Here is a 120,399-nt window from a genome sequence, read left to right as displayed (position 1 = left end):
TTCATAAAATCTCCTGTGGCAATCTGAATCTTGCATTAGAACATTCGATGTTGAAACATACTCACTGATGAGGTAAGATCTTTCCGATTAGTTTCCTGTGGCTGCTGTTAACAAATCTGGTGACAGATGACAGAAATGTATTCTCCCACAATTCACAAGGCCAGAAGTCTGACATCAAGATGTCAGGAGGGACACACTTCCTGCAGAGGCCCTCACAAAGCCTGTCCTTTACCCCCACCCTCATGTCTCATGGAGACCCCAGTTCCTTGGCACTCCTTCATTTGCAGCCACATCATCTGCTCTCCACTTCCGTCTTCCCTTCTATGTGGCTCTGTGTCCTTGCCCTCTGCCTTGCTCTTATGAGAACACTTGTCTATGGCATTAAGGGCCCACCAGGATAATCCAGGATAAGCACCTCCTCTCATGACCCTTAATTTAATGGCATCTCTTATCACATCAGGTAACAATCATAGGTTCCAGGGATTAGGATATGGATGTATCTTTTTGGGGGTTACCATGCAGCCCACTATACCCTTCCCCAGCAAACATTTGTCTAACAGCAGTTTTCTGCCTACAGGGGACATTTGGTAATGTCTGATGACATTTTGATTGTTACAACATAGGGGAAGGAGTACAGCTAGTATCTTGTGAACAGAGGCCAGGGATGCTGCTAGCTACCCTATGATGCACAGGACAGCCCTCGCAACAAAGAAGCATCTGGTCTGAAGCGTCAATAGTGCCAAGGTTGAGAAACTCTGATTTATAGTAAATTATGATTATATCATACTCTATCTAAAAAGCCTTCACTGTCATCTCCATATCTCGTTTCAACTTGGTTTTTCATTTTAGCCTTTATTATATGTGACAATAAATGTGCCCTGTTCTCGTCTGTTCTGTTTTATTCCCTTCTCTTCTTTTGCTCAACTGTTGCCCAAGTACTGGAACGTCACCTCCACAAGGGCCCAGATTTGTGTCCATTTTGCTTATTGCTGTATCCTCAGCCACTTGCACAGCCTCCAACGCACAGTAGGCAATATCAACATTTGTTTTATTTATTTGTTAGTTACTTAAGGTGCAGATGTTTCCTGAGCTCTTACATATGCCAACCACCAGGCTGGGTTATCTTGTTTTGATACAAAAAAGGCATACAGGGTAAGTATTTTTCATTCTCTACTATTCAGATAAAGTACCAATGAGGTTAAGTAACTTAATGAAGATCACACAGCTCTTGAGAAGTCAAGACAAGGCCTTTGCTCAGTTGTCCAGCCCTGGAGTTCATCCTCCTATGTGCCTGGAACAGAGATGAAGACACAACCCCGTCCTCAGAAAGTCTCTAGTCTAATGGGATAAATAGGCAAGTAAAGCAGGCATTTATGACATGAGTCCCTGCAGGTGCCTCTAAGGGCTAACCTGAACTTGGGAAACTAGAGGAGACTTCTTGGAAGAGGCAACATCTCGGTCAAGTCCTGAGGGAACAGGATTCGTTAGTGATGGGAGGTTCTAGGCTCTAGCGGGGAGCAGCACATGCCAACTTCCAGAGATAGGACTGGAAGCTGACAGTGGCTGAGGGGCGGCATAGAGGCAGGGGGCATGGAGAGGGAGCTGCTGGGGGTGAGGCTCAAGAGGCAGCTCCATGTCAGCATGTTGGCCCAGATTTCACAGATCCCCTGCCACACCCCTTCCCCAACTTCAAGAGTAGCAAGAAATCTAGATTTTCATATTTCTGAATGTTCAAGGAGATAAGTAATTTTTAAAAATATTTATTTATTTATTTAGAGCGAGCGAGCAGTGGAGAGGGGTAGAGAGAAAGGGAGAGAGAATCTAAAGCAGATTCCCTGCTGAGCGCAGAGCCTCACATGGGACTCAATCTCACGCCTCTGAGGTCATGATCTGAGCCAAAATCGAGAGTCAGACACTTAACAGACTGAGCCACCCAGATGCCCCATAAGCTAAGTAATTTTTTAAAAATTTTATTTATTTAAAAGAGAGAGAGAGAGACAGGGAACAAGAGCACACAAGCGGCAAGGTGGGGGCAGGGACAGAGGGAAAGGGAGAGGCAGGCTCCCCGCTGAGCTGGGAGCCCGATGTGGGGCTCAGTCCTGGCACCCAGGTGCCCTAAAAATGTTTTAAGTTAAAAAACAATAATGAAAGCAAGAACAAAAACTTCACATCAGGTGGCCAAATTGTCTCTGGATCAAACTGCTTCTGTTTATGGGTCATGGTCACAGGCCATCTGCTCTGGGTCTCCTCAGTACTGAAACTGCTCTCCAGCTCCCTTAAACGTGGGTAATCAATGTTTAACTCGTGTTTGGGTGACAGTCACGTCTATGTTCAGAATGCCACTCCCGCTACCTGTAAAAGGCAGTTTTCCCCAGTGGTCTCCCTAGGTAAGCAGATCCCAGGACCTTCTCTAGCACCCCACCCAAGTTCCTGGCCCCCATGCACCTCAGGAATGGGGACTAGACAGAAAGGAAGCAACTTAATTTGTCTCTTCTTTGATGCCTTTGTCTCTGTTTTTCTTCTGTTGACTACATTGTTTCAATGAAGTCACTTTCCCTTTGTCCTCCGGCCCCTGAAGGTCACTGGCAGCAGACCAGTACTCTCATCTGCAAAACTCAGCCCTCTGGGATGGCGTTCATCACATCCACCACGCTGGTGATCTTGCCAAGAGAGAACGGAGCTGAGTCTGATGTGACATGCACTTCATCATCATGCCCTGATGATCCTGAGCTTCCTCCAAGAAGAGGCAAAGGCAGCTTAATCTCAGCATGAGGGAGAGGCTAGGAGACCCCAGTCTCTGCCCACGTCATCCAAAGCATCTGTTCTTGACTGAAGTGGTGACACAGAACCAGGGTGGGGAGCTCTGTTTTCTCTTCACCACCCCATATTATACCCTACCCTACATGGGCTTGCCTCATCCATCACAGCTTGTGTTTCTCACCTGATATCAAATTTAAGAACCTAATTTTGAGGGACATCCACAGTTCTTCAGTAGGTGAATGGATGGATACATTGTGGTCCATCTGTTACGACAGTTATTCAAAAGAAATAACTCCCCAGCGTGCAGGCCGGGTGTCAGGGCAACTAACGGGAGAGCAACAGGAATGGGGGGGGGCGTGGGCAGGGAGGTGGAGAGGAGGAGGAGGAGGGGTGGAGGACCGAAGGGTCAGGCGTGAGCGGGGGGAGGACAGAGCTGAGTGTTAGGGACAGGGAGAGGCTGGGTCGCCACGAGGTCGGCGGGGGACGCCGAGGGGGAGGTGGGCTACGGCGAAGGGCCGCCCGCCGGGCGCGGGGCGGCGGGGCCGCAGGCGGGGCCGCGGGCCGAGGAGGCCGCGGTGCTGCCGGGGAGACGCTGGAGCGCGCCGCCTTCCTCGGCGTCTCGGCCAACCTGGCGCCCTGCCTCGGCGGCGCCGGCTTCCGCTGGGACGGCCAGCAGCGTCCTACCTGCGGGCGCCCGCGGCGGCTGCCTGGCCGATGCGCACCTGGGCCGCGCCCGCGCCCTCGCGCTCCGCCTGCGGCTCCCCCTGGCGGCCTCCCGCCTGCTGCCCCTCCGCGGGGAGGTGCCCGCCGCCGGCCCCGCTCCGTCCTGCGCGCCCGCCGGCCCCTGCGCGCCGCTGCTGCTCGCCCTGGCCGCCAGCTCCATCCCGAGCAACCTCACCGCCTTCGGGGCTGACCAGGTAGGGGCACGCGAGGCGCAGGGAGCGCGGCCAGCGGGGATCTCGGCCCGAGGGCCACGGCCCTGCCTGCGCTCGTGCCCTTACTGGAGAGAAGAGGGCGCCTTGACTCCAGCTACACGCCGTGGCTGCCGCGTAATAACCGCGTCGGCTTTCTTGGCCTGGGCGCTGCTTTCCATGTGTCAGCTCCCCTCATCCTCCTAACTACCCCGGAGGTGGGTGGCATCATCATGTCCACTTTACAGATGCGAACGCCACGGTTTCAGGGTATGAATCGACCTGTCCGAGGTCAGGTCGAGAGCAGGTCAAGGAGAGGAAGGGCAACTAGACTTCAGGCCTCACCACAGCAAGCCCAAGCCCTGTCTTGAGTTGTAGGGATCTGGGGGCTAGGGAAGGAGCAAGCCTCTTCCAACCAGCAGTGTGAGCGGTGGGGTCCCACAGACTTTCTCAGATCCCAGCTCTGCCACTCACTAGCCAGGAACACTTGGGCAAATATCTGAACTTCTGAGCCTTTCTCTGTATGCCTTTGGACAGCACGGGGCGCATAGGACGAATTCAGTAAATATTTACCAAATGAATGAGTGAATGCCTAACAACAAGGCTATATTTTGATAGCTGCACTCAATGGGATATTGGACCATAACTTTAAGTAATAAGTAATGTGATTAAAACAACCACATATGGTGTTGGTGAGCAAAAGTGAGGCGGAACTGCAGAGTATGATTAAAGTCATATGAACAGACTAGGAGTCAGCTAAAAGGGGAAACCGGAAAAAATTGTAACAATAGTGTGATCAGGCCCTGGACTCATTGTACTTCTCCCTTACTGCCTCTGTTTTTCAAAGGTTCTTTAATTGTACGTATTCACCATCATAGAGGGGACAGTTTATTTGCCAACACATAGCATAACACCCAGTGCTCATCCCACCGAGTGCCCCCCTCAGTGCCCGTCACCCAGTCACCCCCACCCCCCACCCACCTCCCTTTCCACCACCCCTTGTTCATTTCCCAGAGTTAGGTGTCTCTCATGTTCTGTCACCCTCACTGATATTTTCACTCATTTTCTCTCCTTTCCTCTTTATTCTCTTTCACTATTTTTTATATTCCCCAAATGAATGAGACCATGTAATGTTTGTCCCTCTCTGGTTGACTTATTTCACTCAGCGTAATACCCTCCAGTTCCATCCACGTCGAAGCAAATGGTGGGTATTTGTCGTTCCTAATGGCTGAGGAATATTCCATTGTATACATAGACCACATCTTCTTGATCCATTCATCTGTCGATGGACACCGAGGCTCCTTCCACAGTTTGGCTATTGTGGACATTGCTGCTAGAAACATCGGGGTGCAGGTGTCCCGGCGTTTCACTGCATCTGAATCTTTGGGGTAAATCCCCAACAGTGCAATTGCTGGGTCGTAGGGCGGGTCTATTTTTAACTCTTTGAGGAACCTCCACACAGTTTTCCAGAGTGGCTGCACCAGTTCACATTCCCACCAACAGTGCAAGAGGGTTCTCCTCATAAAGGGGAAGTTTTAAAAAGAATCATTGCATCCTGCTGATGCCCACTGTTCAGCATCCTACACAGTTTCCAGTGTCCTTACCAAGGATCTACTCATCTAGCCTATTTGGATTCCTTTGGTGATGGGGGACTCAGTTCCCCTAGGGCTGCCTGTCCATTCCTAGGCTACTGTTGACCTTCCTTTAGACTAGGAGACCCCCAACATCTGCTACTAGGACTCTCCCTTCTACTACTATTTCTGCTGCTTCTTTCAAGATTTTATTTATTTATTCATGACAGACACAGAGAGAGGGGCAGAGACACAGGCAGAGGGAGAAGCAGGCTTGCAGGGAAACCCGATGTGGGACTCAATGTGGAACTCAATCTCAGGACCATGGGATCACGACCTGAGCCAAAGAGATGCTCAACCACTGAGCCACCCAGATGCCCTGGAATCTCTCTTCTCCCTTCATTCCACTCTTTCATTGATATCCACTGTACCCCAGGTGCCCTGGGCTGCCCTAGGGGGTCTGAACCTGACCCACAAGACAGGTTGGAAACACTGAAACAGACAGGGGTGGATTTGAGTTCTTTAAAAATGTCTCTGGCTACAGTGGGGAGTGGGTGGGGGTAACAGGAGTGGGTACACCAAAGCAGTGAGAGGCTGCTGCAGAATTCAGGGGGGCAGTCAGATGGAGGGTATCTGGGCGGGAAGGGTTGTCATCATCTGGCAGACAGCCATACCCACGAGCTGTATTTTTAACACACTTGCTGATTTCAGAAAGGGCCGTCCATCATTCTTGACAAAGTGCTTGTTTTGGGAGAGCTCATTTATATCCTGAACGGGCTGCTTGGTCTTCCCCTCAGAGTTGCAACTGTCATATACATTTGTCCAGTTAATAAATGGAAGTGCCTGCACATAATGGGACTTACTCCATTTTCTGCTTGAACGTCTACAGCAAAAATTCCCAATGCATGGACATGGTCCTCACCCTCTAATGCCTGGAGGACCCCTCAAAATCTCTAAGGGCATGCATCTGTATGGACTATAATTTTACCTTTGGAAAAGGAAAAAGAAATACTTACCTTATCCCCAATACACTTATAGAAAGTAAAGCTTGACAAAGGAGAACAGTGGATTTTGAGATGCGGTGCTTTATTGAAAGGGTGATGGGCATAACAGGGCACAGAATCACCTTGAAAATTGACCTCTAGTCTTCACTGCTTTTCAGAAATGCAGACTCTTGGGCTCTCCCTGTCCCAGACCTGCTGGGTCAGAATCTGGGACCAGGGTCTGGGAGAGAGAGGTGGGATCAGCCAGTGCAGCTGATCCGAGCCAGCAGGGCGCCTGGGGCCTGACTGCTGCAGATTGATCCAAATCCTGGGTAAAGATTTTGAGTCTTTCTGTCCTTGCTGGAGGCCTGATTTTTTTCCCCAACCAGGCCAGAACCCACTCAGGGGGCTGTGTGTGAGGCCACCTCTGTTTTCCCTGATATGTCAACCTTGTTTGACTGGGCATATATTAGAGGAAGCAAGTGGAAGAGAAGGCTTGGGCCACACTAGAGAACTCTGCATCTCCAAATTGCAGAGGAAATTCTCCATTAGAGTTTTAACTGTTCTTTCAGCAATACACATATGTCCTACCTAATAACGTGAAACAGACCTGGTCATTATTGGCTTTCTTCTGATGATAGAGGTGGTGTGTACTGTAGGTTGTTCAAAGACAAAGGAATAAATCAAATAGAAGTGAACAAAGTGGCATGAGAGACATCTGTTGTGTGCACCACTTGGTGAAAATGAGAAAATGTGTACCATGGGCATGCAAAAATAGCTGTGCCAAACTTTCCTGATCATGAACTCCCAAGGGAAAGGTTTCTTTATTCAGTCAATCAGTATTTATTTACTGAGTGTCTGTTTAGTGATCAGGGACCAGGAAAATGCTGGAATGTCCACCCACTGACTCAGGAAGTATCTCTGTGGGAAAAGGAAGGCAGGTACATCATGGCAGGGTGCCCCTGGGCCTCCCTTACTCTCACCCCTGCCCAGCAGGTGATGGATCTTGGCCGCCACGCCAGCCACCGCTTCTTCCACTGGCTTTACTGGAGCATCAACGTGGGTGCCGTGCTGTCACTACCAGTAGTGGCCTTTATCCAACAGAACATTGACTTCCTGCTGGGCTATAGTATCACCGTGGGCTGCGTGGGCCTGGCCTTCTTCATCTTCCTCTTCGCCAGCCCCATCTTCATCACCAAGCCCCCCACAGGCAGCCAAGTGTCCTCTATGCTGAAACTCGCTTTCCAAAACTGCTGTCCCCACCTGCGGCACTGACACTCTGTCAGGTAAGAAGGGCGCTCTTGGTGACGGGGGCCATGGAGCCTGGAGACGTGCTGTGCTTCTCCTGGGGAGGTGCAGTCCGCTTGGAAGAATGTTCTGGGTCAGCTCCCATGGTAGCCCTTTATGACAACCTGCTGTGCAAGGGCCAGAGCTGCCCCGCTGTGACCTTGGCTGGTGATGGAGCTCAAGGTGGTGGTGGTGGTCCTGCCCACAGACTAACTCAAGAGAGTATAAGGCTGGTTGTGCATGGTCTTGACAGTGATGATCGAGGTAGAGGGGGAGGTGTTCATCAGCAGCCACGGTGAAGATAATTCAGCAGTGATTGACAAAGGCAGTAGGACTGGCTGATGATGGAGACGATGGTACCAGTGAAGGCTGTTGGGATATAATATAAATAATTCAACACCACAAGGGTAGCAAGTGTAAGAAAATCTAAGAGGGCACCTGGGTGGCTCAGTCGGTTAAGTGTCTGCCTGCGGCTCAGGTCATGATCTCCGGGTCCTGGAATGGAGCCCCACACTGGGATCCCTGCTCAACAGGAAGCCTGCTTCTCCCTCTCCCTTTGCCCCTCCCCCTGCTTGTGCGCGTGTGCCCTCTCTCTCTCACGCACCCTCTCAAGTAAATAAATAAAATCTTAAAAGAAAAAAAAAAAGAATGTCTAAGGAGTCAGCCAAACTTGCTCCTCCTCCATTAGTTAGCATCCCAGGGAGGAAGGTTCAGAACAGTCCTTCACACACACACAGCTTCCTTTTGCCCCTGTCCTTCCTAAAGTTAATTGACCACTTTGCTAAGCAAACATGTCTCCAGACCTTGAGCCTGTTACAGATCCTATCAGTAGGATCTAGATGGAAAAAGGACAGGACATGTTTGTCTAAGCTGGTGCATTGTGGTGGGGTTTTGTTTTAATGATCCAGCTCAGCCCAACAAACCATCCTGGAACTCAGTTACCTAAGCAATCACATTTTATTACCTCTCCTGATGCTGTGGGTGACTGGGCTCAGCCAGGTAGTTGTTCCGCTTCTTGTGATGTCATGGGGGTGGGGGGCTACAGTCATCTGGGGGCCTGAAGGGATTAGAGCATCCAAGACGGCTCACTTATGTGGCTGGCAGTCCAACAAAGGCACCTGGGGTCCCCCTTCATGTGGCCACACGCCTGTAGCTGGAGCTCCTCACAGTAAGGTGTCTGGGTTGCAAGACCGAGCCATCACTTCTGCTTGTTCCATTGGTCAGCACAGCCACAAGGCCAGCCCAGATTCCAGGGCAAGGGAGCAGATGGCCTGTTAGTGGAGGAGTGGCATCCCACCCTAGGAGGGGAGATGCTGATAGTGGCCATCTTTGGAAATGACCACACTGGTGTTATCCCCTTCGGCATCTCAAAGGATGAGGCAAGACTCTTGAGCAAGAATGGATTAGAAATTAGAAATATGTCAAGACAAAGGGCAAAGGCGGGGGGAGGTCATAGCAGTGGTTGATCTATCCTGTTTCCTTAACATTTCCCCTGCACCCCTACCTCTCCACTGCCTCCATCCTCGTCAGGTAGGGAGAGGGCTATAATAATGCCTGTTCAGGAAGATGGACTTGGAGACAGGGAGTGAGGGTGCATTGGGGTATACCAGATCTGGGCTGGCCTCTCTCTCTTTCTCTCTCTCTATCCCTGTCTCTCTCTGAGTCAGGCTTAGACTGGGACTTCCCTGCTTCCCGCAGCATACTGATGCTGTGAAGCCAAAAATTCCCGAAGACTCCGCTCACCACAGTCTCTGGTCTACTTTCCCCGGGGACCACAGCACACGGCTCTTGGCTGGGAGGGGTCTTGATCAGCCACCTGTAAAAGAAAGGAGGAGATAGTGAGGGAGTGTGATGGACAGTCAGTGGGAGGCTGGCTTTGGGGGACAGTCGCTTCACTAACGACAAGGATGGCGAGGATGCTGGCTGAGGTGATGATGGTGATGATGGAGAAGGTGAAGCTTCTGGTGGAGGGAGGAAATGGGTCATTTCAGAGATGATGGCTGTGGTCACTGGTGATAGAGGAGCAAGACTAAATAGGGGATAATGGTGGTCATGGTGGTGGCGATGGCTGCTGTTTTATCTGCTGCCCCCATGGCCCCACAGAGACCATCAAGGCGCCCAACTGCTGCCTGACCAGAGGTCTCCCCAGCCTGGCCCTTCCCCCCCAAGAGGACATTGCCAATTTCCAGGTGCTGGTGAAGATCTTGCCCGTCATGGTGACCCTGGTGCCATACTGGATGGTGTACTTCCAGGTGAGCACCCTGCCCTTTTGCTCTGAGGACAGTGGTTCCCCAGTCCCCGGACGGGACTAGGCTCTCACCATAGAAGCCCAAAGCACGTGGAAATGGGAGCAGGGGCTCACAGAGTGACCTGGTGCTACCTGCGGCCTGACACAAAGCCATCCCAGTAATTAATAGCATGAGGAACCCTGGAGACAAATTTGAGGCCCAGGGACTCCAATGTGATCCCATCTGTCTGGACCTCATGTATAAAACAGGGAGATTAGGGGTTCTAATAGCTCTAGAGCATTCAGATCCTCTGATGTGGCAACTGAGGCCCAGAGTTACCCCGTACCCCACAGCCAGTTAGGGGCCACCTCAGGGCATTGAATTCTTTGTAGCAGTGATTCCCCCCTGGGTCTGTGTCTCAGAACCACCGGCAAGCTTTTAAAGCAGATTCTGTGTCCCACCCCAGAGTACTAAAGAGAATTGTTGGGGGAAGTCTCTAGGAAAATAAACTTCTCAGGGGATACTGGTACTCAGCCAGGTCTGAGAGCCACTGTTTCCCACCATTTCTTACGGGGAAGGTTAGTGCGATGTGTGTGTGTGTGTGTGTGTAGGGTGGCTGTGACCTGACTCCAACTTCTAACCCCCACATGACAAAGTCTTTGCCTTCCATACCCCTTCAAGAGGAAGCTTGTTTTGAGTTACACAAGATGGGGGTTATGCAAGGCCAGCCTGCTTCTTGGGGGTAGCATAGAGGAGACAGGACAGAGACACGGGGAGGGGGTCTGTCTGTGTCCATGGCTGATTCTCAGTCATACTGGTTGTCAGAATACTGATGTACTTATGTACCAGTTGGTCAATAGCTGTTGTCCTGAGCAGCCCGAGTGCCCTCCCCTGCCCCAGACCCTCATGTGGGATTGTTCTGGATCCCCTGCATTTTAGAATACTACAGGGGTGATATGTGATATGAAACTGGGCCCCTTGGAGCTTGCCCCTGCAGCTGAGCCCAGAGCCATGCTGGTGAGTTGATGTCTACCCAGTGTCTGTGCCACGTCCGCCCGTGGGATGAAGCTTGGCCTCAGTGTCAAATGAGAGCTCCCCATGGGGACAGCCATGTCATTATCTTCCCCATGTCAACAAACATTTATCCACACTTCCTCTGTGTCAGGCCTTGGAGACACCAAATGTGAGTCATAACAGCTGTGCCTAGGCTCTGGGATAAGGCTGCACACACAGCTCACGGGCCTGGGAACAGAGCGAAGGAAGCTCCCTGACTGAGCCTGGCTCCTGAGGAGGAAGCAGGGTAGGCAGGTCACATCTCCCCGAGGCTGGGAGAGGGGACAGCTGCCCAGCTGCCCTGTGCTCCTTCTGAAAAACGCCCATCTCGGAGCTTGCGGTCTCACCTCTCCTTGCAGGTGAGGTGGCCAGCTCTGTTCCAGCTATGGCTCCATCTCTCTTGGCAGATGCAGTCTACGTATGTCCTGCAAGGTCTTCATCTCCGCATCCCAAACATTTTCCCAGACCTCCCTGCCAATAGCTCCATAGCTCTGGGAGCCCAGGGTAGCAGCTACAAGGTGAGACCGGGTATGCATTCAGCCCCCATGATGGGCCTTGCTGGGTGTGTCCTCTCAAAACAGAAAGAAATTAAGCTGTTTTCATGCCCAGGAGCAGGGGATCATCAGGAAACAGGAAAAGCACCTGGAGGATGGGGAAACTTGTGCCCCAGCCCAGGCATCCTGCTAAGATGTGGCAGCTTTGCTCCCACCCACTGCTGCTCTGAGGCAGGTCTCACCACCCTGTCTTCATCCCACAGACTCTCAGAGAGGTGCACCCACATCCCAGTTCTACCTTGAGTTCCCACCCTCTCCGGGGCCCCTGGATCCCCAGATGTCTGCCTTTCATCAGGACTTTCCAAACCAGTTCCATGGTGTTTCAAAGACTCCTAACATCAAAGATCCTCAGAGCTGGCAGAGAAATTACATTTGCCACTATAGCTTCATTCCTTGCCTGGGGCAGACATCACTAATCAATCCTGACCATGTTTTCATGCTGAGCCTGAGAATGTTCGCAGCAGCCATTACCAACTGATAGAAGCCAGAGGAAACTATTTGCCACCTCTGATTTAATCCCATCCCCAATTTAAGCCAGCTGAGGAGTGTGCATTCCAGAGAGGGGAGAGGGCTGACCCTGGGTCACCCAAGGACCGTCTGGAGGCCAGCGCTCCCAACTCCAGCCCATAGCTCCTTCTGCTCTGCTAGCCTGTCTTGCTTGGCCCCCTCTTGTTCAGATCCCGGAAGCCTGGCTCCTCCTGGCCAATGTCGTGGTGGTGCTGATCCTGGTGCCCATGAAGGGCCACTTGCTCGACCCTTTACTGCTGCGGCACAAGTTGCTTCCCTCAGCCCTGCAGAAGATGGCACTGGGCATGTTCTTTGCTTTTGCCTCTCTCCTTGTGGCAGGTGTGTGGGCCCAAGTGGAGGGACACAGGGAGGGAGGCTGGCCTTTGTCTGCAGTTGGGGGAGGTTGGCTCCACTTTGGCAGGTGTTGGAGCCGTGGGTCTGGGCCACATCCACCCTCCTGCTGTGGGTGCCAGTCTTGGCTTCCCAGAGGGTGTGAGCTGAAGGGGATCTTCCTCCTCTGGTCCCGGCCTCTCCTCATCTTGACAGATGAGGGAGCTCAGGACAAGAGAGGGAGAAAGATTTTCCCCAGTGGGATGTAAGCTCCCTGAAGACTGGTTTTTTTTTTTTTTTTTCTTTTTCATTCACTGCTATGAAACTATTCATGGACACCCAGTAAATGGGTTAAATGAATTTTTCAGACACTCAGCCACTTAAAGAAAAAGAATTTATCGTTTTACTCTCTTCCTTCTCGTTCAAAAGGATTTGAAGCCATTTATTACAAAGAGGCTCTGGTAAAGAAGCCTTTCATGCCACTACACAAACCTCTGTCCCTTTCACTCCTGAAGTTACTTAGCATCTTTGTGCTCTGTCTTTACAATGGCCATAGTCATTCATGCAGCCCCAGTGCAGGACCTGGGTTCTGCCCTCGTGGAATGTGGTCTAGCAGGAGTGTTGTGAGGATTCAAAAAAGGCAAAGCTGTGAGACATCCAGCACTGTGCCTGGATCACAAGGAGGGGGCAGGGAAATCAAAGCTCAAAACCCAGTATTGTGTTGCAAGGAACGAAAACCAAACCAGGTTCTTTTTCAGCTCCGGGCTTTAATGTACGTTGTCCTATTTCATCCTCACAACAACTCTGGGATTTTTATTCTCGCTTCTTGCATAAGAACACTGGTTCTTAGAGAGGTTAAGTGATTTGCCCAAGGTCACCACTAACCAGTGGCAGGGCCAGGATTGGAACCTAAGTGACCTTGCGCCACATGCAGTGTTCATGCCACTATGGCACAGCTGTCTTCTAACAATGACCTCCTAAAACTTGGAGGTCAGGTTAGAAACCCTCCTTGATGCTGCAGGAGAGAAGTCACGTGATATGAAGGAAATGGGGCACAAAGAGGTGGAAATCCAGCCCCAAATACTCATCAGCTTGTGTGACTCTGGGCTTATTACTTACTCTAAATTTCTTTCTTCATTTGCAAGAATGCATATTAAATGCCCAGCACATAACAGGCTCTCAATTAATACCAGTTGTTCCTATTCTTGAGTGCCAAAGCCTCATTCTGAGCTTCCTAGCAGCCGAGGCAAAAATCAAGGCGTTTGCCTCCACCCTGTCCCCAGGCCAGAGTTCTCCTTTCCTGCTGTTCGGTCAGTCATCAGTGGCCTAGGGAATACCCACCACGTGCCAAGCTTTGCTGTGGGCTAAGCTGTGGACCGGGAGCCTGGCTATTTTAGTGCACCTCTTTCCCCCACCAGGAGGCCTGGAGATGGAGCGTCTACAGTACATCCATCGCAACCAGACAGTGTCCCAGCAGATCGGGAAGGATGTGTACTACGCGGCATCACTGTCCATCTGGTGGCAGATCCCTCAGTACCTGCTCATTGGGATCAGTGAGATTTTTGCCAGTATCCCAGGTACCCCGGACCCCTCTCCTGTTGTTGCACCAGTGATGGGCTGTGCCTGGAGCTGCCTCCAAGTCAAAAAGTCTCATGGGCACAGCTTCTGGAGTTTGCAGGAGTAGAGGAAGGCCAGGTTTTCCGAGTGCGGCTGCATTCATCCAGTGGATACTTACTAGCTCCTGGTTTGTGCCAGGCACTGTGATAGGCACTGGAGATTTGGAAGGATTAAGACGCTCCTTGGCAACCTCCCACAGAGTCCCTGGCACCATGTGCCTCATTCCCCATGTCTGTGCGTTGCTGTTCCCAATGCCTCAGTTTCAAAGTAAACTTACTTTACTTAAAATAAACAAAGTATTTCCCCTTCACTGCTGAGCCTAAATGCCAGCTCCTTCATAAAGCCCTCTCCAAGCCCCCTGGTCACAGGGAGTCCTTCTAGCTCCTTTTATTCATATCACAGCACACGGGTCACTGTGTTGTAATAATGCAGTATGTTTGTCGCCCCCGCCGGACTGCGAGCCAGAGCTGTGGAGTGCAGGTGGGCTCTTCACTCAGCCAGGTAGCAGAAGCTACTCAGCCACAGGCCCAGGGCTGGGCTCTAGTGGGACTTGCTCAGAATTGTGGAGACCATCACACGGACAGTAAACTCAGTGGAGGGCTGGAGAAGTGACTTGACAGTGTAGGGAAAGCCCCTGGGACGAGGTGGGGAGGAGGCTGGTAGGCAGGTAAGGTGGAACTCCGCAGGTAGGAAGGATGTCACAGGCGGAAGTGAAGAGCTAAGGCTTGTGGGGAGTGTGTGCAAGGCTGGGGAGGTGTAGGGCCAAGCCTGGATGTTGAAGTCGTTCCTGAGGGCAATAGCTGCCACCGCCCCCCAGCCCTCCACCCCAGGGGGATTTTGGCAGGGAAAGGATCCCATCAGAGATCTTTTAGACAGACCCATCTGGCTGTGTGAGCAGGAAGAAGGGAGGCAGGGGGGTTGACAGGTACTTGCAGAGGCTGGGCAGTAAGTGATCAGGACTGTGCTTTGGCCCAGGGCAGTGGGAACAGAGAGGAGGGCAGACAGTGAGATTTCTGAGGTTGAATCAAAAGGATTTGGTGAGGATGTTGAAGGTGGGCAGAGAGGGTAAGGGAGAGGGAGGTGCTGTCCCTGAAATGGGAGACCCAGGAGGAGACAAAACAATGCAGGGGCATCCAGGTGGAGGTGTCCAGCCAGGGGAACAGATGAGCAGGGCAGAGGCAAGGGGTCACTGGTATGCAGGTGTCATCCTAGCCATGGGTGGGCAGCCATACAGGGGAGGCCAGGATGGAGGCTGGTTGAGTATGGCCGGAGGCCCTGAGCCTCATCTCTGCTCCTCCATCAGCCGCTTGGGTTTTCCCCCTCTCTGCAGGCCTGGAGTTTGCTTACTCAGAGGCTCCGTGCTCCATGCAGAGTGCCATCATGGGCATCTTCTTCTGCCTGTCGGGAGTGGGCTCACTACTGGGCTCCAGCCTCGTGGCACTACTGTCACTGCCCCGGGGATGGCTGTACTGCCCCAAGGACTTTGGTGAGTGTGGAGCCCTCCCTGGGATTGGGACATGGGTGGTTGGGGGGCTTGGAAAGTGGGCGGCAACTACCAAGGGCTTTGATGCCAGGCAGAGTAAAACACAGGCTGGACTCAGGAGAGCCAGGTTCTAGCCCAAACTTGGCCAGTTGTCCACAGTGTGGCCTCCCTGCCTTGGGCCTCAGTTTCCGTAACTGTCAAAAAGGAATCCGTGAACTTAGCAGACCTCCAAGGCTCCTTCCCACTTCTGGAAGTCAGTCATTCTGGCCTAGGAGTCACCTTTCTCTGTGGTATTTGTATTTTAAACCCCTGAAAGAACAGCTAACAAGGAATTGCAGACACCACAGGAAACACTGTGGACCACCAGGTGTGAGAGGGCTGCCTGCCCACCCACTGCCCACACCGTTTCAGCTGCCAGTCCCAGGGGAGCCATGCCCGACCTGAATGCCAACCCCTCCTTTCCCCAGGGAATATCAACAATTGCCGGATGGACCTTTACTTCTTTCTGCTGGCCAGTATTCAGGCCGCCACAGCCCTCCTGTTTATCTGGATTGCTGGTCGCTATGAGAGGGTAGCTCAGAGCCCGGCCTCCCAAAGCTGTCCCAGCAGGGATAGGGGCTGAACACCGCCACCCCCGACTCCCCCTCGCTTCTCTCCCAGGACACAGACAGCAGCAGTCCCAGGTGGGGGTTCCTTGAGTTTATTCTGTACCCAACATTACGATGAAATGGTTCTCATAAATAAGGGGCATAAGCCCTTCCTCACGAGCATGGTCCATGATGGGGGGCGCAGGGCAGAGGGGGCCTGAGTGGGCGTCCTTTTGAGAGACCAGACAGGGGACTTGGATCAGCAAGCACCAGAGGGGGAGCAGGAGGCTGCCCGGGCCGGTGGCTGACAGTGCTGGACCAGGCAGGCCAGGGAAGGGTCAGGAGCTGCCCCGGATCCTCTCCATGTAGCTGCGCAGCTCCTCGGGGTCCTTCAGTCCCATGTCCTCACATACCCAGCGGATGTCCTCCTCACCTGCCACCAGGATGGACTGCACGGCCGGGGCCCCTACGGACTCCTGAGATAGCTCAGCCAGGGGAGCTGGCGCAAACGTCACAAACTCGACACGTTTCCGCCGTCCCCCCGCTTCCTTCCGGGCCAGGGTGCTTGAGGAGCTACTGGTGCCCCCGCCAGGTGCCTGGGCCACAGTCAAGGCCTCCCCTCCTCCCCCACTCTCACAGGGGCAGCCCCCCTCCCCCTGTGGCAGGCCTGGGGACTGCCGATCCAGCTGGCGGCTTAGTTCCTCCTGGTCTGTACCCAGCCAGACCCAGTTGTGGGGCTGGGGGGAGGCAGGGTCAGTGGCACCGTCGGGAGGCTCCTTGCGCTGGTAGCGCAGCACGAAGACCACACCGTTGACCAGGAAGATGAGGATGGCCAGGCAGAAGATGCCCAGCAGAGCGTACATGCCCAGCTCTAGGTCGGTGACCCGCTGAGGGGCCGGGACCATCTCCTCCTCCTCTTCCTCTTCCTCCTCCTCTCTGGCCTCTGCCTCTGCCCGCTCAAACTTGCCCTTCACAACCCCACTGCCCCCAATACCCACTGCCTCCCATTGTTTACCACCCATGCTGGCCTCCGTGGCTGGTGGGCCCCGGGCAGGGCTAGATGGGAGGGCGGGGGGCGGGGTGGGAGCAGGGGGAAGCCCTAGCCAGGCGGTGCCAGAGGCCAGGGGGACCCGGTGGCGGCCCCGGCGGCAGGGCTCAGGTGGGTGGAGAGCCACGTGCAGGGGCAGCCCCTCAGCACCTGCCCCACTCACCACCACCCCAAGCTGGGCACCCTGGTCCTTGGCTGGCAGGATAGCACCAGGCTCCTCGGCGGAGACAGACAGTCCCAGGTCATGTTGGTTGTAGAGCTCAGCGGGGACCAGGGTGTGGTCAGAGAAGGACAGCCAAAGGGAGAGGGCCACCTCCTGTGGAGCACACGGACACAGGCAGAGACATGCGAGGGCACGCACGCATGCACACAGAGACCACTCCCACAGAGACAGGCCACACGGAGGAAGAGGAGGAAGAGGAGAGATCAGAGAAAAAACAAACACAGGCGGATGGACAAAACACAGGGAGAGAGGGGATGTGTGTCAATCACCTGGTTGCCACTCAGCCCTGGGGTCTGAGTCATCGGGAGGGTCCTCAGAGCCATCTAACCAACCTCCCACTGCCACACTCCAGCCAGTCACTGCTTGATCATCTCCAGCCGCAGAGAGCTCACTACCTCACAGGACAGTCAGTCCTCATTCTGAAAACCCTAAGGGGAGGGGTCCAGGTGCCTCCCAGCCCCCTGTCATTAGCCCCCATCTGGAGATGTTGACCTCACTCCCCTCATCCCCAAGCTGTCACCTGCTTTGGGGCGGGAAAGGCTGACTGTGCCCAGCACGTGGCTGTGACCTCCCCAGGGTGGGCAGTACCCCGGCTCAGGGCCAGTGAGATGCCCATCACCGGCTGCACCTGCAGCTCCAGCACCGAGACCTTGTCATCCGTCACGGCCAATGCCTGCTCCCCCAAAATGGAGTCAGACAGCGGGGAACGCACCTGAGGGTGAAAGGGAGCTGCAAGTTGTGGGGCAAGGGGGAGAGCAAGTGCACAGCCTCTCCCCTCTCATCCCCATCATCTGGACACACTGCTTTCCCCCACCCTTTGCATCCCATATGCCCTATACATTCATACCTGGACCCCAATACCATCTCTCTCTCAAGACCTGGTTCCCCCATGCTGTGAGGGATGCTGCTGTGAAGCAGCCCTTCATGCTGTGAGGATGTCCCCCATTACACAGGCCACCCTCTTCCTACCCAATCCCACTGGGCTCACACATGCCCAGGTACACTCTGGGCCCGTTCTGACACTCCTCATCCCTGTGCATGAACATTCTGGGGGGTGCCACCTACGCCCTTCTCTGGGGGAGGGGGGGTCTGCTCACCTCGATGGAGGTGACACCGGGTTCCCGGCCCACCAGGATGCGGCCACCCTCCAGCGAGGCTACGCGTGGGTCTTGTACACGTGCATGAGGCGCCACAAGGTGGGTCACATCCAGCAGCCAGTCAGGGCCGAGCAGGTGGGTGAGGCGGCGGCCACCGTCCAGTGGGTGAGCCGCAAAGGGGACAAGGAAGCGCACGCCTGCGCGCTGGTACTGCAGGCGGCAGCTGCGGGGGCGCCTCTCAGCCTCCTCAGCAGCAGCCTCAGGCTCTGGCATCCTTGGGGGAGGTGGGGAAGAGTGTCAGCTCTGGGCCCCGCCCCTGAGGGACCCCCAGCTCAGCGAGGGGTGTACAGTCTTCAAACTCTGCAAGTATGGTTGCACCTCTACCTGCTGGCCTGGCACCGCAGCCCATTCCTAACTGGTGCCTATGCCTGTCCATCAAGCTGCTCTCACCCTCCCCTCGTTCCTAATCTGAATTCTTGGGTCCTGGGGAGGTAGGGAGATCTCAGGGTGCTCACTATCTGGAAGGCCTGGCTCAGATTCCTGAGGCCACCTCACCCATGTACTCTGGTGGGACTCTCTTGATATAAGGCTGGAAGAACACAGCAGTGAACGTAATAGACAAAAAACCCTCACCTTCAAGGTCTTACATTCTTAAGGAGAAGAATGAAGGTGGTGGGCATACCACAAACAAGATGAATCGGGCTATACAGTAATTAGAAAGTGATCCGCACTACAGGGAAGTGCAGCATGGAAGGGGGAAGGGAGTGCGGAAATCAAGACTACAAATAAAGTGGCATAAAGTGGCCATAAGCTGGGTGGTGACAGGCAGGTGAGCAGGAGGAACCAGAAGCAACTGGGCAGTTAGACCCCCGCTCAAGCCCATGGCCAAGCTCCGTGCACTATCTCTCAGGTCCCAGAGCAACTTCATCAAGGTCTCCACTCACCCTTCAGTGGGGCCAGGGACCCTCCAGCCCCGGACCTGCTCCAGGGTGGTGTCGGTCAGCTCAATGCGCAGGGGCAGCAATGGGGCCCACACTGTCATCTGCAGCGAGGCCCTCAGACGGCGCCACCAGAAGTCCACCTGCACCCCTTGGGCACCCCGGCTCTCCTTGCCAGACACAAACACAGCATCACAGGTCTCGGACACCTATGGGAGGGCAGGAGCTGGGCTAAGCCTGGGAAGACAGGTATGGAACAGAGAGGGCTGCCCTAAACCCTTACCATAAGGGGCAGGGCTGAAATTCATTCTGCACTCTACTGGCATGTCTCAAGATTAAGATTTCATCAAGGGGCACCTGCGTGGCTCAGTTGGTTAAGCGTCTGCCTTTGGCTCAGGTTATGGTCTCAGGGTCCTGGGATCTAGTCCTCTGTGGCTCCCTGATCAGCAAGGGGTCTGCTTCTCCCTCTCCTTCTGTCCCTCTTCCCTCCACAACCCCCCCCCCCCAACTCGTGCTCTCTCTTTCTCAAATAAATAAAATCTTTTTTAAAAATGCATCCAAGATCCATTCTGGAGGAACCAGCCATTCCCCAAGTTCACCTGGAGCTCAGCTGAGGAAACTGGCTATTTGCATGCAAAATCTTTGTTCTGGTAGTGGAGAGTTCGAACCCACACATTTGGCTCATTAGTGCTGGCCTCTGACTTTCATTCTGGAGCCACCTGGCTACCAACTACAGGAAGGTGGGCAGAGGCAAGACAGACCTATCTCCTACCCCCCCAACCCCCAAGAACCCTCAGGAAGGAATCACTCACATAGGGACAAAGTGCCATCATAAGTAGCAAAACACCTTTTCCAGTCAGGCAGCCAAGATTTAGGCGTCCCCTTTTAGAATTTCAAAATGGAGAAAGCTGCCCGCCCTTTTTTTTTTTTTTTTAAATCTCAGGATCATTATAAGGCTCTAATAATTATCATTATTTTTAGCATCATGTATTACATTGTATTATTCTTAAAAGTTGTCATTGTTTCAGATCCTGCCTCTCTGCTGGTAGAGTGTCTTAGGGTGCTTTTAATTCTTTTTTTTTTTTTTTAAGAGTGGGAGGGAGTGGGGGAGGGGCAGAAGGGAAGGGAGAATCTCAAGCAGGCTTCATGCCCAGTGGGGTGCTGGATGTGGGGCTCCATCTCACAACCCTGAGATCATGACATGAGCCAAAATCAAGAGGTGGATGCTTAACTGACTGAGCTACCCAGGTGCCCCTGATGCCTTTAATTCTTGTAACAGTCTAATACATTAGACTCACCTCTAATACTGAGGCTCAGAGGTGAGGAGACTTGTCCACGATCACAGATAACAAAGATGGGTTTCAAACTAAAATTTGTTGGTTCCAACATACGTGTTGTTGTTTTTTTTGTTTTAAAGATTTTACTTACTTATTTGAGAGAGAGAGCACACACACAAGGGAGGGGAGGGGCAGAGAGAGAGAAGGAGAAGCAGGCTCTCTGCTCAGCAGGGAGCCTGACTTGGGGTTTGATCCCAGAACCCTGCAATCACGACCCGAGCCAAAGGCAGACGCTTAACCAACTGGGCCACCCAGGTTCCCCCCCTCTCTTTTTAAAGTAAGCTCTAGCTCTATGTCCAATGTGTGGCTTGAACTCCCGACCCTGAGATCACGAATCACATGCCCTACTGACTAAGCCAGTCACGTGCCCCCAAAGTATGTGGGCATACTCTTAACTTTCCCACATCAGTTCATTTTTTTATTACAGTAACAAATGCAGAAGGGCCTAAGCCGGGGCTGCTGGAGTGACAGAGCTCCTTCCCAACTGATGTTGGAGAGAGGAGGTGGGAACAAAAGAAGTTGAATCTGTGGTTCCCCCCACGAGGTTTCTGGTGTCCAGAAGCTGCTCTCTTGGGTACAAGAGTGAGGAAGGATGTGCATCGCTCTGCACACAAGTGCACACTTGCCTGGAGTTGGCACATGCCACTCACCTGCAGCACCTGTGTGTTGGTCGACTCACAGCCAATGTGCTCTGTCACCTCCACCAGGGCCCCCCCATTGTCCACGGTGACCAGGCGTATGGGCACATGCCTCGGCTCTCCAGTCAGTGGAGCTGTGTTTACCAGCTCCTCGGCCTGCAGGTGCAGGAAGAGCTCAGCCCCAAGCCCACTGCCTCACTTGGCCCCAGGCCTGGCCAGCCACAGGCTGGGGGGATGGGGGGAGGACTCCTTACCTTGGCCAGTGGGACAAGGGCTCTTACATCCCGCTCTGACACCAGGATCTCCCACACCATTTTGTCCTTTTCTGCTTCGGGGGCCTGGCCTGCATACTCCAGCTGCCATGTGACAGGGCGAGTGACTGCCACACCCCCACTAGTGCCATTCTCCACCAGAAAGTCCACCCACAGGAACTCGGAGAGTTCAGGAGGGCTGCTGGCCAGGAGAGAGAGAGAGAGACTGAGTGCTTGCTAGCAGCCAGGCACAGTTGGAAGCGCTGGCTATATTCATGAGACAAGTCCTATGACAACCCCAATTAACAGGGGAGAAAATTGAGGTATGAACTTCTATAACCTGCCCAAAGTCACAGAGAGAAAAGTGGCAGGGCTGGGATTGAACTCAAGTATCCTGGCTCCAGAGCTCAAGCTCATATATTTGTGGCTTCTAGAAGGTGCACGCAGCCACTTCACCACCCTCCTGGAAAGCCTGCTGGTTCTCCTGACTTCTTACTCCCCTTCCATGCAGAATTCTGCCTTCCATGGCCATCCTCCTCTTCCAAGGAGGAAGAGTCACTTCAAAACCCCAGGACTGGCACTCAGCCTCCTGAATACTAACCCTCACAGGTCCCTTTGATCAAGCACTGGCTGGATGCTTGCTATATAGTATTTTATTTTCAAAAACCCTAAGGGATGCAGTTATTATCCCTACTTTACAGGTGAGGAAACAGGCTCTGGTCAGGGGAGTATTTTTGCGGTGGGGGGATGTAGCGGAGGTTAACTGGCTTGCTCATGGCTATTCATCCCAGTGTCAGAACTAGGGTTCAAACAGAAGCTACCAAGCTCATGGCCTTGGCCCAGGCTCAGAGCATGAATAGGAGTTCATAAATGTTAACTGCAGCTGGGCTGTCTTTGAAATACTAATGGCCCAGAAAAGGGGACCCATTTGGTGATTTGTGGGAGCAGGGAAGTGGCTGCAAGGGCTGTAACTGGAGTAGCCAGGATAGGCTTGTGTCACCTGGAATGAGACTCATGGACACTCACTGAACTTGGTGTGCACCTGGGGATGGATAAATAGTAGCTGAATGAATGAGTATCTGCTCTGCACTGCATCCTGGAAGGAGTCCTCTGTGCTCCCTCATGTGGGACCATGGGGGCCTAGTGGCCCCCTTCCCTTGGGCCGCAGAAATCTGCTCACTCCTTCCTCCGTCCCCCATCACTGCCCCCCCACCTCGCCCTGGGGAGGGAGATGCCCACCTGGAGTCCAGCCCTGTGTTGCCAGCACGGTGGCAGATGATGAGGGTTGTGTGGTGCTTGGAGCCCTTGAAGCGGTCCAGCTTGGCAGTCCAGAGGCTGGGTTGGGCTGGGCGGGCAGCTGTCACATGCAGCCCCTTCTTAACCTTGATCCTGGAGAGAGGACCCAGGCCCCATGTGTCAGGGTGGGTGCTGAGCTATGGACTGAGTAAGTAGGGATGCAAGGGACCAAAGGCATTGGCCTGCTGCCTGGCCTCCCCAACTCATCTGCTCACAATCCTCTGATCCAGAAGGACTCCATTGCAACTCAGGGCAATGCACTCATTGCACTGCAGCCCTCCTCGACTCAGAGTCCTGCCGCTCCCAGGGTCAGGTCTCATCGCATCCCAGCATCTGGGCCCTCCAGGATCTGGTCTAGTTTCATCCTGGGCTGTGACTTCCATCTGTTACTCTGCTTCGGTGACACCGAGAAAGTTCTTTCCTGGACACACAACTCATTTATGACTCTGAGTCTTTGCTCACGACAGCCCAGCCTGCCCTTCCTTTCTTCCTCTGCTCCTTCTTCAAGCCTCCAGCAACTCAAATACTATTTCCTCTAGAAAGCTTCTCCTGTGGCAAGATGAATTTCCCACTTCCCTCAGCCCTAACCCAGGCCCCCACTGCACCTCATATGGCCACCAGAGCATAGGTGCACCTCTAGTGCGTGCCACCTGGCTCCCTTCCCTGTTGCTGGGGCCCCTTCACGCCAGATGGGGACCAGGCCTTGCTCATCTCTGTAGCTCCCGAGTAGAGACACAGGGCCGGGCATGTTTTAAACATCTGGGAAAGATCTAGTGAGTGTGCGAGGGGGCATGAGAAGGTGTAAGAGACAGGGGGACAGGACAGGTACCTGAGAGATCCACAGGAACAGGACACACATTAATCCAAATGTGGGAGAGGCAAGTGACACTCTGAAAATTCTTGTCAGTGGAACTGGGTTGGGGGCTACTGTGGGAGAACTCTCTGCAGGGAGGGACGCAAAAAAGAGAGCCTTTCCTGTGGGGAGGGGTGGGCTCTGTCCAAAGGTGAGGACATGCAGCAAGGCGGCAGACGGGAGGGCTTGTAGATGAATGTGATTGGGGCAGACACCCATCCTGGGGCATCGGAGCATTAACCACCCCCAGGCATTGCACTTTCCAGTCTTCCCTCCCTGGAGCCTCATGGCTGCCCTGTGAAGCAGGCAACATCGGCCTCATAGGACAGGCGTCTCCAGGAGGTGTCGGGGGAAGGAGAGCTTCCAACATCTGATGCCAAGTTCAGGGCTGTGCCCACTGCTGGGGCTTGCCTGCTGCCAGGACAGTCACGGTTCTTGGCCCAGAGAGGGTTTGGTGGGCCCATATCAGCAGAGATCAAGGACTCCAGTAAGGTACCTGCTCAGTCTTTCTGCAGAGGTCCCTGCCTCCAACCCATGCCAGGAGCTGTGGACTCACCGCAGGGTCAGGATGCTGGCTGTGAAGTTGTGCCGAAGCAGGAGGGTGGCACTGAAGAGCTGGCCTGGCCGCACAGGCACATCAGGGACCCGCAGGGTCACCGCCTCATCCAGGGGCACCTCTTGGTACTGTGGGGGGTCCGCTGGGCGCAGCTCCACACCACCCACTGGAAGGGCTTGCTTCCTGGGGTCCTCCTCCTGGCTGGGGCCGCAGCCCCCAGGGCCCTCAGCTGCGGGCTCCAGCGTGTAAGCCAGCTCGGCCCGTGTAGTGGAGCCCTGGGAGAACCAGTGGGAGGGAAACTCCATCTCCACCACACAGGCGCCTAGGGAGGGCTGCAAACACACAACGGCCATGGTTGACATGGTGGGGGAGGGGGTTCCAATACCCATGGCAGGAAATGCAGAGCTGGAGGGGCCCGTGGAAGGCAGGCCCAGCATGGGCCAGGGACATTTCCCAGATGACCCAACTAGTGAGTGATGTGACTGGGGCGAGGTCCCCGAACTCGTCCAAAAGCCGCACTTCTCTTCTTGCAAACAATCTCATTCCCAAGTGAGCCAATCCTAATGCCTCCCCCTCACTAGGCCCCAGGACCACCCTATGCCTCAGGCTTTGAAGATTCCCAAAGCCTCCAAAATATCTCTCCCTGGTAGATTCCCAAACAGTGCAAGCTGCAATTATAAAAGTAATACTAACAATAAGGCAAACACTCACTGAGTGCTTACTCTGGGCCAGGTACTAGCATTGTGCCAAAAGCTTTTTGCAGTCGTTTCATTTGTTCTTTATTCCAGCTCCATAGGAGATAGGAATTATTATTACTCCATTTTACAGATAGGGAAGCCAAGTCCCACAAAAATTAAGTTACTTGCCTGAAGTTGTATGCAACAGACTAACTTCCTGAAAGGACCCTAAAGAACCCTTTCCAAGGGTCCCCACGTAAGCCAACAGAACAGGAATGCAGTCCACTTGTCTGGGACTCCTAAACCACCCGGGAGTGGTGAGCCCTTTCTTCCGTGCCCTAGGACTGCCCTCTGGCTGGCATAGCAGGTAGAGCCACCCTAGGTAGGGCCTGCCCACTCACCTGGAAGTGGCAGGCTTGGTGAGCAGTGCCTGCAGGATGTGTGGCATGGAGCCAGGCGCAGGGCAGGCTGCCAGGCCCTGGAGGCCAATCCTGCCCTTTGAGGTGGAAGAGGACTCGGGCATGGGGCTCTGCTGGAGTCACGGCCGCTTCCACCGACACAGCCCGCACATCCCACGGCACTGGCTGTTGGTGGGGCTCAGTAACCCGTGGAGGGACCACCTGGAGGGAGAAGGGGGTGCTCAACAAACCAGGGGGCTGGGGGGAAGCAAGATCCGGAGAGATGGGATGCCAGGCTTCCAGTCCCAGTGTGGCAGGAGAGAGCATTTACATGCCTCTGGAATATGCAGAGTGCAGCTGGGGGTGGGGAAGACCCCTGAGCCACACACAGCAGACCACAGCTCTGAATCCTATTAGCCTCGGAGTCAGTCTTTGGTGCCCTCTCCTTACCTGCTGAGTGGCAAAGGGTGGGTAGGAGGCCCGGAGAAGAGGCTGGACCCTGGGCCATGGCTGCAGGAGCAGAAAGGTCTCAGATCGGGAGCCCAGAGAGGAGTTGGCAGGTGGATAATGGCCCACTTGCTGCACACGGAAGTGCTCAGGGGCATCAAGGAGCTCCAGGGTTGCAGGCAGGTAGATGGTGTCCAAGGGGTCCTGGTCACAGTCCACTGAAGAAGGAGAAGGGATAGAGATGGTGACAGCTCCAGAGCTGACTGGGGCTGAACCAGGCTCCAGCCCAGGGCACCGTGGTGCTGGGCAGTGGAGGAAAGGAATTATAAATGTCCCATCCCCCCAGGATGTAGGGGAAGTGGTCTCATTTCACAGATGGGGAAAGTGGGGCTCAAAGAGCCTCCCACAGGTAGCACGGGACAGGGCCAGGATTTGAGTGTACATTCGGGACTGGATGCCAGCTTCCAAACCATTCCTTCTACCTTCCATAGACTCAGGCCTTCCTCCCTTGAGGAGAACCTTCTCAACATCTCTTCCCCATTCCTGTCCTCTACATACTTGCTTCTGATATCAAGGCATTTGTGGGGCACAGTTCTTCCCAGGCAGGGTCTGTGTAGTAAAAGATGGTGGCAAGGTGAGCTTGGTAGAAGCAGAGACCCTTTCTCTGTCCCTGAATCCTTGGCCAGACTTGCCAGGGCATCCACCCTCCTGTCCCCTTCATCATCACCATGGCAACTACAGCTTCCTAAATGTGCTCCCTTCTTTTCCATCCCAACTGGGTACCAGAGTGCAAAAGTGGGACTAGGGTTGGGGTGGGGGGACCGTGAGCTTGGGGAGAGGGTCAAAATAGTTAATGAGTAGAAGGGCAAAGGACCCCTATGACCATATTTGGTTTGTACCAAATTATTATTAGTTAGCCCCAATAAGAATAAACACTTTTCAACACTAACTATATGCAGCCTACTATTTAAGACATTTTACATATATTAACTCTTCAGTTTATGTAATAACTCTGAGAACTAGGTTCTATCGCTATTAAATCCATTTTATGGATGTGGAAGATGAGGCTGAGGTTAAGGGACTTGCCAGGATCCCTCGGCTGGAGAGAGCTGGAGCTGGGAGTCAGGGATCAGGCATTACACACAGAGGGGGGTACCCTGCTTCTCCATCCTATACCCTCTGCAAGGGTGAGCACTTCCGGTTTCAGTCCCTGGACTGTGGGTCTCTCTTCCATCCCTTAAGTCATGTTGCCTCCTTCAGGAAGCCCTTCTTGATTGCTTGCCCTCCCACCATTACCCTAGTTGCCTCATCTGAACTAGCTGTCTTCCTGTCTAGGGACAGAGGTTTCTTCTAATCATTCCTGAATCCCCAAGCTGGGCAGCTCTCCCTAGAGAGGATGTTCTGGGAGCCTGGAGGGCTGTGTTTACATCTTAATTCTGCCTCAATGTAGCTTGGATCAGTCATTTGACATCTTCACCTGTAGATTCTCTTCACCTGTAGATTGAGCATTCAGTGACAACTGTGAACAAGGGAGGGCTTTGGAAAGTGTGGAGTGCTGTCTAGAGGAGAGGTTACGGCCACTGAATAATGGATGTGACACGCTTCCCTCATCTCTCCCTGTGAGAGGTTATTAGGGCTCCTGCTGGGTCCCCTGGGGAGGGAGCAGGTGGCTGAAAGCAGCCCCACAGACAGCTCCTTCTCTGCCCATCCTGGGCTGGGGGGCTTGATGGTTCCAACCTCCTCCAAGACCCTCCCCACCAAGGGCTTGGGCCTGAGAGGCTCCCACGTTCAGCCCTTCTGCCGCAGGTGTAACAGATGAGCAGGGTGGCTTCTTGGGGGCGGCCCCTGACCTCCGGCCTTCCTCCTGTCTTCTACTGCCCGGATAATTACAAGATGCCCTGTGGCCGGACCCCCACGGGCTCCCAGCACCCAGAACTCCGCTCCGGCGGCGGGGCGGGGCGGGGCTGGCCGAGGACGCAGATGCAGGGGGTCCGGCCGGCGCCTATCCGGCCCCCTCCCCGCTGTGCGGTGTCGCCCTCCTGGCAGCCAGAGCCCTGCCAGGGTAGTGTGGCCCCCACCCTGGGCACAGGGGAGTCGCTGCCCCCTCCTCCAGCTCCAGCGGTGCGGGTCCCCCGGACTCAGGAAGGCACGGACGGGGCAATCCCCGACTCAGGTCGGACGGCTCCTTGGGGCAGGGGAGGGAGGCGGCGCTCCTCGGGGGTCCCAGGCCGGGGGGGGGGTCGGCGAGGAGCCGCCGGGGCGAGCGCCCGGGCAGGGGGGGGCCGGTCCGGGTCGGCTGCCGGGCTCCGCGCACGAGGGAAGCAACGGGGCCGCGCGGCAGCCCCGGGGGCGGAGACCTCGGTCGGGAAACCCGCGGCCCCGGCTCGCCGCGCACGCCCGCCCCGGCCCCCCCCCGCCCCCCCCCCCCCGCCCCCGCTGACCTCTCACGACGTCCAGGGCCAGGGCCAGCGCCAGGGCCAGCAGGAGGCAGCGCCAGGGGCCGCGGGGCCCCCGGGGAGCCGCCGCCGCGCGCCCCGCCATCCCCGCGCACATCCTTCCCGCGGACGGCGGGACTAGGCGGGCGGCTCCGGTGGCCCCCGCCCGCCCGGCATCCCCCGCTCCGCGCCGCGCCGCCGCCGCCGCCGCCGGGGCCGCAGCTCCCAGACAATGGAGCTCGAGCCGCAGCCGGAGGAGGAGGGAGCGAGCGCGGCACGCGGGCTGCCCCGCCGCCCCGCCGGGTCCTAGTGCCCTTCGGCTCCCCAGGCCCAGGCTCCGCACCGGGGGTCGGACAGCGCTGCCCCGGGCCGGCCGGGCGCCCGCGCGCCTCCCCAGGGGACTCCAAGGGAACACCAAGGCGTTCTGCTGGCTCCCTGGCTCCCTCTCGCAAGCTCCTGCCCGCGGGATCAATGGCCACTTCCTCCGCTCGCGCCCGCCCCACAAACAACTCACCTGTAAAGGCATCTGACGTCTGTATCAGAACTGGCATTCGGGATTTGGGGACCTGAGCCCAGGGGCGAAAACGGGCAGACAGGGGCCCGGGGACAATCATCTGGGCCTGCCCGGCAGAGTCCCAGGCCACTCCTGTGGAGGAAGGCCTCAGGGGCAGACAACTTGAGTTTCATGCCCAGCCACATCCTCGGGAGAGGCGGGCCAGCCAAGGAGGGGTGAGGGCCCCTTTGCTCCCCACAACGGAGGTTCTGCCACCCAGGTCCTGGACTCCTGGACCAGCCCTGCCTACCAGGCAGTTAGGAGGAGTCCAGGCCAGGGCACTTGGCTGCACCGTAACATTTCTGTGGCAATTTAAAAACAAAGAAAAAACAAACAAACAAACAAACCCCAAATACCTGGGCCCCTCTACCCAACAGCTGATCCAGACTATAGGCCAGGTTGAGAACCACAGTGCAGGAAATTCCCATGTAGTGAGCAAAGGAGGGCGGGCAGGGAAATAGGCTGCCTGCGAGCAGCCTTTCATGCTCTTACATACATGGAGGAAGGGGTACCTCCCTTGCCCTCCCTCACAGACACACTGTTCCAACAGTATAGGTCAGTTTCTGGAAGTTTTGTAAAGACGGCATGCCTTCCTCACTTCTTGCACTCCAGGAGGGAAGGGTACCTGGTACCAGCCTTCTTTTTTGCCCCCCTCCCCGCCCCCCCGCCCCCCCCCCGCGCGCCCCCCCCCCCCCCCCCCGCCCCGCCTCCACAGAAATGGATTAAGCTGTAGGGAGAAATGAGAGCAACCGAGACTCTGAGTAAATACATTTTATGTGGAACAAGATAATAAAATAGCGTGCATTTTATTTAAAACCAACCAAGCGCTGATAAAAATATGTATCACTGCAGCTGTGATTCCACACCAAATCTTAACAGTAAGAGCTGGGATTTGAATTCATTCTTCACATCAAGTGCTGGCCCTGGCAGGGGATACCCACCTCCACCAGAGCCTCAGAGGAAGAATGAGACCCCTGGTGGTGAGAGGGCTCCAGTGGCAGGCACCCTGGCCCTCTCGGAGCTTGTGAAGGGAAGGGGCCATGGTGTGCAGCTCTGGTTTGTCGGCCCTGCATTCCTCCTGGGCCACTGGAGTAGACCCTGATCAGCAACTCCCTGGTGGCAATGAGTGGAGGAAGGGGGTGGAGAACCATCTGGAGCTGTGCAGACAAGATGCTTCTCCTTCAGTGTCTCTGAAATCCCCACGGGGGACCTGATGGCCACTGCAGGGTCCCACTTGCAGGCACAAGCCTATGAAGCAGTCACCTTTTGCTTTGGCTGAAGGGGAATCAAGATTCTGAAGGGAAAAACTCTCTTCCTCACACAAAGCAGCCACAGTGCAATTTCCTACATACAGTATAGCAGCGGGCAAGTAGAGGGCCCTGCTGGCTCGGATTAAGGCACTTGTAACAGACTCATTGTGCGTCCCCATTCCCAGTCCCGGGTAGGAACCTGCCCCTGGGCCTCAGGTCCCTGGTGCCCTGCCTCTTCCCCATGGTGGTGAGGCAACAAAGAGGACAGGAACATGCCTTGAGGGACTGTGGTTTGGGTGGAACGCAGGGCTAGAAGGCGACAACCAGGAAAGAAGCAGAGACTTGACAAAGAAGGAGCCACAGAAGGACAGGAGAGCAAGAGCGTCAGGAGGAAGGCGAGGCGGCAGCAGAAGGGAGACACTGGCAGATGCCCATTGAGGGCAGATGCACAAGCCACAGGGGAGGCCCTTCCAACCTGGCCTGAGGTAGGCTGGGAGGAGAGAAGGGGTGAGGACAACCAATTCCAGGCAGAGAACCTCAGAAGACAGGGCCCCTGGGGACCAGCATGGTCTTCCTCTTTGACTGCTAGGGACGAAGCTTCTGACAATTCAAGAAAGGAGTGGGGTGGGGGGCTGGAAGGACGGCTGTGCGATCCAAAAGCAGTGCAGTTCTTTGGTATGAAGATGGCCTTGCCCGGGGTCCTTCTCACTCCTCTTCCACACTCCGGGGCCCCTTGGCCGCCCGCCTCTGCCGCCAGCGCAGCTCTTCCACCTGGCGCTCCAGCCCTCGGACCTTTGCTTCCAATTGGGCCCCTGAGGCCCGGGTGCCACTGAGCCGGCTCAGCAAGGCATAGAGGGTCAGCAGGGCCAGGAGGAGCAAGGCCCGGGTGGAGGGGTCGGGGACTGACCTCACCAGGGCCACAAAGCCGACCAGGAAGAGGACAAGCTTCAGACCCCACAGGATCCGCCCCAGCAAGGCCAAGACCAAGCCAAGGAGCAAGGACAGAAGCCAGTAGACAACTAGGGCCCCTGCCCCCCACAGCAGGAACGTCTGGACCTGGCTGGGGCTGAGCTTCAGGCCCTGGGTGAGGTGATCTCCTGGAAGAGGGAGAGTCACAGAATCAGCCAACCTGGAGTGGTCAGGGCACGGGGGTGAGACCCAAAAAGGGAAGGCTTGAAGCCCCTTGCAAAGGAAAAATCCTTTCCCACAGGGTCACAAAGATGGGAGCCTGAATCTCAGCTCCTATTCCTGCTGGCTGGGGGTTGATTACTTCTTTTGGTTGAACCCAATCCATCTGCAAAACGAGAGTGATTCTCTGGGCTGCAGGTAACAATTAAATGACATACTAGGGCTTAGCACAATGCTTTTCCTGACATGAAGCAAACACCAGGAAGGTGGTGGCAGTCATTAGCCAGCTCTTATACTTAACGCTGGGGAAACCTGGCAGGTGTCAAGCAGCTGGGGGGAAAGTCTGGGCCCTGAAAAGATAAAGCCCCACCAAAGGAAGTGACAGGCTAAGCTCCAGGAGACCTGACTAGTTCTCCGCTGCTCACCATCTAGTCCCAAGGCGTTGAGCAGCTGTGCAGCGATCCCAGACAGCGCGAAGAAGGCCACTGAGATGGCTGAGGAGATGGCCCACATCACCTGAGACAAGGTCTGTGAAAAGAGCAGAGCAGGAGATGAGTCCACAATCAGTGTCCTTTAAGCCTCTGAGCCTGACTGGGCAAGGCCTGGAAGGAATGTGTCCCATCTCTCAGCCAGACATCTGCCCACCAAGCCTGGACAGCAGGCCATCTGTCCTTCCTGACCTGGAACTCGGGGCATCTGGGCCCTAAATCAAGTGATTTGCTAGAACAGTTTGGTGATGGTAGTAGGTGAATGTGTGTGAGGAATTCATCAAATCTCCATAGTAGTCACCCTGTGACACTGAGGTTCTCCCAAGAATCATGAGGTTGCATGAAGCAACATCTGTGAAGGGCTAGGATGTTTCAATGAAAAAGGAGTCAATCAGCTCTACCAGATGATGGATTTTATAAATAACCATCTCAACTGTTTAGAATAACCTATGGAAAATACGTGATGCCACATCTGGCATGCCATTAGGTAGAAGGGACAGCCCTGTCTTAAGCCCCTGAGTCAGACCTACCTCTATCTCTACCAGTGAAGGAATGGATTTGGGTCTTGATATTTTGCCAATTTAAGACTGTAGGTCAGATTTAGACCAAAATCAGACTTTGTCATCCAGTGACATGGGTTTATAAAGACTGGCTCATTTCTTAGTCTTTTTGGCAAGAAGGGGCAGGAATAAGGGGAAGAGCTAAAGGCCCTAGGGCAGGACTCAATCAATGGGACTGCAAAGAGCAGGTACTGTCTGGCTTCATTTCGTGGAATGTGGGGCTCTCCGCACCAGAGATTATGACACACAGAGGATGTAGAGCCAAGATGGGGTGGCCATGAACAACCTCTCCTCCTTTAACTCTCTTCACTGTGTGTGGTCATAGCAGGGACCACTTTCCTTACCTCGGAAACCAGGTGCATGGTCTCTGGCCCCAGCCAGGCATCCAGTGTTCCCCGCACAGAACGACCCATCTGGCTCAAGAGATCAACTGGAGCCTCCTTCTTCTGCTGGCCTGGTGACACAAAGTCTGAATGGGACTGGGATGATGCTGAGTGGAGGAGGACGAGGGCCACTAGGACCATCAGGATGACTTTGAACACATGCTTGCCCCACGGTGAGCTGCTGCCTGGGCCTGCCATGGCTGGGTCTGCCAGGAGAGAAGCACAGGGTGAGCAGGGAGTTAGAACGGGAACGGACACCTACTGTCCCAGCTTTGACCTGTCCCAACACCCTCCTCCACCCCTACCCTGTTAGCTGAGAAAGGCAGAACTGGGCCTTTCAACTGAAGCTGGGAATAACCATCTGATTCATAGGTTCCTCTTTCACATTTTTTACCACTTGCATATTAATTAACCAGCAAGCATTCTTCGATGCCTTCGGGTGGATGAGATCTATGGATTATTCCAGTTCTAAAAATCTGAAGGCTCATTTCTGGATCTTAGGTGTTATGGGCATAAAAATATGTGTAAGACTGTAAGGCTTTGTCCCCATGGAGATATAATCTACTTAAGATGAAGTTGATATAAAAAACAACTTAAAAAATAGCCCACAAATACAATTACTGCTGTGTAATGATGTACAGAGAAGTGCTTAGGCACGTGCTCAAGCAAGGAAGAATGGCATATATGCCATCTGTTCTCCAGGACCATCTATATGAGGTGGGAATTACCTCCATCCTGGAAATAAATGAGAAGATATTGAGACTTAGGAGTTAGGCATTTGCCCAAGGTCACTGAGCTAAGTAGAAAGGTCCGGATTTCAACCTGAGCTTCTGCTTCTGAATTGCATGCTCACAGGGAGTGACGGTAACGGTGGATCTCTACTATGGCTACTCACTGGCATCACCTGGGAGCTTCAAAATTACCGCCTCTATCCCTGAGCCCAGGGGTTTTGATGTTGCCATCTGGGTGTGACTTCGCTTAGACCTGCAAAAGCTCCCCCAAGTGATCCCACTGTGCCAAGCTGAGATCTACGGACACAGAATGATCTCAACTGCCCAGCCTCCAACGTAGGCAAAAGGTTAAAGCAAAACCTTCAGGGAAAGACATTTTTATTAATAACAAGCTAACCAGACACCAACTATCTCATATGATAGCTGGCAACAGGTAAGCATTGTTACTTTCCTCCATTTTACTGATGAAGAAATTGCGGTCAGAGAAGCAGGAAGTGGAGAAACTGGCATCTGAACCCAGGTACAACTCCTTGTACACACCAGCCAGGTGTGTCATCTCCAAAGTCAGTCTCAAAAGTGACTTAGAAAATCACACAATGGATTATTCATAAGCTAAAATAAACTTGGCATCTACCGATCATCTCTGTGAATTGCTGGTGACAATTCACTTAACCACCTTGTGCTTTGTGCTCTGAGCTTGTCTGTAACATGATGATACAGGCAAGTTAAGACCCAACAAGTACCAACTCACTGAAGCAGGTGTGGATCAGCCAAAAAAAAAAAAAAAATTGCATATTCACCTTCTCTTTGCCACTGTGCTCGAGAAATATCAAACAGCACCAACAAATCCCCTGTTCTCTTCCAGGCTCGGGAATGAGCCTGTAGCTTCAGGGAGTTTCCATGATTCAGACCTGATGATCAGAGGCTAAGCCATGCCCCTGATGCAGGAACAGCCAGGTGTTTGAAGTTTTTGCAATTACCAGATAGCTCAGGGAGTTGGCCAGAAATGGGAGCCATCAGGATGGAGTAGAAGGAAGATGTTTCCATTCTTACTTAGTAAAAAGGATAACAGTCCAAGTAAGAGTTATAAAAATAACATATCTGGGCACTTTCTGGCCCAGAAACAGCTGCCGTAAGTTCCTCTTGAGGTCTGTGGAATCAAGCAGGGTTGCAAAACACGCTTTTGTGGGGAGCGACCTCAGGCCGGGAAGCCTTTTATTCTTCTACTCTTTTTGGCATAAATCAACAATCAGGTGGTTCCTGTCTGTCAGTGGTCAGACATGAGGGAAGTACAGGTCAATTCCTGAACTATCTGACTATCTGGGTCATAACCACCCTGGGAACTTTAGAGAGCAGAGCTGCTATCTTGGGTTGGATCCTATATCCAAGGACCTCCACCAGGAGGGATCAGATGTTGTCTCTCTTCTAGAAGGTCAGGGTGACGTGAGCTGCCCACCCCCCACCCCCACGGCAGCCTCCTGCATTCTGTGCTAGCCTTCACTTTCAAGCAGCCATCTGCCCCAGTCAACAGGAGCAAGGGGACCTTGGAAAAACATCCCCCTTCCCTCCCTGTGAGGCCATCATTGCCTTGCCAGCTGACCCTTGGAAGTGCACCAGAAACCAAATCTAGCAGGATTCTAGAGTATGCCTTTTGCAGATAAGAGTGCAGATCACTGGCTGGTGATCTCTTCAAACTGTTTTATTTAACAGGATTTCTTCTCATTTCTTCTAGGTGGCAAGAATCAGACTCATTGTCATTATACCTCCTCCTCACTGCAGCCCAATCAAATACTTTTAATAAAAAGAAGCCATGACAGTCAAGAGCCAAAGCAGTCTCAAGCTCTGAGAGGAAGTAAGTCTCAAACATCTTCGTCTCCTGCAATGCCTGGCCTCAAATGGTAGGCTTTCAAAAAATTGTGTGTATGTGTGGTGTGTGTGTATTTCTATTTATATACACAAGTGGCCATCTGCCTCAGTTGATTGTGCATGTATAGTGTTAAGCATAGTTTATTTGTGTGTGTGTGTGTGTGCGCGCGCGGTGCTTTTTAATTTACAAAGTGTGGGCAGCCAGGATGGCTTAGCGGTTTAGCACCTCCTTCGGCCCAGGACATGATCCTGGGGACCTGGGATCGAGTCCCACATTGGCCTCCCTGCATGGAGCCTGCTTCTCCCTCTGCCTGTGTCTCTGCCTCTCTTTCTCTGTGTCTCTCATGAATAAATAAATAAAATCTTTAAAAAAAATTTACAAAGTGCTTGCCTTTTCACTCTCTCATTACCTCTTACAACAATCTGACAAGGTTCTGCTATTCTACATTTTACTCAGAAAACTATCGCTTAGAGAGGTCAAGTGACTTGTTCAAGCTCACACAATAGAACCAGACTTGCTTCCAGAACTCAGGATCTAAACCTTGCCTCTTTGCTTGTTCCACACCCCTATGCCCTTTCAGAAAGACCAGGTCCCTGCCCTCAAGGTACTTAAAGTTCCACCAAACAGCAACAAGTTCAAAGTGAGAGGACAACCTGATTTCCACCAGGAGGTGATCCACCTGCTGGACTTACAGGTCACGGTTTTGTACCAAGAGGTATGACAACACCAAAAGATTGGGGCAAGACCTGCAGGATGGCTCAGGAGAACAGGGCCAGGAGAACCCACATCAGCTGGCAAACGGCTTCACTTAACTATGGTAGTGAGGAGGCACTATATGTTTAGGTGTGGTTTGCCAAGAGGGCAGGGTGGAGCAGTCCACACCCCCCCAGCCAAGGCTCCTTCCTCTGGTTGGCTTCCTTTCACACTATGAATCACGACGTGGCAGGAGGGGCAGCTGATTTAGTGCCCTCTGCTGGCCCTGATTTTCCCCATCATTGCTCAGAGCTGCCCGGGTTGGAGCCGTGGTTTTCAGTTCTGGTCCCAAATCAGAAAGGTCTGTGGAGCCTGTTCAAGCAAGAATGTCTGCCCCACTAGGGGCCACCTTAGACTCTCCCGAAGAAAAGATTTCGTTTTTAGAGCCCCTTGATAATTTCTGATGCATAACCACACAGCTGCCGCAAACCATCAGCAGCACAGGAAGAAGTCTATTCTAGGCAAAGCCTCCAAAGTGTGGCAGTGCACAAGGGAACCCAGAGTTCCATCCCAGGCTCCGTTAGGCCACAAACTAGAAGCCACTAGCATATACCTGTTACTTAACCTGAATGTCAGCCTCTTCCGCGTAAAATGGGGTTAAGCAGAGTTAAGAACTACTACATGTTTCTGCAAGAGTTTTGTAGACCTTAAGGGTCAACCGAAGTGTTGCAGTACACTGACTGCCAACACACCACTCATTACACTGTAGCGTAATTTAGCAGTTTTTAGGCTCAGCCTCCCACATCAGACTTTGAGCGCCTCCGTTAGACTTGACAACTTTTTTTTTGGAATCCCCAGTGCCTAGCACAGAACAACTAATAGATGCTTGCTAAATATTAGAAGCCCGTCGAGTCGCTGTCAGAGTAGCAAGGGAGACGTAGGGAGAGGCGGCTTATTTTAAAGTCGGTCCAAATAGGCAGCAGCCACTGGAGAAGCACAGCTGCGGTGACAGGAAGCTCCTTGACCGGGCGAAGCTACCACTCAGGAAAATGAAGTCAGCGTCCCGGCAGGTGGGGGCAGCCCCCGCTCAACCCTGACAGCTGCTGCCCAGCAACTGCTTGGGGGCAGGGCCACGGGCAAAGGGGCAGCTTGCTCCCCGGGGCCCAGCCTCCCGCAGGCAGGGTGTCAGCGGCGTGTGCTATTTCGGACGGCAAGTCCCCTGCCAAGCCCTGCTGGGTGGCGTCGCGGGCGAGGGACGCGGTGCGGCCCGGGGGCTCGGGGCACCTCTGGAGGCTCAGAGCGAGCCACGGGAGGCTGGGCCGCGGGGCAGAAGCTCGGGGCTCAGCGCTAGCTCGTCCCCAGCCGGGCGGCCGGCCGGCCTCTGAGCGGCGCTCCGAGCCCTCTTCACCCCGGAAGCGCCTGCCTCCCGTCACCTAGTAACGACTCTCCCTGTTGCATAGCAACCAGGATCCGGGTCCGCGGTCCTCGCCCCCGCCGGGCGCCGTCGGACCCCTCCCAGGCGCGCTCGCCAGGCCTCGCGGCCCCGTCCTGCGCCCACCGCGGCGGCGGCCGCCTCCCCGCTCCGCGGTCTGCCCCTGAACCCGTCTCCAGCGGCACTCACCGGGCTCCGACCACGACCGCCCTTCACGTGCGACTTCGTGAAAACGCCCCGACAAACCCGCGCCTCAACTCCGGGCGTTGGTTCATCGTCTGCGCACGCGCAAGGCGGGAGGGGCCGGGAGACCGACCGGTCCTCTCCCGCCCGAACTCCGCGCCGTGGGCGCATGCGCGCGACCCCGGGCTCACGTTCGCCGCCCACCACTACCCGAGCGTCCCCCCGGGAAAGAGCTGGGTCGGAAGTTCGAGCGGGGAGCGGAAGGCTCTGGCAGGAAAAGGGGGAGACGTGACTGTGGGCTGCGGAGTACATAACCTGCATCTTGGAAATTCGGAGTCGAAGCCCACCGTTTCTCCGGGCCTCAGCGTTCCGGGCGGTGTAGTCTCGAGCCAGGCAGCGCCTCCTGGGGCATTGTGGGAAGTGTAGTTCTAGCCAAGAGGTACCCAGTCGTTTGAGGCACTCTCGCCCTGAAAAGGCACAAAGGAAAAAGGTGTTAGAGGAGCAGGAAGAGGCACCAGTACTGAGAAGTTGCATCCACCTCGAACCCTGCAAATGGCTCCCAAATGTTTGCTAAATTTTAGAGGAGGAAAGGAACCAACTCCCAGACCCCATTTCTAAAAAAAAAAAAGAAGGCAAGATCGTTGGGTTTGGAATTCCAGAAACCAGGGGTTTGGAATGAGGTGATCTCTTGCCTGCTTTGTGATTCTAGGCACGTTGCTTCATCCCTCTTGATCTCAGCTTTTCAACTTTACTATACAGTCCTAAAATACTTCACAGTAGGGTGTGAAGATTCAATCAAGTAAGGAGAGTGAACATTAAAAAAAAGAAGAAAAATCCAAGTTGCTGTCCGAATACCTCTCTCACATGGGCGCCACAGGGAATCTTCTCTTAGACGTTAAAACCGTTACTGAATCTCAGCGCTCTAAGTCAGAATTCTTTTTCCCATCCTCCCTGGATCAGCCTTCGGATTGTGCCTTTTCCCCAGACTACACAACTCTGCACCAAGCAGCCCCTCGCCTCCTCCAGTTGCTTCGTTCCTTTAAATGTTCTTCAGGTGCGTCCATCTTCCTGCCTAAGCCAAGGGTCTCTTTCTCCCAGCATCCGGGGGCTCACCTTCTACCTTTTCTAATAGTTGCAGCTTTCCTAACAGTTGCAGATTTGCGTGTGTTTGTGAGATGTTTCTGATTTGTAGGACTACCACTCTCAGGTCACAGACTCTTGTGCAAGAAATGCAACTCCCTCCACCCCACTTCCTTATCTCCCCAATCTCCCCACTATGGCAAGTCATTTTCTTTCTAACTCTCTTCCATCTGAGTAGTAGAAATAATCTCAGACAGTTCGGGGTTCTTCCCACCTTGGTTTTCAGAGTGTACACAGTGTTTGGAAAATTAACATGAGGCCAAAGAGTCACTAATCTTCATTGTCAGTTGAGCTGCATTGTCTTGCCTACTCTTCTGCTACTTGTCCACACAGGTTGCCACTAAATCTACCCGGGAAATGGAGCTTCTCCTGGGCTACTGGCCAATATGTCCCCTTAATTCCCGAGTAGCAGCAGCCTTGGCTGAAGGAGCAAGGCATAGAGTTCCTTTCTCAGGATCTAGCCCACAAATATGCATATATCCCATATTTACTATGTCTTCCTTTCCTACCTAAGGGATCTTTATCTCCCCTGTGGGAGTTTGAGATCCAGGGGAGTGAAGAGGACACTGAGATCAAGTTCTTATCCTTAATATTTACCCAAAAATTGATTTCCCTGTATCCTTTCTATCCTTGAGGGGCTGGCTTTTGAAATTCACAAGCCTTGAATGGACTTCCTGATTTTTCCATTCTTCAGTCACACCATAAGCTCCCTAGAATAGGGACATCTCTGCTTTTGCTCACAGTGGAATCTCTAATGCCTAGTACATTGTCTGACCGGCACACAGGAGTACTCAGTAAGGATTTGTCCAACTAATGGATTCCTGGCTCTCTTCCTCCAGGCTATCCTCCTCCAGCCCATCCAGTAAGTGACTAACAGAGGAATCTTTTGGAAATGTAGCTATGATCCCATAGCTCAACTGCTTTTCTACTGCCAGCCCAATTGGGTCTAATCACCTCTGGTTCAAGGCCCTGATTAAATGGATCCATCTTATTTCCTATCACATCTCAATATTCAAGATGCTTGGCCTGTTGTGCAGCCTTTTATTCAACCAACAATAGCTATGAAGTACCTGCTGTGTGTCAGGTGCTGGTTAGACTCTGAGGAATAACAGACCAGAACAATGATGGTTCTGCTATCACAGAGTTTACAGTCTAGAAAATGCAGATATCAAACAGATACTTGTAAACAATGAAATACTTAAATGATTATAGCTACCAGAATGACCTGGAAGAGAATTACTGGGTGCTGTAGGGACTAAACTTCACTCAGGGGTCAAGAAAAAGGCTCCAGAGGAAGTGCCATTTAAGAGGAGATCAAAGTTTACTTTGGAAGGAATAGAGGGGAGGAGAGAGTAGCAAGGTGTGCCAGGCCAAGTAGCAGAACCAGCCAGAAGGGCTAAGTTTGAGGACTTAAATAGCTAGTGTGGCTGGAGGGAAGATAAAGCCAAGTGATGGAGGTCAGTATGAGCTATAAGGTGCATGACTTGGGAGCAAGTTTTCTCTGCCAGAAACACTCTCCCTCATTCAGGTCTCAGAAACAATTTCACCTCCTCAGTGATGCCCTCCCTGAATACCCAGCTTAAAGCAGCCCATCTCTCCCATCCATATCACCTCCTATCCATCTTTCTCTTATTTGTTTTATTCTTAGCACCTACCACTCTCTGGAATTTTCTTATGTGTTGATTGCCTCTGCCACCTGCAGAGAGTGGCCTTAATAAAAGAATGTAAGCTCCAAGAGAACAGAAATCTCGTTCACCATTTGTACCTTCAATTATCGGACCAGAGTCTGGCACTTAGGAGGCACCCAATCAATATTTGTTGAATGAATGAAAAGCCTGGAGAGTAGCAGAAATAGATTTTTCCTGGAAAGTGGATCACTAGCTGTTCTGAAAAAGGTGGATTATAAAGCTAGGCTGGAAGCAGGACCAATTAGGATGCTATTTTACTGCTGCCCAGGAGAGAGAATCATAGTTTGAACAATCTTGCTTGGATTCAGGGATAATGATAACAAACACCAAAATGTATATCGTACTCTCTGCCAGGCAAAGTCCAAAGCACTTTATTTTACATTATTTTATCTGTTTTTAGGTAGGCTTCAGGCTTCATGCCCAGCGGCGTGAGCTCAACGCAGGGCTTGAACTCACAACCTTAAGATCAAGACCTGAACTGAGATCGAGTCTGATGCTGAAATGGCTTGAGCCACCTTGGTACCCTCCCCAAAGCACGTTTTAAATATTTGACGCCTCGCAACAACCTTTGAGCTAGTTCAACCTTTCTTATCATTCCCCCTTATTTTGCAGATGAGGAAATTAAGGCAGAGAAGTTCACACAGTTTACTAGCTGGGTAGTACAGCACATGCAATCTGACTTCAGAGGCCATGCTCTTGGCTACTGTGTCGTGTTGCCCTTCATAGCTGCAACTTTTATTCTCTTTGAGCCTTTGCTCACGCTTTCTCCTCTTGGTATGCTCTCTGTTCCCCCCTTCTATTTGAATATTACCCATCTGTCAAAAATCAAGCTTATTCACCCCTCTTCAGCCAAGAAGATTTCACTGATCACACCTGGCTGTCCTGCTTTGTCTGGATCCTTCATAGCCCACACCATGTGTTCTGGACGTGATTCCTGAGCGCATCTTATAGACAGCCACTTAGAATCCCACAGATCTGAGCTGGAAGGGGCCTGGCGATCACGTAGGAAAGGGGTAGAGAAGGTGATGACTTGCCCATCATCACTGCGCAAATCGGCAGTGGAGGCAGGACCAGAACAGTTTCTTCCTCAATGCTAGTTTCTCTACCCCTCTGGATCTGGGCTTTTTTTCACCGGTCACCTAACCGTGTCTCTCAAAGGGTAGTGGGAGATACACCTGCCTCAGAAGCACGTGGGGCACACGCTGAAAATGCAGACTCTCGAATGCAGACTCCCAGGAAGATGCGCTTTAACAAGTTCGTTAGGAAGTTCTCACGCACTCCAAAGTTTGCAAGAAGAGGGTCTCAAAAAACCGTTGCTCCGTACCTTGGCTTTAACTTCCACTGCATCATGGGAAATGTAGTTTGGAAACTCCTCTGCGCCAGCCCCCGGGGCGCTCTACGGAAGGCGCCGAGTCGGTCCGGAAATGGCCGAAGGCTCCCTGGCGGGCCCTTTCCTGCCCGGTTGCATTCTGGGGAAGGGCAATTTCCGTTAGGTGCTGGAGGCTGAGGCGCGCCACCGACCGCGTTCCCACGTGAGGCGCTGCGCGGGCGTCGCTCGGCGGGGTCGCTCCCCGCTCGCCGCGGAGCGTCCCGGGAGCAGCGGGGAACCGGAAGCGGCCCGCGGCGGCGCAGAAGCGAACCCCCGAGGCCGGCGTGAGGCGTGAGGCGCCTCGGAGCGCTGCGACGGCGCCATGTCCCTGATCTGCTCGAGTGAGTGTGGGCTGCGGCCGATCGCGGGTCGCCGGGGGCCTGAGGCGGAGCGGGAGGAGCTTCGGGCGGCTGCGGCGCCGGGGTCGGGCGGAGCGCGCACGGGGCTCCCTGGGGGCAGGGCGGCGGCCTGTCAGCGCGGGGCCTCCTCCGCGGCGGGGGATGCGTCGCGCCGCGCTTCACGGTTTACATGACGCCTCAAGTCTGTCGTCGCAGACGTCCCCGGGGCCGAGGACCTCGTTTGCGCCTTGAGCCGGGCCTGGAGGGAGGGAGCTGGTGCCGGGAAGCGGCTAGGCCCCCCCCCCCCCCCCCCGTTGGCTTTGTGGTCCGATGCGGGCCCTGGGCCTCAGTTTCCACGTCTGCCAAGCGAGGCATTGCGCCGGGTGACGGCCGAGGTTCTGCCGTCTGCGAAGGGCGCAGCGCGTTAGGGCAGAGCCGGGGCTGGAATCCAGGTCCCTGGGCCTCCCCGCGCGGCTACCAAGCGCGCTCCCCCCGAAGCCCTCGGAGGCCGCGCCGGCCCGACCCCATCCCGTCCCTGCACGACTGCTCCAGAGCAGAAACGAAGAGCAGGGCCCTACAGACCAGGGCGGGAGGCTGCGAGCGCGGCGGAGCTGGGTGCTGGCGCCGCTTTGTCCGACCTGGCCCCGTGCTTCCTGCCTGGTACCGGCTTCCCTCTTGGCATTGCAACGCGGCGCGGAGGTTCTTCGGGACTCGGTGCGTGCCGTCGGGCACCGGAACACCCTTTCGGATCTGCTTCCAGCTCGCCAGCCCCGCGCGCTCCTCAGAACCTCTCTGGGACCCAAAAGGAGGGGGAAGGGAAGGAAGGGAGATGAGGGCCAGAGAAAGGAATCCTTCACGGTGAAGAATCACAGCTGGCGAAATATGCCACGTTCATCCCCGCGTTCCCAGCTCCCTTCTTCCTTTTATTTGATGTTTCCGTTTGATGTTTACTGGGTGCCTGCTGGGCACCTGCATTGTACTGGACGTCAGACCAGCTGCAGTCCCTATCCTGAGGTGTGTAGTCTGCTGAGGCAGGTGTGTTGGGGGCTGCTGTGAGGATGAGTCAATCTCTAGAAAATGTTTACAGTCATGCTTGGCACCTGATAAGCGCCATACAAGTGTTTCTTCTTAATGTAGCACTTGTCAGAGTGCTTTGTGATTTTCTGTCTGATAGTCCATCTTGGCTCTAGACTGAGATTTGAGTACCATGTGTATCTCTGTGTCTTAGAGTAGGACGGGTGCCTGGGCATCTCCTTCCAAACGGAGGTGGGTGGGGATTGATGATTGACCACTCTGTACATGTGTGGCATGTAGCAGTTGTGTGGTAATTGTTGGTTGACCACCTGCCAGGAGAATGATGGAGAAGCTAGTCATGTAGCTGAAAGGATGCTGGGGATACTACAAAAGTAGTGTCACGTCCTGCTTTCTGTTAGTTGAAAGTGGGGACGTGGTTTTGTTGGGGCCAGTAGCCTGTGAGGTATTGCCTTGCCCCAGGGTCCCTTTCACCACCCCACGCTCACCGCCTGCCTTTTCTCCACAGTCTCCAATGAAGTGCCAGAACACCCATGTGTGTCCCCTGTCTCTAATCATGTGTATGAGCGGCGGCTCATTGAGAAGTATATTGCAGAGAATGGCACAGACCCCATCAACAACCAGCCTCTGTCTGAGGAGCAGCTCATCGATATCAAAGGTGCCTTGGTGGCTCGCCTCCATCCAGGGCTGTTTTTGCTCAGAGCTTGAGAGGCTGGGAGGTGGTACCAGTGCACTGGAGGAGGAGGTGGTGTTCTGTTAATGTAGGCTAAAGGGGAGAGAGATGGGGGAGACAAGGGGTCCCCGGGTTAGAGTTTTTCCTACCCGCTCTCCCTCTCTTGACAGTTGCTCACCCAATCCGGCCCAAGCCTCCCTCTGCAACCAGCATCCCAGCCATTCTGAAAGCCTTGCAGGATGAGTGGGTGAGTCCCTGGAACAGAACTGATGTTTGTCTGCTTGAAGAGAAGGGATCACTGCACTAGGACTTGGGGTGGGGAAGATGGAGTATTATTTTTTTTTGAGGGGCAGGATGATAGTGGAGGAGGAGCCTGGTTGTTGAAGTCCCACAGATCTGGGTTCCACGCTTAGCTCCCTTGCTCCCTTGCCACATACCCTTGGGCATATTGCTCATATGTGAGTCCTGGTTTTCCTGACTCTAGGACAAGGATTTGTGCCAGTCTCTCAGGGTGTGGGCAGAATTAGAATAAAGGTAGAGTATAAGCCTTGCGATATCAGGGATTTGATTTATTAATTGGTATATCCCCAGCACCAAGGGTAGCACCTGGTATGTAGTGGTGCTCTGGAAGATGAATGAGTGACTACATCTTGAGTGATCGTCTCACACGGTACCCGACACAGTGAGGGCAGTTGATTAATGGCAGCCTTAGTGTTATTATTCCCTTGTGGGGAGGTGACGGGATGACGTCGAGATTTGCCTGTAAATCAGAGGCGATGAGGGTGGGAAAGAGCTGGCTCCCACTCCTGTCTGTGCCCGGTATTTGGTATGAGATAGCAGCTCCAGAGTGGCCACACGCACATTCATGGTCCCTCACGTGTTGTTTGGGTTACCGGTACTGGTCTGGGCTGTGGGAATACAGGGCAGTGTCCTCTTCATCTCTTGATCAAGGGCTGACTCTTCTGCTGGGTGTTCCCTGCTCCTCCTCACCCCCTCACAGTGGCGTTTCCCTTCTTCAGGATGCAGTCATGCTGCACAGCTTCACTCTGCGCCAGCAGCTCCAGACAACCCGTCAAGAGCTGTCCCACGCTCTGTACCAGCATGATGCTGCCTGCCGTGTTATTGCCCGGCTCACTAAGGAAGTTACAGCCGCCCGAGAAGGTGCCACCTATGCCCCAACATCCCCCACTCTGGGCTGGTCCTGCTTTGTAATACCCCATTTTTAATGTATTCTTTTCTCTCAGCTCTGGCCACCCTGAAACCACAGGCTGGACTCATCGTGCCCCAGGCTGTGCCGAGCTCACAGCCAAGTGTTGCAGTGAGTGCACCTCCCCCTTCCTGCCTGTCTTGCAGCCCCTGTGTGCAATGTCTCATGTGGCTCTCCTGCAAGTGTCCTGGGTGTTCTGTGCCTCCCTCACCTTTAACCTTCTTGTCTTCAGGGTGCAGGTGAGCCGATGGATTTGGGTGAGCTGGTGGGAATGACCCCCGAGATTATCCAGAAGGTAAGTTGTGGGAAGTCACTTGGTGGGAATGCTGGTGGGCCCTCATGTCTTACCATCTGCCTTGAATCCAGCATGAATAGAAATCCCACCCATGTGGGACTCCCAGCAGAGCAGTGCAGCGCACAGACTCAGGCCACACTGCCCAAGTTCATGCTTCTATATCACTGCTTAGAAGCTTTATGACTTTGGGCTGACTTAACCAAGTCTATCTCATTTTCCTTTTTTTTTTTACATTGAGAAAAACAGTGTCTGCTTTGTAGATCTATGGGAATTTAAAAGATTGTAATTACCGATAAGTGCAACTTGTAGCGCTTACTGTTACCGGGGTATTGGGGTTCTTTGCATATCATAAAACACTGGTTACATTTTCACTTTTTTTTTTCTCTGATGGAGACAGAAGGTGAATTACCATTTTTAGTTTACAGATAAAGAACTGACACTAAGATTCAAAGGTACAGGTCACAGAAGGCAGAGCAGGCCAGATATCAGGGCCAGTGCTGTGTTGTGCTCACAGAACTTGTGTCTGGTCCATACTCTGACTGCATCTCCTCTCTCTTGGTGGTATAGACTTGGTCTGGTAGCACCACAGTGCTACTTGAAGTGCTCACTGTGCTGTTTGTCACGTCTGAGGCCTTGGGCCAGTGACTTCACTCCCCTGAGGTCCAGTGTCCTCCTCTGTGAAGTAGGGCCAGCAGCACCCTGTCATCAGGTTGGGGTGAGAGTAAGAAGAGGAAATGCACTAGCCCTTAGCACAGAGCCTGGCAGATCACAAGTGCAGGTGACTCTTGGGGATGTGACCAGCATCCAGCATGCTGCTGTCCTGGCAAAAGAACTTGCCTCATGTTGTGTCCACTCCTCTCTCTTGCCCAGCTTCAAGACAAGGCCACTGTGCTCACCACGGAGCGTAAGAAGGTGAGCTCTCCTGGAGCCAGGGGCACTAGCAGCGGGTGGGGTAGGTGGCTGCCACCTTTGGGGCAAGAGGGGGTGTCATTGAATCCTGCACTCACTGCCACTCTGGTTGGGGGTGTGGTGCATTTGTTTTTTCTCAGAGAGGGAAGACGGTACCCGAAGAGCTGGTGAAGCCAGAGGAGCTAAGCAAATACCGGCAGGTGGCATCCCACGTGGTAAGTGGCCAGATCCCCGCTGATTGGGCAGTAGGATGTGTCCTGGAGTGTTGGGGATGGTGTCTGGGCCTGGCAGCCGGTGTGGGGAGCAGCTCCTGGGCCCCAACCCTGCTTCTGGCCCCAGCTGCAGAGTTCTTAAGGCTGTTCTTCTTGCTTGGTACTGGCTTTCTCAGCAATGCAGTGAGGACGGCACTGCACCCAGGCAGAAGGCCAGGTGCTGTGGATGAAGAACAGCTGTCACTCTTGTTCCCTGGGGCTGGGGATGGCATGGGGAGGGTGTGTGGCTTTATGGCCCCCCTGGATTCAGCTATGTCTGGATTTGACATTGCGCCCTCTGCTCAGGGCTTGCACAGTGCCAGCATTCCTGGGATCCTCGCCCTGGACCTCTGCCCTGCTGACACCAACAAGATCCTTACTGGTGAGAGCCGGCCGGGCCAAGCAGGCCAAGGCGGGGAGGGCAGCAGGGAAGGTGCATGCTCCTGTCATCTGCATGTCCTGGGGACAAAGTACCTTCTCCAGCAGAGGGACCCAGGTGGGCATGACTCATTTTGGGGTATCATTTGGGTCCTTTCTAGGTGGGGCCGATAAAAATGTTGTTGTCTTCGACAAGAGTTCCGAGCAAATCCTGGCCACCCTTAAAGGCCATACCAAGAAAGTCACCAGTGTGGTGTTTCACCCTTCCCAGGTAAAGGGTTCTGCCAGTCACCCTGCGTTCCTCATTCCTGAGCCTTGTGTCAGCAGTTTAGTGTCAAGGACCCAGTCATCTGGTGCCCCACTGTGTCCTTGGTGAAGTGAATTGGACTCAAGAAAGAGTGCTGAGCCTCCATAGTGGGCACTGGGCCTTTGTTTGCAGTCGGGGATGCCCTATACTCTGTGTGGTCCTCCTAAAGCAGTGGCCTTCACATCAAGGGGCAGAGAGCTTGAATAAGCAAATTCATAGACATGTTTTGTGTTAGGAAAAGGACAAACCCTACAGTGTCTGTGGTACAAACTGGAAAACAAAGCTCAGCAAAATCTTAGCATACCCAGAAAGGACGGGTTTGTCCACATTCCCATAGTCCTCTGGGGTTGGTGGGGGGACTTGATGATGACTGTTGACTGTTGAAAGTGGTGTGGGCTACAATAGATGGAGAAGTGCTGGCTTAGGGGCAAGGGCTGCTCATTAGATGAGATTACTGTTAAAGGATTTGAATCTTCAGGTCTGGCACCGTTTGGGTCTGAGACTATAGGATAGTGCCTGAGTATGTGCTTCCCAATCAGCCTTTTTCCTTCTCTGTAAAGAAATTAGAAATAGATAAATAATTTTAAATTTTAAACTTATTTATTTTTTGCGTGTTCTTTTAAAGTAGTCTCTGCTCATCGTGGGGTTCGAACTCATGACCCCCAGGTCAAGGGTCACGTGCTCCCCTGACTGAGTCAGCCAGGAAGTGTATTTCAAATGGAAAGGTCTCCTTTTCTGCTGAGTGTTAATGGGTTATTTCTCTTATGAAATCCTATTGACGAAAGATGGTAGTTGGTTCCGCCTTAACAGTTTTTAATGTCCTAACCCAAATACTTGGTGGGCAACACTATGTAAGTTCTCTCTCTCTGCCTCAGATTGTTCTGAGGATTAGCTTGCCCTAGCAGTGCTGAAGTATGGGAGGATACTGGCTGGAGTATGCCCTTGCAGCCTTTCCCCGGCCAGTGCTGTTCAGTGCCCACGCTATCCCTGACAGTAGCCATTAGCTGCATGTGTCTGTTTAAACAAAGTAAAATGAACTAAAACAAAAAAATCAGTTCCTCAGTTGCACTAGCCACGTTCTTCTCTCTTGTTCAGGGAACGGTGTGGGAAATTGCTGTCTGGAACAGCTGTCCTTCTTACCACTAGGTAGTTAGGCCTCCTCATCTAGGCCAATGCTGTTTGATTTACCATTTTACATAGTACTTACTGTTGTCTCTCTTAGGTATCATTAGGTGGGTGGATGGTTTTAGGCAGGACAGGGCTGAAAGAGAAGCAGTTGTTGGGGTTATGGCTGTCCCTGGCTCCTTTTTGTAAGATTGTTATGGTCTATCTCTTCTGCCTTTGATGTTCTGCCTCTTTGCTTTCCTTTCAGGAGCTGGTGTTTTCTGCCTCTCCAGATGCTACTATCAGGATTTGGTCAGTCCCGAATGCGTCTTGTGTGCAGGTGGTTCGGGCCCATGAGAGTGCTGTGACAGGCCTCAGCCTCCATGCCACTGGGGACTATCTCCTGAGCTCCTCTGATGACCAGGTGTGTGGTCCCAGCCCACACCCCGTAGAGGCCAGCTGGTCTCCAAGCTCAGAAACATCCTGGGAGGAGGGAACATCTTACCAACACCAGCTGGTTCCCCAGAACCCCAGAGGAGAATGTTCCTCTGCTCGGAGGGGCTGGCTTTGCCAGGGTTTGCCTAATGAGGGCCCCTGCCTTCCTAAAGGGCACCCGCTTTCTTATTGGCTCTGTTGTCTCTGTGTTTTTCAGTACTGGGCCTTCTCTGACATCCAGACAGGGCGTGTGCTCACGAAGGTGACAGATGAGACCTCTGGCTGTTGTAAGTTGCTGCAGAGGGGCTGGGTTCTATCATTTGATATTTATTATTTATTTTTATGTTTTATTTAGTCAGTTGCTTGTTTGCTTTTAAAATACAGTTACTTTAAGCCCCTCCCGAATGCCAGGTGTCGGGGTGGGCGCAGTGTGCAGTGTGAAGACCGAGGAACCTCTCGCTGTGCTTCTTTTTCCTGTGGGCTCTGACCACAACTCCATCTCCCTCCCCTACAGCTCTAACCTGTGCGCAGTTCCATCCTGATGGACTCATTTTTGGAACAGGCACCATGGACTCACAGATCAAGATCTGGGACTTGAAGGTAGGACATGGGAGCCTCCACCTAAGGCCCAGGCTCTGAGTTCTTGACTATGCAGTGTGATTATGTGCTGACGGCACGCGGCCCTGGGGGTGTCACAAGGGTAGAGAGACCGTGGCGCTGTGTGTGTGAGATGTGATAGGTGTGGTCCGGGGCTCTTGGGCTGGGCCATCTGCTTCTGCTGTTCCTGCTAGTTGACCTTTCATAAAGGCTGGAGGAGGATGGCTCAGAGGTAGGTTTTTGGTGAACGCCATCTTCTCCCCCTCATGACCAGTGGATGATGTTGTGCTATCCATCCTCAAACTGCAGGAGCGCACCAATGTGGCCAACTTCCCCGGCCACTCGGGCCCCATCACCAGCATTGCCTTCTCAGAGAATGGCTACTACTTGGCTACGGCGGCTGATGACTCCTCTGTCAAGCTCTGGGATCTGCGCAAGCTTAAAAACTTCAAGACGCTGCAGCTGGATAACAACTTTGAGGTATGCCCCTCCCTCCCCTGCTGCTCTTCATTTGTACTCATCGAATCATCTGAGCTGCCTCTGTTGATCCCTGACTGTCTCGTAGTTTCTGTTCTCATGTGACCTCTCTCCTGGTTCCAACAGGTGAAGTCACTGATCTTTGACCAGAGCGGCACCTACCTGGCCCTTGGGGGCACGGATGTCCAGATCTACATCTGCAAGCAGTGGACAGAGATTCTTCATTTCACAGGTAGGGTCTGGACTCCGGGATCCCCAGGTCCTGGATGCCCTGGTGCAGAGCAAAGAGGGCAAATACCACTGGGCTGGGAATTTCTAGGGGCAGGCGTGAGTTTGCTTGGGCAGCTTTTCATCACTACCTGAGGCAACTGAGTTGAGTGACTAAGAAAATGAACTCAAAAATCATACTGCTGAGCGTTAAATGCTAGCTCTACCACTTCAGGTCCTCTTCAGGTTGTGTGACATTGGACAGGTTACCTAGTCTCTCTGGGGAATGCTAATAGTGCATATTCCATGCGGTGCTAAGGAGGTTTAGATGAGTTTATGTATACACAAAGTCCTCTGTTTAGTGTGTATACATGTAACCTGAGGAAGTAGCTGCGTATATGCGTGTGTACAAACACATACGTAAATCAGACAGCGCCTGGCACATATTAGGGATTTGCCCTTATTCAGCTTTGCATCTTTCCTGTGGGATTGGAGCCATGACTGAGATCTAGGCCTTGCACTAATGGAATTTCCAGTCAGCCTAGAGGAGCAGATGTGAGACCGGTTTACAAATAATCATTTAATTGTTGTGAATGCTGGAGAAGAAAAGTAGAAGGGGTGGCACAGTGGGTGATAGGACTGCTAACCTAATAGCTGTGTGGTCCTGGGTACCTGAGTTTCCCTCTGAGAGCTGTAGCTTCTTCCTTTTCTTTAAATGGTCACATTGATACTGCTTTGTAGATTGTGCCAGTTGGTGACATAGACGTGGCACACACAGGGACAGTGTGCCTGTTGCACGCTGGAGAGCTAAGCAGATGGCAGCTGTTGGCTATCTCTGTTGATGAAATTCTCATCCTCATTAGCAGGTTGTGGGCGGGGCCCAGGATGCTTCTCCTGCCCCCACATTCTGCTGAGCCCTGCTCAGTTTGTATGCTGCAGGGGTGTCCAGGCCTAACCGTGACCTTCACTGGGCTCCGGTGTTTTGGAGTTGAGAGAGGCGGGGTAGTGGGCTGGAAGCACAGCCTGGGTTCTGTAGTCGGGGCCCCAGGTGTTATCCTAAACCTAGAAGGAATTTGCTTTGCTGCTTGTGACTACCGGAATCCAGGAAGGTGTGTCACCCAGCCTCTTGTGCCCTCAGCCCAGCCCTGCCCTACCCTGTGCCCTAGGTCGGAACCCCTGAGCTAGAACTTATTGACAGACTGTCTCACTTATAAAAAAGGAGGTAGAAATAAATACATATAATAACACTGAGGTTTTAGACTGAACAGAAAACTCAGCTAAGTTTTTAAAAATAAGGTGAGAACTGGAAGAATGAGACTATGTTTGCTTGGTCTGTCGCTCTCTCTGCCAGCTCCCAGTGGGTTCTAGTAGCACTTGAACTGAGCAGAATTGCAGCAGCCCCAAAAGCTCAGATGAGGGGCAAAGCTCAGGTGAGGGGCGCTGACATTCCTCTGTTCACTCAGCCCACAACAAGAACTCGAGTGCCTACTGTGTGCCGGGAACTGAGTAAGGCCCAGGGCACAGGTGGTGTGTAGGCCAGACTAGCACCCTGCCCTCGGGGGTATCGGGGTGACTAGGAAACACTGAGCACTGACCCGGGGAAGCCTCACCACTGCCTCTTGTCTCTCTCCTCAGAGCATAGTGGCCTGACCACAGGGGTGGCCTTTGGGCACCACGCCAAGTTCATCGCTTCAACGGGCATGGACAGGAGCCTCAAGTTCTACAGCCTGTAGACCCTGGCCCTGCGGATCTGGGAGCTGGGCCTCATCTCAGTAGAGGGGTAGAATTAGGGTGGGGGGAGCGGGGAGGAAGGGGAGAGACTATTGGGGGAGGGGGGTCTCTGGGGTGGGGCATTCACATCATTTCACTCTGGTCTGGGTGGTGACCTGAGAGCCATGGCGGCAGGGACCACCCGCATCCATGCCACCTCCAGCCTGACAGGAAGGATCACGGGAGGTAGAACTGTCACCCTGTGAAGGCTCTGGTTGGAGCCCAGGGCCTCTCCCCTCATGGCGTTCATTGAGTTGCTTCAGTTCCTGGGAGATGGGGAGAGGCTGAGCCAAGGGAAGTGTGAAGGGGATGGGCGTGAGGGCTCTTGCAGGTTTTTGTAAGCAGTGATTTAGTTTCATTAAAAAAAGAAAACAATAAATGTAGCACTTTCCTGTGTGTGTCTCTAAAGGGAGCCCCAAGCTGGGAAGGTCAGGGGGAGGGAGCACATTTGCTAGAAAGACTTTCATGTCCCTGCAGGCCTTGACCTTGTGTTTCTAGGGTCTTAAGGGTCTCACTTGTGCCACCACTTCCTTGTGGGGTTGGCTTCTACAGCGACTGAGAGCAACTGAGACAAGAGGGAGAAGTGAGGGAAGAATAGCTTTTTCTTGCCCATGAGGAAGTGTGAACATATCAGCAAGGACTCTAATGCTGTGGGTACTACAAAACCTGCCCCAAGCCAACCCAAAAGATTTTTCAAACTAGCTTTTGAATATGGAAGGAGAGCTGGTTCCAGGGGAGACAGCCAGAACAGTAAATGAACATAGAAGATCAGGTATCAAATGCCTCTTGGAGTGAAAGTAGGGCTCCTTGGCTGCTGCAGCTGGGGTGGCTTCTTTCATGTGATAATGAAGCTGAAGTCTTAGTGCTCTGGAGCTGAAATGCAGGAGGGGTGTTGCTGGCAGGGGAAGCTTCTAAAGGAGGGGATGATCAGGGTGTGCAGAGGGGTAGGGAGGAGGCCAGGGTGTGTGGGGACAAGGTGGGGTGGGTGGCTGAGGGAGGTCTTCAGGAACCTGGGGGAGAGCAGTCTAGGAGTGTGTTGGGGGGAGTGGGAACTGTCATGCATTGTGCTGGGGCCCTGGGGCAGTGGGTCACAGCTCAGTGACCTACACTGGTGCCGCAGAAGACTCTGCATGTGTTCTGCTGGGTCAGTGGTCCATGGTCAAGAAAGCTTGGGCATGCTGTCCTCTCCCTTGGAAGCTCACAATACTTATTAGCGGGTAAAGCCTTTGAAAACTGCAAAAAAGAAACCCTTTAACATTTGAACCCAGTTTCCACAGACATCTGACTAGGATAGCCTTTGTGCTTGTGTATCTGTGATTATTAGGGGAACTGGCCTTTGGAACACACGCCAAAGTTGTAGCTGTTGCAGACAGCGCTGCAGGGGCACCTTGGAGTGCCAGCCTCTTGTTTGTTCAGGTCAGTTACCGCAGGACACCCAGGAGGGGAGTGACGAGGCGGCGTTTGGAATACCTAGAGGTTTTCCCACATTGGCCAAAGTAAGGCCAATTTTGAGTATACTGATTTGAAATGTGTGGGGTTGTCCCTTTTTAAGAAAAGAGCCGTCATGCAGTTACGCTTCAAAAGGAGGAAGGGATGGAGCTATGGTTTGCTGGTAGAGTGGCCCCTCCCAAGGTGGGGGAAGGGCAGACTGGACCTCTGAGCTAGCCCAGCACCTAGCCATTCGGCTGGTTCCTGGCTGGATGCGAATATGTGTTGTTAGGCTGGTTTTATTTCCAGGAAAACTGCTAAAGAGAAAGAGGGAGGTTCTCAGGGGATCTGTGGGTTGCGAGGGGCAGTGGTATGAAGCGTGTGTCCTCTCCATGCTGACGTGCAGTTTTTTGGCAGGGGAGGGGCTTGGAATACATCTCAGAAGATCTCAAAGGGACCACCATCCTGTCCCACCCTATTTCAAACCACTGCCCTGGAACTGGGGCATGGCCCTGCTCTCTTGGCCTTGGAAGCCTCATGTTGGCATTAGAAGTCCTAAAGTGCTTTGACTCTGTCCTGCCACCTGTCCACTCATATCAGCTGTGTGCTGGACACTCTATGTACATCCTCTCATTTTACTCTTGAAACAACCTTGTTTTTAGCTGTCCAGCTGAGCAGCTTCCTGGGAAGGCCCATGGCCCTCCCCCTCCCCTGCATTCTGGGCTGTGAGGCAGGAGTGAGGCAGGAATGTGGAATCCCAGCTATGGCACTTTTTAGGCTGGGGCCCTTGGCCATATTATTTGACTTCTCTCTGTTCTAGTTTCTTCAGAAGTTGAGGATACTGTACTTGGGGCATTGTAAGGCTTAGATGAGTTAGTCCCTAGATAAGTTTGTAGACTGCTGGGTGCACGTGATATGTGCTGTGTATATTGTGCCAGCTGCTGCCACCAGCTGCTACTCCTGCCCCCACTACTGCTGCCCCTCCTTGTGCTGCCACCCTTCCTGCTACACCACCCCCTACTGCTGCTCCACCGTTAAGGAGTGCTGCTACCACTCCTGCTCAACATTCCTACTCAACATTCCTACTGCTACCACCACTGATACAGCTACCACTTCTGCTGGTACCACTTCTGCTGCTGCCCCCCTACCACTTTTCCTCCTCCTCCTCCTCCTCACCCTTTCACTACTACTGCAACTGACCCTTGAACAACTCAGGCTGGAACTGTGCAGGTCTACTTACGCATAGGTTTTTGGTTTTTTGTTTTTCAATAAATCAGTACTGAGTGTATTTTCTCCTAAGATTTTCTGAATAACATTTTCTTTTGAGATTACGTTATTGTCAGACGACAGTATATAGCACATGCACACATATATCTTTATCACCTGTAGACGTTATCGGTAAGGCTTCTGGCTATTGGACTATTACTAGTTACATTTTGGGGAAGTCAAAAGTCATACATATATTTTCATCTGCTTGGGGGTGTTCGAGAGTCAGCTGTATGGCTTCTACTCCTGTTAGCACCACTGTTAGCACTGTCACTGTTTTTACCAGTACTTGTACTACTACACTGCTGCTGCTTTTACCATGACAGCTATTTCTGTCCTGCTACACTGTTTGCTCTCCCCGGATTCTCCCTCCCTAAAGATGGGCTCACTCCAGGAAGCCACTGCTGCCCATCACTGCCCTGGCAGGTGAGTGACCTCCCTTGGCCACGGTTCCCAGCTCTAGCAGAACTATGATTTTGGAGGTATTTATGCATTTGTCTCTTTCAGCTAGATTTGCATTTCAAGGGCGGGGTCCTGTACTCAGTGCTGTCTTTTCCCCCCTTTTGACCTTATGTCAGGTTGCTGCTAAGGGGCAGACAGATTCAACCTGGGCTCTATCTCGGGACACAAAAGCAGGGGTTGACAGTCTTGGTTATTTTGGCCATAATGGAATGGAGAGCTGCCACCTCTCCAGCCTGGGCTCAGTCGCCGTGTGGGTGAAACTTTGGCAGTAAGGCCTGTCTTCAGTGGGTGGATTGGGGTTTGGTGGATTCTCAGAGGGCTTGCCTTTTCTGGAACCGTATCATCAGGCTCATGAGTTTTCTATTTAGGGTCTAGGAGTAGGTCTAGGGATCTGAAGGGAAATTGTTTGGGGGTGTAATCAATACTTACTGCATCCTACATGAACTTGAGCCCTGAGACCGTTCATGCCTGGGCTTGTGTCTGGGGTCTGGGGTCCAAATTCCTTGTCCCTCCACTGTTGAAGGCTGCATGGCCTCAGGGCACTGAGCAGGGCGGCCACCTGGGGGCACTGCGGTTACAGCAGTCTCGGCAACCCAGCTCCAGGACTGCTCAGTATCAGGACAGCTGTGCCAGCAGGGGCTGTTACCCCATTCTACAGATGGGAAAGAAGCTCCGAGTGCCTTGGCTTCAGGCCACCCAGGAAGTAATGGAGCTGGGATTTTAAGCCATGCAGCTTCAGAGACCAAACTGACTACCCTGTCCTCTGGGAAGACAGTGGGATCTAACAACCCTCTGCACAGTTTCCTAGTGTAGAGTTGTGGTTAAGTGCACTCTGGAGTCAGACACCAAGTTTGGATCCCAGCTCAGCAGTTCTCTACGACCACATAGTGTCTCAATTTCTGCATCTGAAAACCTAACCAATGGGTGCCTGCTTCACAGGGCTGCTGAGTGTTAAGCAAGCCGACATATGTGGAGAGCACACAGTGTTGGCTGCTGTCTCCCCAGCTTTTGTCTGCACTGGCATCCAGTGACGCTCTATGGGTCACAGCCGCTGATGCTCAACACTTGTGTTACCGGAATGAAGGCTCTACTGACGCAGAGTGACCAGAACATAGGCCAGTCAGGGAGGTGGTGGTGTGCAGATGGCTACGACCACAGGATTAGTTCTGAGAGGGGTGCAGATGTGCAGGAAGGGGTGTGCAGCTGCATGTCAGGTAGGTCTGGGGAGAGGTGACAGGCACATTGTGGAGAGGTGGGCCAAGAGCAGAGGTGCAGAGTGGCTGGTGAAGAAGGGGCTGCCGCAGCCCCACTGCCTGGCTGCTTGAAGACCGTGAGGGGAGAACAATGTGGAGGATGGGTGGTGGGGAGGGCAAGTCATTTGGAGAAGTGCCCAGCAGCTTGTTTTTAGATTAGAAGGTTGCAGATCTCAACTAGCAGCATGTTTCATCAATGGGAACAGGTCTTTAACATTTTTAAAGTTTCTTATTGTGAGATAATGGTTCAAAAGTGTCTCAAGCATACCTTTTCAATTTAAAGAATACTAAACACCCTTGCATCCAACACCCAGAAGGACAGTATTATGGGCCCTCTGTGTTCTTTCACAAACGCAGAGGAAACTCCTACCCTGGGATTGGAGTGGATCATTCCTTTCTTTTTGTAGTTTCACCACTATATTGTGTGTGTGTGGGGGGGGGGTTACTTTGGAACTTTATATACATGAAATCATGCAGCTGGCTTTCCCTTCATTTGCTTAATATTGTTCTTGAGATTTACCTGTATTGACACGTGGTAATGGTTCATCCACTGTTGGGCAGACAAAGGAGGGGCCCAGTGGGACATCCAGCAGGCTACTGGAACAGCACCCCTTGGAGATGGAGGTGTGGGTCCTGCGTGGCCCATTCACCCGAGGGGAATGTGCTCTGGGCTAGGGGTGCCCGACCTGGTGCTGTGGTGCCGTCAGGCTGTGTGTTCATGAGGCACAGCTCTGCCATTGTCACCAGGGGAAAGGGTACAGTGAGTGTGCTGTGGCTGCACCTTGGTTCCAGCCGTAATCTGCCAGTTCATCTTTTGCTGGGGTGGCTGCACCAACGCTTCTCCCGGATACAGTCCTGGATCTATGTCCAACTTGTGCTCTTGGAGCTGTTTGACATTCTTGCTTGGAGGAGCACCAGCCCCTTCTGACCTAATTAGGGGGCTGAGGTCCAAGCTTTGTGATTCATCAGTGCCTTGGGCACTTGGCAATAGCTGGACTCTGTGGAGCCTTGTCAGAGGCCAGCCCCCTGTTTGGGGAGGCCAGCCTGCAAGTGATAAATCCAAACAGGTTAATTAACCCTTCCCTCATTGGTTGTGAGGTTCCGTCCTAGGAGTATACCACAATGCATTGATATGTCCTATTGTTAACAGACCTACAGATTATTTCTAATTTTTCAATAATAAACATTCCTGTGAACATTCTGGAGCAGTGTTTTTTCCCAGGATATTAACTTAGGAGGGGATTTATTTTACAGATAATACTATAGGTAATGAGAAGCTCTTTACTAACATGGTTGTATCAGTCTATACTGTGATTTACCATGTGGATGAGTATTCCTGTCTTTAATACCCTTTACTAGCCCTTAGTATTTGCTGACTTTTCAAATTGTTGCTAGTCTGGTGGGTATATAATGCTACCTGAAGTTTAATTTTCATATCCATGATTACTAACGAGGTTGAACGTCTTCATCCACATCTAGGCAATTTATCTTTCACAAATTGCCTTTGTTATTTGGCTTGTCTTTTTTTTTTTTTCCCTCAAGATTTTATTTATTTGAGAGAGAGAGAGAGAGCATGAGCAGGGCGAGAGGCAGACAAAGAGGGAAAGGCAGGCTCCCTGCTGAGCCGGGTGTCCAACATGGGGTTCGACCCCAGGACCCTGGGACCATGACCTGAGCAGAAGGCAGAGCTTAACTGACTGATCCACCCAGGTCCCCTGGCTTGTCCTTTTCTTATTGATTTGTAGTTGTATACATGCAGATCTATACATTTACTTTTTTTTTTTTTTAATACCAATCCTTTGTCCGGGTGTTGCAACTGTCTTCCCAGTTTGTGCTTTATCTTTTCATTCCGTAGTGTCTTATGATTTTGGTTTGTAAAGTGCTGATTTTATTGTGACTATGAGAATTCTTTGAGATTGTTTGAAATCACATTTTTTTGAGGCAGGATTTGCATTTGCTCCTGCCTGAAGCCCAGGGATCACTTCAAGCTCAGCCATGGAGCTTTCTCTGATTGAAAGTGTGAGCATTCCCACCTCTGCCCCAGTCTAAGAATTTGGACCGCACACACCAGAGAAGAAGGAATTGTAATTCTCGGGGGAGTGCTTTTTGTTGTTTCAAACTATCCAGCACAGAGATCGTGATAGGCAAGACCCCTTACTGCCCCTCTCTGTGCAGTGGGCTTGTTTCTCCATCACTCTTGCCCTCTGAAGCCCCAGCTTCCATAGCGTGCCCAGATCTGGAGTCCCCACCTTTGGCAGGCTCTGGGCTTGACCTGTAGTCCCTCATTAAACCAGAAGGTCAAGGTCGCCAGGGTTCTGCAGAAGGCCCAGAATAGAAGCTGGTTTTATTTCTCAGACTTTATTTTTGGCCTCTGTGCAAGCTTCCCCCTGCCCCCAATCCCCGTATTGCTCAGCAATGATTTAAACATGTTTTTAAAGTGTGTATATAAAAAATAATAATAATAATAATAATAAAAAATAAAGTGTGTATATAATATGGCATTTTAGTTTACTTCTGAAGATTGATCCGGGCATGTAGTCTTCCTGCTGCTGGAATAGAAGTGGCATTTTTATAGGAGATGTCCTTACAGAGCTACTTGGGCATGCGGCCACACTTTAGGGAGTCAAATTTTTACCAGAGCTGAAGTAACAGGCTGTGAAGTGTTCTCCCCCTTCCTTGCAGGCAAAGTAGGTGGACCTGATCTCAGCCATAATGTAAGTACGAGGGAGCGCAGGGGTAGGTGGAGTGGTAGGGGAGTCCTTCGGGTCCTACCCTCACTACAGCCACAGCCCTTCCCTCTCCTCCCCAGAAGGGCAGGAAGAGTGCAAAACTGAGAGGCCCCTAAGCAGCTCTGCTTCCTGCCAAAGGTCGGCACAAATGGTTTGTTATCATCCCCATCAGGCCTGACCCAACTTTTCTGAAGGCTCAGGTTCCTGCTTGAGTTAGGAGGTAGCTTAGGGGAGGGAAGAAGTTTTACACTGGGCAAAATTTGGACTAGATTTTGTGATCTAGGAAAGTCAAAGCTGAGATGGTTCTCTCCAGAGAGAGCAAGGGGACCTACAGCTGCAATGACCCTCACTGTTCATATATTTTGGACATTTGTTTCTGTAAACAGAACCCTCAGACATAGAAGTATTTATAAAATCTGTGTACAAGGACTGATTACCAAAGTTCTTAAAATTCTTTACCTGTGTACACTTGATAGTAGGAGAGAAACCCCTGAACTGCCATGTCAGTAGCAAAAAGCAAATGGATACTTTTGTAATTATGTAGGGTAATATGGTGTTTGCCATATTCACAGATAACAGTGTGAAGGAAAATTATGGCTGCATAATCCTCTGGAACAACAAGATGGAAGAGCTCCACAGAAGAAAAGGTGGAAGGCTGATTTGGCAGGAAATCCGTAAGATGAAGATGCTGCCCCCCGGACTTGGGAGAGCTCTCTGCAAACAGAGAGTGATCAGGGGAGCAGATAAGAGACACAAAGAGGCAGTTTACAAGACCCAAGTGGCTATAAAGATGCTTGTCTTCTAACCAAAGAGGTATGTTATTTAAGAGAGTAGCTTTATTTTTTGAAGATTTTAAGTAATCTCTACACCCAAAGTGGGGTCGAACTCCCAATCCTGCGATCGAGTTCATGCCCCACCCACTGAGCCAGTCAGGTACCCCCAAAAGTATAGTTTAGATCAGCAATGCTATTTGGCTTAGGATACTCATGTGGCAAAGCTTTATTAGCACGATACTGATCTGTGATGGCAAGGCTGAGGGGTAGGGAACCAGCACCCTGTGCTCCTATAGAGCCCTACAGGACTGCTGGACCAAACTGTACCCCTTCTACAAGCTTCTTCTGAGAAGATAATGTACAAAGAATTTACATGCTTAAGTGAGGATAAGCTGTGTTAGGCACCAATAATAGATTTGGTTTCCATCAAAGGGAGGTAAAACACATCACGGTTTAACCGCAACATGGATGAGAAGGCGTCTATTAAAAGTGATAGGAAATAATACAAGATGTCTACCTTTGTGGTAGAAAAACAAACCCCGGATATAAGTTAGTTACATAATGTGATTCCATTTGGTATCTATACAATCACACTTTGTTCAAACACGGCATTGGCACGATTCATAGAACTGCCCTCCCACGCTGCTCCAGATGCTTACGTGGGCTTGGATGCTGAAGGCGCTGGTAAGAAGAAGAGTTGGGGCTGGTCAGAAGAACCAGCTCCCTGACCTCACCTGGAGCAAGCCAGCCTGGCTCCTCCAACCACCACCAAGCTCAGAATCATCATGATTTCACACGAGCCCTGAGGAGTACAGCCTGTGGCTCCCCTCCCTTCCGAGCCAAGAAGGTGAACAGAACTGGCTCTCCCTAGTCACAGATGGGAAGATGGGCCCAGATAAGGGAAGCTACACAGCTAACCTCCAGAGCAAGTGTCTGGATCTTCTGGCCGAGTGTTCTATTCTGCTGCCTCCACTAGAAAAGCCTAACAGGCAGCACTTCCCCAGCCCCTCTTTATCTGGGCTATAAATTGGTCTTCATATTAAAACAAAACAAAAAAGTAAGCATTAAGTTTGGGGCAGGGGAAAAAAATTCTAATAAATAGCACCCAGTAAATGCTGGCTGTTATATACCATTCTAAGGATTCTTGTTAGTTTCTTTTATCCAACACCCCTGTGGGGGTGGGTATTACCCCCATTTTACAGATGAGGAAACAGGCCCAGAAAGTTCAGTAACACAATATCACACAGCCAGTAAGAGCCAGAGCCAGGGCTGTCATGAAGCAACCTGGCTTGGGAGTCTCCATAGAGGATCAATATCCTAAAGACCAAAAAGATGGAGCAGGCCAGAGCCCAGGAACCCCCGCACAGGGTCAAGGCACAGGGTCAAGGCCTTGTCACACATGCTCAGTAGGCTTGAGATTATGGTTTATTTATTTTATTCACCCTCTCTGGCCTTCCTGGAGCTTCTGGGCTTGGCCTGGCTTAGGCCCAAGGAAATGCCAACCCCTAGGACCAGGGCAACAGCCACCAGCAGGAGGACCACCCAGGGGAGAGGCCCCTGGTTGGCATTCCTGGAGGAGCCTGCAGGAGAGAGGGGGTTTGAGGGCTTGCAAGGCAGAGTGAGGCCTCTCCAGCAGTCTCTGTGCCGCTGGACCTTGGTGATCACACCCGCAGAGCTGACGCTGCCCTGCCGCAGATAAGGCGGACTGCATCTCTTCGCTTAGTGCCCTGCTGACTGCTGTTATACCACCTCTGGTCTGCGCTATGGCTGAGTGTCCCCTGGCAGCACACAGCCCTGGCACCTGTGGGCCATGGTAGAGGCTCCTGCCTGTAGGAACCCTCAAGGCTCACTGGGTCTGTAGAGCTCACGAGGTTCTGGGGCCTTATAGCGTTGCCACAGGGAGCATAGGATTGTCGTGGCCCTGTGCATCTGGGGCTAGTCCGCAGCCCCTGGTTTCCCAGAAGCCAGGAACAGGCCTGCAGACATAGGAATGAAGACCCTCTCCAGGGTCCTTTCCCTAGACTCACTTGCAGGCCCCAAGCAGCACATCACGGAGCAGGTCTCCAGACCTGAGCAGGAGCAGGCTGAGGGGCTGCAGAAGTAAACCTGGTGGGAAGAGAAGCTCAGGGCACGGGGCTGGCTGTGACCCAGTGGAGGAAGCACCAGGGCAGGGACCCAGGACCTAGGCCAAGTCCAGCCAAGCAGGCAGGTTGAGGCCTGGCTACGTGGACCAGAGTGAAGACTGCAGCCCCTCCTGCTGAGGCTCAGACCCAACAGGTGTTGCCTCAACACGTGGAACCTGCTTTCCTCCTTCCTGATGGCTCGGGTCGCAGAAGAGTTCCTGGCAGGCAGCAACACTGCACATGGTGGAGCCCCAGCCTTTTTGTGTGCTCCACCAATGCTCACCTAACTGCAGAGCCCCCCACCAATCCCAGGAGTTCTGGCCTCTCAGGAGGCGGGACTTCACAGGGCTGCAGGGACACATGGAGCGGCAAACAGGGGACAGGTTATCCCTGCTTCCAGAAACAAGGCCAGGGGCAGCTCCCCGAAGGGGCAGAAGCAGGAGGAATGGGTGGGGCTGACTCAGCCCCTGGAGGCCCAGCCAACAGATGTGCCTCTGTCCAGCAAGTGGGGGGTCTGCGGGCTCCAGGAGAGCCCGGTAGAGAGAGAGATAGAGTTAAGCCCCCTACCAGTGCTAACCCGTGAAGTCTGCCCACATCTGGTATAATAATGTGCAGCTATATCAGAGTACAGAGGTCTGTGTGTAGTAATAGGAGAGAGAGGTACTGCTCAGTGGAACAAGTTATAGGGTAGCTGGTGGCCTGTTTGTGTGTTCTGTAGAAAATCTAAATATATACCCTAAGTTTGTTTACCCACCAGAGAAGCTGCTGGATTATAAATTTTCAGAAGAGATTTACATCAAACACACTGTTTCTAGAGTCAGAAGCAAAGTCACTCTAGAACACTGTGGCCAGGATTCAGATTTAGGGTTGGTGGCATCTACTTTCCTTCCTCCTTCTCAATGCTTTATGGGTTGCCTCTGGGCTGAGCATCCCCCACGAAGCCCCATCTGAGGAGCTGGGTCAGCTACAGGTCTCAGAATGCTGGAGAGCTTTGGGAACCGGCTGACACGGAACAGATGGGGAATAGGCAGGAAGAGGCACACGGGGTCTCTTACGTCTCCTGAGGGTCCTCTGGGAACCAGGGTCTGGGAGGGCGAAGGTGGTCACAGTGAAGCACTGGCAGTGGGAGGAGAAGGACACCTCTGTCCAAGGGTACCACTTGGGTCCTGTAGCTGTTCCTGTCAAAAGGACACCTGGGAAAGAATGTGGCCAAGTAGGCAGCAGGGGGATCGGGGAGGTAGGTGGAGTGACACCCTGGGGCAGCAGGAACATCCCCTGCCACTCATCTGTCTGATAGGATGGGCCACTGAGGCTGCTGGAAGGGGCAGGCACCGGCAGAGGCCCAGCACTGGTGCAGCAGCAGGACCAGACTGGGGTCTGTGCTCTCAGGAGCCGGACTCCCACAGGGACAGGCTTGCAGGGCAGCCTAATGTTGGGGTAGTCCCTTTCCTCTTAGTAGGAGCAGAAAGTCTCATCTGTAGCACGAGGGGCCTATAAACCTCCGTGGGCTGAGTGTGGGGGAGCAGGGCCAGCACAGAAGGCCTAGGGACCCCGTACCCTCGGTGATTGGAGCTGGAGCCACAGGGGCCGGATGGTGACACGGGGGCTGGTGGGGGCTGTGGAAAGATGGACACCTGGAGCAGCAGTAAGCTACTGGCATTGAAGATGCAGCACAGGTGAAGCCTGAGGTCAAGGGCCAGAGTATGCAGGGGTGGGGCGGGGGGAGGAGGAGACACAGCACCAGGATCTCTTTGCTTGGCAAGCTGGACACCCGCTCCATGGATGCGACGAACAGGCCATGGTCTGGCACCACTGAGCCCACGCTACGGGACCCCACACCCTTGGCCATATCGTGGCCCAGGACAGCTCAGGCTGGTCAGATAGCGCCCTGTGGTGTCACCGTCCTTGCAGTGGTGGGTGGGGTGCCATGGGGACTGGGGTTGCCTGCTAGCCTACGTGATGCCACACACTCTCAAGTGCACGGCCATGCCCAGCACACCGTGTTCTGCTTGGGAAGCTGACCTCATACTATCCCCGTCGACCTCTGGCTCCTCTTAGGACCTCTGGCTCCTAAGCGCTCTCCCTTTACCTGAGAGGGGGTCCATGGGGAAGACACCCTGCAGCTAGAGACTGGGCCTGGCATGCACCTGAAGGCCTGGTCCGAGGAGCTGTCCGCTTACCCCTACCAGCAGATATCAGCGTGACAGCAGATATCCCGTCACGCTCCTTCCCTGGGCACCCTGGAGCCGAGTTCAGTTTTGGCTAGCTCCCCCAGCTCATAAATCCCAGGGATACAGCACAGCAGGTGCATCCTTCCCACCCTCTGGCCTGGAGGTACTTAGGATTTTAAAGCAAAAGACATCTGGGCCGGCACACAGGCAACCCACCTGGCTCTCGTGGCAGGTAGGTGGGGAGAAAGACACCTTGGCACCCAGCTGGGGTCACACAGGACTTTTTTTCATACAAAAGTATTAGGTCTACCTGACAGGGTGAGCAGATAAGAGTTGGTGCTGGGGTCCCTGTACTCCAAAGGCAGGTGGGACAAGCACAGGTGCCCTTGGGGCACCCCCAGTGGCATCCTAGGTACCGGGGTACTCCTGCCACCACAGTCTGCAGGTCCCAGGGACCCCTTTCCACCAGAGGCCCTCCCTCAGCTCCTGCTTCCAGCACACCCCCAGAGAGCTTCCGCCCAGGTATCTCCTGCCTCATCTGTGGCTTCGTGACCTCTGAAAGGAAGAGGCAGCTACAACCACACTCACAGCCTCCGCTTTTTCCATGGGCCTTGAGGGGGATGCTTGTGGCTTAGTTTCTGAGCATGGTTCTTGGAGGGACAAAGGCAAATGGTCCTGAGGACCCCAGCTTACTCGCCCACTGTGGTAGCTTCTGCCTGCTAGGTGTGGGCACCCCCCCACACACACATCAGTCCTGAGGCAGGGCCATTCCCCCTGTCTGGTAGGGGAGGCCAGGGAAGTGCCCAAGGGCTCTCTTGAGACCACACAGCAGCTAACAGAGTTTGGACCCCAGCTCAGATGGCTCCAAAACCTGTCCTAAACTCACCTGCGCCCCCTTCACACCCAGGCCCACAGCGTGGCCTGTTCTCTGCAGGCTCCCCCTCACAGAAGGTGCCATCCTGCATGATGGAACCCTGTGGCCCATTTGGACATCAAGGTCAGACACCAGCTGGTTCTCAAGGACAAGCTGGTTGCCAGCCACCAGGGGAGGTCCTGGGTGCCAGCCCGTGGCCACCCCCTCCTACCTGGACTGTGGTCCCACAGTGGGTGAGCAGGAAGTGGAAGAACACGAAAGACCCCAGCTCCAGTCTGGGAGCAGCTGGAGGGGGTGTAGAGCATGTGGATATGGGCCAGCGTGATCCCGTGTGCCAAGGCTGTGTCTTGGGATACCGCCAGGACAAAGTGGCCACTTTGTCCTGCTCAAACTGTCCAGTGAAACACTGGACAGTTGCTGGGACAAAGGCATATCAAAGAGGCCTAATCGGCCCTCGGGGTTGGTGTTCGTGCAGCACAGACACGGGGGCAGGCTGGGCCACAGTATTGAAGCGCCCTGGGACTTCGGAGATCTGGGTTCTCTTCCTTGCTCTTTGTGCCGGCGTTGGCTCTAGTAACCCCTCGATGGACCAGGTTTTCTCCTCATGACAACAAAAATGAACTAAAGAAGTAGAATTTTATCTCTAAACTGGACTGTTCCAGGGGCCTTGGGCTGGCTCAGTTGGAAGAGCGTGGGACTCTTGGTCTTGGGGTCATGAGTTCGAGCCCCAGGTTGGGTGTAGAGATGACTAAGACAAAACAAAACAAACCTTAAAAGAGAAACAAACCAACAACTGTGATGTTGTAGATTGAAGATATAGGACTGCATGTAAAGACAGATTTGTTTCCAGTTCCTCTGGACCCCATCCAGAGGTCCCCTTTGCAGCCATTTTGGGGCTCAGGCTCTCCTAAATACAGGTGTGAGGGACACAGCTGTAGCGCTAGGGGAGGGGCAGGGGGAAGCCCTCCTACCCTTCAGGATTCAGGTGTGGAGAGCTATACCTATGTTGCCATAGTAACAGGGAACCTCTCTGCTGTTGTCATAGCAGCAATCAGCCTGCTGACAGGCTTCCTTGGAACCTCTCCTTGCTCTGAAGGGGATGTGCCTGGAGGCCACCTGACACTGGTCCTGCATTGGATGCCGACCTGGGGAAGTGACTGAATGGGGAGGACATAGGAAATAGCCACACAGGGCAGGAGACTTCCACGGACATGGAGGGAGTTGGCTTCCTCAGCCCAGTCAAGGGCGAAGGGGTCACTCGCCGTTCGAGAAAGCCCAGACACAGTATGTACTCACAGAGGAGGCCATGTACCTGCGTAGGGTAGCTTGTCAACCCCCTGTGTTCCAGGGTGCCCCACTGGGGTTGAGCCTGGGGGGGATTGGGTGGTGGGTCCAGGTCCGAGGGACAGCAAGGCAGGGGCTGAGTGGACAAAGCTGTGCCCTGGGGTGGGGTGGAGGGGCTGGGCACGAGGGGTGGAAAGGGAGAAGCCTGTGCATATGGTGCCAGGCAGGAGTCCAGAGTCCAGGCGTGGCCAGGTTTAGGACAAATCAGAGTGACTTCTTGTGTTCCAGCAACGTGACCATTGGGCAGGACCACTTCGACGAACACCCTCAGGTGGAAGTGCCTGTCCTGTAGGGACGAGGGGGACCCAGGAGAGCAACTGGGGGAGTCCACCCAGCATTCCAGGCAGAGGCAACAGCAGCAAGACACCAGCTGGGGGTCAGGCCGAGAACTAGGATTGTGGGCTGGTCCTGGGAAGTACCTGCACCCAGGATTCAGCAACCACCCCCTTCCCCTGCCCACCCCCACCCCCCCCGCAACCTTCCAGCCCAAAGGCAGGTGTGAGGAGAGCAGCAATCAGCTGTGAGCTCCCTCTGCAGCCTGACACTGTGCCTGGGCAAACGGGCTCCCAGCTGTGGGCTGCCCCCCACCCCTGTCGGGCATAAGCCAATCCCACCTCTTGCAGCACAGGAGGCAGAGAAGACAGCAGGTCCCAGGGCTTGGCAGTGACCCAGTGGTAGCAGGCAGAGCAGTTGCTTACTTGACATTGGTTCCCAGGTTCATCTGGGGCTGGGGAGAGACAGATGACAGGGAAGCTTCAGGAGCTTTAAGGGTGAAGCCAGAGGCTATGAGATCCGCTGAGAAACCCCACTCGGGAGCAGGCAACGCCAGCTTCAGCCTTAGCTTGGCTCCTGGTTTCCTGTGTGTCCTTGGGCAAGCCCCTTCCCTTCCGGGCCTGTTTCTACATCTGTAAGAGAACAGCTTGGGCTGATCTTAGGAACTTTCCAGCTATGGTGCCTCATGAACAACACACAATAGGAATCAGGAATGGAAAATAGTGGAGAGAAAAGGTTAGTCGGGGCTCAGGCACCGGGCTGGGTTCTTGTGAACTGGGCTATCCTCATCCTGGATGAGCCTGCCAAGGCCCGAGCATGAGCTTTCCTGGATGTGTATGATGTGGGATTTTGTGACCCATCTGCCAGGCTAACTGGTTGCTGCAGTCACTGGGCTGGGTGCTCACCCACCATCTCAGCCCAGAGCCCTGGGGCCTCTGTGGGTGCAGGCATCCCCTTGGACTTGGCAAGATTGAGGTCATTTTCCCCATCTTACAGATAAGGAAACAGGGGTTCAGAGAGGTCAGGTCAGTTGTTCAAGAACACAAAGCTTTTAGAAGCTGCAGATTCAAATTCTCCCTTTGAAGCCTGCCCCCTTTTCTCCATAGTAGGCCATGCCCGCCAGGGCCCTGCCACTCAGAGTGGTCTGATGTCAGCTGAGCACAGTTACAGGTGCAGAGCCTGGGGCCTACTGAATCAAGGCCTGCATTGCAGTAAGAGGGCCGGTGCACACTTACCTGGGTGGCCAGGGAAACTGAGGCTGGCAACTCCCCTTCCTCTCTCCCCTTCCCTAGCATGGGGAGAAGTGGGGGGCTGAGAAGCCTCTCTTCTTGTTCCTGTTGCAGGGGAAGGATCCCAGCTCCCCACTGCCGGCCAGGGAAGTGGGGGCCAGGCTTCAGCTATACTCATCTACCATCTTGAAGCAGATAGCGGCCGTCAGCAACAGCACCGCACAGCAATTCCAGGCTGTGGCTGAGGCTCCTGCCATCAGATATCCCACGGCAACCATGATAGTCCCCACCCACTCACCACCAGTGAGGCCCAGGACTTATAAGGGGGAGATGGCCAGTGGAAACTTTAGGGCCAAAGGGGGCCCACCTGAGGAGCCCTGCCTGGCCTCCAGCAGCTCCTGATGAAATTCCTGCCCTGAAGGCCAGGGAAGGCACCCTCCTAGTCAGGGTCTCTGATGGGCTGCCCCAAAAGCTGCCCCTCCCCCCGACTTCCTGCTTTCCAGCTGGGGCTTGATGCCACTCAGTAGAGTGATCCTGGCTGGGAGGTGGAGAGGACAGAGGCTTCTAGTACAGGGGAGGCTGCAGGTAGGTGGAAGGGCTGGTTCCAAGTCCTTCATCATTCCCTCCCTGCCCAGGCTGGGCATCCCCAAGTCCTTCATCATCCCCTCCCTGCCCAGGCTGGCTCTCAAGGTCCTCCTGCCTGCATTGGGGCCTGCAGGCCACCAGAAGCTGCAGGGACTGTGGGGGTGGGCAGCAGGCCTGGTTAGGTCATTAACTGGGTTTTTGGGGCATCTGTGCAGGCCCCAGAGGCCGTGATGCTGTCCCTGCTCAGAAAGCAGGCAGTCTGGTAAACAGACTGTAGCCCCTCGTGGGGCTCTCCTGACAATCAGGACGATTGACAGGATGTGGCTGTTACTAATGGAAAATAACGATGGACGATAAACATAACGTGGCCTCCTGGATGGGATCCTGGAGCAGAACCAGACTGTAGGTAAAAGCTTAGGAAGCAGACTTAGGTTAATACCAGTGAATCAACAGTGGTTCCTTAACTATAATAAACATACTCCCAGAATGTGAGGGTCACCATATGGGACCCTGGGTGCAGTGCACATGGGACCTCTGTGCTTAAATCTGGAACAGTTTTGAGAAAAAAGTCTATTAACCACAAGAAGGCTGGCTCACAGGTGACAATGCTTCCCTTGGGCCAGGTAGTCCCAAGGCCTCACTCAAGGCCTCATTACCATGATCCTCATTTTGGTGGGGTGCCTCCCCCGGGCCTTGGCAGAGTCGGCTCTGCCAAAGCCAGTAAACACCACTGAGCGTGAGTCGCAGTAGGGCAGCATGTAGCTTGGTCGTTAGGAGTCTGAAGATCTACACATGGCCAACAGACACATGAGAAAATGCTCCACATCACTCAGCAGCAGGGAAACACAAATCAAAACCACAATGAGATACCACCTCATACCCGTCAGAATGGCTAAAATTAATAAGTCAGGAAATGACGGATGTTGGCGAGGATGAGGAGAAAGGGGAACCCTCTTGCACTGTTGGTGGGAATGCAAGCTGGTGCAGCCACTCTGGAAAACAGTATGGAGGTTCCTCAAGAAGTTCCTTATGACCCAGCAATTGCACTGCTGGCAATTTACCCCAAAGATACAAATGTATTGATCTGAAGGGGCACCTGCACCCCAAAGTTTATAGCAGCAATGTCCACAATAGCCAAACTGTGGAAAGAGCCCAGATGTCCATCGACAGATGAATGGATAAAGGGGATGTGGTAGATCTCCACACAGTGGAATATTATAACTCATTCATCAAAAAAAAAAAAAAAAATGAAATTTTGCCATTTGCAATGATGTAGATGGAGCTGGAGGGTATTATGCTAAGCGAAATAAGCCAATCAAAGGAAGACAATTATCATGAGATCTCACTCATATGTGGAATTTAAGAAACAAAACGGATCATTAAGGGAAGAGAGAAAAGATGAAATCAGAGAGGGAGATAAACCATAAGAGACTCTTAATTATAGGAAACAAACTGAGGGCTGCTGAAGGGGAGAGGGGTGGGGGGATGGGGTCACTGGGTGATGGGCATGAAGGAAGGCAGGTGATGTAGTGAGCACTGGGTGTTATATAAGACTGATGAGGGATGCCTGGGTGGCTCAGCGGTTGAGAGTCTGCCTTTGGCACAGGTTGTGATCCCGGGGTCCTGGGATCGAGTCCCACTTTGGACTCCCCGCAGGGAGCCTGCTTCTCCCTCTGCCTGTGTCTCTGCCTCTCTCTCTGTGTCTCGCATGAATAAATAAAATCTTAAAAAAAAAAAAAAAAAAAAAGGCTGATGAGTCCCTGACCTCTACCTCTGAAAATACATTATACGTTAGTTAATTGAATTTAAAATTTAAAAAAAGATAAAAAGTGTATTTCTGACCTCAAATATCTAAGATAATCACTAAGTATTAAAATAAGGGCTTTACCTCTGTCCAGTTCTGCTATAAGACTCTTACTATAAAGAAATATGAAAATTAAAAAAAAAAGTCTGGCTCCAATCGAGCCCCTACCTCCTTCTAGCCTTGTCTGGGACGCATCCATTTCTGGGATCATCTTCCTGCTTGTGAACTGGGGATGAGAATGCTTACCTCATAGTGTGGACAGAAAGACAGGCAGTGACCAAGATTGGGTGTGACAAATTCTACATGATCACGATTTAGTGCTTGAACTTCATTGTGATTAGACCTGAAGAGGGGGAAGCTTGGAGGATCGCCCTGGGTACAGAGCAAGCGAGGCACAGACTGGGGTGGTGGTGGTGGAAGTCAGAAGTGTAGGAGGCACAGGGGTGGTGGTGGGAGTACTTTGTTGAGGCAGAAGGGAATTTGGGGTGATAAGGGCATAGGGCTGCAAACAGTGGGTTTCAGGCTGATTGGGGTCCCCAGAGGGGTAAGGGCTGTTGAGATGGGTTTTTCCTGAAGGACAGTGGAAGGCTTTAAACTTTTTATTTTGAAATAATTTCAGACTTACCAAAAATAATTTCCATATACCCTTCACTCAGGTCCTTCAAATATTGTTAAAAACAGGACAAGAAGCCCCTAATGGAGTCACTTATGCTAAGCCCCATGTCAATAAAACAATTAGTTTTGGCTCTCCCAGAAATGGAATCTTAAACTGGTCAAAAGAAAAAAAAGGAATCCCCTGATTAGTACTGGCTAGTAATCTGCTGCCCAACAGACCACTGCCATCCCCTAAAGGAAAGTGACCTTGCAATTAGCCAACTAGTGGAAGCCTTTTTGGAGCTCCTCAGGGCTGCCTGACTCATGAATGGCTGCATAAAGCCAATAGGACGTTTAAACTTTACTCAACTGAATTTTGTTTTTAACAGTGTCTTCTTATGTTTGTTTTAGTTCTTTTGCTTTCCATATGTATAGAGACACCCACATCCACACTTTCTTCCATGACATTTGAAAGCTGTTTGTAGATGGCTCTCCTCTTACCTCTGAACACTGCAGTGTGGTACTTCCTAAAATGTAAGTAAAATGATCAAAACCAGGAAATCAACATTGGTATAACACAAATGTCTAATTTACAAACCATATTCAATTTACCAACTGTGCTAGTCATGACTCTTACAGCAAAGGAGAAAGCTTTTTTCCTAGACCAGGATCCAATGTGAGACCAAGATCACGCTTCCTTACCCTCCTCCAGCCTGGGACCATCCCTCTGTCATTCTTTGTTCTTCATACCCTTGATGTTTTGAGGAGTCCAGTCACTTTACAGAATGGCCCTTGCATGGGTTTATTTGGTGTTTCCTCCTGATTAGACTCAGGTTATGCATTTTTGGCAGGTGCATTAGTTTGCTAGGGCTGTTGTAACAGAATAGCATAGGCACACGGGTGGCTTCAATGATCAAAACATTTTCTCACAGTTCTAGAGGCTGGAAGTCCAAGATCAAGGTGTCAGCAGGTTTGGTTTCCTCTGCAGTCACTCTCCTCGACTTGCAGAGGGCCACCTCCTCCCTGTGTCCTCACGTGGTCTTTCCGTTGTGTGCACACATCCCTTGTGTCTCTGTGAGTCCACATTTCTTTTTCTTATAACAACTCTGGTCAGATCGGATTACAGCCTATCCTCACAGGCTCATTTTAACTTAAAGGCCCTGCCTCCTAAATCACCTCTTAAAGGCCCTGCCTCCAAGTACAGCCCCATTTTCGGGTGCTGGGGTTAGGGCTTCCACATATGAGTGTGGGGGGGTCACAGTTGTGCCCTTCACAGGCAGGAATAGCCCGGAAGGGACGTTGTGTCCTTCTCAGGACATTCTCTCAGCAGGCTCACCGTACTGGTTTGTCCTATTAGCGCGGAGATAAGTTTGAATGCTTGGGTGACATGGGGTCTGCTGGGTGCCTCCACTGTACCATTACTGTTTCTCTTTGCACGTGGGAAGTACAATGTGTGTGACCATCCTGCTCCTCGGCAGACATTCACCCAGGTGTGGTGATCTCCCGGCTCTATCATCCCTTCCCCCTGTGTCTGAGTCCTGCTGTAGCCCAGAGCTCTTGCTGAGGGCAGCGGTGGGAGTTTCGGGTGGCGGAGAGAGCCCCAGCCAGAGGAGCTGAGAACCTGGATTCTATTCTGCTACTCAGGAGCCAAAGGACCTTCTGCCATCTGTAAAGTAGGAATGGGAATGATTATGGTGGGGATGAAATTAGATACACAGAAAGCTCCATGTGCTTGAGGGCAGCGTGTCTCCTAAGGGCCTGGAAAGGCAAGAAAAAAACAAGGGAACTTCCTAATGGGTAAGGGCAGAAGGATGTTTTTATATATATTTTTTAAGATTTTATTTATTTATTCATGAGAGACATAGAGAGAGGCAGAGACACAGGCAGAGGGAGAAGATGTGGGACTCGATCCCAGGACCCCAGGATCATGCCCTGAGGTGAAGGCAGACGCTCAATCACTGAGCCTCCCAGGTGCCCCCAGAAGGATGCCTCTGAGAAAAGTTGTGCCAAACTGTCCTGGAAGGTGGGGAGGGGGAGCCCTGAACATTTGGTTAGGATTCCAATTCTTGCCATAGCTCACCAGCACTAGAGCTCATGAGCCAGAGAAGGATGCCAGCTCCTCTGCTCACCCCACCAGAGACCTTGGAAAAATCACCCACTCACTGACTCGATTTTCTCATCTGTGTAACGGCGGGGGCCAGGAACAGTACCTGCCTTGTAGGCTTGCTGTGAAGATGAAGTAAGTAGACCCGCGGAGGGCAGTCTGCATCCCTGGCATACGAGAGCAATACAAGCCACCACTGTTTTTATTGCTGAGGAAAGAAGGTCAGATTAGAGTGACCTGGCTTGGGATCTTGGCTTCCCACTTGGCCTCTTTCTAAACCTGTTTGTCTATCTCTTAGCTTTTTAAATTTCTTTTTTTCTTTTTTTTAAAGTGGGGCCTCAATTTCTTTCTGTAGGATGGAATTAGGAACAAGATCAACTTGTGGGTGCCGAGAGCCTGAAGGGCTCCCTGAGTGAGTCCCTATTCTGCCTGCTTGTGAGAGCCAGGGACAGAGAGAGGGTGCCCCAGGGAGGAGGACTGGGCCTCTTCCGGCTGGAAAGACAAGGGTGGTCATGAGGTTTATATGAGCTTATCAGGCAAAGTGCTTAGCTAGCTACCTGGCACACAGTAAGCACCCCATAAATGTGAGATGTGAGATATTGCTACGTGTACTGGGGTGAGTGGTGTGGCCCTCAAAGGGTATGTCCACATTGTAACCCCTGGAGACTGGGAATATGACATTGGAAAAAAGGGGCTTTGCAGATAAAATTGAGTTAAGGATCTCAGTGAGATCGTCATGGATTGTGTTGGCAGGGCCTTAATCCAGTGGCCAGTGCCCTTAGGAGAGACACATGGGGAGAAGACCATATGAAGTGGAGGCAGAGCCTGGAGGGATGTAGCGCCAAGGGAAGGAGCCCTGGGGGGCTACCAGAGTTGAAGGAGGCAAGGGAAGAGCCTTACCTTGGGACCTTAGTGGGAATGGTCCTGCTGAGTCCTACATGCCAGACTTCTGGCCTTCAGAGTGAAGGAACAGCACAGTTCTGTTGTTTTCAGCCATCAAGCCAGTGGTATTTTGCTATGGCAGCCCTAGGGTGCTAATCCACGAAGGTAGGTTTTACAAGGATTGACAGGCGTATGTATGGGCCTGAGAGAATCAACAATAACAGGAAGTTCTTGTGTGGTGCCCACCATGGGGGAGAACAGAGTCAGAGTGAGTGGCATTAGGACACAGGCAAGGGATGCATCCAGAACGGGTCACCCTACGTCTACCCGCCAATACTAGAGATTCATTCTGTTTAGCAGACATTCGCTGGGGCCCCTGCACACATCAGGCCCTCTGCTTGGCTTTAGTGAGGAGCTGATGAAATAGGAACAGTCTCTGTCCTCCAGTCATGAGGGTGGAGCAGCTGAGTGAGGAAGTCAGCACAGAGGGCAACAAGGCAGTATAGAAAGTGAGGCAGGGATGCGGGAGCGAGGAATGGGAGGTAGGGTCTGAGAGGATCAGCAAAGGCTTCCCAGAGGAGGTGACCTCTGGGCAGGGTTTTAAAAGGGTGAATAGGAGTTCAAAAGGCTAAGGGACAAACTAGTATTTGTTGTGCCCAAGATTGTGAATCTGAGAAAACCACCGAGGAGCCGACACCGATGCAATCACACGAGGGTTTATTTAGAAGCTCGAGCTTGGGTCCAAGTGCACCCGACACAGTGGAGCTGGGACTTGGACCCCGAGGGGGGTTACAGCAGGGTTTTTATGGGCTGGTCTAGGGGATTTTCAGAAGGGCTGGAGGAATTTCTTAAGCGCTGTTTTCATTCCAATACGGGACTTTCTGTCTTTGTCAAGGGTGTTCTGAGCTCTGTTCTCATTCTGATATGGGACTCTCTGTCAAGGGCGTTCTGTGGTTTTTCCTGTAAAGTTCAGCTCTTATTCACAGGGGCCTGAGATGGCTGTACTTGTGCTAGTGCTAAACTTGAGGTGGAATGGCCTTAATTTTCTCGGCCTCCACAGTATTCTCAAGCTGGGAGCAAACAGTGTAAGAAGAGCCCAGAGATAGCCTGGCCTGCACAGGGTGTTGGGAGGTGTTGATAAATACCAATGGATGTGGGCTATGACTGGGGAGTGCCAGAAACAGAAGGGGAGAGGTGGCTGGGACCAAACCACACAGCGCCTTAATGGCCAACACAGAATTAGGCCTCCTCTTGAGCTCCATCTAGGCTTTCCACAAGGTCAAGTCACATTGCCTCCCTGCTGCTTGTGGGCGATGCCAGGGCCTCCTGGGCAAGGGGGTTGGTGGAGTCTAGGGCAGGTTCTACCTGCTTCCTGCTATTCCTCTCACTTCCTGTTTGATTAACTTCTGTAAAAAGGTCAGAAAGGAAAAAGGAAGTCTACTTCCTAAGGTAGGAGCAGGGGGAGAAAGGTGGGGAGAAACGGGAGGAAGCTGGGGGATGCGTTCCCTTGGGGACCATTCCCTGGACCGCTGGTTAAACCATGTGTGATGTCATAAGCAACGTCTTGGGAGCCTGAGACACTCAGCGTTTGGGAAAGAGGGACTGCAGGATGGGGCAGGCGGGAGGAGTAAGGGATTCTACCCAGCAGCCATGTAAAGGCACTGGGGTGGCTGGAGATGATGGGGATGCTGGGGATGAGGGAAAGGTGCAGGCGCTGGTGGCTGGCGTGCTGGGTCCTCCCACAGGCTGCAGAGACCCAGGAGTAGTCTGCTAGGCTTGGGTTTGTCTCCCTGCCTGCAATAGCTGAGATTACAGAGATGGACCTGATTTCTGTTCTCACTGGCTGGAGCAGCAAGCTTCAGGCCACAGAGAAGCTTGTGCTTCAGGGACTCGGGCCTGTGCCCAGGGTTGGTGGGAGAGGTTATTGGAAAGGTGGCCAGGGCTGGGCTCAAGACCCCCCACCTTTCCCCAGCCCCTCATCCCAGGGCTCAGAGAAGCCCACCCCATGTGGCCCCGTGGGCAGCTACATCCCCACTCCTCAGGTGGGGACAACAGCTTCCCTGAGAGTGAGGCTCCTGAATCTCTATACCCTCAGGTGGGCCCCTCTCCCCTCCCTGGGCTCCCACACATTCTATCCGGGGAAGCACAGCCCCATTGGGGCCCACAAGTCAGCATCGCTGCAGATGGCTGGCATGACAATGACGATTCCTGCTCTGACTGCCTGGAGCCCAGAGGTTCTGCGGGTTGCTTCTTATAGCATGGCCTTCTTGGCTTCCAAAATCAAGTTTGCAGCAAATACGGAGGTGGAAGAGGCAAATGTAATGTCCAGAGTCAGGAAGAGGTTGACATGGAAACCCAGTGCACTAAAATAATTAAGTGGCAGCTGGCCCTTGCATCATCCCTCGGTGGCCAGCTCTGGGCTGGGTGCTGGGCTCAGCATCCCGACGCTCACAGCAGGGAGGGGAGGCATTCAGGAAAGCCCCTGGGTAGCAGTGAGCAGCTCTCCCGGGTGGAGCTGCTGCTCTCTGCTCCCAGCACCCCAGGCCTAAGGACTCTGACTCTCCTTTCTGGGGGGATCAGTGTTCTCCATGCTCTCTTCAGTACTGGGGTCTGCTGGGAACCTGACAGAAATGCAATGTGACCCACTGTACCAGACACTCTGGGGGAGAGGCCCTGGGCTTGACCTGCCCTCTGGGAGGCCCGATGTGTGCTCAGCTGGGCTGAGAATTGCTGGTCTGTCCTGTTTCAGGCACTTCCCAGAGGACCCTAGTCACCCTCTACCAGACTCTACCCTCCTTCAAGGACCCTCAGCAGTCCTGGGGTCCTCCTCCTGGCAACACCAGCCTGATACTGTGGAAGGTTCTCCGGTTCTCCGGAGAGGTTCTCCGGTTGGATTCTCTCCTAAAACTCATCCTGAGCTCTTGATGCCTGGTCACTGGGGCCCCTGGTCCCTACTTCCAGCCAGCAAGCCCCACCTAAGGCTCCCTTCCCCTCTTTGCTTCTGTCTACCCCCAAGGCGCTCTCTGAGGGGCAGACGCTGGCTCGTCGTTCTTGATGCTTTTGCCTCCCGGTCCCAGCATCCTACACGCAGGGACCCAGGGACCATGGCACTGCGGCTCCACTCCGGGAAGAATGCAGAAAGGTCCATCTCCCCCGTGGGAGTGTATAGCCGAGGGGCCAAAAGAACCAACGTTACTGCCTCCTTGACGGGATGAGCACTGGGTGTTATACTATATGTTGGCAAATCAAACTCCAATAAAAAAAAATATACAAAAAGAAAGAAAGAAAGAAACTGTCTCAGGGTCTTGCACATCTGGACGACTTTTGTTTGTTTTAGCAACTTTCATACGCGACTCCTCAGGAGCCACCACAGGGATTACAGGGTTGGCAACAGGAGCTGGGGAAAGGTCAGAGGAGTAGAGGTGTCAGGTAAGAAGGCCATTAGCAGGGCTGCTGCAGGAGGTTGTGCAGATGTTCACTGCACAAGGGTACCTGATGGAGGAGGCAAGGGAGGGCTGTGGTCCTGAGAGGGGGCTCAAGCCTGACACTCCCCTGCCGACATGTGCCCACAGGAAGGAAGGGGGGACTCTTTCTTAGCCCCAGGAGCAGTCTGCACCGATCCTTGCATTTTGGGGCAGGGGCTGTACAGAAGGAGTCCCTCTTAAAAATTCTACTTGACTGCTTGTGAAGTCACTTGCCCAAGGTCACACAGCTCGGGGGTGGCGGAGCCAGATCCACACGCAGGCACTCTGGCCAAAGTTCCTGAGCTCGCCACCACACTACACTGACTGCCCGGCCTCAGAAGATGTCCATGGGCCTGCAGGTTGGGGTGGAGGTGGGTGGGGTGGGGGCCCTTTCTCCAAAGCAGGATGGAAACATCTGCCCATTTTCTAGGGAGGGCTGCAGGCACTCGTCTTGGGAAGACCAGGCCCTCCATGACCTACAGGAAAGGAGACTTCCCAGCATGATATTCTGGATAATCAAGTCACTTAATGATCTGCCATCTTGGGCTGCAATAAAAAAATGTGACCCTTGTCAGAAGGTCACAGGTTTTTACCCATTCTTCAGTCAGGATCGCAGGTTCTCCACAAGTTGATTAAGTGCCAGGCCCTGTGATGGAGCCTGGGTCTAAGTGGAAGATTCCTGCAGAGTCAATCCCATGGGAGGGAGTGCCCTTGCCTTGATGTGGAGGCACTGAGTTTTTAGATTTGTTTTACTCAGTTTTACTTCTGAGGTGCTGGGACGCTAAGCTTGAATGAATGGTTCCTGACCCCAGGAGGCTGGGTCCTTGAAGACCTGGAGAACAATTAAATGCAAACTCATATGGTTCTGTAAGCTCATCTTAGGGCCCTGAGCCCATTTTAAATCAAAGCTGTATTGCCCTTGCCCTACAGCCTCTACCCCCTCCCCCCAGGGGAGAAAAGACCTGTTTTCCATGAGCACTGACTGTGTGCCTGGCACTCTGAGTGAGGTTCAAGCTGCCAAGCCTTTTGGGGAGACAGACGGCAAAACCGGGGCCCCGCAAGGGGAAGTGGCTTAGCTCCCAGCTAGGGCTGCAGGGGCGGCCTGCCTTCTGCTCTCCCCACTGCTGACCCTGCCTTCCTGAGGATTCTGGGGTCAGGAGAGGGCAGCCCAGGCCAGTGGACGCATGCACGAGATGTCCTCTCCCTCATCCACCTTTCCTACACAGCGGCCGCCTCAATCACAGCCCCTCATGCACACTTCCATTCCCCCAAATGCACCCGCGCCACCCTGGGGCTTCTGCAAGACCTCTTGTGGAAGGGGACAGGGGTGCACAGGGGCTGCCAGCAGTTCTGTCCCTTTCTCATTGATGGAGACTAACGTTACTAGAATACCAGAGTGACAACTCACCCTCTGCTGTCCCCGCCTCCCCACCCCACCCCTAAACACACACACACACACACACTCTGGGGCGGATAGCCATTTCCTCCCTCAGCCTCAGTCCCCTGCCTCTGCCTGCCTGGTGCCATAGCACCTCCTCATCCGGCTGCCAAGGGGAGCAGAGTGTCTCCAGGGCTGAAAACCTGTGCTCCTTCTGTGCCCAGGTAAGGAAGTGATGGCAGAGGGGCTGGGCAGCCTTAGTGCCCTCTCTGAACCCATAAAGGAAGGCACAGTTTTGCCAGGGGAGCAGCTCCTTACAGCTAGCAGAGAGTTGGTTTTACCAAAGACCAGGGGGGACAAGCTGCTGGAAGGGAAGGGCATGGAAACCACACAGGCAGTGTGGGTGGGAGCATTACAGGAGCAGTTTTAGGGTAACTGACTCGAAAAGCTTGCATTCTCTACCCCTAACCCACACCAGAGCAGGATCCTAGCTGCTGGGTTCCCTGGGAATCTCAGTGGGCTGTCTCCATGCAGCCAGAAAGATCAAACTGGATGGGTCCTGGGGGTGTAGCAGGACTGTGTTCTCAGAGTGTCCCCACGAGACCTGGCCAAGGGGCTGCTGAAGGGAATGTCTTGGTGCAGAGAGGGGATAGTGCTCATTTGTCTGCTGGGTGCGGTCCCAGCTGCTTGCTGCTGCGGAGCCACGTTGGGCAAGTTGCTATGTTTCTCTGAGTCTCAGTTAACTCTTCTGAAACACGGGGTTTCACATGATCACTGTGAGTGCAGGTGCTCTGCAAACTCTAAAGCTTGGGAAGCATGAGCATTCTCAGGGAGCACAGGCCCAACTGCTCCCCACTCACCTATCTACCTGCGGTCTCCAGCTCCAAGGGCTCATCTGCCTGGAAGAGTCTAGTTTGATTCCCAGGGGCCTCACCTCACAAAGGACCGCAGTACCTGGAGAAAAGTGTGGATTTTCTCATCTTAGCCAACAGTGTTTCCCCTGGAAATGTGAGTACTAAAGACCATCCCCCACTTCCCTTGCTTCTTCCTCCATCGAAGCGTCCTTATAGCAGGAGTGCAGGAAAGAGGATAGGCTGAGCCCTAAACAGTTGCTCCTCTACTTGCCAGTGTTATTTGGGTGGCTTGGGTCTCAGTTTACTCCCCTGTAAAATGAGATGGAGTGAAGTTCTGAGCCTTTCTTCTCGAGTCCTGAGCCAGAGAGCACCTACATAAAGGGCCTACCCCTCTGCTCTCCCCAGTCTCAACCAGCTTTGCATCCGGTGGTCTTGGGTTTTTGATGAGGCTATGGGTGTGCACATCTGAGGTGTCTGCACATCTGTCAGACGCTGGCTTCCCCAGCATTTACCTGAGAAGTTGCTCAATTAATATCTGCTGAATGAGTGAGTCACTGAGCAAATAAATGAGCAGGCTGGGCTTCCCCAAGGAGTGGGGAGCCGGCACATGGGCTCGGCTGTCCCCGGGTAGGGGACAGTTCTCTAACCTATTGGGCCTCCAGGGCCCTAGTCTGGTAGTTCCTCATGCCCAGCTCTCTCCTCTCTCTTATCTTATTTCCTCTCCAACTACCAGAGTAGGGGCTGGCTCCACAGTTCAAGGCCAACACACCCAACCTACCCCTGCTGTGGGAGCAAAGGGCCAACTGGAGAAGCTGCAGAGCCAAGATCTGAGCTTGGGACAGGCAGGGAGGGCACATCCCTTAAAGGCACAGACTTCTCCCACTCCCCTTCCCCAGGCCAGCTGTCATCTCAGGTGGGGCCTCCTTCTGGCTCCAATGCTGCAGGGGTGGGGAAAAGGAATCCTGCATGGCCTGGCTTTGTATCTGTTTCCATGTGACCCTAGGGGGCCTGCGGAATAGTAATCTCAACTCTGTGCTCGCTTAGGCGTACATATCCTAAAATAATCTCAACACTGATGCGGTGCTTTCTGCACGCCGGTTCCGCTCTCAATGCTCATGTCTGTAAACTGGCTGGACACACCCAGCAGCCCTAGGAGCTAGGGCCGGTTACGAACTGACATCCATGTCACAGACGAAGGAACAGGCTCGGGAAGGTTAAATGGCTTGCCCGAGTTTGCACGGTGAGCGGGGTGTGCGTGTGTGTGTGCGCGTGCAGCTGGGATGTCCCCCCACCTTACTGTCTTTGCTCAATTTCCCTGACCCCTCCCCCTCTCCCCACCCTCCAGGCTTCATCTATATAATTCATAGGTGGGATTCCACTGTCCTGGGGGAGGGGGTCCCCAGCTGCTCTGGCACCACTCAATGCCCCCTTCTCTCCGCCACAGAGCCTACCATGTTGGCCAACGCCACCCTGAAGCCCCTCTGCCCCATCCTGGAGCAGATGAGCCGCATCCAAAGCCACAGCAACTCCAGCATGCGCTACATGGACCACGCTTCAGTGCTGCTGCACGGGCTAGCCTCGCTGCTGGGCCTGATGGAGAACGGACTCATCCTGTTTGTGGTGGGCTGCCGCATGCGCCAGACGGTGGTCACCACCTGGGTGCTGCACCTGGCACTGTCAGACCTGCTGGCCACGGCCACCCTGCCCTTCTTCACTTACTTCCTGGCGGTGGGCCACTCGTGGGAGCTGGGCACCACGTTCTGCAAGCTGCACTCCTCCATCTTCTTCCTCAACATGTTCGCCAGTGGCTTCCTGCTCAGCGCCATCAGCCTGGACCGCTGCCTGCAGGTGGTGCGGCCAGTGTGGGCACAGAACCACCGCACGGTGGCCATGGCTCACAGGGTCTGCCTGGGGCTCTGGGCGCTGGCGGTGTTCAACACGGTGCCCTATTTCGTGTTCCGGGACACCATCCCGCGGCTCGACGGCCGCATCATGTGCTACTACAACGTGCTGCTTCTGAATCCGGGGCCCGACCGCGACGCCACGTGCAACACGCGCCAGGCAGCCCTGGCCGTCAGCAAGTTCCTGTTGGCCTTCGTCGTGCCACTGGCCATCATCGCCTCCAGCCACTTTCTTGTGAGTGCACAGCTGTGTCACCGTGGCCGCCGGCGGCCCAGCCGCTTTGTGCGCCTGGTGGCGGCGGTGGTGGCGGCCTTCGCGCTCTGCTGGGGGCCCTACCACGTGTTCAGCTTGCTGGAGGCGCGGGCGCACGCCGACCCCTCGCTGCGGCCACTCGTGTGGCGCGGCCTGCCCTTCGTCACCAGCCTGGCCTTCCTCAACAGCGTGATCAACCCGCTGCTCTACGTACTCACCTGCCCCGACGTGCTGCGCAAACTGCGGCGCTCGCTGCGGAGCGTGCTGGAGAGTGTGCTGCTGGACGACAGCGAGCTGGGTGGCCCGGGCAGCGGGCGCCGCCGCCGCTCCTCGGGGCCCCGCCAGGCCCCCGCCGCCCGCCAGCCACCGCCTCCGTCCCGGCCCGCTCGCCTGCTTGCCTGGCTGCAGGGCGTCCGCGGGCGGTCATCGCCGAGGGCCCGGTCCAGGTCCCAGGACGAGAGGGGCCCCCTGAACCGGGTGCTGAGCACCACATCGGGGTAGAGCGCAGCGACCGGGCACAAGAGCACCCCGGGGGCGGTGTCAGGCAGGGGAGCCGGGCTAGGCGTCCCAAAGCGCCTCCGGTGACTCAGTCCCATCTAGAACCGTCAGGGGGCAGGGCGGGCGCCCGGATTCTGTACTTCACCGAGCTCCCAGGAGGCCAAGTCAGCGCTGCTGGTCGGCGGACCCCAGAGACCAACGCAGGCTGGAAACCTAAGACTGCTCCAACTTGAGAGGGGTGGCCACACCTTCCTGGAGCTCTGCTTCACCTGACGGTTGGAGGGGGAAGGAGGTAAAGATCTTTACAGGAAACCAGTGATTGCGTTTTGGAGTAGCAAACTGGGACAAAAGGTTTGGGAAGCACTGGTCTGGTCTAACTTGTCACGTAGTCACCTACCCAACGTTTGTTGAGATGCTCGATCCCAGGGACGGGTTCTGTTAGCCCCAATTTCTACTCATGACCCAACTGAGGCACACACAGGCCGGGCCACTAGCCCTAAGTACAGGGTCTGCATACTCAGTTATGCATGCCAAGGTTCCATTATCCCTCAGCAAGTGCAAAGGCACCCCCTGACATACCCAAGGTACTGAAGGTCCGGCTGTAAGGGGCCCCGTATCTCTACCCTTCTGACCCAGCCCCGCCCAAGGGGTTTATAAGGTATTGAAGGTACCGTGGTCAGCCTGGGCTAACCCAAGTGCAGTGGGCATCTCTGCTGAAGGTCTTCTTGTTCTTACTATTCGAATGTGCACAGCAGCCTCTGAGACCACAGCACATGACATGTACAGGCCTGGTATTCCATGGGATGCCCTGTGGGCAATGCCGGTAATCCTCATGTTTCCAACACCTGCATCCCAACCACGTAGAGGCGGGGTGGCTGTCCTTTCCAGTGCGTGGATGTGACAGCTACCTTGGGCCTCCCTTGTTAACACATCCACTGTGCCAGGTTTCCTCTACCCACCACGCACTAGAGGGCAAAGAGCACTGCATTTGGGTCTGTCCCAGGGCCTGGTGCAGAGCTGTGGCCAGTAACTGTCTGGTGGGTGAAATGCTAGTAGAAGAGTGGAGGGAGACTTTCTTGGGATCTGGGTCCAGTGCTGCTTGAGCCACTCCTGGCTGGGGGTCTGAAGGCGGGCCGGCCAGCTTACTGTTTACACAGCAGGGGCTCAGCAGACTGAACAAACACCCATCTTATCACCTTGCCACACCACTGCTTCATTTGTAGCACTTCTCAGTCTGATACACAATACTATTTCCTTGTTTATTATGTTTTTTTCCATCAGAATGAAAAATGCCCCTTTGTGGGCAGGGGCCTCCGTCTATTCCCCATACCTAGAATTGTGCCTGTACACAATGGGTGTCCAATAAATATTTTTATTACAGACTGAATGGTTTGAGTGAATCAGATCTGTGGGGCTCTGATTTGGGCCACAAATCAGATTTGTGGAGTCCAAAAGAGGTGAGAGGGCGCTGGGGGGAGCGGGGAACCTCATTTCCTGCAACCTCCTTCACCTTTCCGTGTTGAAAACTTGGGGAAACCGGGTTCTAACAGCTGGGTGACAGGGTCAGTGGGCTGCAGAGATACCCAAGGTAGCCTTTAGGATGGTGCAAGGGGAACTGGTTCCTGACTGCAGTCTCCTGGTCAGCGGCGAACCCATGACCTTGAGACAGAAATACACATTTTGAAGAGTCACCTTCCAGTTGTCAGCTCCCAAGGAACCAGAGAACTGACTCTTCGTGGTTGTAAGGCACTTGATGAAGGAGGAAAGAGGCAGGGGTGGGCTGAACCTGTTCCCTCCTCTAGTTCTGCCAGGCTCCTGGCTTCCTAGGGCTTGAGAGCCCTCAAAGGCTTATAGCCTCTCTGGGGTGGAGCAGGGTGGCACTAGTGTTGGGAGTACCACATCCCACAGAGGCGTGTGACCAGTGGCCCGACAAGTGCAGAGTCTGACATAGTGGTTGGTCACAGGAGACTTCTGGGTTGTCCTGAGCTCAAATCTTGGCTGCTGGCTGCTGGGATGGCTGTTTCTGCAGCAGCGCCAGCGTATCCCTCTTCTGAATGGAGCGAAGCTGTTTCTTCTTTGCCCGCTTGAGCTTGGCGGGGTTTCGGATCTGGGGGTGGTGTGAGAAGAGGGCATTAGTAGGTTGTAGTCTCTGCCCTGTGCCCCAGGGGGAAGGGAGGCTGCCCCACAGGGGTCTGGATTACAGAACAAGGAGAGGTCTCGAGGCAGGGGTGTCGAGGCATCTCGAACACAGTGCCCAGCCTGGCTGCGGTTCAGATCCCCGTGAGCAAGACAACACTCACCACTTGGACAACCTCTGCCCTCCGCTCATTCTCCAGGCGGCGTTTCAGGTTCTCAGCTCGGCGCTGTTTCTTCTCCTGGAACACACAGGGGGATGAGGATTTGAGTCTGGGAGCTGGGACAGCCCTGGTTGCTTAGGTCTCAGAAGAGTCAGAGCTGGCTGAGTTCCCAAGGAGAGGAAACACCTTCACCTTAGTTCAATTGTTCCTGGTGGTATGTGGGGGGAGGGCCAGCAAGGAGATATGCCTGTGCCTGTGGAACCAGAGGCCCACTGTAGTGGGAACTTCCTGACTGCAGCTAAGAAGTTGGGCACCTGGTCACGTAGCCTAGATAGGAGGATGGTGGGTAGGGGGCAGTGAGACACAGGTGGCTCCCCCCACCTGGAAGCTTGGGCATACACAGTGGTCTCTTCCCTCCTTCCCACCCTCACAGGGTCGCCTAAAGTTTGCCCAGGTGTGGGGCTGGGAGGGGTGGAGGCCACAGGGAAGAGGCTCCCGAGCTATCTGGCCCTGACTCAAATCCTGCCTCTGCTACTTCCAAATGGGTGACCTTGGCCAAGCAGCTGAACCTCTCTGTGCGTCAGGGACCCGGCCCAGTGGAGGCACTTCAAAGATAGATCTAGGTGGAGTCTTTCTCGGGAATAGGAAGTGCGGTGCCTCCTGGCTATGCTGCCTGCTGTCCCTGGTGGGGCCTGAGGCCACTGCATGGTCAGGAGAGCAGAGGTGGCCTGGGCCCCAGAGGAGGAGAAAGGAGAAGTAAGATATGGGCTCCCATCAGGGGAAGGGTTGGGCTGGGGGCGCTCCTGGGGGGCGGTGACAAGAAATCGGGTCTTGCCCAAGAGGGAGTCAGGGCCGCACAGGAAGTATGATAAGGAGTCGGCACACAGCAGCAGCCACAGTCTGCAGGGCCTCAGCCACAGGCTGGACTGGTGGGGTGACTCAAAGCAGGGGATAGAGGACTGAATGTGCTGGCCTAGCCCCTGCCCTCGGTGGCCAGGTTCAGGGTGAGGTGTTTGACTTCTCCCGTGCCCTGGGATCACTAGGCAAGTAACATCCCTGACAACCCCAGGCCTGGTGTGCTGCCTGCTGGGGCTTCCTGGAGACTGGAAGGGGTCGATGGGAACCTCTAAAGGGGCATTTCTGGCCTGGGGATGAGAGTCAGGGAGCAAGCTGGAGGGAAGTACAGGCACCCACCTTGCTGAGAAATGGCAGCTGTTTCTTGGAGAATGATGGCCACAGTACGAGGGATAAGCCTTTCTCCTATGGAAGTGCAGACCCTGAAGCCCATCTCACCAAATGCAGTGAGAGCCACCATGGGGGTGAGGAGCAGGGGGACTTTGTCCTGGGCTCCTCCCCATACTTGAGTCTCTTATAGAGCCCTGGGCCAAACTGGACCTTCCACTGGGCTTTCCCACCCTGCAGGCCATATTGGACTTCTGCTTCTGGCCAGGCTCCCTGCCTCCCTGTGGCAGTTAGGTGCCCCCTCCAAGGCCTATTACAGCAGTCACCGGCTCAGCTCCCTGAGCTCCAGCCTCAGCCTGGTTAGCCGGCCCCTCACCTGCTGGCATTTCTCCTTCTCCTCCTCTAAATGCCGGGCGAAGTCCTTGGCCAGCTTCCTCTCCTGCCGTTCCTTCATCTTCTGTTGCCAGGATGTATGCAGGGGCTTGCCCTGTACCATCTGGGAGAACCTGGATGGGAGACAAGGGATGAGTGCTCAGGTCATCCATGGGAGGCACCCATGCCTCTTCTCTCAGCTCCAGGCTCTGGGCCTTCCTCCTCAGAACCCAGGCAGAACCACATGCTCTCCTGCCTGCTTGCCAGGCAGGCACCCCTCTGGGTCTGCAGAAACGGGGGCAGGAGTGGGCCCCTATCATGCCAGCTGCCATTTCTTAAGCCCTAGTTGTGTCCCTTTTTACAGAGCTGTAAACCAAGGCTCAAAAAGGTTAACTGCCCCAAGTCACCTTGTACCTGAATGGCTGTCAAGACTGAAATCCCTGTGTCTGTGATGAAAGGCCAGACCACACAGTCTTTCTGTAAGGTTCTGCTGCTTCTACCAAGCCAGGTCAGCTTGGGAGCTGATGTTTCTGGAAACAGGGCTCACTTCCTCCGGGAGCAGCCTGTTCCACCTCCTCAGAATAGCGTGGGTGTGAAAGTGTGGTGGGCATGAGAGGGTATCAGGGGATGTCCTGGATTTCCTAAGTGTGATAGTGACATCACAGTCCCAGGAGAAATGGGACTACCTCAGTAAGAATGCATACCGCAAGAACGTATGGGTGGAATAATCAATCTAGGACGTGCTGGGAAATACTCCAGGAAGAAAAATAAAGGAAGGCATGTCATGGAGCAAGATGAAGCAAGACCACTGAGCAGGTGAGGAGAATGGGGAGGGTCATGGACTTTGCTCTCCCCTTTCCTGTAGGTCTTTCCTCTTGAGCTATCTGAAGCCCCTCTGGCTGTCCTGTCCTTAGCAGATCCTCTCATAGTGGCCTTTTTTGTCTCCTCCACCAATTTCTTGACTTATGAAAGAGCTCTTCTTCATCCGCTTCCATTATATGGTGCTCTGAATGGTCATAGCAGGCTGGCGGGCTCGCCCTAGCTTCTGAAGGCTGCAGGGCACACAGGACAGAGCCCGTTCCCCTCCATGGGAAAGGGTCAATACTGCTCTTCTGGGTCATCTTCTCCCCTTCTTGGTCTATAGGAGTCTAGTACACATAGCCTGGGGCTTGACCCCACGCCTATCCATCTTCAGCCTGGTTCTGACCCCAGGAACCCCTCGACTGCTCTCTCACCCTCTCCCCAAGGACTTCCTGCTGAAGATCTGACCTCTTAAGCACAGGACGACGGGGCTGCAGCACACATATCCTCCCTACCCGTCACGAGAAACCCAAAGGGACAAGGCAGTGAGGACCTGGACACACAGAGCCACAGTTCTGCCAAGCAGAACTTTCTGTAATGGTGGAAGGAGTCTATACTGACAGTCTGGTAAGGCAGCCACTATTCACACTGGCAGCTGAGCACTTGTGATGAGGCTGAAGTGACGGAGGAATTCAATGTTTAAGTTTTTACACTTTAATTAGCTTAAATTTAAATTGCCACATGTGCCTGGCAACTAGGCTATTGGGGCAACGCAGTTCCAGAGCACCGGTTTTACAAGGCGGTTGAAGGCAGACAGGCCTGGGTATCAAGGCCTGGATCCACCTTCTACTACTTGGATGACCTTGGACAAAGTAGCTGGAGTTTCAGCGACTTCCCACGTTAAATAGAGATGAGAATGGTTCCTGTTCCAAAGGATGGCAGGAGGACTGAGACAAGACTGGAGAAGCATTTTAGCACAGTGATCTTGCCCATGGCAGGTGCTCAGTAAACACTGACCTTCAGAGAAGGGAGGTGGCACACCTGAGGAGCACCGCACAGGTGGCATTTTGTCTGAGCACAGAAGGGGAGGCTGCATCCACTGCCTCTGGGCTCGCTCACCACCTGCCAAAGCTGCTTCCTCAAAGACCCCAAACATCAATTCACTGGCCCTTTGGCCACAAGACCGATCTGTAGCTTCTGAACATGTTCTAGTTCTATTGCCACCACCTCCTCACTGGTCTCTGCTTTCACCCCTGATGTTGTATGGTCTGATAACCCCCCCCATTTCTCTGCACAGCCTCGAGTTCCCCATATGTAAAATGAGGATAATCATGACACCAGCTGCTTCCCAGTGCATGAGGCGCACTGGTCCCTCTGTGTGCAAGGCCCTCGCCTGGCGGGTCCTTGCCAACATGCTCAGCACTCCATACTACTTTTTCCCACAAGGGCAAAATAACTGTAACAGACGCTAGCTAGTTTTTATCCAGTAATGTCTGGTTTACTTGAATCTGCTTCCCTCACTGCAAAGGGAGCAGAGGTAATGCTTGTTGAATGAATACACAAATCCAGGGCTCCAGGAGGGTCCACAGGCACTCTGAGGAGGGAAGCATCACAGAAATAACCTCTGTGGGCACCGTGTCACCCGCTGAGACCCCGGACCATTTTACCATATTCTGGTTATAACCACCTATTTGCGTGAGCGCCCCCCTTCCTTGCACATGTGAGCTCCCTGCATGTCTGGGTCCGGCTGCAGGCTACCCTGGCATCCCTGCCCCGGGAACCACAGCCCAGGTTCACCTTTCCTTGGAGCGGTCCTTCCACAGCCGCCCCGACTTGGGCTTTCCCTTAGGGACCGCAGGCACCTCCTCCACCGCCTTCAACCTCCTAGACGCTGCGGCCTGGACCGAGGGACTCGTCCGCTTCTTCGCCCCGAGGTCGCTTCTCCCCGTCTCCGTGGCCGCAGCTGGCCGGCTCGGCTCGTGCTGACCCCGGGGGGAGCCGGGTGGCCGGGCGGTGGGCTCCCGGGGTGGCCGCGAGGGCTCCGGGCCCGGCGCCTGCTGACCCGGGGGCGGCTCTGGGGATCCCGGACGCAGCTGATGTCGGGGCGGCCCCGGGGCCGGCTCCGAGTCCAGCCCTCGGGCCCGGGAGGACTCCGCGGACGCCCCGCCCGGCGCTGGCGGACAGCCGGGGGCTTCTGGGGCCGACTCCGGAAGTGTGTGGGGCAGCTGCGGGCCCGGCCCCCGCGGGGACCCCGGAGCTCCGCCCCGCCGTACAGGTGATCCCGGGCCCGGCTCCGGCTCCGGCCGCCGCACCCTCCGAGGAGGCCCGGGCTCCCTCGTTCCTGCTGGGTCCGGCTCGAGTTCCGCAGGGGCCCGTCTCGCCCGCAGGCCTGCGCCGGCGCCGTCGGGGGCTCCAGGGCTTAGGCCCCCCAGTCGCGGGCTGCGCCGCGGCGGCGTATCCATGGCCCAGCCCGACTGCCCCGAACCCGAGCCCACGTGCAGCCTCCGCGGCGTCGCGGGAGCGGCGCGGCCCGATGACGTCACAGCCCGGTGACGTCACAGCCGCGGCGGGAGCGACCGCGCGGGCGGGGGGCGGGAGGCGGGGCCTCGGGGCCTCCACGCGCGACGGGCTTCTCGCGTGGCGTCTGCGTCCGCCTGGCGTGCGGCTGAGTCGCCGTCCGGGCTGGGGGGAGCCTGCCGCCGGCTGACGCCCGTGGGGGGTGACGGGCCGCTCGCAGCCCCGCTCCCGCCCCTGCCCTGGGTCACCGCGCACGAGCCGGGCCGCCCGCCGGTCCCGGCAGCCGCCGCGTGTCCCGCGGAGGCCCTGACTTCCCTGCCCGCCGGGACCCTCCCTGCGCCCCAGCCGCTCCCGCTCCAGCGCTCCGGGCGTTCCCGGCGGGCCCGGGCGGCCTCCCCCTGAGCTAGGCGCCGCCCTGCCCCGGCGCGAGCCGCCTGCTCCGCCTCTGCCCTCCCGAGAGCCCAGAAGCTTGGGCGCTCGCAGCGTGTCTGGGGAGGAGCGTCCTGGGAGCTGCCGGCCGTGCCCCTAGAGCCGCCTGCGGACGGCCCCGGCTGAGCTGAGGGCTTCTGGGAGCGCCGGGGAGCCGCCCGAGGCTGCTGCGACAGCGGAAGACGGCGGGCGGCCGAGCGGGACCGAGTGTCCCAGCGGCGGGGGTGCCCTGAGCCCTGAGCAAGGAGGCGGCGAGCAAAAGGAACACCCGGGCCGAGGTTCCCGGAGGACAGTCCCTGAGCCCCTGCCGCCCGGGCTGAGGCCACGCAGGCACCCGCGCGTCCTGGCGAGCTCAGCCTGCTGGAATCACCTCCCCAAGGGCAAGACGTGGCGCGGCCTCTCCGCCGTCCCTGTACGTCGTCGGAAGCGGTCGCCGCCATGCACAGCAACACTGTGTCTGCCTCTGCCCTCCTGGCCCCTCCAGTGGTTCCGTCTGTAGGCTCGGGCAGCTCCGCTTCCCGCCGCAGAGGCAACTAGGACCATCCCTCCTCCCTCAGCTCTCCCAGCCCCCAGCTCTCGGTTCCTCAAATCCCCTGCTCCAGCCTGGAGGCCCCAACGATCGCCGGCCCCGCCGGCCCCGCCTGCCCCTCAGGATCGAGCCTGGTGGGCGCTCCAGGGTGGCTGCAGGAGGCTGCCCCTGCTCCCTGCTTCCCGGGCCCGTCCTCAGCTGCAGGGGTCACTCACGAAGGCCAGGTAGATTGTACCCGGCGGGCCCTGCTTAAAGTACTTCAGAGTGTGGGGTCTCAGATGCCTGCCAGGGGGCTGTGAGGAAGGGAGCTGTTTTATAGACATTTTTTGAACCAGGGGGGAGGCATCAAGTGAACTCTGGCCCCCAGCCCTCCACTGCCTCCTGAAACGTGGTTTGTCAGCGTTGTTATAAATGGTGTTCAGGAGTGCAGGGGAGATGCCTGAATTTTTCAGAAAAGCCTGCTGTGGCAGTCACTGTTGGGACTCCTGTGCTTCCTACTGCAATCATCCTGGCCCCCATGCCCTTGGGAGTGGGCAAACGGTGCTGAGGGATTCTCTGCCCTCCACAGGGGCCTCCAGCAGGACCGAGCCCTGTGGAGGAGGCTGGGAAGGCAGCCTGATCATTCACGCATGCTTTTTCAGCTTCTGCCCGGTCCCTGCCTCACTTCCTCACTCCCTTGCAGGTGCTTGCTGTGGTCATTTTCTGAGCAGACTATTTGCATGTAAGTCCTGTCTCACGTTTGGGCGTGGAGGAACCCAGCCAGCCTAAAACACTGGAGTGAGCAACATCAGGCCAGGCATTTTTTTTAAGGGTTCTCTCTCTCTAAACCCATTCAATCCTCACAACAACCCTGTGAGGCAGGTGCTGTTGATATGACTCCCATTTCACAGATAAAGAAACTGAGGCACAGAGAGGCCGGGACACTTGGAAAGGTCACACAGTAAATAAGTGGAGGAGGTGGATTCCACACTAGCTGTATGACTGCAGAGCCACAACTCTTAAGAGTAAGTCTTCCCGTTACCTGGCCGAGGAAATTGAGGCACAGAAAGGCTAAGGTGTTTGCCTAAAGTCACACGGCTACACATTGAGGTGCTAGGATTATAGTTCCAGAGCTGGGCAGCTTAGTTACCTCGCAAGTGCCCTTCACGTGGGCCTTGCTTGCCTGTTCCTCACACCGATCCTGGTCTGTGCACTCACTGGGAGGTGCTGGGCTGGCCACGTTGCCCCATGGGCTGGCTGTGGTTCTGTATGCCTCACACAGTGGGCAGGGCACACTGAATCAGCACTACCCGCTTACTTATGTATCGTGAGATCTGCTGACTGAAGAAAACTATGTGCCCACGAAGATATGGATCAGGTGTTCTCTGAGCCACCGGTCTTCTATCCTGCCTAGGGTGCTACAGCAAAAGGGGTTGACAAGTCTCCGGATGTCGGGGGCCTGTATCTGTACAGTCCTCTGCTCAGCATTGAGATTGGAAAAGGCCAGGAAATGGGTCCTATGGTCCCCAGCGGCACTCACCGGGCAGTCACTAAGTGCCAGGCCTCTCCTGGGTGCTTGTGCCATCCTGTGGCACATCAGTGCAAGAGGGTGATAGCTAGCACCAGATAATATTTGCTGAACGAGGGAACGGGGAGGGCTGCTCACCGCCACCTTGCAGGGTATGGGCTGGAGGGCGAACACCTGTGCCAGGTAAGAGGCAAACATCCCCATTTTCCTGACAGGGAAATCCAAGACTGGAAGGGGTTGTCATTTGGCGCAGGGTGACACAAGGGGAAAGAGGCATGAGTGCAAGGACAGGACTGGAATTTGGGGCTTCCTGACGCCATGCCCACACCCTTACTCTCCCATCACTGAGCCAGGATTGGAAGCAGGGGGAAGGACAGGGCAGGGGGTAACTGGCAGTGGGGCATCACCTGGTGTGGCCAGAGTGAAGACAGGGCCCTGATGAGGTGGAGGTGTCGCAGGGCTAGGCTGCCCTCACGGGCCCACACGACTGGATGGACTGCCCTCTCTTCCACTCTAATGTATTTGAAGACAGTTTTCTTGTAGCTTCCCCAGAATTGTCTTTTGTCCTGGCTGAACATCTCCTGCTCCTCTAGCTGTCCGTCTCACAACGACACAATAAACCTTTGGGAAGGACAGTAGCGGTTCTCTACAACCCTTCCAGAATGTGGTGTCCCCCGGGAAGCTGAGAGTGTTTGTCATCTGCCTCTTCCACGATTCCTATCAGTGTGGCTAGGTCCCCGTCCTCTTCCCAATGACACTTGGCCTTGTGGCATTTGGCTGTGACCTGCTGGAGATCCAGCTTTCCTCCTTCAATACCTGCTCCCCTCTCTCTTTGCGTATGAGAACTGAGCTTCTAGGAACCTCCAATCAGACCCTACTGAGAATGTGCGACAGGACATGAGTTATCTCGTCAGTTCTTATCTCAGAGGTTCATCTTTTCTTCGTGTTCCCAGCAGCTTGCAGTGACTTTCAGGTCCTCAGGAGGAGGGGGCAGAGACCTCAGAAGAAGGGTGCGGGGGTGAGGTGGGGAGTGGTACCCGGGACCCCTGGCATGAGACCTCCCAATTGTCCCACGGGGCAGAGAGGCTTGTTTACAAGTTACAACTTGTAACTAAAAGTTACATCTCTAGTATACAGGGTTTGTCTAGACTGGATTGGGAAGAGGCCACTCTGCAGAGTTCTCACGTACCTGCGAAGCTTACCTCCTGATCCCTCATGGCATTTGTAGGTTTTGCTAAAACAGGAAGGGGGAGAGCAGCTCCCTCCCAAAAAAGACAAGACCTCTGCCAGCATCCACAGCACATTCTCCTGCTCCAGGCAGGTCAAGGAAAGAGTGAGGGGTGGATTGGGGAAAGCACACCTGTGCCAGGTGGGAGGGAGAGTCCCTGGGGAGGGGCCATGGCAGCTCATACTGCATCTCATGCTTTCCCCACTGTGCCCAACAGCAATGTTTCTTAATCATTGGGGAGCCTTGGAATCATAGGAGGGCATGTTGAAACACAGTCTGGGCCCTGACCCCAGAAATTATGATTCAGTAGGTTTGGGGTCGGCCTGAGAATCTGCATTTCTGTAAGCTCCCACGCGCTGCTGCTGCTGCTGGTCCTTGGGCCACACTTTGAGGAGCAGCATCCTGCAGGAGGGAAGCAGAGGTTCGTGAAGAGCTTTCCTGCTTTCCCAGAAAGGGCAGAGCTTTCCCAGAAAGGGCAGGGCCAAGGTCACCATCATCCTGTCACTTATTTACCCACCAAATGGTTATTGAATGTTTACTCTGTGGCTGGAGCTCGGAGTACAGCAGTGAACTGGGCAGTAGTGGTCCCTACCTGGAGGGTGCATACCCGGTCTTGGGGCACAGACATTAAATGCTTGAATCTTAAAACTTCCCTTTGAGGAAGACTGAGCAGAAATCCTTTTCCCTATTTTTCAGGCAAGGAAATAGCATTGCGGAGAGGTCATATGACTTGCTGCTGGCAGAACTTGAACTCAGGACATAGCTCAAAATGAGGCTACTGTGCCCAGGCCATGTGTCATCTCTAGTTTACAGGGTTTGTTTAGATGGCAGAGCTATAGGCCCTGGTGTCAGTAGGTGACAGCCTTCCTCATGTATGGAAGGGGAAAGAGCTTGACAGACAGACACTCCCATGCCCACACCCACAACTCTCAGTTCCCAAGACCTTCATTATTGCTGAGTTTCACAGTGAGTCACTTCCCCTCCTTTCATCTCTGTTGGTTAATGCCTCTCCTCTCATTTCCCCTAATGTTTGTTTTTTCTAGGCCCTGGCCCTTCATCACTGTGATGATATCTGCTCCACTGAGGGATGCCTCCTCCAACCAAGATGGCAGCCTCATCTCCATGGCAACCCCTAGAAACTTTGCCTTGGTGACCAAGTTGCAAATTGTGAGGCCCCTTTCCTGAAGCATGGACCAGCGAGGTCCCTGCTTGAGGATGGGATCTTCTGGCCCCATGGCTGGGAACTCTCAGCTCACCCCACCTCTGCACACTCTAGTCGTGCACCGCAGCCCGCCCCAATTGGACTGAGCCGGCTCGCTGAATGCTCGCTTGGTGACAGGTGGTTTCTGCTGAGTCAACAGTCTTGCTTTTCTGTTCTTCTTACTCACTTTCCAGAATGACCTCAAGCTCTCTAGGAGCAAGATGGAGCAGCTGGCCCTGACATCCACTGGGTCAGCCAAGCTCATTTTTCTGGATCGTGCATCCCAAAAGCTCATTGTACCAAAGGACCATTGTAGAAATAAATAGATCTGTTCCTCCCAAAAGACCCTTCATATGTTTACAGATTTAAAAGCATATCATTTGTGGTAAATTTTAAGGACATAAAAACTGTCATGATATTGATGAGAAGATATTTCATTGCAGTGGATGGAAAATACACAAAACCATGGCAGTTTACCTGGAAGTTTCAGATGGTAGAGGTTCTTTCCAGAGTGGCTACCAAGCACGGAGGGCAGGTGCTGGCCAGGATTATCTCATTTCATTCTTATGGCAACTCCCTGGTGAAGTTGCTCCTGCCACCCTGGTTTTCAGAGAAAGAAGAGGCAGCTGGTAAAAGGCAGAGAGGATCTGAATGCAGGACTCTGCCCCCAAAGCGTGTACGCCTTCATCCATACCTCCCTGCCTCTGTTTTTGCCGTTTGACCTACATCAAGAATAAGCCCTGTGGGCAGAAATTTCAGGTCACTAAGAAAGTGTATGCCTTCCATACAGAGCAGAAGCTGACCAAAGAGTCACTCTGCTGCTCTTTTACTTCCCGTTTAAAATCAAATATTACACAACACTCAGATATTATCACTTTGTGCCTGCATGGTTTTAGAAACCCTTCTACCTGCATGATGGTTCCAGGCAGATCTAGATACCCCTCTTTTTTAATTTTTTTTATTTTTTGAGATTACACACAGAAAGGGGGTAGAAGATTGTATTTTCTAAAGTTGCCCACAACAGTATCTGCCATCCATGTGCTCTTCTTCCAATGTGACCTTGATACCCCTTCCTTGATGAGTGGGGTCTGGGTCTCTCCCACATCCAAATTTGAAAAGACCTTTGTGATTTCCTTGGCCAAAAGAGAACAGCAGAACTGTTGCTGTAGGACATCTAAGGCCAGATGATAAGGATGTCATGCGCTTCTGCATGGCTCTCATGGCACTCTCGCTCTTGGGATCAGGTGCCATGTTGTGAGGAAGCCCACATCACCATGTGCAGAAACCACATGGAGAGGCCAGTGAAGGCATTCCAGCTGGAAGCCCAGCCAGGGTCCCAGCTGGCAACCACATCATCTGCCAGGCATGAACCAAGATGCCTCCAGATCCTTTTAGCCCCCACATGTCAGGCCACTTTGCATCTTCCCAGCAGAGGTCCCCAAAATGATGGAGTGGCAACAACTCTCCCTGATTTGCCCTGTCTACATTCTGTACCGCAGGACCTGTGAGCATCATAAAGTAGATCTTTACATCACAGGGTTTTGGAGTTGTTTTTTATGCACCATGGTAACTGGAACTGAAGGTATTTACTCACACTCAGGTGTCTAAGGAGGAAAATCTCATGGCCTTTATTGTACCTTCTCTCGAGCAGCTGTGATGTGCAGGGGCTATGCTAAACATGATTGTATTATTTTAATATCCTATCTTTGGATTCATAGTAGTATGTGTCTTAAAGGCAAAAGGGGCGGGTGTTGGAGGGGAATGGGTGACGGGCACTGAGGCAGACACTTGACGGGATGAGCACTGGGTGTTTTTCTGTATGTTGGTAAATTGAACACCAATAAAAATTAATTAAAAAAAAGGCAAAAGGGTGTGGTCCTCAAACAATTTAATCAGAATACCATATTAATTGTAATTTGTCTATTATCATATTTTATTTTATTTTTTCTCATCACTTTTTAATATTACATATATAATATTGCACCCAATCAGCCCTATGACTTCATTGGAGGCAAATTGGTTGGGCAAGCTCTTCCTTGTTCTTTAGTAACAATAAATTAATATATTTTACTAGCTTACTTGTTTATTATTTCCCATCGGCTAGAATGTTGGTGCCCTGTGGACAGGATTTTTTTTTCCTGTTGTTTTTGTTACTGTACTCCCAGGGTCCAGACTAATACTTGGTACTTAGTAGTTGCCCAATAAATACTTATCAAATCAGATAATGTCTAAGTGTTGTATAATATGAGTTAATGGAGATGAAATATCAGGTGGACACAATTTTTGATAGTGATTCCTCAAGAGAATTTTGTTAATTCTCCATAGGCTAGTTGTCATGATAACGTAACTTTATTTTGGGGGCAATATCTAGCTCACACTTTGGTGGGAATCTCTTGAGAATCATAGCAAAGCATAGAATAGAATAGAGATGAGAACAGAGAATAGTTAACAGATTCAAGAGTTAATAGGTAAGAATAGGTAAGAGTCCCAATCTTTTCTTGAAATTAAAAAAAATCATAAATGTATTATGCGTGGTAGGGGGGCTTCAGATGTATACTAAGGAGTTTATTCAAGATGTTTCTGGACATTCTCTAAAGGGATATAGAATCAGTCATTGAGTAAGAATTGATTCGAGCAAACTTTCTTTGTTCCCTGACATGTTCTGGGTGTCATGTGGGTCCGTCCACAAGCAAGTGTAAGGTGAGAACACTGTCCTCGAGACAGTGTTGAATGCTTTGTTGAGTTCAACTGAAGCCTGTGAGGCAGCCAACCCAGGTGGCGAGTGAGGCCCAGGGGTAAAACTGATCGGGTTTCAGCAGCTGAGGTTCCTAAGGATGAGGGAATATCGAGGAGGACTTCTTGGAGGAGGCAGGTCTAGGCGGGCAGCTTCCCCAGGCACTAACTTAGAGGAACACTGAAACCCCATAGGGATTTATCAGAAATCTGCCTGTTAACTTGGGTTTCCACCTGTAGATTCTCACGAAGCTAGTGGAAAATTAGTGTCTCTTTTGCCAAAATACTCGTTTGTTTTTTTTTTAAAAAAACTTACTCATGAGACACACACACACACACACACACACACACACAGAGGCAGAGACAGAAGCAGGCTCTATGCGGGGAGCCCGACGTGGGACTGGATCCTGGGCCTCCAGGATCACACACCCTGGGCTGAAGGCGGCGCTAAACTGCTGAGCCACCGGGCTGCCCCCAAAATACTCTTAAACAGATGATTAAGTACTTAAGTAGGTAATACCCTGAAGTACAAAGAAAATCTTCTCCCTAGCCCCTGGCACATGTCCTGCCCGCCCCCAGGGGGTAATTTTGTGATGTACACTGCAAGTTGCTGTGTCCACTGACCTGTCCGGCCATGAGGCCAGCCTGCTGGCAGTCCCTGGAGTGGGCATTGCCAGTCAGCCCAGATCCTGAAACCAGTTAGCGCACAGCAGAGGGCTATTTACCAAGATCATACCTGCAAGCCTTTAAATGTCTCCTAAAAAGTTGTTGGTCACAATAGAACCTACAGAGAGAACACCAAGACAGAGTGTAAACCATGAACACCTGAAAACAAGTGGTGAATCTCTTTGGAGAGAGACTTGTTTGCTCCCCAGCAAGTCACTCTGCCTTTGGCAACTGAGTGATGCATGCCAGTTTTGTATGACGTGCCCGAGAGAAGAAGCAGCAGAGAAAAGACAATTCCAAATAAACTAGAGCTCTGTTTGCTGCATGAGATACAACTGCATTTTGAGAGTGAAGAAAGAGGGTTCCGACTTTTATTTATGGGAAAGACTTCTTCCTCTCCTAAGTTAATGTTAAACAAATATGGAAGATTATTAATTGGAGGCATGCCAAGTGTTTCTGAGCTGCGCTGCAGGTGGGACCATTTCTTCCAGGTTACATTGTCCTGTTGGTAAGCCTAATAAAACATGTGGAGGAAGTTTGGAACCTCCCAGAGGCCTTGATTAGGACTGTGGTCAGGGTGACCACAATTGGAGGAGTGGGTATCAGCAGGTGTCCTGGAAGAGCCCAGGAAGGCACAGCGTGGTGTCTCTGTCCTATGGTTTTCCTGGCTGTTCCTTCTTTGACCAATTCTGTTCTCTTCTGCAAATAAGTAACTTTCTGAGGACAGCCTTGGGCAGATCTGATCCACTGGGACCAGCAACCTCAGCAGTTACTCAGGTTCAGTGTTTGATGCCACACTACCTCCTGGTGGCCTCTCCTCATATTTCTCTGGGGCTTTCTGAATGTTGAGAGCAACTTTCCTAGGGGCTACTGTGCGCTGATCATCCAATGAGCTTATCATCCAAATGAGAACCTTTGTGTCTCTGGGACCCAGGAAGATGGGTGTAAACTAGACCTGTTCCAAGGACATAGAGGTCACTCTACGTTGGTGCCTCCCAGGTACTGGGGTGTGCATTCTGCAACCTGCTGTCATGTGACAGAGGTGGGCACCAGGAAGCGATGCTCTTCCAAATGTCTATCAACAGATCAACAGAGTTTTCTCCACCACGGTGAGACATCTGGTTCATGCCAGTTCGCCACCAGTCTTGGATCCTTCAGAATCAGTTACACCAAGTGTTAGTGTTGCTGGCTGCGGGGTCCGACCACCTCAGCTGTGTGCTCCCGGGCTGTGTGATTGGACGGCAGGTACTTTACCTCCCCCCAAAATTAGTTTCTTCTAGTGCAAAATGGGGTGCAGATTGGCACCCAGGTCACAAGTGTGTTGGGAGGAGGGACTGAGATGCGTGGGTAGAGACCTGGGACATTGCTGGTGCAGGATGCCGCTAACTTTATGGATGACATCACTGCATCCATCAGAGCTCTCGACATGGGACACACGCTCTTTCTGTCGCACTGTTTTCAGATGCAAACCAGGTAAGTTGAACAAACTTGGGGGCTGTTTTATGAAGGACTTGGGGTATGAATATTTAGGGCAAAAGCTAGTCTCCACCTTTCCTGTGTTCTCCTCTGATTTGACCATGTGATCTCCTGAGAGGCCTCAGCATGTGTTTCTCTCCTTCTGAAGGACGCTTGTTCCCTGGACCTGGTAGGCTTTTAGTCCTTCCCGAGATGCCGGCTTCAGGGTCACTTCCTCTGTGCTCCTGTTACACGCTGGAATCCCCCAAGTGCCAGAATGCCCAAGTTCCTGATGGTTTCAGCTAAATGCTGAGCTCTGTTGTGGGGAGACCACCCTGCCTGGCTTGCCCTCCAGTTTCCCCAGCACCTGCACTAGGGTCTGGTACAGAATGGGTGCTCATACATTTTGCCCACGAGAATTTTCTCCACAAGGATTCTACTAAAGAAAGTCTGTCAGAGAAAGTCTGTCATATCATAACTCCTGAGATTTCTACTGGATTCTTCTGGGGGAAAATAAGGTATAGCACCATAGGAAGTGGGATGCCTTGGCCTGGGGTGAGTGGATGTTGTGATGATTACTTTTATGTGTCAACATGGCTGGGCCACAGTGCCCAGATATTTGGTCAAACATTTTCTGGATGTTTCTTTGGAGCTGTTATTTTGGGAAGAGATTAACTCAAATCAGTGGATTTTGGTAAAGTAAATTGCTCTCCAGAATGTGGATGGACCTCATCCAATCAGTTGAAGGCCTGAACAGGGCAAAGACTGACTTTCCTCTGGTGAGAAGGCAATGTCAGCCAATAGCCATTGGACCAGAACTGCAAATCTTCCTGAGTCTCCAACCTGTTGGCCCTATCCTATCAGATTTTTAATATTTATTAATTTATTAATTATTTATTATTTGTATTTTTTATTGGAATTCAATTTGTCAACACATAGCATAACACCCAATACTTATCCTGTAAAGTGCCCCCTCAGTGCCTGACACCCAGTCACCCTATCCTCCTGCCCACTTCCCCTTCCGCTACCCCTTCTTCATTTCACAGAGTTAGGTGTCTCTCATGTTCTGTCACCCTCTCTGACTTTTCCCACTCATTTCCTCTCCTTTCCCTATGATCCCTTTCACTATGTTTTATATACCCCATATGAGCGCAACCATATAATGATTGTCCTTCTCCGATTGACTTACTTCACTCAGCATAATACCCTCCAGTTCCATCCACGTTAAAGCAAAGGGTATTCGACAATTCTTTTTTCTTTTTGTAGTTATTTATTTTTTAATAAAAATATTTTTTATTGGTGTTCAATTTGCCAACATATAGAATAACACCCAGTGCTCATCCCATCAAGTGCCCCCCTCAGTGCCCGTCACCCAGTCACCCCCTGCCCGCCCACCTCCCTTTCTACCACCCCTAGTACATTTCCCAGAATTAGGAGTCTCTCATGTTCTGTCTCCCTTTCTGATATTTCCCGCTCATTTTTTCTCCTTTCGCCTTTATTCCCTGTACTATTTTTTATATTCCTCAAATGAATGAGACCATATAATGTTTGTCCTTCTCCGATTGACTTACTTCACTCAGCATAATACCCTCCAGTTCCATCCACGTTGAAGCAAATGGTGGGTATTTGTCATTTCTAATGGCTGAGGAATATTCCATTGTATACATAGACCACATCTTCTTTCTCCATTCATCTTTCGATGGACACTGAGGCTCCTTCCACAGTTTGGCTACTGTGGACATTGCTGCCACAAACATCGGGGTGCAGGTGTCCCGGCGTTTCACTGCATCTGTATCTTTGGGGTAAACACCAGTAGTGCAATTGCTGGGTCGCAGGGCAGATCTATTTTTAACTCTTTGAGGGACCTCCACACAGTTTTCCAGAGTGGCTGCACCAGTTCACATTCCCACCAACAGTGCAAGAGGGTTCCCCTTTCTCCACATCCTCTCCGATATTTGTGGTTTCCTACCTCGTTAATTTTCCCCATTCTCACTGGTGTGAGGTGGTATCTCATTGCGGTTTTGATTTTTATTTCCCTGATAGCAAGTGATGAGGAGCATTTTCTCATGTGCGAATGCCCATGTGTATGTCATCTTTGGTGAAATCTATCTCGGAAGCTCTTTATCTCTCCTATTCTGAATGAGAGCCTTGCTGGATAAAGTTTCTTGGCTGCATGTCCTTCTCATTTAGGACCCTGAATATATCCTGCCAGCCCTTTCTGTCCTGCCAGGTCTCTGTGGAGAGGTCTGCTGTTAATCTAATATTTCTCCCCATATAAGTTAGGGATCTCTTGTCTCTTGCTGCTTTAAGGATTTTCTCTTTATCTTTGGAATTTGCAAGTTTCACTATTAAATGTTGAGGTGTCAAACCGTTTTTATTGATTTTAGGGTAGGACCTCTATCTCCTGGATCTGAATGCCTGTTTCCCTCCCCAAATTAGGGAAGTTCTCAGCTATGATTTGTTCAAATATGCTTTCTGTCCCTCTGTCCATCTTGGCGCTTTCTGGAACCCCAATTATATGTAGATTTTTCCTTCTGAGACTTTTATTTCCTCTAACCTTTCCTCGTGGTCTTTTGTTTTTCTCCTTTTTCCTCAGCTTCCTTCCTTGCCATCAACTTGTCTTTTATTCTGCTCATTCTTTCTTCCACCTCATTAACTCTCATTATTAGGACCTCCAGTTTGGATTGCATCTCATTTAATTGATTTTTAATTTTGGCCTGATTAGATCTAAATTCTGCAGTCATGAAGTCTCTTGAATCTTTTTTGCTTTCTTTTTTTCGAGAGCCACCCAGTAGCTTTATAATTGTGCTTCTGAATTGGCTTTCTGACATCAAATTGTAATCCATATTCTGTAATTCTGTTGGAAGAGAGTACCGTTTTTTATTCTTTCTTTTATGGTGAGTTCTTCATTCTAGTCAGTACAGAGTGGCTGTATGAGTGGGCTGAATCAAGAATATCAACCATAACCTAAGTAAATTTCACCCTTAATGATTCTGATGAGGTCAGAGACCAGAAAATGAAATAAAAGATCAGAACAAAATAAAACAAAAGGACCACTAAAATGAAAACAAATCTTAAAACAAAGTAGTAAAAAATAAAAGGTCAAGAATCCCAAAGGAGAAGAAACCAGAAAGGAAAAAAGAAAAAAAGAAAAAAGAGGGGGTGACTGGGAGGTGGTGGTGCTGAAGTTGTAGTGGAGGGAGAATATATTCTACCGAGGGGTCCTAGAGGGTGATCCTCTTGGTTCTGAGTGTATAAAGTTCTGTATGTTAGAAGATAGTCCCAAATTATATAAAACAGCAATACTAGAAAGCTCCAACATTGACTACCAAAACATAAACGAGGGGAGGGGCCAAGATGGTGGAAGAGTAGGGTCCCCAAGTCACCTGTCCCCACCAAATTACCTAGATAACTTTCAAATCATCCTGAAAACCTATGAATTCGGCCTGAGATTTAAAGAGAGAACAGCTGCAATGCTACAGTGAGAAGAGTTCACGCTTCTATCAAGGTAGGAAGACGGGGTGGGGGGGTGGGGGGGGTGGGGGGGTGGGGTGGGGGGTGGGAGTAAAAAGCATCCAAGAGGGAGGGGCCAGTGAGAATGGGGAAAATTAACGGCAGGAAACAACAAGTGTTGGAGAGGATGTGGAGAAAAGGGAACCCTCCTGCACTGTTGGTGGGAATGTGAACTGGTGCAGCCACTCTGGAAAACTGTGTGGAGGTTCCACAAAGAACCTACGACCCAGCAATTGCACTGCTGGGATTTATCCCAAAGATACAGATGCAGTGAAACGTTGGGACACCGGCACCCCGATGTTTCTAGCAGCAATGTCCACGATAGCCAAACTGTGAAAGGAGCCTCGGTGTCCATTGAAAGACAAACGGACCAAGAAGATGTGGTTTATGTATACAATGGAATATTACTCAGCCATTAGAAATGACAAATACCCACCATTTGCTTCGACATGGATGGAACTGGAGGGTATTATGCTGAGTGAAGTAAGTCAATCAGAGAAGGACAAACATTGTATGTTCTCGTTCATTTGGGGAATATAGATAATAGTGAAAGGGAATATAAGGGAAGGGAGAAGAAATGTGTGGAAAATATCAGAAAGGGAGACAGAACATGAAGACTCCTGACTCTGGGAAACGAACTAGGGGTGATGGAAGGGGAGGAGGGCAGGGGGTGGGGGTGACTGGGTGACGGGCACTGGGGGGGCACTTGACGGGATGAGCACTGGGTGTTATTCTGTATGTTGGCAAATTGAACACCAATAAAAAATAAATTTATTATTTAAAAAAAATACCATGGAGGAGGAGGAGGGGCAAGACGGTGGAAGAGTAGGGTCCCCAAGTCACCTGTCCCCACCAAATTACCTAGATAACCTTCAGATCATCCTGAAAATCCACGAATTCAGCCTGAGATTTAAAGAGAGAACAGCTGGAATGCTACAGTGAGAAGAGTTCGTGCTTCCATCAAGGTAGGAAGACGGGGAAAAAGAAATAAAGACACAAAAGGCCTCCGAGGGGGAGGGGCCCCGCGAGGAGCCGGGCTGAGGCCGGGGCGAGTGTCCCCAGGACAGGAGAGCCCCGTCCCGGAGGAGCAGGAGCTGCACCAACCTTCCCGGGCGGAAAGGGGCCCGCAGGGAGTTAGAGCAGGACCCAGGAGGGCGGGGATGCCCTCGGGCTCCCGGGGACACTAACAGGCACCTGCGCCCCCGGAGAGCGCGCCGAGCTCCCTAAGGGCTGCAGCGCTCGGCGGGACCCGGAGCAGCTCGGTGGGGCTCGGGCGGCGGCTCCGCGGAGGGGGCTGCGGGGGCGGGAGCGCGAATCCAACAGCGCAGGCCCCGGAGCACAGGGCGCCGGGACACAGCCCAGGATCCGGCTTCCCCCCGGGACAGGCAGAGGCGGGGAGGGCCCAGGACAGCGAGGACGCTCCTGCCCCGAGCTGAGCAGATCAGCGGCCCCGCCCCGGAGCCTCCAGGCCCTGCAGACGGAGAGCTCTGGAACTACTGCGGGGGCTGACTCCAGGGCTGCAGAGCTGGCCCCGCCCTCCGGCTGTTCCTCCTGGGGCCTCACGGGGTGAACAACCCCCACTGAGCCCTGAACCAAGCAGGGGGCTGAGGAGCTCCCCCAAGTGCTCACACCTAAAAATCAGCACAACTGTCCCCAAGAAGACCAGCTAGACGGACAAGTTACAGGGGAAGTCAAGGGACTTAAAATATACAGAAACAGAAGATACTCCCCCGTGTTTTGTTTTGTTTCCTTTTCCCAATACAACTTGTTTTTGGCCACTCTGCACTGAGCAAAATGACTAGAAGGAAAAACTCACCTTAAAAGAAAGAATCAGAAACAGTCCTCTCTCCCACAGTGTTACAAAATTTGGATTACAATTCAATGTCAGAAAGCCAATTCAGAAGCACTATTATACAGCTACTGGTGGCTCTAGAAAAAAGCATAAAGGACTCAAGAGACTTCATGACTGCAGAACTTAGATCTAATCAGGCAGAAATTAAAAATCAATTGAATGAGATGCAATCCAAACTAGAAGTCCTAACGACGAGGGTTAATGAGGTGGAGGAATGAGTGAGTGACATAGAAGACAACTTGATGGCAAACAGGGAAACTGAGGATAAAAGACACAAACAATTAAAAGATGATGAAGATAGATTAAGGGAAATAAACGACAGCCTGAGGAAGAAAAACCTACATTAAATTGGGGTTCCTGAGGGCGCCAAAAGGGACAGAGGTGCAGAATATGTATTTGAACAAATCATAGCTGAAAACTCTCCTAATCTGGGAAGGGAAACAGGCATTCAGACCCAGGAAATAGAGATCCCCCCCCTAAAATCAATCAAAACCGTTCAACACCTCAACATTTAATAGTTAAGCTTGCAAATTCCAAAGATAAAGAGAAGATCCTTAAAACAGCAAGAGACAAGAAATCCCTGACTTTAATGGGGAGGAGTATTAAGGTAACAGCAGACCTCTACACAGAGACCTGGCAGGCCAGAAAGGGCTGGCAGGATACATTCAGGGTCTTAAATGAGAAGAACATGTAACCAAGAATACTTTATCCAGCAAGGCTCTCATTCAAAATGGAAGGAGAGATAAAGAGCTTCCAAGACAGGCAGGAACTGAAAGAATTTGTGACCTCCAAACCAGCTCTGCAAGAAATTTTAAGGGGGACTCTTAAAATTCTCCTTTAAGAAGAAGTTCAGTGGAACAATCCACAAAAACAGGGACTGAATAGATATCATGATGACACTAAACCCATATCTTTCAATAGTAACTCTGAACGTGAATGGGCTTAATGACCCCATCAAAAGGCGCAGGGTGTCAGACTGGATAAAAAAGCAGGACCCATCTATTTGCTGTCTACAAGAGACTCATTTTAGACATAAGGACACCTACAGCCTGAAAATAAAAGGTTGGAGAACCATTTACTATTAAATGGTCCTCAAAAGAAAGCAGGGGTAGCCATCCTCATATCAGATAAACTAAAATTTACCCTGAAGACTGTAGTGAGAGATGAAGAGGGACACTATATCATACTTAAAGGATCTATCCAACAAGAGGACTTAACAATCCTCAATATATAGGCCCCGAATGTGGGAGCTGCCAAATATTTAACCAATTAATAACCAAACTGAAGAAATACTTTGATAATAATACACTTATACTTGGTGACTTCAATCTAGCTCTTTCTATACTCAATAGGTCTTCTAAGCACAACATCTCCAAAGAAACGAGAGCTTTAAATGATACACTGGACCAGATGGATTTCACAGATATCTACAGAACTTTACATCCAAACTCAACTGAATACACATTCTTCTCAAGTGCACATGGAACTTTCTCCAGAATAGACCACATACTGGGTCACAAATCGGGTCTGAACTGATACCAAAAGATTGGGATTGTCCCTTGCATATTCTCAGACCATAAAGCCTTAAAATGAGAACTAAATCACAACAAGAAGTTTGGAAGGACTTCAAACACGTGGAGGTTAAGGACCATCCTGCTAAAAGATGAAAGCGTCAACCAGGAAATTAAGGAAGAATTAAAAAGATTCATGGAAACTAATGAGAATGAAGATACAACCTGTCAAAATCTGTGGGATGCAGCAAAAGCAGTCCTAAGGGGGAAATACATCGCAATACAAGCATCCATTCAAAAACTGGAAAGAACTCAAATACAAAAGCTAACCTACACCTAAAGGAGCTAGAGAAAAAGCAGCAAATAGATCCTACACCCAGCAGAAGAAGAGAGTTAATAAAAATTCGAGCAGAACTCAACGAAATCGAGACCAGAAGAACTGTGGAACAGATCAACAAAACCAGGAGTGGGTTCTTTGAAAGAATTAATAAGATAGATAAACCATTAGCCAGCCTTATTAAAAAGAAGAGAGAGAAGACTCAAATTCATAAAATCATGAATGAGAAAGGAGAGATCACTACCAACACCAAGGAAATACAAACGATTTTAAAAACATATTATGAACTGCTGTACGCCAAAAAATTAGGCAATCTAGAAGAAATGGACGCATTCCTGGAAAGCCACAAACTACCAAAACTGGAACAGGAAGAAATAGAAAACCTGAACAGGCCAATAACCAGGGAGGAAATTGAAGCAGTCATCAAAAACCTCCCAAGACACAAGAGTCCAGGGCCAGATGGCTGCCCAGGGGAATTCTATCAAACGTTTAAAGAAGGAACCATACCTATTGTACTAAAGCTGTTTGGAAAGATATAAAGAGATGGAATACCTCCAAACTCATTCTATGAGGCCAGCATCACCTTAATTCCAAAACCAGACAAAGACCCCACCAAAAAGGAGAATTATAGACCAATATCCCTGATGAACACGGATGCAAAAATTCTCAACAACATACTAGCCAATAGGATCCAAGAGTACATTAAGAAAATTATTCACCATGACCATGTAGGATTTATCCCCGGGACACAAGGCTGGTTCAATACTTGTAAAACAATCAGTGTGATTCATCATATCAGCAAGAGAAAAACCAAGAACCATATGATCCTGTCATTAGATGCAGAGAAAGCATTTGACAAAATACAGCATCCATTCCTGATCAAAACCCTTCAGAGCGTAGGGATAGAGGGAACATTCCTCGACATCTTAAAAGCCATCTACGAAAAGCCCACAGCAAATATCATTCTCAATGGGGAAGCACTGGGAGCCTTTCCCCTAAGATCAGGAACAAGACAGGGATGTCCACTCTCACCACTGCTATTCAACATAGTACTGGAAGTCCTCGCCTCAGCAATCAGACAACAAAAAGACATTAAAGGCATTCAAATTGGCAAAGAAGAAGTCAAACTCTCCCTCTTCGCCGATGACATGATACTCTACATAGAAAACCCAAAAGCTTCCACCCCTAGATTGCTAGAACTCATACAGCAATTTGGTAGCGTTGCAGGATACAAAATCAATGCCCAGAAGTCAGTGGCATTTCTAAACACTAACAATGAGACTGAAGAAAGAAATTAAGGAATCAATCCCATTTACAATTGCACCCAAAAGCATAAGATACCTAGGAATAAACCTAACCAGAGAGGTAAAGGATCTATACCCTAAAAACTATAGAACACTTCTGAAAGAAATTGAGGAAGACACAAAGAGATGGAAAAATATTCCATGCTCATGGACTGGCAGAATTAATATTGTGAAAATGTCAATGTTACCCAGGGCAATTTACACGTTTAATGCAATCCCTATCAAAATACCATGGACTTTCTTCAGAGAGTTAGAACAAATTATTTTAAGATTTGTGTGGAATCAGAAAAGACCCCGAATAGCCAGGGGAATTTTAAAAGAGAAAACCATATCTGGGGGCATCACAATGCCAGATTTCAGGTTGTACTACAAAGCTGTGGTCATCAAGACAGTGTGGTACTGGCACAAAAACAGACACATAGATCAATGGAACAGAATAGAGAATCCAGAAGTGGACCCTCAACTTTATGGTCAACTAATATTCGATAAAGGAGGAAAGACTATCCACTGGAAGAAAGACAGTCTCTTCAATAAATGGTGCTGGGAAAATTGGACATCCACATGCAGAAGAATGAAACTAGACCACTCTCTTACACCATACACAAAAATAAACTCAAAATGGATGAAAGATCTAAATGTGAGACAAGAGTCCATCAAAATCCTAGAGGAGAACACAGGCAACACCCTTTTGAACTCGGCCACAGTAACTTCTTGCAAGATACATCCATGAAGGCAAAAGAAACAAAAGCAAAAAAATTGGGACTTAATCAGGAGAAGAAGCTTTTGCACAGCGAAAGAAACAGTCAACAAAACTAAAGACAACCTACGGAATGGGAGAAGAGATTTGCAAATGACGTATCAGATAAAGGGCTAGTATCCAAGATCTATAAAGAATTTATTCAACTCAACAGCAAAGAAACAAAGAATGCAATCATGAAATGGGCAAAAGACATGAACAGAAATCTCACAGAGGAAGACATGGACATGACCAACAAGAACATGAGAAAATGCTCCACATCACTTGCCATCAGGGAAATACAAATCAAAACCACAATGAGATCCCACCTCACACCAGTGAGAATGGGGAAAATTAACAAGGCAGGAAACAACAGCTGTTGGAGAGGATGTGGAGAAAGGGGAACCCTCCTGCACTGTTGGTGGGAATGTGAACTGGTGCAGCCACTCTGGAAAACTGTGTGGAGTTTCCTGAAAGAGTTAAAAATAGACCTGCCCTACGGCCCAGCAATTGCACTGTTGGGGATTTACCCCAAAGATACAGATGTAGTGAAACGCTGGGACACCTGCACCCGATGTTTCTAGCAGCAATGTCCACAATAGCCAAACTGTGGAAGGAGCCTCGGTGTCCATCGACAGATGAATGGATCAAGATGTGGTCTATGTATACAATGGAATATTACTCAGCCATTAGAAATGACAAATACCCACCATTTGCTTCGACGTGGATGGAACTGGAGGGTATTATGCTGAGTGAAATGAGTCAATCGGAGAAGGACAATCATTATATGGTCTCATTCATTTGGGGAATATAAAAAATAGTGAAAGGGAATAAATGCGAAAGGAGAAAAATGAGTGGGAAATATCAGAAAGCGAGACAGGACATGAGAGACTCCTAACTCTGGCAAATGAACAAGAGGTGGTGGAATGGGAGGTGGGTGGGGTGTGGGGGTGACTGGGTGACAGGCACTGAGGGAGGTACTTGATGGGATGAACCCTGGGTGTTATGCTATATGTTGGCAAATTGAACTCCAATAATAATAAAAAAAGAAGCATAAACGAGAGAAAAGAGGGGAGCAGAATGGGAATAAAGAGAGTATAATCCACAGAATGAACCAGCACAGTATACTACTTGGTTCTGGGTGCATGCTGGTCATGTTTTAGAAGGTATTAATTTCTGACATTGTAAAATAAAATGAGGCACGAAAACAAAAAACTCAAAACAAAAAAATATATCTTGTATATCTCCCAAAATTAAATTGAATATGTTGAAATCAATCTAGAAGTGAAAAATATATCTAAGACCTGTAATTGTAGTAACATGAACATGAAAAAGGAAGAAACTTAAAAATGAAAATATTGTAGTTAGGGTGGGAAAAAAGAAAAGATATTGGAAATTTTTAGTCTGATATAAAACGAGCTGTACTGAAAAAAAGGAAAAAAAGAGGGGGGAGAGGTACCTTCTAGTTCTATATACTATAAATCCCTCGACTTCCCCTGGAGCTTTCCAGTGTTGCTTGCTCAAGAACTTGCTCTTCCCCTGTCCTTCCAGCTGGTCTTCTGGGGGAGGGGCCTGCTGTGCTGGTTCTCAGGTGTGTGCACCTGGGGGAGCTGCCCTGCGCCCCCGCCCCTCTGCCCGGTGCCGGGCTCAGTGGGAGCTGCTTACCCCGTGAGGCCCCTGTTCCCTGGCGGCCCCGCTCCATCCCAGGCACAGGGTGACACCAGGAGGAACAAGCACACTGGCGGCAGCCGGCCTTCCAGCTCCGGAGTCAGCTTCCGCAGTGACTGCCGCAGTCTCCCAGTCCGCACTGGCCTGGGTGCTCCGGGGGCGGGGTGCTGATCTGCACGGCTCGGGGGTCCTCGCTGCCCTGTGTTGTCCCGGCCTCCACCTGCCCCGGGGGTGAGCACAGGATCCTGGGCTGTGTCTGCTCGAGCCCTGGGATCCGGGGCCTGCGCTGCTGGAATCACGCTCCCGGGCGCAAGGCTCCCGAAGGCAGCAGGGCGCAGCCCCCTCCGCCCTGAGCTGCTACCGGAGGCCTCGCTGGGCCCGCTCCAGCCCTTTACCGCGCTCGGCCCACGGCTTGCGGTGCGCTCACCCCGGGGCACCTCCTCCATTAGTGACTCGGGGAGACTGGAGGCTCCCCTGCCCCTCCTGCCGTTCTGCCCGATTCCCTGCTAAGCACTTTCCTGTCCAGGAAGGTCCGATGCAGTTTTAAAGTTCCCGCTTCTCTGGGGCTGGGCTCTCCTGTCCTGGAGGCTCTCGGCTTTAGTCTGGCTCCTCGCGGTGCCCCTCCCCCACCTTATTCTTTTTTATTTGATTCTTTTCCGCCTTCCTACCTTGCAAGAAGCCAAAACCCTTCTCTCTGTAGCGTTCCAGCTGTTCTCTCTTTACTGAGGTGGACACTTGACGGGATGAGCACTGGGTGTTTTTCTGTATGTTGGTAAATTGAACACCAATAAAAATTAATTAAAAAAAAATCTCAGGTCGAATTCGTAGGTGTTCAGAATGATTTGGAAGTTATCTAGGTAAGTTGGTGGGACCAGGTGAGTTGAGGACCCTACTCTTCTGCCCGCTTGCCCCGCCCCCTATCAGATTTTAGACTCAGCAAACTTCTGTAATCACATGAAATGGGTAAAGATGTTGAAGAAGAAATCTCAGGAGAGACTTCCTCTCTCCTCCACCTACCATCCATCTGAAACTCCTTCCTTGGGAGGCAGACTGAAACAATTAGACTTTTTTATAAGTGTATTTACACTCAGGGCTTGCTACCTGTACGTTTGCCCTCACTGGGCATTTTTCTGAGAGTTGCCTGGTGAGATGGGTGGAATATATCGTATGTAAATATTTTTATTTAATGCAGCAGGGGCTTGAGACCCAAAATCAGGTTGTTAAATGAGGAATGGGTGAATCCTACTTGCTTGTCTATCTATGCATGTGGACATGATATTCCCAGGGTCCCCAGACACACGCACAAGATGACAAGATAAGACTTTAGTCACTACATCCAGACAGATGTGATCCCAGCTGAATGTCAACCTTTTATTGATAGCAAAGCAGCAATGTTGGGAGATGCTTCCAAGATACCATGAGGAGGCCTGTGTCCATGCCTGTGCGTGTGTGTGTGTGTGTGTGTGTGTGTGTGTGTGTGTAAGTGGGGGAATGATCTGTGAAGCTGGGAGGTCTGGCCCCACAGAGACAGGAACAGAGAGATAGCAGAGCCTCAGAGAGGCTCACAGGCCATGTTGAGCTCAGCTCCCAGGAACAGCAGGTGCCTTGGGCTCAGGCAGTGGCCAGGGGCTGCTGTACCTGCTGTGCAGGGCTTTCAGCAGAGGCTGCTAGAGCCATGGGCACAGCCTCAGCTGGGTCCAGGTACTGGAGTTGGGAGAGGAAGGAAGAGCCAGGCTACTTGCCTTCAATTCGAAAGCCCCTGCAATCCCATGATCCTTTCAGATCCTTCCAAGCCTGCTTCCCCTTGACCCAGGCTTCCCCCTCAGCAGGCCAGACAGCAGCTGACTGACCCCCAGACTGTGGGCTTTGGGCTGAGTTCTGCTCAGAGCCATGGCATCCCCTGGAAAGAAAGTTGCCCAGCAGTCATATCTGGATTCTGGAGCTGGCTGTGATCTCAGCTCTCTGAGCTTCACTTTCATCTGTGATAGGGGCATCACAATCCCTTTCCTACTCCCTAGAGGCCCATTATCAGGACAGGGAAATGAGATGTTGCAACCATCCTCTACAACACAGGCTCAGCTTCAGGTGGCAGCCAGGACCCAGAGGCATCACCCTGGAGGAATCCTCAGAGCAGCACCTCTAGCACAGATCCAGAGGGGCTCACCCTATGCACTGCACAGAGCCCCCCAAGTATAGATCCAGAGGGGCTTGCCCTGGCCTCTGCCCAGGAGCACCCCCAGTATAGACCAATAGGGCTTACTGCAGCTACTGCACAGAGCACCCCAGTGTAAGTCAGTGGGGTTCACCCTGGTCACTGCATACGGGCTACAGGGGAGTGGCTTCTGTCCCCTCCCCCCACCCCATGGGGTGCTCTTGTTGTCATTCCTTCCTTTGCTTACCTTGAAGGTGCTTCTGTCCTGTCCCACAGAGACCTCACTGACCTACTCACTGGCCACATGTAGCAGAAGGTGGCTCAGAAGCCCAGGAAGGTGGCCAAGGAAGTAATGCCCAGCTCCAGGACAGACGAAAACAGGAGCAGCAACAAAGGACTCTTCTGGGGCACCTGGGAAACCAGCAGCAGGAAGCCCCTCAGTCTCTGCTCCTGGGAGTCAGTCAGCAGATCTGACCAGGAAGGTGTGTACCAGGTACTGGGCTGAAGGCTGGCAGGGGAGGGGTAAAGGAAGAGAAGCTTCCAAGAGAAGTGGTCATCAGCCACCCCTTGGGCACCTGCTATGTGCTCATTTAAATCCCAGTCAGGGGCCCCTGGGTGGCTCAGTGGTTGGGCATCTGTCTTTCACTCAGGTCATGATCCCAGGGTCCTGGGATCTAGTTCTGTACGGACTCTCCTTCCGCCTGTGTCTCTGCCTCTCTCTGTGTGTATCTCTCATGAATAAATAAAATCTAAAAAAAAAAAATCCTCATCACTTTCTTAGGTAGGTGCTATCATTATTCCCATTTCACAGAGGATGAAAGAGGTTCAGAAAAACAGAGCCACACACTTGTTACAATGAGCATTGGGCGTCACGTGTTGTAAGTGACAAATCACTAAATTCTACTCCTGAAACCAATATTACACTATATGTTAACGAACTAGAATTTAAATACAAATTTGAAAGGAAAAGTAAAATGATCAAAAAGTCAAAAAAAAAAAAGAAAAAAAAGAAAAAGCCACACAGCTACTAAGTTGAAGCTGTCCAGTTCCAGATCCCACGTGATCAGCCACTTAGAGTTCCCATAGCAAAATTATAGAGTGGTCAAGTAAGCAAATAGAAAAGTGTCCAGTGTGCTTGGCACCAGATCACTGGTGACCTCCACACCAGAACTGGGGAGCTGAGGGGAGGTGAGGAGGCATAGACAGTAAGAGACTCTTGTCTGTGAGAGGGGCAGGAGACAGGACCACAGTCAGAACCGGAGGGATCTCAGAACTTAGGAGGATGGGAAGGATGGAGGAGGGAGGCGAAGGTGGATCTAGAGTGGGGGAAGAACAATTTGTACTCTCCTGGCAAGGAAAGCATGGACGGGGCTGTGTGGAGACTCAGGTACACCTGGGATCATGGACAGGAGGTGGAGTTTTGGAGCTGTGGGGGAAGGTCTGGAGTCACGGTGAGTAGGGCTGCTGAGGGGGTCAGGACAGGGCAGCAGCGGACAGTGTGTTTCTGCCCTCCCATGTTGGACCCCGTTGTGAAGAGTGGTCTGGCCCTTCTTGGTCCTTCCCTAGGACGTAAGTGGACAGACAGGACTCCGGCCAGCCTTCCCACCCCCTATTTTTGCCACACAGCGGGCAGTGGTGGTGGCCGCATGATATATATGCCGGTTGTCCTGCAGATCTGTCCCAGACCCCAGTCAGAAGACAGCACTTCACTGGTGAAGCCCAGTTATCTGGGGAAAAGCCTGGAGCAGACAGACCTGGGTGGAGTTCTGCCTCAGGCACTCTGTAGGTATGTGACCTTGGGCTAATCAATAAAGCAATTCAACCCCATTCCCCAGCTCGGGCTTTGGTAAGTGGGAGTTATAAAACATCTCTGGGGAGCTGTTTCCAGGATTAAAGGGTACACAGAAGGGTTTCAGGTGCGGGTTCTCTGGCCCCTCTACCTTCTGGGGTGGAGGCACGCACGTGGGTGTACCTGCTGCTAGCAGTCAGCTCCACCACGAAGGCGCATATCCCGAGGCTGGCGCACAGCAGGCTGACCAGGTGGAGCCCTGTGCTGACCTTCATCTGCCCAGGGGATTGGAGCATCTGTCACCACCCAGCCAGCAGAGAAAGGTGCTGGCCTCGTGGGCCATCCATCATAGGCTTCTTCCATGGGCTTTTGATCTGGGGAGAACTGTTGGCCTGTCTGGGGGGCACTAGGAGCCCATTGCTACAGGGTAAAAAGACATCTCTGCTCTGACTGTGGAAGCTCATGGGCCACAGACACAAGAGCTGTGCTGCCCCAGAAGCAAAGCCAGCCTTATCAATCAGCCAGAGGACCCCTCTGGAGCCAGTGGCACACATACTCCTCCTCCTTCCTGTGCCATGGCAGACAAATCTAATCAACCCTCTTAATCCGCCAGAGTTGGCATCGATATAAAAGCTACCCACCCTCAGTTGTAGGTTTTTGTCCTCCAAAAAGATATGTTGAATTCTTATGCATGTGACTGGGATCCTATTTGGAAGTAGGATATTTGCAGATGTAATCAGGTTATTCAGGTCATACTCCGTTAGGGTGGGTCCTTAATCCAATACACTAGTGTCCTTATCAGAAGGGGGGAGACACACGGGAATGCCATGTGATGAAGGAGGCAGAGGGGAAGTGATGCAGTCACATCCAAGGAATCTCAGTTGTGGGGGGGTGCCAGCCACCACCAGAAGCTCGGGGGAGGCCAGGAAAGCTCTCCCCTAGAGCCTCAGAGACAACCTGATCCTGCCACCACCTTGATTTGGGGTGTCTGGCCTCCAGATAGAGCAGGCTATGAATTTCTGTTGTTTTAAGCCTCCCAGTTTGTGCAGCCCTAGGAAATGAACACACCATCCCAGTTCCTTAGATTCAAAATCCTGGCTCTGGTGTGACTCAGAGGACAGGTCTCTAAAGCTCTGACCCAGTAGGGTTAATGCCGTATGGGTCTGCATTCAACCTGTCCCATCAGGGGCAACATGGTAGTGGTGGTGAGGGCCAGGCTGTACTGAGGGTGTGGAGGACTGGTTTACCTGACAGGCATAGGTGGACAATCAGGTGTTCACAGAAGGTTGGCAAGCCTCCCCCCCCCCCCCGCCCCGCTCCAACCTGTGGAAAGGCTCCCATGAGGATCCACCTTCCTAGGAGGTTTTCCAGGATGAGGTAGAGGCAGTGGCTGAGGAACTGTGCAGTTTGCTGTGGCAATCAGGGTGGCCACTACTGTATTGAAGAACTGCAGAGAGGCAGGAGAGAGGCAGGAGGACTCATGGCCCCAGAGAATCTGGGGCAGCTCTGCTTCCCAGTAAAACCCTTGTGCTGGAAAGTTTGCCATCTGGGAAGGATTTACCCTGAGGTGAATCTTACTGGACATCTCTGGCTCATCACAACGTGGCCAATTAACAGGGAGGAATGGGGGTTACGGCAAGAGAGGACACACAGTCTCCCACCGGGCTCTGCAGAGCTCAGTAGGACAGAATTCTAGAAGGGGACCACTAAAGACTCCTAGGGACCTTGTTCACTACTTCTCAAACCATCTGAGCATACAAGAAGCCTAGGCACTTGTTAAAATGCAGACTGATTCAGTCTGTCTGGGGTAGGGCTGAGACTGCATTTCTAACATGCTCCCAGGGGAGGCTGGCGCAACTGGTCTGCAGACCACACTTTAAGGAAGGACCAGTCTCTTAATATAAAGATGAAGAGAGGGATCCCTAGGTGGCGCAGCGGTTTGGCGCCTGCCTTTGGCCCAGGGCGCGATCCTGGAGACCCAGGATTGAATCCCACGTCGGGCTCCCGGTGCATGGGGCCTGCTTCTCCCTCTGCCTGTGTCTCTGCCTCTCTCTCTCTCTCTCTCTGACTATCATAAATAAATAAAAATTAAAAAAAAAAAGATGAAGAGACTAGGGCAGCTTCTTCCCTGGTCTCAACCTAACCTAAGTCATGGGTCTGGGAAGTGATAGATCTGGGTCTAGAAATCAGACATATGACTTGAAGTCACAGGGGAGCTGTTGCAGCAGGGGCTCTGTTTCTTGACTTATGGGCCAAATGTGGGACCCCTCATCCCTATCCCACCCCAGGAACTTTGCCTTCCTTGGGCTAAATCTATCAGGGTAGGGGCTCCTTTCTCGCTGCTCCCTTCCTCCTCAACCCCATGCTCAGTGAAGCAACTGTAGCCTCTGGCTGACCACTCCATAGCCCAGCTTCCAACCTTGGGCCACTCAGCCCTGCATGGGTGTGTGAAGTGGGGTGAATGAGAGCTTCCCCTGGAGCTCAGGACAGTTCTACATCCTGCAGCTTCACCCCCATTTCAGACTCAAACCGACCCCAAGGGCCCAGGGAAGGAGCAGAGTTCCCAGGTTCCTGTAGTCCCCCTGTGGCTCCCCAGACAGCCTGCCACTACTGGGCAGGATCTCTACAGTACTCACCAGCACTCCACCAACCAGCAGGTACCAGTAAGTGGTGGGAAACTCCATGAAGTTTAGGGCAGCAGCCAGGATATCCCCACTGCTGACAAGAAGAAAGCCAATAAGGATCTGCAGGGCCTGTGGGGGGAGGGATGGGGGTGAGCTAAAGCCCCAGTGGTCCCTGGAAGGGCTCTTTCATTCACGGACTCAAATGGCAGAGCTAAGCAAGTCTTCATCCAGATGTTACTGCAGGGATCTTACATGTTTGTCCAGGTGTTACTGCACAGAAGGATCTTAGGCAACCTCCTCATCCACCTCATGACTTGGCAGTGAGGGAGACATAGGTCTGGAGAGAATGAGTGCCTTGCCAAGATTACCCAGCCAGTCGGGAGCAGATCCAGGGCCCCCCATCCCCATCTGGGCACCACCAATTTGAAGCCTTGGGTTAGGACCATCTTGGGCATCCAGCCTGGTCCCCCTTTGTGAGATGTTATCAATTAGTGTGTTGGTTCTCTCCAAGGTGCCAGGCTCTGAGTGTGTTAAGGACTCTCTATGCATCAAATCATGTAGCAGTCAGACCCCTGGGAGACAGGCACTCTTGTCACTGTGATTCAGACAGGAAGTAGGCTCAGCAAAGCATGTCACTTGCCTAAGGTCTCCAAGCTGGCATGTGAGTTTGTGTGTGCCGAAGCACAAAGTCTATGCTCCTTTCTTGCTATGTATGGCATCTGTGTAAGCATCCTGGTTGTTTCAACCTCACCTTCCAGAATTCTGGGTTGACTCAGCCTAGCCTGATGGCCCCAAGTTTGTGGTCATTTGTTCCAAGCTGTGACTGGCACCCTCCTAGGCTTCTTTGATCCTGAGAGCAGCACTGTGACCTTGCCTTCGACATGCTGCATCTCTGAGGGGTAGCTTCTCCCAGGTTCCCTCTGCTCTCTCTGTCCTTCATGGCCCATTGGGAAGGTAAGTGAGCCTCCACTTTGGAAACAGGACAGAGTCTCCAGTTGGTTTGGATTTGGGATTCAAATGTCTGGCTCAGCTGCTACTCTGACATCAGCGCCAGACAGACATCCTTGGCTCACAGCTCAGCTGACCACTGACCAAGACACACTCAGGTGTGGCAGGGAGAGCCACATGCGGGTGTGGGAAAGGGAAGTCAAGGGGAACCAGAGAGAAGCTAACTTCTTTTTTTTCCTCTTTTTTTAGATTTTATATATTTATTTTCATGAGAGATGCAGAGAGAGAGGCAGAGACACAGGCAGAGAGAGAGAGAAGCAGGCTCTATGCAGGGAACCTGATGTGGGACTCATCCCGGGTCTCCAGGATCACGCCCTGGGCCAAAGGCAGGCGCCAAACCGCTGAGCCACCCAGGTGTCCTGAGAAGCTAACTTCTTACCCCAGAGTGGCCCCAAGAGGCTGTCACCCTGCTCACTCAAGTAGCCACCCTCCAGGATGTGGTGGCAGCCCCAGCCTTTCCTATTTTTCCAACCTGGAGGCCACGCAGATCTCTCAACCTTGCAGATCTGTCCTATTTGCCTGCTATTTTAACTTTTCCACTGGAATATGCCTTTGGCCCTATAAATCCTGCCTACTACATAGCTGCTGGGACTGGTGGTGGCTGTTTTGTGTCTACCTTGGAGGGAGGAGGGTCTCTGGGGATTGAGTGGTTCACTTACTCCCAAGGTGGTTGGCTGTCCCTGGAAGAAGAGGTCCTTCCTGTTTGGGTGGGATCTGGGGCTGCAGGAAGGGCTCCTCTGGGCTCTGCCATGGCACCCTTGGGCTTTTGGGGGCCAGGGATATCACTGGCTGCTGCTCCCAGCTTGTCAGCACTGATAAGCTGGCTTCCGAGGGCAGTTGGGCTGCTTCTGGCCTGCCAAAGGGAGTTGGGTTTGGGGTCCTGGAGACTGCCGTCTCTGACATCCCCTCCATGGAGCTTCTGGACACATACATAGGTCATGTAAGGATGAGATAAAACATTCCCAAGCAGATCCCCATTCCTGGGTCCCAGTTTCCCCATCTGAAAAGTAAAGCTTCATTGCCAGGAGAGGGTCATTGGTAAAATGTGGGTGGATGGCTGTGTAATTTGTATCATTAAAAGCAAACGGCTGCATGTCTGAGACTGATAGGTATGCATCTTAAAAAGGGCTAAGCAGGAAATAAAAGCCAGAAACAGAATGAGTCTTCACAATGCCATCTGTGTAAATAAATACACACTGAACTGTTCACATACAAAAATACATACACTAAAATTACCAAAGTTGCTGACCGGGGCTGGAGGATGAGAGTGGGGATGCAGGTACAGGGAGCAGTTGAAGCAGGTGGGGGAGAGGTAGTGTGTGGACTGGGTGATCCCCCCACCCTGGGTTCACACTTACCATCAAGTATTTACAAGTTTGACAAGCCCAAACTCCATTTCGCTCATGGGAGACGGAGCTAGCTTGCCTGGATAACACGCTGGCCTCTGAATCAGGACAGCGGGCTACAGACTCTGTTTTTCCTGCTTGAGGGCACGACTCCCATCCCCTTCTTCCGCCCACCTTCCCACCTTCCTGCTCAGCCAGGCTAGTTAATACCACCACCAACTCCACAGCTACAGCTGTGTGTACAGCTCATTAAGCATTAATGCCTTCAGGTAGGCTCCCCTGCTTCATTACTAAGCATCCCTTGAGTTGTGTAGGGCTGGGAGTACCATACCCTCTTTGCTTAGGTTAGATGGATGTAAATAGGGGGATTCTATAATGCATTCATGCCTTCTGACCCCCATGTCCCATGTTCAGCCCACAGCCTCATGCTGCCTTCCTTAGCAAAAATGAGGGACATTATAAAACAAACCCACAGAAACACAAAACACCTCAAATTACAAGTGAGCTCACTAACAGTGAGCTGAAAGGTCCCTGGAGTCTGAGGCCTGCAGTTCTGAGCCTTTTCCATGACTATAGGGCCATCCGTCAGCAGCCTGGGCACCTCCTCACCTCCCCTAGCCTGGCCTCTACTCGAGCCATATCTATAACTCACCACCTTCTCCCTACTTCCGTCACTGCTGCTCAGTCTTGCTTGATCACAACAATCAGCTAGATGCTTGCTAAAAATCACTGACACTTGGGCTTCACTGCTGGCCTGGCCTTTGGAATCAGCCTGTCCTAGGGAGGTGCCTGGGAATCCTGGCCTTGAGTACCCCCCTTCCCCAGGTGATCCCTCCACTCAGGCCAGTTTGCAGAATGCTGGCCCATTTACCCCTCCAGTCCTCTGGCCCCTGCTGCATTGCCATGGACTAATGAGGTCTCTTAGCTGTGAGCCTCTGCACTGATATCTCAAATCCCACAACTGAGCGAGCCAGTTGGCCCTTCTGAACCTCTGCTTCCTCACCTAAAAAATGGAAAGAAGTATCTATCCTCGAGGATCATGTGGGATGAAATGCCACGCTAAATGTACAGCACCTAGCTCAGTATCTGGCCACATGAGTGTTAGCTTCTTCTTCCTGCCAGATGCAAACCATCTGCAAGAATAATGGATTAGAGCCTTGAAAATGTTCACCTCTTGGGTCTGGTAGTCCTGCCTCAGATGGACCCCCCCATATGCCCATCTGCCTTCCATGGAAATAGTTTCATCCCCTGTAAAAGCCTGTGGGTTTCCTTTAATAAGTTGGTGTTTGCCGATTGCTTGCCAGCCTCATGTCTGCTCAAGGCCATCAGCCTGGTGATGGTCAGGCCAGCATCCCCCAACCCTCCACCTGCTGGAGGCATCCAGAACCCCCGGTTCACTATTTCACCAAGCTCATTGCAAACACCACTGTTGTCCCTCAAAGGTCAGCCCCTATTCCACTTCCTTTGCTTGCTGCCACCTTCACTCTTTCTGGGTCTTTTTTGGGGGCCGCAGTGGGGGAAGTAATTATTTTCCTAGACTTACTTCACCACCCCGAAGGAAATATATCTTGAATTCAGTGGGAGTTGGCAGGTGACAGTAGAAGGATCACTGTTGGGAGAAGGTGGGGGACAGGACCTGTCTTCTTCTTTGACTAAAGGTATTGACTTACTCTTTGACTTTGGAGAGACCTTTCTCCTCATGCGCCTCAATTTCTTCATCTGGAAAATGGAGATGTTGGACCAGATTATGAGCCCCAAGGCCACTTCGAACTCTAACTGGCATTCTTAGTCTCAAGTATACATTCCCAGTATAATTGTTATTGGCACAGAAAAAAAGTGTCCATTGTCCAGGTGTGTGTGACTTCCATGTCTAACATTTTAAGATTTATT

At 52.5% G+C, this 120,399-nt stretch overlaps 7 protein-coding genes and 2 long non-coding RNA genes across 17 annotated transcripts; 5 read left to right on the top strand and 4 right to left on the bottom strand.

Moving 5' to 3' along the window:
- The first annotated feature begins 2,218 nt into the window (after window positions 1–2,218).
- SLC15A3 (solute carrier family 15 member 3) lies at window positions 2,219–16,044 on the top strand. Its single transcript, XM_025987466.2, is given in 10 exon segments — window positions 2,219–2,286; window positions 3,233–3,677; window positions 7,222–7,511; window positions 9,616–9,673; window positions 9,675–9,764; window positions 11,201–11,311; window positions 12,025–12,193; window positions 13,603–13,761; window positions 15,132–15,287; window positions 15,752–16,044. Coding segments are annotated over 10 exon segments (1,701 nt in total). The 3' UTR covers window positions 15,907–16,044.
- TMEM132A (transmembrane protein 132A) lies at window positions 15,969–28,288 on the bottom strand. Of its 5 annotated transcripts, none has more exons than XM_072758175.1 (11): window positions 28,072–28,288; window positions 25,634–25,848; window positions 25,187–25,405; window positions 24,109–24,440; window positions 22,643–22,792; window positions 21,407–21,605; window positions 21,165–21,308; window positions 19,184–19,386; window positions 18,240–18,513; window positions 17,663–17,854; window positions 15,969–17,235 (listed from the first exon to the last, which is right to left on the bottom strand). In XM_072758175.1, exons 1-11 carry the CDS (start codon window positions 28,181–28,183, stop codon window positions 16,210–16,212), a joined length of 3,066 nt encoding a protein of 1,021 aa, XP_072614276.1. In that variant the 5' UTR covers window positions 28,184–28,288; the 3' UTR covers window positions 15,969–16,209. The 5 variants fall into 5 exon arrangements, with proteins under 5 accessions (XP_072614276.1, XP_072614277.1, XP_025843157.2 ...); XM_072758176.1 differs by having other exon boundaries at window positions 21,407–21,602; XM_025987372.2 differs by lacking the exon at window positions 28,072–28,288 and adding an exon at window positions 26,113–27,885.
- A 1,086-nt stretch (window positions 28,289–29,374) lies between these two features.
- On the bottom strand, window positions 29,375–41,642 carry TMEM109 (transmembrane protein 109). 5 transcript variants are annotated; one of them, XM_072758172.1, is made up of 5 exons: window positions 41,486–41,642; window positions 37,649–37,800; window positions 32,389–32,633; window positions 31,422–31,524; window positions 29,375–30,965 (listed from the first exon to the last, which is right to left on the bottom strand). In XM_072758172.1, exons 3-5 carry the CDS (start codon window positions 32,623–32,625, stop codon window positions 30,574–30,576), a joined length of 732 nt encoding a protein of 243 aa, XP_072614273.1. In that variant the 5' UTR covers window positions 32,626–32,633; window positions 37,649–37,800; window positions 41,486–41,642; the 3' UTR covers window positions 29,375–30,573. The 5 variants fall into 5 exon arrangements, with proteins under 5 accessions (XP_072614273.1, XP_025843226.1, XP_072614275.1 ...); XM_025987441.2 differs by having other exon boundaries at window positions 37,681–37,800; window positions 41,341–41,611; XM_072758174.1 differs by having other exon boundaries at window positions 37,681–37,800; window positions 41,486–41,587.
- Window positions 41,643–41,730: 88 nt separating this feature from the next.
- On the top strand, window positions 41,731–51,889 carry PRPF19 (pre-mRNA processing factor 19). Its single transcript, XM_025987436.2, has 16 exons — window positions 41,731–41,871; window positions 43,409–43,558; window positions 43,744–43,820; window positions 44,593–44,734; window positions 44,818–44,891; window positions 45,013–45,075; window positions 45,946–45,987; window positions 46,125–46,199; window positions 46,542–46,617; window positions 46,775–46,884; window positions 48,293–48,448; window positions 48,677–48,746; window positions 48,974–49,059; window positions 49,366–49,536; window positions 49,660–49,765; window positions 51,376–51,889. The coding sequence occupies exons 1-16, from the start codon at window positions 41,853–41,855 to the stop codon at window positions 51,471–51,473; spliced, it is 1,515 nt and encodes a 504-aa protein (XP_025843221.1). The 5' UTR covers window positions 41,731–41,852; the 3' UTR covers window positions 51,474–51,889.
- Window positions 51,890–59,220: 7,331 nt separating this feature from the next.
- LOC140599023 (uncharacterized) lies at window positions 59,221–60,559 on the top strand. The gene is made up of 2 exons (XR_012001613.1): window positions 59,221–59,461; window positions 60,073–60,559. It is a non-coding gene; the product is annotated as an uncharacterized lncRNA (long non-coding RNA).
- A 296-nt stretch (window positions 60,560–60,855) lies between these two features.
- On the bottom strand, window positions 60,856–67,118 carry ZP1 (zona pellucida glycoprotein 1). Its single transcript, XM_072760157.1, is given in 19 exon segments — window positions 60,856–61,001; window positions 61,223–61,342; window positions 61,449–61,527; window positions 62,586–62,688; window positions 62,690–62,737; window positions 62,798–62,927; window positions 62,930–63,052; window positions 63,127–63,231; window positions 64,665–64,700; window positions 64,703–64,758; window positions 64,802–64,861; window positions 64,863–64,987; window positions 64,990–65,006; window positions 65,591–65,746; window positions 65,902–66,082; window positions 66,085–66,219; window positions 66,522–66,586; window positions 66,589–66,660; window positions 67,112–67,118. Coding segments are annotated over 19 exon segments (1,764 nt in total).
- A 13,432-nt stretch (window positions 67,119–80,550) lies between these two features.
- PTGDR2 (prostaglandin D2 receptor 2) lies at window positions 80,551–81,859 on the top strand. Its single transcript, XM_025987457.2, has one exon. The coding sequence runs from the start codon at window positions 80,553–80,555 to the stop codon at window positions 81,753–81,755; it is 1,203 nt and encodes a 400-aa protein (XP_025843242.2). The 5' UTR covers window positions 80,551–80,552; the 3' UTR covers window positions 81,756–81,859.
- A 1,249-nt stretch (window positions 81,860–83,108) lies between these two features.
- Window positions 83,109–88,947, bottom strand: CCDC86 (coiled-coil domain containing 86). The gene is made up of 4 exons (XM_025987446.2): window positions 88,202–88,947; window positions 85,608–85,737; window positions 84,053–84,127; window positions 83,109–83,859 (listed from the first exon to the last, which is right to left on the bottom strand). The coding sequence occupies exons 1-4, from the start codon at window positions 88,864–88,866 to the stop codon at window positions 83,740–83,742; spliced, it is 990 nt and encodes a 329-aa protein (XP_025843231.1). The 5' UTR covers window positions 88,867–88,947; the 3' UTR covers window positions 83,109–83,739.
- A 369-nt stretch (window positions 88,948–89,316) lies between these two features.
- LOC140599022 (uncharacterized) lies at window positions 89,317–95,683 on the top strand. Its single transcript, XR_012001612.1, has 2 exons — window positions 89,317–90,103; window positions 93,658–95,683. It is a non-coding gene; the product is annotated as an uncharacterized lncRNA (long non-coding RNA).
- Window positions 95,684–120,399: the final 24,716 nt, after the last annotated feature.

Source organism: Vulpes vulpes, chromosome 5 (genome assembly GCF_048418805.1).
Source record: "Vulpes vulpes isolate BD-2025 chromosome 5, VulVul3, whole genome shotgun sequence".
NCBI lineage: Eukaryota > Metazoa > Chordata > Mammalia > Carnivora > Canidae > Vulpes > Vulpes vulpes.
Note: the sequence above shows the minus strand (reverse complement) of the source record. Positions and strands in the feature narration are given on the sequence as shown.

Bases quoted from the DNA above. Each gene is read 5' to 3' on its own strand.
- PRPF19 (XM_025987436.2), top strand. The intron at 46,200-46,541 runs GTAAGTGGCCAG...CCCTCTGCTCAG, and splicing joins GGCAGGTGGCATCCCACGTG to GGCTTGCACAGTGCCAGCAT. The intron at 49,060-49,365 runs GTAGGACATGGG...CTCAAACTGCAG, and splicing joins TCAAGATCTGGGACTTGAAG to GAGCGCACCAATGTGGCCAA.
- TMEM132A (XM_072758175.1), bottom strand. From the start codon at position 28,183: ATGTGCGCGGGGATGGCGGGGCGCGCGGCGGCGGCTCCCCGGGGGCCC. The intron at 21,309-21,406 runs GTAAGGAGTCCT...CTGCACCTGCAG, and splicing joins CCCTTGTCCCACTGGCCAAG to GCCGAGGAGCTGGTAAACAC. The intron at 17,855-18,239 runs GTGAGCAGACCC...TTTCACCCTCAG, and splicing joins CCGGTGTCACCTCCATCGAG to GTGCGTTCCCCGCTGTCTGA.
- CCDC86 (XM_025987446.2), bottom strand. From the start codon at position 88,866: ATGGATACGCCGCCGCGGCGCAGCCCGCGACTGGGGGGCCTAAGCCCT. The intron at 84,128-85,607 runs GTGAGGGGCCGG...TGTGTGTTCCAG, and splicing joins AGAAGGAGAAATGCCAGCAG to GAGAAGAAACAGCGCCGAGC. The intron at 83,860-84,052 runs GTGAGTGTTGTC...CACCACCCCCAG, and splicing joins GGGCAGAGGTTGTCCAAGTG to ATCCGAAACCCCGCCAAGCT.
- TMEM109 (XM_072758172.1), bottom strand. From the start codon at position 32,625: ATGGCAGGCCCAGGCAGCAGCTCACCGTGGGGCAAGCATGTGTTCAAA. The intron at 31,525-32,388 runs GTAAGGAAAGTG...CTCTTTTCACAG, and splicing joins CCATGCACCTGGTTTCCGAG to ACCTTGTCTCAGGTGATGTG. The intron at 30,966-31,421 runs GTGAGCAGCGGA...TCCCTCTTCCAG, and splicing joins CAACGCCTTGGGACTAGATG to GAGATCACCTCACCCAGGGC.
- PTGDR2 (XM_025987457.2), top strand. From the start codon at position 80,553: ATGTTGGCCAACGCCACCCTGAAGCCCCTCTGCCCCATCCTGGAGCAG.